General features: G+C 42.7%; 1 protein-coding gene across 3 annotated transcripts; it reads right to left on the bottom strand.

Annotated features, from left to right (window-relative positions):
* Positions 1-27,669: 27,669 nt before the first annotated feature.
* CMKLR1 (chemerin chemokine-like receptor 1) lies at positions 27,670-89,311 on the bottom strand. 3 transcript variants are annotated; one of them, XM_074295943.1, is made up of 3 exons: positions 89,201-89,311; positions 88,305-88,545; positions 27,670-32,538 (listed from the first exon to the last, which is right to left on the bottom strand). In XM_074295943.1, the coding sequence occupies exon 3, from the start codon at positions 32,533-32,535 to the stop codon at positions 31,423-31,425; it is 1,113 nt and encodes a 370-aa protein (XP_074152044.1). In that variant the 5' UTR covers positions 32,536-32,538; positions 88,305-88,545; positions 89,201-89,311; the 3' UTR covers positions 27,670-31,422. The 3 variants fall into 3 exon arrangements, with proteins under 3 accessions (XP_074152044.1, XP_074152035.1, XP_074152051.1); XM_074295934.1 differs by having other exon boundaries at positions 89,086-89,220; XM_074295950.1 differs by lacking the exons at positions 88,305-88,545; positions 89,201-89,311 and adding an exon at positions 68,918-69,285.
* Positions 89,312-144,179: the final 54,868 nt, after the last annotated feature.

The following is a 144,179-nucleotide window of genomic DNA, read 5'->3' as shown; positions in this document are numbered from 1 at the left end:
TCTGAGACAAAGTCACCAGGTAATTCTCAGTTACAACTGGATGGGCCTGAAGAGCTTAGCATAGTCGATGAGAGGAGTAGGAGGGATCTTAGAACAGGGGATGTCAGAACTGGGGGGAACTTTAGAACAGGGGATGTCAGAGCTGGGAGGAACCTTAGACAGGGGATGTCAGAGCTGGGAGGAACCTGAGAACAGGGAATGTCAGAGCTGGGAGGAACCTGAGAACAGGGAATGTCAGAGCTGGGGGGAACCTTAAAACAGGGGATGTCAGAGCTGGGAGGAACCTTAGAATAGCTGATATCAGAGCTGGGAGGAGCTTTAGGATAGGGAATGTCAGAGCTGCGAAAGGTCTTAGAACATGGAATGTCAGGACAGACAGAGCCCTTAGAACATGGAACATCAGTTGGAAGAGAACTCAGGAATCATCTATTATAAATATCTATTACATATTCTTCTTTCACATGAGGAAACAGATCCAAAGAGGCAAAGTATCTGCCTCTAAATCACTTAGTAATCCAGCTGCCATATATGGACAGAATTCCTAAATATTAACTGAATACTAACTTGTCCACTTCTTTCTTCCTAAGCTTCAAAGTTGATGACGCCAACAGCATCCACAACCATCACTGCCAGTAATTAGCCACTTAATCCTGCTTCCTTCTGTGACAGTAATGAGATAAGTGGGCAAGAAGGGGGCTCCTCAATGTCAAAATTTTCTGTCAGGAAGATGCCCATTGACAGACCCTCCACAGTGGTCCTCTGCCTTTTGTTGGAGCTTGGAACACCCAGCGTGGCCCTCCTAGCTTTGGACTCCACCTCGGGGTTTGGCATCTGGGGGACTGGCACACAGATGACCAGGACACCGTCCTACCCTCACAGCATTTACTCTCTAAGATAGCTTAGGACAAAGACAAGAGTGAAAAAACCAGTTCATTGGGATATCCTACTATAATTAATGCAAAGTACCCAGAAATACCAACCAGAAGTCAATCAATCAATGAGCATTTATTAAGGGCTAGTACTGGTCTGGAGATAAAAAAGCAAAAAAAATCCCCCCAAAACCAACTCACTTTCTGTCCTCACTTACCTAAGATCCATACAAGCAATATAAGTAACTTCAGAAAGAAAAGCTCTATCAGGGAAGTGGATATCTTCAACATAAAGAAGATCCAACTCACTTCCAGTTGATCAATGATGGACAGAAACAACTACACCCAGAAAAGGAACACTGGGAAGTGAATGTAAATCGTTAGCACTACTGTCTATCTACCCAGGTTACTTATACCTTCGGAATCCAATACTTAACGTGCAACAAGAAAATTGGATTTATACACATATATTGTATCTAGGTTATATTGTAACACATGTAAAATGTATGGGATTGCCTGTCATCAAGGGAAGGGAGTAGAGGGAGGGAGGGAATAATTTGGAAAAATGAATACAAGGGATAATATTATAAAAAAATTACTCATGCATATATACTGTCAAAAATTATAAATAAAATGAAAAAAGCAGGGATTATCCAAAAAAAGAAAGAAAGAAAGAAAGAAAGAAAGAAAGAAAGAAAGAAAGAAAGAAAGAAAGAAAGAAAGAAAGAAAGAAAGAAAGAAAGAAAGAAAGAAAGAAAGAAAGAAAGAAAGAAAGAAAGAAAGAAAGAAAGAAAGAAAGAAAGAAAGAAAGAAAGAAAGAAAGAAAGAAAGAAAGAAAGAAAGAAAGAAAGAAAAGCTCTATCAGCTGGGTAACCCAATGGATAGACCTAATTTCAAATCCAGTTTAAGACTTAGGCTACCTATGTGATATTGAGCAAGTCTTTTCACATCTTCATCAGAAGAAAAGGAGCAGGGAGAGAAAAAATAAGCATTTATTAAGCTACACCAGGCACTGTGCTCACTGCTTACAAATATTATCTCAAATGTTACTAGGCTGGAAAATGGGCAAAGTCGAATTACTCAGCTTTTGGAATTTCAAGAAGATTCAAGAAACCTGGAGGTTTTTCAAACAAAACAAAACAAAACAAAACAAACAAAAAAAGTGACACACCCATGTGTGTCTTTGGGTCACAAGGTCACTTTGGGTCACTTTGGGTCACAAGGCAAATATGAGCTCTTTTTTTATTTCGACACTGGCACTCTTGCTAAGCTACCTCTAAAACAGGTCTTTTTTTCTACCCCATGGACAGAAAATTCAAGCTAAAAAATATCCCTTAACCAAGAGACCAGGGGGAGTAGCTGTGACCCCAGCTGTGCCAGAGCAATCGGTAGCCTTTCTCTCATCTCACGGAGCCATGATCAGCCTTGAGCCTAATGAAATAAAGTGCTGAGGTCCTCACAGAGGCTCGGACAAAATTTTATTGGGTCTAGACATGCATTTGCTGCACTGTGATTCCGAACAATGAGTGACTCACCACCAGCACCCTCTTCTCTTTTAACATTAAGAGAACTTGTGTTGCAGCACTTGGCGTATTTGACCACCTGGCCTTGGCTGGGGGACATAGTAACTAATTAAGTGATGAAAGGGACAGGCCTGGAATCCTATTAGCTTAACACGACTGGAGGTCACAGTGACACTCTCTGCCGCACTAGAGAATGGAATGGCTTGTAGAAATTAACTGCATGCAGCCATCAGAGGAAATGCCAAGTTGCCTTGTATCCAAAGGGCTGGTGAGGTAGAAACGTAGGGGATGGATGGCAGGGCCTTCCTGGGGCACTGAAGGAAAGGAATATACCCAGCTCCTCATTATAAATACACAGAACAGTTTCAAGGATGAGACTAAGGACGCATTTAGAGCAATTAACACCTTTGCGATACCAGTCGTAACATGGTGTTTTGAAACTGTAAAATGGATGACAATGGAATTAAATAGAATCCAAATAAAAATCCACACAATATTAATGGAACAAAGGGTCCGCCATCCCCAAGCTAGTCATAGAATGATCAATATTTCCTTATCAAGAAAGAATAGGAGGAAGATTTATGGATGCTTCCAGATCTCATGATAAATAGCTGAGACACATGCTTTCACAATGTCCCTGGACTTCTGGAATACAATCAATATTGGTTCGCTTATATATGGAGCCCATGAAATAGATAAGATCCAACAGTGAAATCAGAAAAATCCTCCTTGGGTTAACATCCAAGTCAACTCACCTAACAATGTGTTGACAAAGTTGTTGTGTCTGGTTGTGTTTGTTATTCAGTCATGTCTGATTCTTCATGACCCCATTTGGGTTTTTGTTGGCCAAGATCCTTGAGTGGTTTGCCATTTCCTTCTCCAGTTCAATTTACAGATGAGGAAACTGAGGCAAACAAGGTTAGTTAAGTGACTTGCTGAGAGTCACACAGCTAGAATTTGAAGACAGATTTGAACCCACAAAATGTCTGACACCAGGCTCAGCACTCTGTCCACTGAGCCACCTAGCTGCCCATAGAATCAAACAAATGGCTGGGTCATTGCTTCTAAAAACAGATGGCTTTGGGATAGTACTTCAGGAATAAACCAGTGATGCTAGAACTCAATGAAGAGTTGCCTTTCTTTAAGGATTCTGGAGTTAGTCATTCATTCAGATTGCTAACTAGGAAAAGCTAACACATATCACAGCTAAAATTTAGCATTTTCTGAATACCCAACAGGAGCAGCTATTGGTTGTACTCATTAGAGTGTTGGTCCTGGTAGATAAGTTCAGAGCCATGATCTAAACCCAGGGTCCTGACTCCAGATCCTGGATGTTCCTTCTCAAAGACTCATCAACAGAGAGCTTGGATGATAGTCCACAAAAGACAGATGTTAACTTCATATTGTTCCCAGATTGATTGATTGATTTTTGACTAAGTGAAAGAAGCCATTTTGTGCCTTAGTCTTACCTAACCTTAAGCACTCAATGGGTGTTGCCTCAGTCAAACTGAAACTTGTTAAAAACAATTAAAAAAAAAACTTAAAAAGACCGAAGTCTCCCTCTGCATCCAGGGCCAATTCCAGTGGTTACTGGACCCAGATGGCTCTGGAGGTACCATGAGGCACATGAGGCAGGTGACTTTGCATAGCCCTCCCTCACTAAATTCCAATTCACTGGCCTATCATAGCATCACCTCCCTAATGTCACGGTCCTCTTCCAGAATGAAGGACAAACAACAACAAAAGAGATCATAAAAATATATTGAACACAATCCAGGCACAGCTAAAAGGGAACATAGAATGTCAGAGTTTATGAGGGTCTTGGAACACAGAGCACAGAATGTCAGAGCCAGAAAGAACTTTTAACACATCATTTCAAATCTTGGATGGGGTACAGCTTAGAACACAGAACATCAGAGACTGGAGCACAGGATCCCCCAGTCCAACCCCCTCCAGAGATTACCTACTATCCAACCTTTTCATTTCACAAGCCCAGGGAACAGTACTTGAAATTCTTTGGGTCTTGAAGATTTTCCTTTTGCTAGGAGTTCTATATAAATGCAAGTTCCCTGGGAAAGATAATATTTCACTAATCATGATAATATTTAGTAATGCTTTTATTATTCCTAAACAAGAGCTGTCAAAGCAATCCCCTATCTTTATCTCATCCAACACAAGAATGGAGTCCCCTCCAGTAGAGTTGACTTAAAGAGAAGGGTTGAATTCAGAGACAAAACAGAGAAAGCTGGAAAGGGTTTAAGGAAGACCTAATGGACTTGTGCATTTTACCCCAAGGCCTACTGGGCTGCACTTATGGATACTTCTCAACCTCTCCTCAATTGATTAAAACGAGAATCCAAAGCTGGCTGTGCTCTCATCCCTCATCCCTAACAACCATTTTGAAAATCCTTCCTTGGCCCATTAGTGCAGGTACATTTTCTGGCAGGCTCTGGAAACCCACATATAATGCGATCTGGAAAATCATTTTTCCCTGTAATTTAAAGGTTCCTTCGACAGAAAAATCATGGTCTTGAAAGCTTAGGGAAAGGCCAGAGAAGTTGTCTGCTCTAAGATCCTTTCTCAATATTTCTCATCAATCATAGTATGGCATATATAGACTGTGTCATCTCCCCTCAAGATTCTGGGGTGTCGTCAATGGGCTGTGGGGTTCTTCAGATATCATTGCTCTAGGCCCTTCTAGTGGTTTGTTATATCCACATCCATCACCAACACCAGATAGAGTCAATTTGGCCACTTGCTTTTACCTCCATATCAATTGACCGATTAATATAAATTAGCATTAACAAAAAGATACTTACTGAAAAGATATAGGAAGACCCAAAGTACGTAAATGACTCCCCAAATGGAGGCAATGTCTCCATATACACCTCAGTCCCTGCAGAAGAATGGGCTCACATTTAAAGTGGCCTGTACATAATATTTGCATAAGTAAGCATTTATTGAGCACCTACTAAGGCAGCTAGGTGTTGCAGTGCTGGGCCTGGAGTTGGGAAGACATCTTTCTAAATTCAAATCTGACCTCAGACACTACCTGCATGATACCAGGCAAGTCACTTCACCCTGTCTGCCTCAGTTTCCTCATCTGTAAAATGAGCTGGAGAAGGAAATGGCCAACTATTCCATTCTCTCTGCCACGAAAACCCCAAATGGGGTCATGAGGAATCGGATATGACTGAAGTGACTGAAAAATAGCCATAAAACACCTATTAAGGGCCCTTAGTCTGAGAGTGCTGAGATCAGATTTTTCGAAGGGAGGGATAGTTGCCCACTTGTGACCTGGAGTCTACATTGGAGGCCTGGCTCCAGTCTCCTCAGCCATAAAATGAGGGAAATGGATGAGAGGCTTTTTCAAATCCTTTCTAGCTCAAAATCTATGACCTTATGAAAAGACAGCTTGGGGAGGCAGTTTCTTGAATACTTATCAGCATTTTATGCTATTTTTTTCCTTGGGTTACATGGCCCCTGACTCATTAATATAAGAGGAAGGGGGAGACAGAGGGACTTGCCATGTTTGGGTTTTTTCCTCCCATCATCATTTAAGCAGAATGCAAATGTTCCTCATCAGAGGATTATCTTCTAAGGAAATCAAGTTGATGGGATGACCCTGACCCTGAGCTCTCCCATGGACTGGGAGTTTATGGAACATCAGCCCATCTGCAGCAGCAACAGCAGTCATTTTGACCCCCTCTCCACCAACAGAGCCAGAAACATCGACCCCCCAGGTCCCTGGATGCCGGCGAGGCACATCAGAATGGAGTTTGAGCTTGGTCTGGGCCCAGCTTGTGTCTATCTGCTCAGGACCCAACAGTCCCTACCCCTAGGCCAGCCCCAATCAGGTGACTCTACTCTTCACTTTGACAGATCCTTTCCCACAATGGATCCCCAGCATTCCTGTAGCCCTGGGGCCCAGTGGTCCAGGGCTAAGTGGCCACCCCAAAGTGTTTCTCTAGGCGGGAGAAAGCAGGCATTTTCCCAGGACCTCCCTGGACCAGGAAGTCATTGAACAGAAGCCAGAGCCTTAGGCTGGAAGTTACCCTATGTCATCCCCCAAATCTGTCACTAATTTTCTCTGTGGTTCTGGGGTTTACCTCTCTTAGTCTCAGTTTTCTCAGGGAATGGAATAAAACAGAAAACCTTTTATTAAGGGCTGACTATGTTCCAAACCCTGGAGCAGCAACAGATAACTAAAGCTATCAAGAAAAAAACCTCGAGAAACTATATATATTTATATATAATGAATAATAAAAAGCCAAAAATGGTCTATATTCCTTATGATGCATTAGGAAGATGGATGCCAAAATCCAGGAATGGCCACATTTATTTAAAAGAAGGAAAGGAAAGAAGAGGAGAGGAAAAAAAAGAAGGAGGTGAGGAAGGAAAAAGAAAGGAGTGGAAAGGGGAGAAGGAAAGGAAGGGAAAGGAAAAATGGAAAGAGAGAGGAAGGAGGGAAGGAAAGAAGTGAAAGAGAAAGGAAAGAAGGGAAGAAGAGATGAAAGGGGAGGGGAGAAGAAAAGGAACAGAGAAGGGGAGATCAGGGGAGGGAATTGGCTTTACTGTGACCAGCCCTAGCTCTAGGATCCAAGGGAGGATCCTCACCCCAGCATCTCTGCTATAAGGGATCCTCCTGGCAGTGCCAGCTTTGGGCAGATGGGGCTTGGCAGCAACAGGACACCATCGTTGTGAGGCCTCATGATTTGCTGGGCCTCCAATGAGGAGCCCCTCCCATGAGCACAGAGTGCAGGAAGGAGACAGGGGGCTTTCTCTCTAGCTGCAGCTTGCTCCTTTAGGATAACTCTCTCCCATGGTCCCACTCAGGATCTCAGGGGCTTGATACAGATTGCCATGCTTACTCCTATTTTTCTCCTCCCCTCTCCTGCCCCTAGGAAGCCTGGGTCCCTTTATCGGTCCCACTGGTACATTTACAGGGTCTCTATCCACCTCTCCCCAAAATTGTTCTCAGCTGCTTTTTTCTGTACCGAGGTCTCACTCTGTGGACACCCCTTGTTCCCTCTCTTCACAGATGTCAGTGCTTACCAGAGTGCCTAGAACATAGTAGGCAATTAATAAATGCTTACTGATTGATTGACCGATTGCCCTGAAACACACAGGATTTGAATACAAGTCTTTGAACTGCAGATTCCGTATCCTGGTAACTCTCTGAGAGCCTTCTTAGTACCTCTCAAAGGTACTCTCAAAGTTCCTCCTCCTCTGTCTCATGTCTGGTCCTGGTCCAGATATGAAGTCATTGCTCCTGGCCAAGCCCTAAGGTTACAAAGAGGGAAAGAAGAACATCCCAGCCCTCAAAGAGCTCAGGGACTATCAGTGGAGACAGTAAATACATTTGTCAAGCAAACAGTCAGTCCCCAAGCATTTATTGATTGACAGGTCATTTGTATGTCAAAGTGAGATAGTCCCTGCTTCCAAGGACTTTCTGTCCTATAGGAAAAGATAATGTTTATAGACCATCAATCAATAAGCATTTTTTTAGTTACCATGGGAAACTATGGGATGGAGATGGGGAGCAGAAGCCTGACCTATGAGCTCCTTGGGAGCAGGGGCTGACTTTTGCCTCTCTAACCCCAGCATTTAGCACAATGCCTGGCACACAGCAGGTACTTAATAAATGCTTGTCAACTGACTGATTTCAAGTCTAAGCTGACTCTTTCCAACTCTTGATCTATAATCTTATAATACTAAAATATCTCCCCTATTTATATTTCATATTTTTGACTGATGTAGCCTAAGGTTCTAAGGTTTTCTCCCATCTCCAACTGTTCAAGGGTCTTGTCTAGCTCTGACATTCCCTGTTCTAAGACTCTTCCCATTCTGACATCCTCTGTTCTAAAGCCCCTCCTAGCTCTGACATCTCCTGTTCTAAAGACACTTCCAATCCTGGGATTCCATGTTCTAATACTCCTTCCCAACTCTGACCTTATTGAAGGATTTTGTGTGTGTGACAACTTGACTTTTTAATATTTTGGCAACTGTCAATCCAAGTCCACAAGTATTTGTTAAGTTCCTGTGATATATGAGGAACTGTGCTAAACACTGGGGATATGAAGAAAAGCAAATACATTGTGTTTTACCCTCAAGGAGCTTATGTTCTAGGTGTCTGAGTGAATTGAGTGCTGAAACTGGAGTCAGAAAAACCTGACTTCAAATCTGGTCTCAAGACATTCTTTTTCCACAGCTTGCCCTCTTAGAACTGACCCCATTGTGACCATGCTTCTAGGAAAGCTCATCATCAGAAAATTCAGCATCCTTCAAGAAGGGGCCATCTTTGCTACTCACTCTTTATCAATACTTTCAGTTTCCTCTGTTTGGAGGGCTGTACTAGTGCTAGTGATGGCGGTAATAGTAGGAGGAGGAGGAAGAAGAGGAGTAGGAGTAGGAGTAAAAGTAGGAGTAGGAGTAAGAATAGTAGGAGGAGGAAGAGGAGGAAGAGTAGGAGTAGGAGTAGGAGTAGTAGTAGTAGTAGTAGGAGGAGGAGGAGGAGGAGGAGGAGGAGGAGGAGGAGTAGGAGGAGGAGGAGGAGGAGGAGGAGGAGGAGTAATAGTAGTAGTATGGTAGTAATAGTAGTAGAAGTGGTGGTGTTGGTGGTGGTAGTAGTAGTAGTAGGAGAAGTAGGAGTAAGAGTAGTGGGAGTAGTTGTAGTACTATGGTAGTAATAGTAGTAGTAGTAATAATAGTAGTAGTAGTAGTAGTAGCAATAGTAAGTAGTAGTAGTAGTGGTGGTGGTGGTGATGGTAGGGCAATTCTCTCAAAGCCTCTCTCTAAAGGGGGCTTCCAGACTCACCATCTCTTCATTTTCCACTGTCTTGTATTCCTTAGACTAAACTCCATCATGCCCTGAAGCTGGGTATCTCCCCCCTCCACTCCATCTTTTCAGGTTCTTTTTGTGTTCTTTCTTCCTAAATTAGATTATAAAGTCCTTGAGGACAGGGATGCTTTCTTTTTCATATTTGTATACCCAGCATTCAACCCAATTTCTGGCACAGAGTAAGCAGCTAATAAGTGTCTGTTAAATGATTGATTGACATTTCCTGCCTGTAAAACCCTAGCCAAATCATTTTATCTCTGTCTGCCTCAGTTTACTCATCTGCAAAATGGGGACTTTGTGAGGATAAAATGAGATAATGTATAGAATAATTTGTAATAATTAGTGAATCATAAAGTGCTACCCTTTGCATATTTTTTCTCATTGAGGGTTTCAATATATCATAGGTTGACATAAAAAATTAAATGAGAATTTGGGGAGTTTTGCAGATGGTGCTATGACTGGCAGATAAGGCCAGCAGATGACACAGAAAAAGTTTGAAAACTCAGAAATGCATAAAATGTGTATGTTATTGTATAATATTAACATATTTTTCCTTTTAATACCATAATAATTCAGACTTCTCTGGTATGAGGGGAGGACCAAGAAATTTTATGTGAATTTTCCCTATCATGAAGGCACTACACCTCTGTTAGTACCATGGAAAAGGGATAACGGTATAAATGTTGGTACTACTGCCACTATCACTGTTACAATTACTACCACTATTACCACTACTATTACTGTTACTATTACTACTAGTATTACTACTACTATTGTTATTATCACCACTACTACTATCTACTGCAATTACTGTCTCTACCACTATTACCAGCACTACTAGTATTACCACCACCACTATCTCTAATACTACTACCTATTACTAATACTACTGCCACCACCACGACTATTATTACTAGTATTACTATTACTAGCACCATCACTACAACTACTATTACTATTGTTACTAGTATTATTAGTAATGCTATTAGTACTGCAACTAGTACCTACTACTACAATTACTACTACTAGCATTACTAGTACTATTACTACTACTTCCACCACTCCCACCCCCACCACCACTACTACTACCTACTATTGACTAACACACTATTAGTGCTACTACTATTATTATTATTACTTCTACTATTACCACCTCCATCAGCACCATCATTATAACTATTACTACTAGAAAACTAACATATTAACAATCATTTACAAGCAAGATATATATAGGATTAATTAGAGATGGTTTACAAAGGTCCTAATTGATTTCCATTTCAATCCTGTATATTTTATTTCTTGCACTTAAAAACCTTCTTTTGAAAACGGGCTTATAGATTCCAGCAAATGGTCAGAGAATTCCGCAAACAATAAGAGTCTGAGGGCCACTGCCTTTTATGTTCAGGAACAGATTCATGCTTCTTGAGGGCAAGGGAGTATTTCATTTTTAGCCCTTTTATCCCACTTAGTACCTATCCCAGTAGCTGATATATAATAGGTACTTCATAAATGCGTATTGATTGACTGATTGATTGACTGACTGGTACTGCCTCAATTTGAGCCTGGGAGTGAGTAGTGTACTGGAAGATGCCAGAACCATAAAACCTTGGCTTTAGAAGCTACTTTCTTCTGCTCTGTGCTTGTGTTCCATCCCTACCCCCTCCCTGCCCTTTCATTTGGAGACTAAGAAGCAAAGATTTTTCTTAATTGGATTCAAACAAGTGTGTTTACACTTATCACTTATTTATTTTGTTTGTTAAAAATGTGCAAATTACCCAGCGGCCTTTGGGTCCACAGCACCGAGAAACATCAATAAAACTATTAAGTTAAATTCAATTACGCACAGCTTCTGAGAGTTAAGTGTCATAGGGCAACACATGAACAAGGAAGCCCAGAGACTTATGGGAATGGAGTAATCCAGCTGGAAGGGGAGGTCTCTCTGCCAGCCTCCTCCAAACAGTCTTGAGATCCATAGAATGTTGGTGCTGGAGCTGTTCTTAGATGTCATGCAATCGCACCAGACACGTGAAGACACTCGTTCAAAGTCACACAGCAAATAGAGCTGGGAACCTAAATCTCCTGGACCTCACCCAGGGCTCTTTTGACTGAAACACGAAGGCTTGTCAATTTAATCCGAGTCACTCAGGGATGAATGCGGCAAAAACTGAGCTAAAAGCTGTGGTCTGGATGACTGGCTAGGTCTGGAAAATACAAGGATGCTTAGACTACAGAAGGTCAAAGGTAGGAGGACTTCATGGCTTAGAATGCTGTTGGTGAAGAGGTTCTGGAAACAGAGAATGTCAGAGCTAGAAAGGACCTTAGAACATGGAATGTCAGAAGTGAGAGGAGTCTTAGAACAGGGAATGCCAGGGCTGGGAGGGACATTAGAATCATTAACATTCTATGTGTCCTCTTTCTAACATCTCCCCCAAAGTAAGCAGTATCTCCAGGGATACTATGATAAAGCTGGCTCTCTCCCAGTTCTAAGCATCAATTCTATGAGGTTCCCTGAGGAACACAGGTTAGAGTGGGAGGAATAAAAGTTCTAGCCTATCACAAGTTATGTAATGAGTGTCAGGGCTCTGGATTCCAGTCCTAGCTTCCTCCCAACTAACTTCCTGTCTCTCATCCTCAGTTTCCCTCCTTGAAAAATGAGGGATTGGGCAGGGAACTCTCCAAGACCCTTTCCAATTATAAAAATATTATCCCACTGCTTGACACATTCCCCAGATGGGTCAAATTATCCAAATACACAATGCAGCCCATTTGTGACAAAACAGATAAAATAACTTATTCATTGTTGTTCATCCTTCATTTTTAAAAAGGACCAAAAAAAATCAGGAGACAATGTCTTGACTTGTACATGAATTAGATTTAAGTGAAGCTGATCTGTGCAAAGTCATCCATCTCACCCTCTCTTCCAGAGTCATTGCCCAGTGGCGGGACAAAAATCAGAAGCATTAGCAATGGCCCAGGATTCAACAGGTGACTTTGGAGTCTTGAATGTCTGGCCAAGCTCTAAGTGCTCCATGGTGCTTGCTTCAGCTGCATCTTATTTATTTATGAAGACAGCTCACTGGCACAGTGGATGGAGAACCAGGCCTAAAGTCTAGAAGACTTTAATTCAAATCTAGCCTCAGATAGTTACTACATGGGTATGTCACTTATTTCTGCTTGCATCAGTCTTCTCATCGGCAAAAAGGAGATGTTAATAACACAGGATTATGATGAGAATCAAATGAAATAATATTTATAAAGAGCTTAGGCTGTACTTGGTCCATATAAATGTTAGCTATGGTAGCTCCTATTATAAGAACTAGCAGTGTGCCTAAAGTCAACCAATTGTTTTTGTTTTTTTTTCTTTAAATGCTTTTCACCCATTACATGGCTTTCTTCATTCTTAATCATTCTTCAAATGATTAAGTTAGTCTGCAGAGGGAGAGAGGAAGGAAGGGAAGGAGGGAATAAGGAAGGAAGAGAAAGAGGGAGGGAAGGAGGACAAAATAAGGAAAGGGGGACAGAGGCAGGAAGGAAGGGAGGAAGAAAGAGATGGAGGGAATGAGAGGCAGAGAGGAAGGATGGGAGGTAGGGAGAAAGGAAGAGAGGGAAAGAGGAGGAGGGAGAGGGAAGGAAGGAGGAAGGAAGGGAGAGAGGAAGGAAGGAAAAAGAGAAGAAAGGAAGGAAGGGAGGGAGGGAGGGAAGAAGGAAGGAAGGAAGGAAGAAATGAAGGAAGGAAGGAAGGAAGGAAGGAAGGAAGGAAGGAAGGAAGGAAGGAAGGAAGGAAGGAAGGAAGGAAGGAAGGAAGGAAGGAAGGAAGGAAGGAAGGAAGGAAGGAAAGGAGGGAGGAAGGAAGGAAGGAAGGAAGGGAGGAAGGAAGGAAGGAAGGAAGGAAGGAAGGAAGGAAGGAAGGAAGGAAGGAAGGAAGGAAGGAAGGAAGGAAGGAAGGAAGGAAGGAAGGGAAGAAGGAAGATGGAAGGATGGAAAGTAGGGAGGGAGGAAAAGAGGGAGGAAGGCAGGGAGGGAGGTGGGGGGGGGAAAGGAGGAAGGAACAAATACACAAATCCTGCCCTCAAAAAGCTAGCATTTATCAGTCATCTGTAAAATAGGGATTACATGATTTGCACTCATTCTCTCATGGAGTTATTGTGAAGATGGTACTTTGCAAACACCAAAACCCCATAAGAATTTGAATTATTGACTATAATTCTTAAAATTTTTCCAACACTGGCTCCAGCCCAAGGACATTGGAACCTACTTCTAGCCAGTCATTTTGACTTTAGAGGAAAAAACACCCAAACTATGAGACAAGTCCCCTCCCAACCACCTTCCTGGCCCTACCCACTTTCATGCTTGCATTACCACATATCTGTAAGGAAATTGGAAAAGGGGGGAGGAGCCAGGCACCCAGATGTTTTGGCCAACAGAATGCCAAACATCTGGATGGAACATGAGGAGAGGGCAAATCTCAGGAAGGGGAAGTTCTCAAACATCCAAATCCCTCAGCTCCACGGTGCCAGACAGCTGGATGCTTGGCGTCCACCACCTGGTGGATGGACTTCATCCTACCGAGACATCACCTCGGTCTTTGGCCAAGGCCACACCCTAGGTATGATCTGTTCAAAAAAATATCTCAAATGATAGGCGCTCAAATATATGGGGACACATCTGGATCCTTTTCTCCTAGAATGGGTGGAAGGAGATGGATGAGGGTCATGAAAAGGTCCATCCTCTCTGATTTGGAAGAGTTCATTCAGCCATGGGACTGGGGGTTGGATCTGATTTTATCCACCATGGCTGGGTGGAATGAACTGGAACCTGGGGCTGGAAAGGAGTCTGGGAGGATTTCTGGTTTCTGTTTAGCTTTCATTTATTCAGGGCTGTCAAGATTTGGCAGTCTCTAGCCCAGGAGATAAATAGCCCAGAGGCCAGTCATTCTCCAGCCCCTGTCCCAGAGAGAAACTGCTTCCAGGAATTTCTGCTAAAAATAGCCATTATCTGATCAGTTCATTGTGTATGAACTTGAAACAAGAAAGGGAAATCTCTCCCCCCCCTTTCCTGGGGTTTATGGTTGGGCCATAGGAATGGGGATACAGGGGGAGGTAACCTGTTCGGGATACAGGGAAGGAGAAGGGCAGGAGGACCATCGTGCTCTTCTGTTGCCGTGGGGCCGTGACCTAAGTCACCACCACACTTGGATACGGTGGAAAGGAATTTTCCTATTGAGACATCATGGTCCTTGGTCAAGACCACACCCTAAGTATGACCCTTTTCACAAAAAATACCCCAGATATTGGAGAGAGAGAGATGTGTGGGGACCCATCTGGTTCCTTTCTTCTGAGAATGGGTGGAGGGAGACCAATGAGGGTCATGAAAAAGGGCCTTCCTTTTGGGTTTGGAAGAACCCACTCCGCCATTGGGTTGGAGCTCAGATCTGTTCTTATTCACCAAGAAGGGTTGGAACAAATTTGAACCTGGTGGAAGGTGATCTGGGAGGATGAGATGGAAACAAAGGCCTTGACTTTGAACCCTATCTTGGATACTTGCTGTCTGGGGGACAAGCCATGGAAGCTCCTGAGCCTCAGTTTCTATCAAATGAGGAAGTTAGACTATTGGGCTTTTGAGGTCCCTTCCAGCTAGGGCTGCAATCCTGTGACCTCCACCCCCTCCACCTCCCAGCCAAAGCGGATCACCGTCTCCCTGCCCCATATGTCCACCTACCCACACTCTTTTCCTGCCTCCCTGATGCCAGGGAAGGCCACAGTGCCAAGAGAGAAAGCACAGCCATCTGGTAGAGTCCTATCTTAACTAATTATTTCAGCTAACTAGGTGTTAGGCTCGATTGTTTCTGCCTGCTGGGCAAAACAATCACAACTTTCCAAACCCAAGAGGACTTGGAGGGGGCAGGAAAAGTGGGAGGGAGGATGGTAGAGGATGTGGGGGGGAGGGAAGGGAAGGAGGGAAGATCAGCATTCTGCTCTCAGATCTGGGGGACCTAGGGTGGGAGTCTGAGCAGACCTGGGAGGGGGAGAAGGGCCAGGATTGAAGCAGTGTCGTTCCTTGAGAGTAGAGATCATGAAATTCGCCGCTATCTATATCCCCAGGGCCCAGCACAGGGCTTGGCAGATGGTAGGCATTTAATAAACTGATTGATTGTCTGTGATGGAAAACTCTTCTCTCCTGGCTGCCCTCCTCCATAACTGACTCCTTCTCAATCTCCTTTACTGATCCTTCATCTAGGTCTTGTCCACTAACTGTGGGTCTCCCACAGGACTCTGCCCTCACCCTTCTCCTTCATCCAGGCCACGTCCACTAACTGTGGGTCTCCCACAGGGCTCTGCCCTCTCCCTTCTCCTTCATCCAGTCCACGTCCACTAACTGTGGGTCTTCCACGGGACTCTGCCCTCACCCTTCTCCTTCATCCAGGCCACGTCCACTAACTGTGGGTCTTCCACAGGACTCTGCCCTCACCCTTCTCCTTCATCCAGTCCACATCCACTAACTGTGGGCCTCCCACAGGGCTCTGCCCTTCACCCTTCTCCTTCATCCAGGCCACATCCACTAACTGTGGGTCTCCCACAGGACTCTGCCCTCTCCCTTCTCCTTCATCCAGTCCACGTCCACTAACTGTGGGTCTCCCACAGGGCTCTGCCCTCTCCCTTCTCCTTCATCCAGGCCACGTCCACTAACTGTGGGCCTCCCACAGGGCTCTGTCCCTCACCCTTCTCCTTCATCCAGGCCACATCCACTAACTGTGGGTCTCCCACAGGGCTCTGCCCTCTCCCTTCTCCTTCATCCAGGCCACGTCCACTAACTGTGGGCCTCCCACAGGGTTCTGTCCCTCACCCTTCTCCTTCTCCTTCTCTTTTCCTTCCATACTATCTCTCTTAAGAGATCTCCCCAGCTGCTATGGATTCAATTATCTTCTCTGTGCAGAGAATTCCCCAAGCCCTACCCTGTCTCCCCCAACAATAAGAGCTCTGGGACATCCCAAACTGGCTATATCCTATGGGCACCTCAACCTGCCCTCAGCTTAAATCTGGGACTGTGAAATGGAGATGAAAATTCAGTGTAATTCAGTAGGCACTTCTTAAGCACCTACTATGTGCCAGGCTCTTGTGAGACAGGGGGAAATTCAAAGATTAAAAACAGGACATTCCTGGCTTTCATGAAGTTTACTCTCTACTGAGAGGAGCCTTAGAATGGGGAATGTCAGAGTCAGGAGGAGTCTTAGAACAGGGAATGTCAGAGCTGGAAGGGGAAGGGGAGGGAAGAGACAGAGAGAGGGAGGGAGGGAGAAGAGAGAGAAAAAGAAGGGAAGGAGGGAGGAAGAGAAAAGATGGAGGGAGAGAAAAAAGGGAAGGAGAGAAGAAGGGAGACATTTATTATGTACTTATGAAGTTCCAGGCATGGTGCTAAACTCTAGGAATACAAATACATAAAGTGAATCAGAGAGTGTCTTCAAGGAACATACATTCCCATAGAGACAGCAAATACACACAAAGGAGCTATGGCCAAAAAGGGTACTTCAGTCTGGAATTTTATGGGTTGGGAGGAAAAGCAGTGACTTATGGGGAGTGACTTTGGGGAGAAGCTCATGGACAATCAGCATTCATCACAAGGGCCACAAGGAGGCAAGGCTTCCTCCATCGTCTCACCGGCTCAGCTCTGGTCTTCAAGCCAAAGCTCGGTGGCCACCTTGGGGGAAGAGTGTAGAAGGGAATCCTTTTACAGGTCTGTGTTAGGACCCTTTGTGTTCTAGAACTTGGTGATTCTGTGAGTCGAGGTCCTGCCTTAGGCCTCCATATGTCACGACCACAGGGTGTTTAGTCGGGCAGCGAGGGAGACACGGCTCCCATTCCTATGCCATGTAATGCTTTACAAAGCAAACTCTCCAGGAAAACCCTGTGATTCACGGAGTACCAGTCCTCCTCCCTGTTTTATAGATTAGGAAAACAAGGCTCAGAAAGATAAAGTGACTTACACCAAGTAGTTCACTGTGCTAATAAAGGGAGGTAGGACCCCCGATGAGCATTGGGCACCATTGTGCCCTTCTCCAGCTGTCCTGAGGCCTCCAAAGCCTTTTTCTGACTGTCAGAGTCCTCCCCCAACCTTCAAGGACCAGTTGTGGGGCCTCCTCCTTCTGGAGGCCTTCTCTGATTCCTACAGCCAGGTGGGATCTTGTGAGGAAACTGAGGCACCTGTAAAATGAGGGTCCCAGATTCAGCCGGAATCACCACTTCCCTGGGCTTTGGTTCCTTCATCTGTGAAATGAGGGGGCTGATCTCTGAAGTCCCGTTTCCCTTCAGCTCTAAGCCTCCGCTCTCCGTGCCTGTGGGGAAGACAATGACCTCCCCCCCAGCCCCTATCATTCAGCCCTGGCCCCCTCTCCTCCAGCTCCTGGAAACCCTGCCATTCCTCCTCCCTGGGTGGTGGCAAGAGATTAGTCCACGCTTTCTCTGCTTCTCATTTTGTATTTGGGATAATGACTAGCCAGCATCAAGATTGACAGTTCCCGCCGGGCCCCCTTCACCTGCTGGGAGATTATCCCTCAGTAGCTCAGCAAACCCTCTGTGACAGGCAGAGCCCAGAACGGATGGGGAGAAGGCTGTGGATGTCCTCAGCTCACCCCCTGGGCCCTGTTCTCAGCCCCACTCCCAGCCTGTGCTTAGTATTCTCCTCCCGGCCTTGCATTTGCTTGAGTTCACATCATAAAGTGCCCAGGAACCAAACCATTTACTTGCTCTTCACCTCACTGCCCAGGCAGCCCTGGAAGATTTCTGCAATGGACCACAGACTCTTGGAGAAATGTCTGCTACAAGATTTTTCTCAGAATCTCCATGTCCTGTGCAAAGACACAAGGCTGGTACCAGCTGTCTTCTTTATCTATTCCACTATTTCCCATTATCCCAGATTGCGAGCACTTAACCTATTGGGAAACCAGAATCAAAAACTGAGGGGCTTTGACATTTACAGATGAGGAAACCGAGTCCTCAAAGCTCTTCAACATCTCCCTTCTTATCTGTTCCCCCTCACACCACTAGTGCCTTGCCCTTTGAGCCTCCCCCTGGACATTGAGCTACGCCCTGGGACTACAATGCCAACAAAAAGACCAGTGATCTGGCCCTCAATGACTTCCGTCTCAGTGGGAGATGACAGAACATGAAAGGGGTCCCCTCAGAGGAGACATGGAGCTTAAGTCTGGAAAATGAAGGATGGCTACTCAAGAATCCTTCCTCCAAATAGAGGTCCAGGAAAGAACTTAACAGAAAGGACTCCCAGGAGGCAGCTCTGGACAGTTGTCTTTCTCCATTAAAAGCCAAGTTGTTGGAGGTCAGAAACTCTTTCTGGTAGGACTCGGCCCCTCGGTTCTTAGCCACTGGGCTTAGCACAAACAAGAAAGATGCTCCCTGACCTCAAAGTAGTCCTTCTGCCATTGGTGAGTTCCACTTGGAAGAGTCCTGGTTTCAAAGCCCACCTATGACATCTATTGGGATCATGGGAAATGAAGTCCATCGTTGAAAAGTGACCAAGTATTTAAGGGCATGTTAGGAAAGCTCAGGACTTCCTCACTCCCAGGGCCCCATGCAGTGGGCCACTTGGGATAAGGAGCCTGGGATGGATGTGGGCAATTCCCAGGGAGAAAATGTAATCTACCAACACAGATAACCAAGTTGTTTTTAGCTTCCGGTCTGAGAAAGTTTCCTGGGACCCTAAAAAGTGCACTGACTGGCAATGATGGGGACACAAAGCCAATGTATGTCAGAGGCTGGAATTTCTGGCCTGAAATCCAAAAAACCTGCATTCACAGCCAGCCTTGGACACCTAATGGCTGTGTGAGTCTGGGCAAATCACTTAAACTCTATCTGCTTCAGTTTCCTCATCTGAAAAATGGAAATAATAATAATAACACCTCACTCCCAATTGTTTGTGGCTAACAATTGAGATAGTTTTAAAGCAGTTAGCACAGTGTGTGACATAAGTAGGTACTTAATAGTTTCCTCTCTCCCTTTTTTCCTTCTTTCCTTTCTCCTTCCTTATCTTCTTCCCTTCCTTCTTTCCTTTCATCTTTTTTCCTTTCTGCCATTTTTATTCCTTTCTCCCTCCTTTTTTCTTTCCTTCCTTCCTCCCTTTCTTTCTTCCATCCTTTTTTCTCCCTTCCTCCCTTCATTCCTCTTTTCCTTCTGTCCTTTCTTTCCTACTTCCTCCTTCCCTCCCTTTTTTCCTCCTTACTTTCTTCCCTTTCTTTCTTCCTTTCATCTGTTTTCCTTTTTTGTTCCTTCTTTCTTTCCTTCCTTCCATTTTTCTTCCTTTCTCCCTCTCTCTTTTCTTCCATCCTTTTTTCCTTCTTTTTTTCTTTCTCCCTCCCCTCTTCCTTTTGTTCTTCCTTTCTTACTTCATCCTTCCCTCCTTTTTCCTTCCTTCCCTCTTTTCTTCCTTTTCTTATTTCTCCCTTTCCTCCCTCTCTTCCTTCTGTCCTTCCTTTCTCCCTCCTTTTCTTCCTTCCTTCTTTCCCTCATTCCTTCCTTCCTTTCTCCCTCCCTCCCTTTTTTCCTTTCTTCCTTATTTCCTTCTTTCCTTCCTTCCTTCCCCACTTCCCAAGACTTCTATTCACGCTACTTTTCAGCTCAGAGCATAGACTGTTTAAAATAACCAGAAATTCTTTCCAGCAACTCTTAATTGCTGATTTCAATATTCTCCCATTCCTCTTATATTATTAACATATGCATTCTGGATAGGATTTTATTGTGTGTACCAAAGTCTCCCCTGAGGAATATAATTGTGCATCAGAGGGAGGTCTGAATAATATTTACAATGAATATGTATCAATTGAACAATACATCCAGGTCTCAGGCACACAAGCATTTATTCACTCCATGAGCATTTATTAAGTGCCTACTTTAACACCAAACAAAGGGCAAAAATGAAAAGATCCCTTCCCTTCAAAGAACTTACATCCTACAGGGGAAGAACAGAAAGAATCAATCAATCCAAGAGCATTTATTAAGCACCTGCCTACTATGTTCCAGGCACCCATGTTAAGTGCTGGGTATAGAAAAATGAAAATTAAATAGGGCCTTTCCATAAGGAATTTCCACCCTAAAATAAGAATAATGGCAATTATAATGATTTATTCTTAGCAATATAATAATTCACAGCCAATCAAGAAGTGTCTTTCTTAAGTGTCTGCTCTGTGTCAGTCACCATCAGTACTGAGATGAAAATGAAACAGTACCTGCCTTCAGGGGGGTTCCATTCTTCAGAAAGAGACTACATAAACATAGACATAGACATAGAAACAAAATGCAACATACAAAATGGGGAGAGAAACATTAGCAACTATGGAGAATACAAAATGCAAAAATTGCTTTTAAAAAATCAAATTAATTAGAGGGAACAATAACAATTAGGGAAATTAGCAAAGAACCTCACCAATATATGGCATTTGGCTGATCGTTGAAGGAAACAAGGGATTGTAAGGGAGTATAAACATTGTCCCTGCCTCAGCTCCCAGCACCAATAGGCATATAATGAATCTTTGTCGAGTGTTGATGGATCATGGTCTTTCTAGGCAAGGAACTGTGTCCCTTGAGCTCTGGAGAGAGCCGGAGCCCCACCTAATTATTGGGACTAGGTAAAAGATGGGGTTGACAGAAGCCCAGAACCCCTGGCCAATCCAGTCCCAAAGGCCATTCTACTTCTCACCCCGATGGATGATCAGACTTCTATCAAGGAGAAGAGTGATAAGGAGTCTAGATCATGCCAGCTGAGTCAGTGCATTTATTCCGAAGCCACTTCCTTATCCAAAACAACAGCATTCCCATGCATTATTTAATGGGATAAGTCCATTTATCAACACCCCCTCATTTCTCTGCATTATTAAAGACCAGGGCAGTGAACTTCACGCTTCCTCCTGTCCTGTCCATCTCCCATCTGAAATTACCCACTAGACCCACAGTCTAGGACGTTGTCCAGCAGCCATGGCTCCTGACAGTCACAAGTGCGTCAGGGGAAGTGGAGAAAAGGGGAAAAAGAGTCGGGGACTGGTTTTGCTGAAGTCCCTTCTTCCTTGTAGGGTCCAGGAATGGAAGACTGAACAAGATAATCTGCAAAATCCCTTCTTCCAGGCTGGCATCTGTGTTCAGATAATTGTCTGTAGAGAGCTTTAGTGACCATTGAGAAGAATCCCTTCATCTTGTAGACATGGAAACAAAGGCTAAATAAAGTACACCCAGGTTGCAAGTGACAGAAGGGAGACTTGAATCCAGGACCTCCAGCTTCAAAGATACTGCCTCTTTCTGTGGCTCTCTAGGTTAAGGTCCCTCTATGAATCTATGTTCACACATCCACATATTGCTGGATCTGGAGCTGGCTACAAATCACCTGTTAATGCCCATGTGATCATGAGCTGTGGACCTGCCCCCTCAACTGCCTCATCTATCAAATGAGGGACTGCACTAGATGGACCCCGAGCTTCCTCTGCCACTGATAGCCCCGTCCTAATGCTGGCAGGTCTGCTCCTGGCTCCTGAGCCCCCTAGTGTCCAAAGTTAATGATGGTGAGCCAGCATCCTTCCCATCCTCCCCTGCCATTCCCAGCTCCCATCTCTCTCTCTATCTCTCTCTCTCTCTCTCTCTCTCTCTCTCTCTCTCTCTCTCTCTCTCTCTCTCTCTCTCTCTCTCTCTCTCTCTCTCTCTCTCTCTCTCTTTCTCTTTCTCTCTCTCTCTCTCTCTCTCTCTCTCTCTCTCTCACACACACACACACACACACACACACACATTCACACACACACACAGTCATGCACACAAACATAATTGCATACATTCATGCACACAAACACAAACATATGCACATGTACATGCTCATGCACACAAACACACATTCATACACACAAGCACCCACTTGTGGTGGTGCTCACAGCCACACCCACTAAGCTGTGAAAGGACCTCAAGGATCCCAAGGACCCGACTGACTACAGATCTTTATCATATCCTTTCCCTGGGTACTTGTCCTTCTCTCCCTTACCTCTTTTGAGCTTCCTTTAAAAAAAAAGGTTTTATTTTCAAAACTCATGCATAAACAGTTTTCCACATGCACCCTTGTAAAAATCTTGTGTTCCAAATTTTTTCTCCTTCCTTTCCCCCTCACCCTCTCTCCTAGACGGTAAATAATCCAACATATGATAAACATATGCAATTCTTCTGTACATATTTCCCCAATTATCATTAAGCTTCCTTTTTTTATAGGTTATTTCTCCCATTAGCTCAGGTACTCCAAGAGGGCAGGGACTGTCTTTACCTTCCATTGTATCCCCAGCCCTAACACAGTGCTTTTGGGCATACAGTAGGTGCTTAATAAATGTTTATTGACTGATTAACTGTATAATCCAAAGCTCATATTTTAAAAACAAAAAAATGAGGCTAAGAAAGAGATTGTAAAACTGTAAACCTAGAACTAGAAGGAACTTCAGGGATCATGTAGCTCATCCCTCTTCTTTCCTCAATGAGAAAATAGGTCCAAGTAAAGTGATTTATCCAAGGTTACACAGCTAATAAGAATAATGTCTCTAGCTCCAGACCCAGGCACTATATCTGACTGATTTCTCATTGCCTAACAAATTGATTCCACTTTGCTAAAGCAGAGTCTTCAAAAAGATGCCTATTGATTTAATTGAAAAGAGACACTGGCAGGAAATCCCAGGAGGCAAAGCTTAAACGGGCTCAGGCTCCAGCCAACCACAGGCTTGTTTTGTGGAAGGGGCAGCAGATATAGACAAACTCCACTCAGAGGAATTCTATGTGGCGATAGAAAAATAGACAAATGAGCATCTGAGCCTTAGAAAGAAGAATAACAAAGTCGAATGGGACTGTGGGAGCCGGGGAGATCCTCACAATGTCCACAGGTGGGGAAGACCTTAGAACACAGAATGACAGAGCTGGGAGGGACCTAGAACACAGAAGGGTATTTCTGTGGGAAGGTACTTAAAACTCAGAATATTGATGCTGGGAGACCCCTCAGAGAACACATTAATTACTCCTTTTGTTATTCTCCTATTTGTTGCTAGTCCTGTTTCTTATTGTTCGGTCATTTCAATTGTGTCCAGCTCTTTGAGAAAACTCATTTGTGAGTTTTCTTGTCAGAGATACTGAAGCGATTTGCCATTTCCTTCTCCATTTCATTTTACAGATGAGGAAACTGAGGCAAACAAGGTTAAATGACTTGCCTGGCATCACATGGCTACTTAAGTGTCTGAGGTCAGATTTGAACACAGGAAGTCGAATCTTCCTGACTTCAGACACCTCAGCTGTGCCATCTAGCAGCCCAATATTAGTCCTAATCCATCACCTTCAAGAGAATCAGCATTACTCAACAGTTCTTCCAAGATCCCACAGACAATTACCATCAGGTAAAGGGATTTCCGAGGTATATGGCCCCGTAAGTCAGTTCCCAGGTTCAGTTCTCCCCTAGGAGTCTGGGAGGAGCTTGCTTCTTTTGACAAACTGCCATCCCCTCACCTGCTCTTTGAGCCCTTTGTCCAAAGGTTCCCCTGTTACTGGTGGGAACCCCAACTGAACCCTGCCCCCACTTCCATTCTTTGCCCCTGAGCTGTGCACCTCTCCTCCTTCAAGCAAAAGGATCCCTCCGAAGTCCCAAAGCACTCAAAAGCAATCTTGCAGGAGACAGTGCCAGGCTGGAGCTCCATGGAAGGATGCAGGCAAGGCAAGTCTCGTGGAGCTCTACATTGCAATGGAGGGTGAAATATAAATCCTCTTACAGCTCTCAAATCGATTCATTTTTTTCCCTGACAGTGACTCTTCCAGACCTTTTCATCCTTCCTCAGACCTCATGATTCCCCATTCCCATCCACATCCTCTTAGGCAACAGCCTGATATTTTGCAGAGAAAAATTTGAGGCCATTGGCCATGAGCTACCCTTTCTCCCCTTTTTCCCTCTCAAATTACTCAGATAACAAATTTATTCATTCCTCCCTTCCTCCTTTTTTCCCTTCCTTCCTCCTTCTCTCCCCCTTTCCTTCTTCCTTTCCTCTCTTTCTTTCTTTGTTCCTTCCTTCCTTTCTCTTTTTCTTTCTTTCCTTCCTTCCTTTCTCTTTTTTTCTTGCTTTCTTCTTTCTTTCTTTCCTACTTTTCTTTTTTCTTTCCTCCTCCCTCCCTTCCTTCCTTCCTTCCTCCCTCTTTCTTTTTCTTTGTTCCTTCCTTCCTTTCTCTTTTTCTTTCTTTCCTTCCTTCCTTTCTCTTTTTTTCTTGCTTTCTTCTCTTTCTTTCCTACTTTTCTTTTTTCTTTCCTCCTCCCTTCCTTCCTTCCTTCCTTTCTCTTTCTTTTTCTTTCCTTCCTTCCTTCCTTTCTCTTTCTTTTTCTTTCCTTTCTTCCTTCCTTTCTCTTTTTTCTTGCTTTCTTCTTTCTTTCTTTCCTACTTTTCTTTTTTCTTTCCTCCTCCCTTCCTTCCTTCCTTCCTTCCTTTCTCTTTCTTTTTCTTTCCTTCCTTCCTTTCTCTTTCTTTTTCTTTCTTTCCTTCCTTCCTTTCTCTTTTTTCTTGCTTTCTTCTTTCTTTCTTTCCTACTTTTCTTTTTTCTTTCCTCCTCCCTTCCTTCCTTCCTTCCTTCCTCCCTTCCTCCTTCCCTCTTTCTCATTCTTTCTTCCTTATCTTTGTATCTCCAGGGCTTAATTCAGTCTTGGCATATAGTAAACACTTAATAAATATTGATTAACTGAATGATTGATCTTATGATGACTCTTACACAGTGGTAAGCCTGTTGAGCCAGCTGTGGCCAGTGAGTTCAGTGGGTTGGCCAGAGTCCTGAATAAGATCAAAGCTGTCAATTCAATTAGTCCAAGGGTTTGCTTCAGATGCGGGCAGCACCTCCTTACAGCCATTAATCCATTTCCCACCTATGTCCTATCAGTCTTAGATTCAGAACATCTGGATTTACATTTGGCCTCTGCTCCTTACTAGCTGTGTGATCCTGGGCAAATCACTTAAACTCTCTTGGCTTAAATTTCTTCTCCAAAATGAGTGGGTTGGAATAAATGGGCTCAAAGGTCATTAATTGTTCTAGATCTAGTCTGATTCAGTGATCATAGAGACAGTTCAATGGCTCAGGATAGTGTATTAGACTAAGAGTCAGGAAAATGAGTTCAGACACTTGCTAGCTGTATGATCCTGAACAAGTCACTTCACTTATATCTGTCTCAGTTTACTCATTTGTAAAGCAAGAATAATCATAGCTCCCTCCTCCTAGAGTTGTTGTAAAGATCAAATAAGATATTTGTAAAGTAAACTGTGAAGCTTTGTAAACATTAAGTGATATATAAATGCTAGCTTTTATTATTTTTGCTTCAAGAGTCCACTGAACGGGGCAGGGAGGAAGGACAGTAGCAAAAGCAGCAGAGCCACTATTAGGCTGCCAAGCTTATAGAAGTATCAGAGAAAGTCTGGGAAAAGCTGGAAGTTGATGACTGAGATAAAGGTTATTATAGATAGGTGAGAGCTAAATAGGGATACTGAAATTGCAGCAGAAAAATACTTAAGATAAAAATGAAGGAAGACTTCTTTGGGCACTCAGTGACACTGGAATTAATTGTGATAGATCTTCATAGCTCTTTTCCCCCACAAAGATCTAAAAGGCAGGACTTGACGTAATTCTTTTGGCGCTAGACTGCTTAGAGGCAGGAGAATGGACTAAATGACCTCTGAGTCTTATAGTTCTAAACAAAATTAGTTTTACAAATCCAAAGCTTACATCCTTACCCACAGTACTGGGAACCTGCCAAGCTTCCTATCCTGTATATTGGTTTTACTGGATAAAGTTGAAAGACCTCCATGTACCTTGATAACAAGATTCTCAGGAGAAAGGAGCTTGGAAATAACTGTGGATTGGGGCCATCATGAGAACTGGGTTCCAACCCCACATCTTGCTCTTTACTATTTGTGTGATCTTAAGCAAGTCATTTTATTTCTTCATGCTTCGGTTTCTTGTTAGGCACCCTCCAATTCGAAATCCCATGGTCCCATGATGGTCCCCAGATGTTCTCAACACCCAACACAACTGAGGTGAAGCAAAATGTCTCCTTCCTAAGTGGAAGAGGGCAAGGGAGAGAGATGAAGAAGGGAATGAGAATCACGTGACCTATTCACTTCTTTCTAGGCCTCCAATGAGAAGGTGGAGAGAGTTCTGACATTGCCCTTACAGCCCATGACTTGAGTTATTCAAGACACCAGCAACTGGGAACATGAGTCACCTCTGGAGGACTCAGATTCTCACACGAGAAGCATCTGGAACCAATCCAGATTTTCATTTTCAAGTAACTGCTGACAAGATACTAAACTGTGAGTGACAGAGTGGCTGGATTACTGACCCCGGTGACTCTGGGAAGCACATTTTATGAAGGGAACATTGATATCCTCAGAGACACTTAGGAAAAAAAACAGACCCTTAGCTGTGATGGATGGAACGAATAGACTCAAGAGTGGGTCATTTTTTCCCTTTTTTGCACAGCTCTCTGGCTCTTCTTAAAGCATCCCCCAGTTTGCCAACCTCTCAGGCAACCACCCTGGAGAGAATGATGAGACCTCCATATATTAATGGAATCATTAATTGAATGGCCCCACCCCTGCAAGCAGGCAGAAGGTATGGCTTTTCGCAAACATTTATCCACATGAAAACCATGTTTTTTTAAGAGGAAGGGAAAAAGCTCTTCTCCAAATGAGGTATGAGTCACCAATGTCCATAGAACATCAAGAACATTTAATGCCTCGGTGGAAACATTTCCATACTGGTCACTGAGTCCTTGTCCATAAAACACCATTTGTGATCCAATGGTTAGGAAAATGAAAACTCTGTCCAGGGGGCCGCGTTCTAAAATAAACAAGGCTGGGGCCTAGGGAAGGCAGAGAGAGAGCCAGGAATGGTCTCAGATTAGCCTTTCCATCAGCTAGGGAATTCTGCATTTGGGGAGATCTCCGAGGCCCTTGGCCACAGGGCCACAAACCCCCTGAAAGTTTCAATCTGAAATCTAAGATCAGATTCAGTCCTGGGTTCTAATTGTAACTTTATCATTTACCAACTAAATCTCCTTAGACAAAGTATTTCAAGGTACTTAGGAAAAGTACAACAGTCCTATTTGTAAATTAAGAGAGTTGGACTAATAGCCTCCAGATCTTCCTTCTAGTTCTAGACTTTAAACTCTCTGACCTCCTGTGCCTCGGTTTCCCCAATTTTAAATTGGACTAGATGGCCAATGAGCACCCTTTCAAGCTATGATTTCATAACCTTAGGATCTAGCCCCAAACCATCATCATACAGAAAGGGAAACTGAAGGCCATCGAGGTAAAGTAACTTTGATCATAAGCTCCTTGAGGAAAAGGACTGTCTTTGACCTCATTTTTATATCCCCAACCCTTACAGAGCCTGACATATAGTAAGAGTTTAATAAATGTTTATTGAATTATTTATTTATTATTGCTTATTGAAATTATTTATAAATTTATTGAAGTTACTTATAAACGGTTATTAAATTATTAAATGGCCCAAGATCACACGATGTTGATAGCAGAGTTCATGATTAGAGTTCAGAGTTCCTGTCGCCCAGGTCAGAGCCCCTTTTTTCCAAAGGTGTTGAGTTCTCTTCAGGGAATGAAATGGGGAGAATATTTTTCCAGCATTTTTGTAAGTTTATAACGCCTCCCTCAGGCTTCTCTCTCCCTACATCTTCCCAAGGTCACTATGCCCCTCCTGTCATTATCATTTGACCAAGAAGGAAGCGGAGATCCCCAGAGAATTGGCAATTTCCTTGGGTCTCATAACGAATCAGTCGCCCGAGAAGGGATTAGTCTCTCCAGAGCCCTGGTCCGGGATATTTTTCCACACTATCCTGCTGACTTTAAGTAAAAGGAATAGCAATACACAGGAGTGTGGGCTTTGGTTTCCCACAAGCCTAGAGAAAGGAAACTATCATTTAAATGGATTTTCTTCATTGGCTCTAATGGTTTTTGAAACTAATTGTAAAGTCAATACAAAATTAATTTGGAGTTGATGAATAATCATGATTTATTATTAAAAAGTAGACAATTTTCTTGTTCTCCCTGGTAATAATGTGGTCTTGATGATCCCTGGGGTGGGGGGTGGGGGAGTTTCCAGTTCCGACCTTCTATGATTGTCATTAGCAGTCAGAGCATCTTGGTTGGATTCCCAGCTCAACTAACTAATCATGTAACCTTGAATAGGTCAGTTCTTTCCAGGCTTCCATTTTCTTATTCATAAAATGAAGGAAATTGGATTAGAGAATTTCTATATTTTCAGTCATTTCTGAGTCTTTCAAACAATGGCCATTCCAAAACTCAGTAATATACGTAATCCCTTCCATTATGAAGCTACTGACCCACCTACAGCTGCCCATTCTATGAGACTCTTGTCCATGTCCTCTTGTTAAATGGAAACAAGAGGCGCTCCCAAAGTGATGGAAAGGCTTCCTTTTGTTCTCTTGATTCTGTACACAAAATATGGAAATATTGGGGTAAATTGGTGATAGCCAATTTTTGAGCCCAGGGAAAGAGTAAAGAAGCAATATGTCACTGATTCCTCTTGAGAAAGATACTTCCTGTGTGACCTTAGGAAAGTCACTTCCATAGATTTCAGTTTCCTCATCTGTAAAATGAGGGATTGGGCTAAACAGCTTCTGAAGTTCCTTTCCATTATGAATATATAATCCCCTTTCCTGGAGCAACCACCACTTCTTGGTGGATTATTCTTAATAGTATTTTTATTCCTGCTTGTCAAAACATTTCAGTTTTTTCTCTTTCTCTGACCAGACTGAGTCCCAAGTTGGAATTTTGAAGAAACCAAAAGAGGAAAAAAAGGGAACCAGGGTTATTTTAAGAACATGTCAGGCAGGGAGTAAGTCACTGAGTCAGCAGGGGTGTGAGCAATGGTTATTTGAGGCAACGTGGGAGCTGGGTACTAGCTGTTTCACTCAGGCTCCTCAGGTAAATGGTTAATCTGTTCTGGGCAGGGGGGGAGGTTCCCGGAGAACTGGGCATCTGGTTTTAAGAAACACAGATAAGCTAGAAGGCATCCAGAGGAAGGCAATGAAGGAAAAAGAAGATAAACCGGAAAGTGGAGGTGGGAGGAAGGGAAAAAGAGGCCCAGAGAGTTGAGTCAATGAGTCAAGGAAAGGGCGACCTCAGGAGCTGGGGGACACCCCATCCCCACAGCTCCTCCAGCAATGGCCACTTGGCAATTTGTCCTTAATAATACAGTGGTGATTCTCAATGAGGCAGAGGTTGGGCAAGATGGCATCTCAGTGGTTCTGTGACCTCCTCATCCTGGGAAAAGACATGGCTGGGCCAGATTGCTGGGCTCTGGATCAGAGGAAGCAGAGTCAGCTAAGTTGGGGAGTTGGCAAAGATGCTGTGTATGCTCTCTCACAATACCTGCAGCACTCTCAACCCCCCTCCTGAGGACCACAAAACTCTCACATATAGATCCCTGATATAGTGGGCCCAGGTACCCCCTCCTATGTGAGCCTCCACCCTGACTCTGTGGGGTTAGGTCCTAAGGGTCTCCTCTCTTTCCCCTCTTCCTCCTCTCCCCACACCAGTGTGTGTGTCCCCATCACCACCATCCCAGAACCTGTCACTCTGAGCTGCGTTCTCTACTTTTCAAACCAGTCTAAGAAATCAGTGTGTGTGGGGGGGGGGCAGCTAGACTACTCAGTGAATAAAGCACAAGTCCTGAAGTCCAGGAGGACCTGAGTTCAAATCCGACTTCAGACACTTAGCACTCACTAGCTGTGTGACTCTGAGTAAGTCACTTAATCCCAATTGCCTCTCAAAAAAAACCCAGAAATCAAAACCAAACAACAACAAAAAAGGGGAGAAAAATCAGTCTGTGCTGCCAATGGATACCTCTGCATTATTGTGTTGCCCTAACCAGGAAACATATCCATGATTCAACAGGAGTTTTATTCATTATAAGACTGCTTATGCATTAAGAATGGATTGGATGGAGCAGCTAGGTGGTGCAGTGGATAGAGAAAATCTTCAAATCTTCCTGGCTGTGTGATCCTGGGCAAGTCACTTAACCCCAATTGCCAAAAAAAAAAAAAATGGATTGGATTAAGGCAATCTATAGTATAGTGGGGAAAGTCTTGGATTTGGAGTCAAAAGACGTTGCTCTGCAATTTACTACCAGTAAGTTGGGGCAAGTCGATGGACTTCAGTTTCTTTATCTGTAAAAAAAAGGCAGTTGGGCTTGATGGACTTGTTGAATGAAAAATAGATGGATAAATGGTGGTACCTATCTGCTTTAAAATCCTGTGTGCCTAAATATTTTTCTCAGCCATTGAGATTGTATGGTTTTTGATGGAATAATTCAATTCAATATATATTTCTTAAACACTGAAAATGTGCTGGGCGCTGTGCCCAGCAAACAGAAATGAAACAAGTCTTGCCCTCGGGGAGCTTCCATTCTGCTTTGTAAATGTCTGGCAGTGCATAAGGAGGGGGGGGGAGAAGGAGGGAGCATAGTGCCTTTAACATAGGTTAAGCTGCCTATACATGGGTCAGTGCTGGGGATAAAATCACTGCGTCACTCCTCAGGAGGGAAGAGTCCACAATATGCTTGTCATCATCGTCCTGAAGAAGCTCCCTTTCCTGGAAGTATTTAAAGCACCCAGTCAAATCCCACGATAGTTTGGTGGAGCCTTTTCTCGGGAATTGCTTCATTCTTTCTTTGACCCTTCCTCATTTAAGACTTGAAGAAAACTCATGATTCCCCCAAAGGGGGCTGTATTCATGGGTAGGCAATGTCTGGGACTTAGACAGATCTGAATTCTAGTCCTGGTTTTGCCGTCATGTTCCCCATCTTGTAAAGATGATTTCCACATCATTTTTATCTTGACATTTTAAGATCATCACCAGCTCATATTCAGCTTGACAAATTTCTTTATTCCACTATATTAGCCACAGAGAGGAGAGACAAAGTAGCAAGCCAGCCAGCCAAGGCTCTGGATTCAGGGAGCTTAAGTCCATCCCCTTGGGACCAAAGGTTCAGATCTGATGAGCTGCCAGCTAACAGGGATTCACCAACCTTGCCGGCAATGGGGTAGCCAGATATGTTCTTCCCTGGCTTGAACCAAAGGGAGGTGCCCATCTCTGGGGACACTAGGAGGATACTCAAAGCATACCCGTTTCCCTTTCGTTCACCGAGGACCTCTCATTCACCGAGGACATCTTAGTGATGCTCCTGTGGCTCATGAAGGAAGAGTGAGCCGTCGTATCCTCGCTCAAGGCGTTGACCAGCCTGGAGAAGATGGTCACCTTGAACTTCTTGAAGTCCTGGCCCATGAAGACGTACAGAATGGGATTCATGCAGCTGTTGGAGATGGCAAGGGCTGTGGCCAATGGCAGCCCCAGACTGAAAACCGAGGCTGGCACAGAGATGTGGTGGAGCTCCAGCAGGTACAGGGTATGGTAAGGGCACCAGCAGAGGAAGAAGGTGATGATGATGGTCACAATGATTTTAAAGGGCTTCTTGGATTTAGCCAGCCTGTTACGCTTCAACTTGCAGACAATGATGAGGTAGCACACTGTGATGATGAACACGGGGAGGATGAATCCGCACAGGAACCGGGTGACAGTCACCATCACGTGCCTTGTATATGCTTCCGAGTCGTGGACCAAATGGGGGTGGTGGGGGTGGGTGACGTTGGCCGACAGGCTGAAGTTGTTGAAGCAGACGACTTTGCCCTGATGCACAGTCGTGTCTCGGAAGACCAAGAATGGGGAACCCAAGAAGAAGGCCAAGGCCCAGATGGCCGTGCAGGCGATGGAGGCTAACCGGATGCTCCGGTGGTTCTGGGACCACACCGGGAAGATGACCGAGACGCAACGGTCAAAGCTGATGGTGGTGAGAAGGAAGACGCTGGTGTACATGTTATAGATCACCACAAAGTGGCTGATCTTGCACATGACCTTCCCAAAAATCCAATGGTAGTCCATGGCAGCATTGACGATGTGAATCGGGAGGAAGACATTGAACAAAAAGTCTGCCACGGCTAGGTTGAGAAACCAGACCGTGTTTACAGTTTTTTTCATCTTGAAGGTGGTGATCACAATGACCAGGCCATTCCCCAAGAGTCCCAGGATGCAGACTAAGCTGTAGACCACCACCAGGAAGATCCTGGCCACCCCATCATCATTGGGGGTCGACTCTTCGGGAGCGATCACAAACCCGTCACCCTCATAGTCATAGTAGCCATCGGTGAAGTTGTAGTCATCGGTGGCCATTCTCTGCAAATAAAGGACATGATTCCATCATTCATCCATTCATTCAGAAAACACTCCATAAACACTCCATGCTCCCTTGCCCACTCTAATATGCACACTGCCTGAATTCCACCTGGGTTCCAGCAGCCTGTGTGTGCCTTTCCCTCTAACCTTCTTAATGATTCTCCCTTTTCTCGACCTGGCAAGTATTTGTAAATATGGAAAAATGTTAATTATCAGGAATGAGGCACTGGGGAAAGCATTCAAAAAGAATAATGCAGAATCTCACTGGAGAATCATTCGAGATCGGGACTTTGCCAAACAAGCCCTGTCCGCTTTCTTTCACTGGTGGTTTCTTCTGGTACCTCCATCTTGTGGAATGGACAGGGCTAGCCCACTTTCATTCTCCTCTGGACTTTCAAGAGAATAAAAAAACATGCCTTTGGAATAAATACATTCCCCTATCCCCCTTGCTTTTCAGCTGCTTTTTATTATATTTTCTTACCCTATTAGAATGTAAACTCATTGAAGGAAGAAGCTGCTTGCATTTTTGCTTTTATTTGCTTAGCAAGGGTATCTCCTTACAAACATATTCCAGTAAACTGAGAGGAAAGGGAGCATAGTGTGGAGATCACTTGAGTCGATCATCCAATTACCTCATTCTACTTAAAGTACATAACTAGATGCTGTGCTTTAATACCTTCTTTGGAGAGAAATGATAAATCAGTCAAAAGTGTGATCAAGGCCTATACATCCCTGTTTGATCAATCAAGCAAACATAGGCTTTAGACTAAGTTTTAAAAAAAAAATCCTTGATCAATTTGGAAGTTTTTCAACAACAGGGGCTAAAAGGGAACATTGCTATTTGGGAACTGTACCGTATTAGCTGAGGAAACTTGGTCATGTTCTTTGGATCTACTATAATAAAAGAAACAAGTTCAGAATCTGGGATTTGGTGTTTCTGGAAGCCCTTCAGCCAAACCCCCCAGAAGGAATAGATTGAGTTGGGGAGGAGAAGAGCCTCCCCATCAATTTCAGTATCCTTCTCCCTTCCATGGCCAAGAGAGGAAAATATAACTCCAAAGGGTTTGCAGCACTTTGGGCTTCCCAAAACATGTTAGCACTATCCCTGGAATATCTGGGGCCATTGTCTTCATTGAGAGTCCAAGAACAAATTAAGGATCCTAAAAAAAGGAACTCTATCATGATGTCAACAGAAAATCTATTGCATGCTAAAGTGGAAATTTAGTATCCTACAAGAGAGAGAGAGAGAGAGAGAGAGAGAGAGAGAGAGAGAGAGAGAGAGAGAGAAGAAATGTACTTTCAGGAATCAGACATTGTGAATATATGCTTTCTTAATTTGAGTCCACTTCTTTCTGGATTCTATGCATTTGTCACAAACTTTGGGAGTAGGGAGCTATTTTGTTCCAGCTATTCTTATATCAGCTTAATAAATACCCCTGTTTAACAGATATTTAATTCTGATTGACAAATTGATTTAGATTGATAATCATAAAGGGGAGCACACTGGTGGGGGCTTATGAGCTATAACACTAGATAAGACATTACTCTAACTTCTCAGGGCTACCCTTAGACAGCTGAGGAGAGATATAGCAACAATGCTCTGAGGACTAATCTGCTTCTGAGAAGGGAAGTTACAATGGCAGCTCCAGGGCAGAGGACCATTAAACCATATAAAAGAAACCAGCAGGCTGCATGTTGACTTAGAAAACCACATGTCAACATTAACTATACTCTGTTGTATTTTTACTTACTTAGTTAAATATTTCCCAACTACATTTTATTCTGGTTTTGTCAAAACGGCCATGCTCTAGACGCAGTGGTCCTCAAACTTTTTTTTTAAATAGGGGGCCAGTTCACTGTCCCTCAGACTGTGGGGGGCCCGGACTATAGTAAAAACAAAAGCTCACACTCTGTCTCCGCCCATCAGCCCATTTGCCATAACCCGGCGGGCCGCATAAATGTCCTCAGCGGCCGCATCTGGCCTGCCGAGCTGTAGTTTGAGAACCCCTGCTCTAGAGCATATGCTACGTGTCTATTGATGAAGATCTTGTCTCCTCCATCAAAATCTGAACTCAGCTCTTCCTGACTCCAGAGTCAGCACTCTACTGCAGCACTACTACTTAGCTATCCCAATTAGAGATGAAAATATCTTAGTATCATAATAAAAATTGTTTTGACTTGCAGAGCCTCTGAAAGGGTCTCAGGGACCTCTGAGGATCTGGAGATGATACTTTGAGAATAATCCAACCCTTCATTTTACAAATTGCCCTCTCTGGACATTAGATTCCTACTTTATAAAATGGGGAAAGTAATGTGTATGATACCCTATCCTGCCAACAGATCTCCTGAAATGTGTTGGGCAAAGTCCATAATCTCAAATCTTAGATGTTCTGGTAGTGGAGGGATCAAATGAGCTAATATATGGGATCATTTTGTAAACTTTAAGTTTTGTACATCAACTATTATATTGTTGAGTTGAGTGGGATTGATGGATGATCTTTGAGGTCTCTTCCAATCTAAATCTTAGAGCAATGATGGGAGATTGGGTCCTTTATTGGCAAGCGACAAGTGAAGGATAAGAGATCAAGGAGTCTCATTATTTTCATTAATCACCAATTATGTCATTGTATTATTTTTGAATTCAAAGGAGCCTGGATAAGTCTCAATATGGAACCTGGAACAAAGGAAGGCTAAAGTTTGAGACTCAGAAATAGCTCTCACTACCTCATCCCAAGGTCATCCCCATCTCCGAGTTCTGTCAGGCAGGGCAATTATTTTGCAGAATCAAATTTGGAATTTTTTTAAACTCAGAAGATAGCGGCTTTTTTCAACATAAGAGAAAGACTCCAAATGACACATTAAAAAGGGTTTTCAATGGATACATAATTATAAACAACTTGAGATTCAGCCATCATCTGTGTTCTGGAGTCAGTTCTAACCAGCTCCTGAAAGCCGGTTGTTAAATGTTCAGGGTCAGCATTTACACCTCAGAAATTGGCAAATGCTAAAAAAATCAGGGCTTGACTTAGTGTTTTGTTGGTTGGCTTAACTTAAGAAAGGGATAGAGAAAATGCTAATAATTAAACTTAAAAGTGTGTCCTATGTATATTTTTCTTTTTTCCAGAGAGTCAGTTGTTAAACATCTACCAGCATACCTCTACCTAAAACTGCCTAAGCTATTCTTTCATAATCATTAGATCATCTTACCTGCCAAATTTTTGCTACTGAAGCAGAAAGACTGGGTCCAAACCCTACCTCAGATACATACTGACTATGTGTCACTGGGCAAGTCATTTAACCTGTTAGTGCCTCAGGCAACTCTCAGAGAATCTAGTTTGTAAATAGTTCATTGATCTGTATCAGGGAAAGGAATCGCCACACCAGAATTCCAGGATTCCTTCCTACTGATGAAATTACAAACCTAGTTTTAAAAAAATGAAAATCTTATGTTTGAAGGAACCATTATCTCTCTTTGAGAATACATATAAATGGAAACAAATAGACCAGAATGACTAAGATTCAACAGAGTAAGAAGACCTGGGTTCAAATCTTATTTCTTACTATTATTACCATTACATGAGTTATATTTATCAATGTTTACTATGTTAGTAATTAAAACATCTTAACAGGGGCAGAGCCAAGATGGCAGAGAAGGTGCACGTGAATTTCTAAGCTCCTTTCTTCCCTCAATACCAACTAGTCAAATCAGCCTCAAAAATAATGCTGGATTGATAAAAACCACAAGGATTAGAAGCACAACTTACCAGCCAAAGAGATTCTGGAATTTTGACAAAAAAAAGGTTGGTTCCAAGGGGAGAAAAAAAAGATCAGCACAGTGTTGGATTGGGGCTAGCACACTGTGCCAAACAGGCTGGGGAGAACTCTGGGATCAGAGAAGCCACAGAGATAGAAGAATCTAACATAGGCTGATAGCTCTACTCTGCTTATAAATAGCAGATTAGAAGAGAAATCAAAACCATGTTAAAGCAATAGCCAGAAAATATAATCACCCCAAACTGGAAGGAACCTAACAGATCTCGGCATGGCTGTGCAGCTGCCTGCTGCTGTCTGGGGCTCTTCCTTGGGGCAGTTAAGAACCTGAACAGCGGGGGACACAGCTTGAGGCAGCCTCTAATCCACATAGTGTGGGACTCAGCCTGAGGCAGTGGAATTCTCTCTGTAGCGAAACTCCAGCAGTAGCAGAACTCCCATAACAGCAGAACCTTTGCAACAGGGACTGTGCTTTCCGGGCAGACACTTCCAGTTTGAGTGCAGGGGCTTTTTGTGTCAGCTTCTAATATCCACAGTCCCACAGAAAGCTTTGGCTGGGGTTTGTGATGCTTTTACTGTTCAGCCTCTAGTTTCAGGGCAGTCACTAAGCCACATAGCGAGGGTCCTTCTGGGCACTCCCCTCAATGCAGCCATGCTAACCATCTCTAAGTCACTTCCAAGGGGGGAGGGGAACTCTCTCCCATAGCTCTTTCTTAGTCCAGACACAGGATAGGAGCAACCTATCCCCATCTGGCAGGAAGCTGATAAATTTCCTACCCAAAGGGCAGGCCCCACACAGAGTGTTAACAATGAGTAAGAAACTGAAGAGAATGATTGACACCTTCTATTCAGAGAAAGAACGGGTATCCAACCCCAAGGAGGCTAACAGCAGACAGTCTCCAGATAACACCCTAAAGGGGAATGATACCTGCCCCCCATCACATAACTCTCTCCTAGAAGAGACTATTAAAAAGTTAAGAGAGTTTGAAGAAAAATGGGGAAAGGAAAGAGAAGCTATGATAGAGAATAACAACATCCTGAAATTTGATTTAGAAAAAATAAAGAATTCACAGGAGGTGCAGGGAAACAAAATTTGTGAATTAGAAAAGGTTAAAAAAAATCACAGGAAAGTAAGATTTCTGAATTGGAAAAGATAAAAAATTCCCAAGAAAGTAGGATTTATGATTTGGAAAAAGAAAATAAATCACTAAGAAAAAAAATTAGTGAAATGGAAAAAAATTCAACAGAGCAAAATAATTCATTTAAAAACTCAATTGGACATATACAAAAAGAACTAAAAAATGTGAATGAAGAAAATAACTCATTAAAAATCAGGACTGAACAAATAGAAATGAATGATTCAATTAGAAACCAAGAATCAGTCAAACAAAACAAAAAATATGAAAAGCTGGAGAATAATGTCAAATACTTACTGGGGAAAATCTATAGATCTGGAAAATAGATCTAGGAGAGATAATCTGAGGATCATTGGACTTCCTGAAAATTATGATGAAAAAAAGAACCTAGATTCCATTTTACAGGAAATCATCAAAGAGAACTGTCCAGAGATAATAGAAACAGAAGGGAAAATAGGTATTGAAAGAATTCATCGAACACCTTCTGAAAAAGACCCTAAAAAAAGAACTCCATGGAACATTGTGGCTAAGCTGCAGAACTATCAAACAAAGGAAAAAATATTGCAAGCAGCTAGGAAAAAAACAATTCAAATATCAATGTGTCACAATAAGGATCACTCAAGATCTGGCTGCCTCCACATTAAAGGATTGAAGGGCCTGGAACCTGATATTCCAAAAGGCAAAAGAACTAGGACTGCAACCAAGAATAAACTACCCAGCCAAGTTTAGCATTTTCTTCCATGGAAGAAGATGGACATTTAATGAAACAGAGGAATTCCATTTGTTTTTAAGGAAAAAAACAGACTTAAACAAAATATTTGATCTACATCCACAAGGCACAAGAGAAGCAAAAAAAGGTAAAAAGAACTCTTGAGAACTGTATCTCTGTTGTGGATATATAGAAAGTCCATGTGGATAATTTGATTTTACTGACATAATTTTTTTTTAAAAGGGGGAAGTAGTAAAGGGAAGGGGATAGTATCAGGAAAAGGGAAAGGAGAGATAAAAAGAAGGAAACTACATCCTAGGAAGAGGCATAGAAAATTTACCACATTGGAGGGAATTTAGAGAGGGGGAGAAAGATTGTGTGAATCTTACTCTCATCAGAGTAGGCTCAAAGAGGAAATAATTGACATTTTTGTTTTTCAGAGAATTCTCTCTCACCTCATTATAAGGGGGGAGAGGAAAAAAGAAAAGGAAAAGAGGAATAAGGGAAGAGTACAAGAAAGGGGACAGGACTTATAAGGAGGGGGAAGGGATACTAAAAAGGGAGGGCTGCACATCACAAGTGGGGTCCATAAATTCAATACTGGGGAAGGGGTTCAGGGGGGACAAGGGAAAAATATCATCAGGGGATAATATGATGGCAGGAAATACAGAATTAGTAATTTTAATTGTAAATGTGAATGGGATGAATTCTCCCATTAAATGGAGGCGGATAGCAGACTGGATCAAAAGTCAGAACTCTACAATATGTTGTTTACAGGAAACACATTTAAAGCAGGGAGATACATACAGAGTAAAGGTAAAAGGTTGGAGCAGAATCTACTGTGCTTCAGGTGAAGCCAAAAAAGCCATCCTTATCTCAGATCAAGCAAAAACAGAAATTGATCTAATTAAAAGAGATAAGGAAGGAGACTATATCCTGCTAAAAGGTAGCATAGACAATGAAGCCATATCAACACTAAATATATATGCACCAAGTGGTATAGCATCTAACTTCCTAAAGGAGAAGTTAAGAGAGTTGCAAGAAGAAATAGACAGCAAAACTATAGTAGTGGGAGATCTCAACCTTGCACTCTCAGAATTAGATAAATCAAACCACAAAACAAATAAGAAAGAAATTAAAGAGGTAAATAGATCATTAGAAAAACTAAGTATGATAGATCTTTGGAGAAAACTGAATGGTGATAGAAAGGAGTATACTTTTTTCTCAGCAGTCCATGGAACCTATACAAAAATTGATCATATATTGGGACATAAAGATCTCAAAATTAAATGCAGGAAGGCAGAAATGCCTTCTTCTCAGATCACAATGCAATAAAAACTACATTCAACAAGACGTTATGGATAAATAGACCAAAAAGTAATTGGAAACTAAATAATGTCATCTTAAAGAATTATTAGGTGAAACAGCAAATTATAGAAACAATTAATAATTTCACTCAAGATAATGACAATGATGAAACATCATACCACAATTTGTGGGATGCAGCTAAAGCAGTAATTAGGGGAAATTTTATATCTTTAAAGGCTTACTTGAATAAAATAGAGAAAGAAAAGATCAATGAATTTGGCCTGCAACTTAAAAAGCTAGAAAAAGACCAAATTAAAACCCCCCAACCAAAAACTAAACTTAAAATTCTAAAATTAAAAGGAGAAATCAATAATATTGAAAGTAAAAAAATACTGAATTAATAAATAAAACTAAGAGTTGGTTTTATGAAAAAGCCAATAAAATAGATAAACCTTTGGTAAATCTGATCAGAAAAAGGAAAGAGGAAAATCAAATTGTTAGTCTTAAAAATGAAAAGGGAGATCTTTCCACCAATGAAAAGGAAATTAGAGAAATAATGAGTTACTTTGCCCAACTTTATGCCAATAAATTTGATAACTTAAGTGAAATGGATGACTACCTCCAAAAATATAGACTTCCTAGATTAACAGGGGAGGAGGTAAACTGCTTAAATAGTCCCATTTCAGAAAAAGAAATAGAACAAGCTATTAATCAACTCCCCAGGAAAAAAATCCCCAGGATCAGATGGATTTACATGTGAATTCTACCAAACACTTAAAGAACAATGTTATATAAACTATTTGAAAAAATGGGGGATGAAGGAGACCTACCAAACTCCTTTTATGACATAGACATGGTACTGACACCTAAACCAGGTAGGTTGAAAACTGAGAAAGAAAACTATAGACCAATCTCCTTAATGAATATTGATGCTAAAATCTTAAATAAGATATTAGCAAAAAGACTTCAGAAAATCATCCCCAGGATAATACACTATCATCAAGTAGGATTTATACCAGGAATGCAGGGCTGGTTTAATATTAGTAAAACTATTAGTATAATTGACCATATTAATAATCAAATTTTAAAAAAACCATATGATCATCTCAATAGATGCAGAAAAAGCATTTGATAAAATACAACATCCATTCCTACTAAAAACACTCGCGAGTATAGGATATAAATGGACTATTCCTTAAAATAGTTAGGAGCATATATTTAAGACCATCAGTAAGTATAATATGTAATGGAGATAAACTGGAACCTTTCTCAGTAAAATCAGGAGTGAAACAAGTTGCTCACTATCACCATTACTATTCAATATTGTATTAGAAATGCTAGACTCAGCAATAAGAGTCGAGAAAGAGATTAAAGGAATAAGAGTAGGTAATGAGGAAATCAAACTATCACTCTTTGCAGATGATATGATGGTATACTTAGAGAACCCCAGAGATTCTAATAAAAAGTTATTAGAAATAATTCACAACTTTACCAAAGTTGCTGGATACAAAATAAACCCACATAAATCCTCAGCATTTTTATACATCACCAACAAAATACAACAGCAAGAGATACAAAGAGAAATCTCGTTCAAAACAAATGTCAAGAGTATAAAATATTTGGGAATCCATCTACCAAAGAAAAGTCAAGAATTATATGAGAAAAATTACAAAACACTTGCTACAAAAATAAAGTCAGATCTAAATAATTGGAAAGACATTAATTGCTCTTGGATAGGCCGAGCAAATATAATAAAGATGACAATAATCCCCAAACTAATCTATTTATTTAGTGCTATACCAATCAGACTCCCAAGAAACTATTTTAACGACCTAGAAAAAATAACAACAAAATTCATATGGAAGAATAAGAGGTCGAGAATTTCAAGGGAATTAATGAAAAAAAGTCAGATGAAGGTGGTCTATCTGTACCTGATCTAAAGCTATATTATAAAGCAGCAGTCACTAAAACCATTTGGTATTGGCTAAGAAATAGACCAGTCGATCAGTGGAACAGATTAGGTACACAGGACAAAATAGGGTACAATTATACAATCTAGTGTTTGACAAACCCAAAGATACCAACATTTGGGATAAGAATTCATTATTTGAAAAAAACTGTTGGGAAAACTGGAAATTAGTATGGCAGAAATTAGCTATGGACCCACACTTAACACCATATACCAAGATCAGATCAAAATGGGTCCACGATTTAGGCATAAAGAATGAGATCATAAATAGACTAGAGGAACAGAGGATAGTCTACCTCTCAGACCTATGGAGGAGGAAGGAATTTATGACCAAAGGAGAACTAGAGATCATTATTGATCACAAAATAGAAGATGTTGATTACATCAAATTAAAAATCTTTTGTACAAACAAAACTAATACAAACAAGACTAGAAGGGAAGTAACAAATTGGGAAAAATTTTTTTACAATTAAAGGTTCTGATAAAGGCCTTATTTCCAAAATATATAGAGAACTGACTCTAATTAGAAGAAATCAAACCATTCTCCAAATGATAAATGGTCAAAGGATATGAACAGACAATTTTCAGATGATGAAATTGAAACTATTTCCACTCATAAGAGTGTTCCAAATCACTACTGATCAGAGAAATGCAAATTAAGACAACTCTGAGATACTACTATACACCTGTCATATTGGCTAAGATGACAGGAAAAAATAATGATGAATGTTGGAGGGGATGTGGGAAAACTGGGACACTGATGGAGTTGGTGTTGGTGGAGTTGCAAAAGAATCAAGCCATTCTGGATAGCAATTTGGAATCATGCCCAAAAAGTTATCAAACTGTGCATACCCTTTGATCCAGCAGTGCTACTACTGGGCCTATATCCCAAAGAAATACTAAAGAAGGGAAAGGGACCTGTATGTGCCAAAGTGTTTGTGGCAGCTCTTTTTGTAATGGCTAGAAACTGGAAAATGAGTAGATGTCCATCAATTGGAGAATGGTTGGATAAATTATGGTATATGAACGTTATAGAATATATTGCTCTATAAGAAATGAACAGCAGGATGAATACAGAGGGGTGTGGAGAGACTTGCATGAACTGGTTGAGTGAAATGAGCAGAACCAGGAGATCACTATACACTTCAAAACAGTACTGTATGAAGACATAGTCTGAGTGAAGTGGATATCTTCAACATAAAGAAGATCCAATTCACTTCCAATTGATCAATGATGGACAGAAACAACTACACCCAGAGAAGGAACACTGGGAAGTGAATGTAAATTGTTAGCACTACTGTCTATCTACCCAGGTTACTTATACCTTCAGAATCCAATTCTTACTGTGCCACAAGAAAATTGGATTTACACACATATGTTGTATCTAGGTTATACTGTAACACATTTAATATGTATGGGATTGTCTGTCATCTAGGGGAGGGAGTAGAAGAAGGAAGGGGAAAATTTGGAAAAATGAATACAAGGGATAATGTAAAAAATATTACTCATGCATATGCACTGTCAAAAAATTATAATTATAAAATTAATTTTAAAAAAATCTTTCCATTATTAGGATAATAGTTTGACCAGAGAGGGAAGATGATTTTCCTGTGGACACAGAGCAGAACTGGGACTGGAAATCAGAAAGCCTGGTTCTGTGGCCATTATCTTTTCCTGGCACCAGGACCAGCTTGCCTTCCTCTCCAGGCTTCTAGGAAAAGGTGTGAATCACCCAAATGTAAACTCTGCCACCAAAGCTGAATGTCCTGTCAAATCTGGGTTGCCAGAACAACACATTAACCCAACACAGCACCTTTATTCCTGTTCACCAGGCAGAGAAGAGGGAACTGCCAAATGAGAACCAATCCTTTTGTTCCCTGGAGGAGAGGGAAGAGCCTTGTCTGTTTGAGAAACCCAAAGGGGGATTTTAAAGAAGAGGCACTCACTGGGAGGTGTCCATTCTTCCCTGTTCCCCCACTTTCTATGGACTGTCTTAGCTGTGCTTTGAGGTTGGCACTGAGGTTCTGATCAGAACTGTGCTCACACCTGGAGGCAGCATCCCCGAGTGGAGAAAAAGAACCTGAATGCTTTTCTTGGCTCTATACTGGCTTACTGAGTCTCCTTGGATAAATCATTTCCTTTCCCTATGCTTGATTACATATGCTCATCAAAAAACCTTCCAAGATCATAGATTTGAAATTTCAAAGGACTTTAGATGTCAGTAAGTCTGACTTCATTTGACAGGTGGGAAACTGAGGCTCAGAGACAGAAAGAGAGTTGAGATCATAGGATCATGGGCATAATCTGATTTTAAGAAGACTGAGGAAGAAGAAGAAAGAAAGAAAATGAAAGAAATGAAAGAAAGAAAAGAAAGAAAGAAAGGAAAGAAAGAAAGAGAAAGAAAGAAAAGAAAGAAAGAAAAGAAAAGAAAGAGAAGAAAGAAAAGAAAGAAAGAAAGAAAGGAAAGAAAGAAGAAAGAAAGAAAGAAAGAAAGAAAGAAAGAGAAAGAAAGAAAGAAAGAAAGAAGGAAGGAAGGAAGGAAGGAAGAAGAAGGAAGGAAGGAAGGAAGGAAGGAAGGAAGGAAGGAAGGAAGGAAGAAGGAAAGAAAGAAAGAAAAGAAAGAAGAAAGAAAGAAAGAAAGAAAGAAAGAAAGAAAGAAAGAAGAAGATAAGAGAAAGAAAGAAAGAACAGAAAGAAAGAGAAAGAAAGAAAGAAAGAAGAAAGAAAGAAAGGAAAGAAAGAAAGAAAGAAAGAAGAAAGAAAAGAAAGGAAGAAAGGAAGAAAGGAAGGAAGGAAGGAAGGAAGGAAGGAAGGAAGGAAGGAAGGGAAGGAAGGAAGGAAGGAAGGAAGAAGGAAGGAAGAAGGAAGGAAGGAAGGAAGGAAGGAAGGAAGGAAGGAAGGGAGGGAGGGAGGAAGGAAGGAAAGAAGGAAGGAAGAAAGAAAGAAAGAAAGAAGAAAGAAAGAAAGAAAGAAAGAAGAAAGAAAGAAAGAAAGAAAGAAAGAAAGAAAGAAAGAAGAGAAAGAAAGAAAGAAAGAAAGAAAGAAAGAAAGAAAGAAAGAAAAGAAAGGAAAGAAAGAAAGAAAGAAAGAAGAAAGAAAGAAAGAAAGATGATTGATAGGTAGGTAGATAGAGAGGATAGATAGAGAGAAAATAGAGAGATGGATAGATAGATAGATGACAGATAAAAAATAGAATATCTTATCTCTATATATTTATACACACATATATATATATATATATAGAGAGAGGAGAGAGATGTAGATAGATGGATGGATAGAAAGATATGTGATAGATAAAATATATATCATACACACATATATTGTATACATTATATCTTTATTTCTAGCTATGGATATACACACACATATACAGAGAGACAGAGACAGAAACAGAGAAAGAGACAGATACAGAGAGAGAGAGTCAGAGAGAGAAACAGAGACAGAGAGAGACACAGAGGGAGACAGAGAGACAGAGAGGCAGATGGGAGAAAGAAAGGGAGAGATGAGTAAGGTGTTATGCCTAAGATTATAATAAAGCCTCCCCAGAGCACAAGCCCATTCACCGCTTTCAGAGGAATACCCCTATGGCAGGTTCTCACTACTCCATCAAAAATGAGGCAGGACCCACGATGAGGCAGCTCTGCATCTGGTCGCAGGACTAGGCTAGAATAGGAGAAGATCCAAGCTGCCCTTGGGTCCTTGCTGAAGAATCCTGCGCTGCGTTTTTAAGCCCCTCTCAGTTCCTCAGGCAAGCTAGCATCCCATTATGTTAGCTAGTGTGGAGTGGGTGCAGTTTGCCCTAGGGTGCCCACCATCTGCAAAAGGGGACACCCTTCTTCCTTGGGAAGGCATCTCTCCTCTCTGAAATGACTTTTAGCCTAACACTGGTCATCCAGGAACACAAGGGGAAATCATTCCAAACCTCACAGGAACATCTGTCTATATCTGAAAGGTAACTCAGAAGCCTTCTAGTAGGAAGGAAGGAAATGAGCATTTATGAAGCACCTACTATGTGCCAGGCACTGTGCTAGGTGCTTTAATAAATAGTATCTCATTGGATCTTCACGGCATCCAAGGGAATGGACTGGATGAGATATTACAATTATCCTCATTTTACAGATGAGGAAGACAGAGGTGAAGTGACTTGTCCAGGATAACACAGCTACCAAGTGTCTGAGGCTGGACTTGAACTCAGGTCTTCCTGACTTCAGGCCAAGTGTTCCGTGCATCATGGTGCCCCCTATCTGTCATAGGATTGTAAGCATCAGAAGTAGGATTTGTACCAAGACTCCCTGATCTCCATTATACCATATTGCCTTCATACTCGGACTCTCTCTGCCCTGATAACCTTTCCTCTCCCTTCAGCCTCTAAAAGGATGAAGACCAGACTCCATGAAGATAAGCCATCCACTTCTCTGGGATGACTCATAGTGACTTGTCTTCCACCCTCACCCCCAAATGAATTTTCATCAAGCATAATTGCAGCTAATTATAGCTTTGAGTCCACCACATCAAAGTTGGGAAAATCAGAAACAAAGGTCAAAAAAGAAGTCAGAGGACCAGGGTTCAAATCTGGCCCCTGACACTCATACCAGTGTGACTTTGGGCAAATGACTTGAGTCTCAATTTCTCCATCTGTAAAATGGGAGAGTTAGACTCTGATCTAAAACCCTGCCCCTGGGATCTCACCGTCACCCTCCATGCCCTTCTTCAGGCCCCATCCTTATGGAAAAGAAGGTCTAACAAAGCCTGCCCTTATTGTTTAGCTAAGCAGAGGAAACCAGCAGATGAAGCCCGGGCTGAGCACAGGAAGAACGGCTCAAAAAAGCTGCTGAAAGGAAAGAATTGAGGAATTTTTCCTCAACCGCTGCTCCCCCACCCTCGGTGGATGAGCTGGAAGGGGCTCAGAGGCATCTGGGGTTATTCTGGGTCACATTTATTTTTGGTGGAACATGTGGTGCTACCCTAGGCTACTAAGCCCAGACGTACATGCCTTTCCTAGGGAATCCAAAATCAGTCCTGCTCTGTGGAAATTCAATTCCACCTGTAACCTCCACGTCCCGGAGATTATCAAGATAAAAAAAAAGTCATCCTTCCTCAACTAGCTTACTGGGTCTTGCAGGGCCTAGAATACAGATCGCACATAGATAAATACGACTTGACTGTGACGGGGAAAAGGAGAACGTCCATCTCGGTAAACACCGAGCTTGCATTACCCCAGTAGGATCATAGATCTATAGCTGGAAAAGACCTCAAAGGCTCCCCAGTCCAAAATTTTCATTTTACAAAGAAGGAAACTGAGGTCCAGAAAGAGGAAGAGTTTCACAGATAAGTATTAGAGGTTGAATTTGGACTAAGTTCTCTGACTCCAGAGCCAGTATATTCTGTGCACATGGTCTCCCTCTATCGAATACAAACTACTTGAGGGCAGGGACTGTTTCATTATTGTCTATTTGTCCCCAGCACCTAGCACAGGTCTGGTATTTGGTGTTTTATATTCAGTCCTCCAGTCGCGTTCAACTCTCCATGGCCCCATGGTGCCTTCTTGGCAAAGATAATGGAGTGGTTTGCTATATTCTTCTCCAGTGAATTCCCATTTTACAGATGAGGAACTGAGGCAATTAGGGGATAAATGACTTGCCCAGTGTCACAAAGCTAGTGTCTCAGGTTGGATTTGAACTCTGATCTTCCCGATCCCAGATGCCACATTTTGTGCCAGTGTCCTTTCCCCCATTTTTCCACCATCCCAGAGGGGATAGTTTCACCCCAAGCAAAATCTAGCTGGAATCCAGTGTTTGTTTCTGGGCCCCACTCTTTAGGAAAGCTATTAAGCAGGTAGAAAGCATTCCTACGAGAGGACTAAGGATCACAGAATCACAGAATCTGAGCGTGGGACTTCAGTAACCATCTAATCCAACCCGTATATGAAAGGGGTTCCTCTATAACATACCTGGATCACTTAATCTCTGCCCGAAGTCTCCAAGGAAGGAGAAGCCACTGCTTTCCACAGCAGCCCATTCCTCTTTGGGACAGTTCAAAGCATTAGGAAGTGCTTCCTGACATCCAGCCTCAAGTTGTCTCCCTGCAACTTCCCCCCATTGTTCCTGTTTCTGCCTCCCTGGGGCCTAGCAGAAAAGGATATATTTCCTCCACACATCTTAAAGACAGCTATTGTGTCCCTCCCATACACTTTCTTTTTCAGCCACACCTGGATGTTTAGTGAACCTCAGGGTCATGGCAAATAAAAGTGGGTTGAAGAAACTGGGAATGTTTCATTTAGAGAAGAATGGGGGAGGAGAGGAGCATGGCACTGGGAGCCATTTCAATTATGACCCTCTGTGACTTGGTTTGGGGTTTTCTTGGCAGAGCTATTGGAGTGGTTTGCCATTATCTTTTCCAGTTTATTTTACAGATGAGGTAACTGAGGCAAACTGGGTTAAGAGACTTGTCCAGAGTCACTCGGCTAGTAAGTGTCTGAGGCTGGATTTGAACTCGGGAAGATAATCTTGTTGACTCCATGCAACATGGCACCCCTGCCCAGCTGCCCATAAAGCATGAGAGTTGACTTCATGTATAAAGTGTCCCACAGAAGAGGGATTTGACTTTTTATGACTGACCTTTAGAAAGATTTGGGTGGGATGTAAGACACAAACTTTTCAGCTATTAAATTTATCCAAATCTGGAGTGGGATGCCCCTGGAGAATGTCCACTTGCCTTCCCTAGAGGTCTGGGAAAGGCTGGGCATTTGTAGAGAGGATTCCTAATGAAGAACAAAAATGTGACAGTGTCTGGGCCTCTCCCTCAGCTCCTGTCCCTCAGCCATCCCACTCAGCAGCAGTGACACTAATAATAAAAGGAAGGAAGCTGAGGGTTACTCAAGGAACTTTGCACTCCAGAAGCTGTGATGGGTCCATAAAGTCAACAAGAAGCCCATCCCCTCTTTTTTCCCATTAATGTTATTGGTTGATTTAATAGTCACTTAATACTAAGCCTGGATGTGAGAATTCAGATTGTTCCTTATGCCATCCCTGGTTGGCAAGCCATAATGACCCCCAATGACAGGGGATCCAAGAAGGCCGAAGGACTCTTGGACTCTCCCCCTCCTCCTTAGCCCCTTCCTTGATTCTATACAAGAAGGTAGTTCCAGGCAGAAGGCTTCTGGGAAGAAAGTCTGAGCCCCAGCTCTGGACCCAGGAGAACAGCAGCCAACATTCCCCAATTCTCTAAAAGTTCCTTTCCTGACTTAAATAAGTGAATGAGGGAATTCGAGGACTTCCAAGTGGGAGGAGTGGGAGACAATGTCCTGAGGGGGCCGTGGTCCCAATTAACCCACTTCCAAACCCAAACTGCCAGAAATGATCTTGCCATGAAAGAGAAGCCTGTGAGATGCGTCACATCAAAGCCCCACGACCGGCAGCTGTTTTCACTAATGTGTACCGGCCACTGGCAGCCAGATAGGTTTAGCTCGACCATCCGGGAGAATGTTTTCTCTCTGCTCCCACACCCACTCTCATGGAAACTTACCCGGGACTGTTGGACAAGGAGCCAAATAAGTGCTGGCTGCTTTGGAAAGTCAGCACCTCCGCTACCACTCCAGCTTCTACCCCCAACTCTGCCTGGGTTTGCAAAGGGCCAAGGCCTTCCCTAAAGAAAGCTTTTAATAAGAACTCTGCACTGCTGAGAAGTTGTATTGATTATTGGAAATCCCAGGGGTCTAGGGTGGTCACTAATTAAGCAAGGGTGGTGGCGCATACATGGGGTCCAATCCCATAGTCCCATCACCTCCCATTCCACCCCCTCTTAATTCTGCAGGTCTTCTTTTGTCCATTTTAGATGACCTTGGGAGAGATCATTTCATTACAGCCAACCACCACAGTTATGACTGTTACTAGGAGGGAGCATGTGAGCATTGTAGTATTGTGGATGGAAAACTGGCCTTGGACGGGTTCAAATCCCAGCCCGACACATACTGATCAGCAAGAACTGAGCATTCATTATCAACCAATCCCAAGTATTGTTGTTGCTCAGTCATTTTCAGTCATGTCAAACTCTTTGTGATCCCATTTGGGGTTTTCTTGGCAAAGATGCTGGAGGATTTGCCATTTCCTTCTCCTGCTCGTTTTATAGATGAGGAAACTGAGGCAAATAGAATAAAATTACTTGTCTAGAGTCACAGATTTGAATTCAGATCTTTACGTCTCTAGGTCTGGTACTCTATCCAAACAGCACTTCACTACTTCTATTACTAAGGATTAGTTGGGAGCTAACCTGTAATCTGACATCAATGGATCCCCAACCCTAAATTCAGACTGAGACATAATTTTAATTATAGACCTAAACCAGTCAGAATCTTAGTCCTAATACTAAATTCAAGTCTTAATCCCGGCTACAGGCGGAGCCCTACGACCTAAATTCAAATTCTGATTCTGAGAGGCGTGACTCTAGACAGGTCACTTACCCCCTCAACCAGGCAACTTTCTAAAACTGTAACTGGCCAAGAAGGTACCAATCTGCAGTAAGGGAGGAAGTTTCCTAACAACAACAATAATGATTGCATTTATAAAGCACCTACTATGTTCCAAGTGCATTATAAATATATTATCGTCACATCAACTCTGGTTAAGTAGGTGCTATTATTATCCCCATTTAACAATTGAGGAAACTGAGGCAAGATCACAAGCTAGTCTATTTCTGAAGCTGGATTTGAATTCAGGACTTCTACAGGTTCACCAATTTGCATCTCATGAGAAGTCCTTTCCATAACTAAAATCAAGGCCCAAAGACCGATTCCTAGTCACAGGTTACACTCTGACCTTGGTCACAAGCTACCCCCCTAATCCTTGCCAGAAGTTGACCCCTAATTAATCTAGTCACAAACTGAGGTCTGATCCCAAACATAGACTAATCCTCCAACCCCAATCTACCCCTCACAAACATAGGCTGCTAGTCATAAGAAGTTTTACTTAATCCCCAAGAGAATTTACATCAACACAAATAACTCCCCATTCTGGGAGAAATAACTTAAAGCGTTTTGTCCAGGGGTCACTCACATTCTCCTTAACTTGTCTAAACATACGGCTCATAAATTGAGTTTATAAATGAAGAAGATGGTGTGCATTCAATGATACACACCCCACACAGATACACAAATACTCCCCCGGAGTGGACGATGATTTCGAATCCATTCGGTGAGTCTCCTCCGACTACCTCCACACATTTACATTACTTGGGGTTTTAAAGCAACAGAAATCTCCTTAATTAAGCTTTCAGCCTGCTAGTAATAATAATAATAATAAAATCTATGGAGACTCCATGAATTCGAGTGTTTACACACTCCTTGGGATAGTTTACTGAGAGCTAGAATATGGCCACAAGTATAGGGCCTGGCACAAAGAATCCCAGGGACTTCTCAGCCATCTGGCTCGCAGTGGAACAGAGCGGGAATTCTTCCTACAATATTCCTGAGCAGTGGTTATCCAGCCTCCAGAAAACAGAAGTCCGCTCCTTCTCACGCCATCCCATGCCACATAGAACGACTCTCACTGTTGAGAAATTTGGATTTGGGTCTTTTCCCCCCCTGATATCGAACATAAATCTGCATCTTTGCCATTAAATCTGACCTTTCTGTTATCGATCCCAGATCTGCCCTTTAAGCCCAAGCTAAACAAATCAGGCTCTCTAGTCTAATTTAGGCCCAAAGGCATCCCTGCCATAGAATGTCAACCAAATGTCTTTGCTTGAAGCCTTCCAGGCCTGGGGAGGCTACTCCCTCCTAAGAAGCACACAGCCCGTGCAAAGGTCTGGAGGTGGGAAATGGGAATGTCATAGTTCAGGAACAGCAAAAAGGCCAGGTTGGCTTAAAAGTGGAGTGTGTGAAGACAGTATGGCTAGAAGGGAAAACTGGAACCAAATGGTGAATGGTTTTAGAGATCAAACAGAAGAGTCTGAATAATTTTGTTTTTATTTTTGTATCTCTGCCCTGTGCCTTCACGCTTCCTGGCACAAAATAAACACTGAATGAATGCTTATTGATTACTTTTACAGAGAGCAAAAACTGAAACTTAGAGAGATAAAGTGATTTGCTCACAGTGCAGAGTTAAGAAGTGTCAGAGATAGATTCGAACTCGGGTCCTCTGACCTGCTCCATGGCTTATTCCATTGTTCCAAGACATCTGAGTAAAATCATTTTGAAGTTGGAAAAAACCTCAAGAAATCACCTGACTGAGATCTCGGCCTCCGGAAGGTAAAGCATCATTGACTCCATGGAGAACTGGATGCTACACAGGACAGGATAGAATAACAGAAAGAATACAGCGACTTTGATGGCAGAATCCCATTTCTGACATTGACTTAGGTGCCCTTTGACTATTGCCAGAGATCGGATTTGAACCCAGTCATTTAACATCCTGTGAAATGAAAGGGCTAGGCTGAATGGCCTCTCAGGTCCCTTCCAGCTCTAATATTAGTAAAATTATATTATATATTATAACAATAGCTATACTAGCACTTATTATCCCATTGAATCCTTCTCATTTGAGCCTGGGAGAGAGGTACCCATTTTAAAGAAAAGAAAACTGAGGCAGACAAGTTGGTTGACTTACTCAAGGTCAAATAGATCATAAAACTCTAAGGCTGGGTTCGAACTCAGGTCTTTGGCGTTTTCTCTACTAGCCTATTTCGCTACCTCTAGATCCCTAACCCTCTGAAATAGCTAGTAAGTAGTAGAAATTGGGAAGCTTCTGGCTTTCTGGGACTCCTTGGGGCTGTCTCTTAATCCACCCAACAGAGAGTGTGAATTAACACGTATCCTTCCTCTCTTGGGAGGAACACCAGAAAGCCCCTCCTTCAGCCAAGGGTCACTCCTACGCCCCTCATGCTGGCTAACCTAACGTATTACTGACTCGGGTTAAGAGCTGAGCTGGGCTCGGCTTGGTTGGCTCTTCCACTAGATGGGAGGATTGCTCGTGTTTCTGGAAATCAGCTTGATTCATTAAGGCAAATCTTAATTGAACTGAGGAAACCCACAGAGAAATTCTGCATAGGCAAAGTTCCCACCTCTGGGCAAATCATCAGTCTCTGCCTCTTTTTTTCAAGTCCAGTGCTTTCTTTCTGTTAATTATCTCTTTTTTTTTCCTGTATAGGACTTTTTGTTGTTGTTCAATTTTGCCTGGCTCTTAGTGTCCCTTCAGATTTTCTTGGCAAAGGTACCTGAAAGGCTGGTCATTTCCTTCACCAGCTCATTTTACAGACAAGGAAACTGAGGCAAACAAGACTAAGTGACTTGTCCAGGGACACACAGATAGGAGGGATCTGAGGCTACATTTGAAGTCAGATCTTTCTAACGTCAGACTTGATGCTCAGCCTTTTAAATGACCAGCTCTGTATATATTTGTTGAATGTGTTTTGCCTCTTTTTATTATCCCCAGCATATAGTACAGTGTCTGGCATACAGTAGGCACTTAATAAATGTTTACTGATTAGTTGATTGCAGGATGCAATCTTCTAAAAGGTCAGCTGGAGAAGTAGAAGTGTAGCTTCTTCCCACTCTGTTAAATCCCCACTCTCGACCTCCATTACTTTCCACTCTGGCAAAGTGCTCCCCAAAAGCTGGATCAAACTCTGCTGAAACATATCTTTATAATTAATTGTGCCTGGCATACAGTAGGTACTTAATAAATGTTTACTGATGGGTTGATTGCAGGATGCAGTCTTCTAGAATGTCAACTGGAGAAGTAAAAGTGTGGCTTCTTCTCACTCTGTTGAATCCCCACTCCAGACCTCCATTACTGCCTCACCCTCACAAAATGCTCCCCAAAAGCTGTCTCAAACTCTCTACTAAAGCATTTCATTATAATTAATTGTGCCCGGCATATAGTAGGCACTTAATAAATGTTTACTGATGCATTGATTGCAAGATGCAGTCTTCTAGAATGTCAACTGGAGAAGTAAAAGTGTGGCTTATTCTCACTTTGCTGAATCCCTACTCCAGACCTCCATTACTTCCCACCCTCACAAAGTGCTCCCCCAAAGCTGGATCAAACTCTGCTGAAGCATTTCTTTAAAACTAACTAGTTCTCTCCAGAGGAATCTGGGATCAGAATATGATGAAAGACTTTCTAGACTTGATTGCCTCATCTAGAAAATGAAGGAATTTGATTAAAAGATCTCTAGTCAAACCCCCAGAATCCCTTTCCAAATCAAAATGTAATTCTCTATGACTGATCTCTTACACTTCTAACATCTGGATCACTAGGTGGCACAATAGTGCATGGAGTAGAGTCAAGAAAACTCATCTTCATGAGTTCAAATCTGGCCTCAGACACATAACTAGTTATATGATCCTGGGCAAGTCACTTAACCCTGCTTACCTTAGTATCATCATCTGTCAGTTGAGTTGGAGAAGAAAATGGCAAACCACACCAGTATTTTTGCCCAGAAAACAGCAAATTGGGTCATGAAGAGTCAGACGTGACTGGAACAATTGAACAACAACCAAAAACATCTGGGCTAATTGGGGACACAGGAAGGGAAGGGAGGAAAAAGCAGGCTAGTTTTCAGTGGCATGAGGTAAGGTAGTATAATGGAAAATGGCCCTGGGTTCAAATCCCAGCTCTGGCAATATTATCTATGTGACTTTGGAAAGATCAAATGACCTCCTTAGACCTCCGTTTCCTCATTTGAAAAATAAGGGACTTAAATTAGATGACTTCTGAAGTCCCTTCTGCTCAAAAAATAAATATGATCTTTAACTAATTTCCTCATCTTACAGAGGAGACTCTTTCAGAGAATGGAAGTGATTTACCCAAGATCACACTTAGATTTAGAATGAGAGGACCTCTGTTTAAATATCAACTTTGCCATTTATTAGTGGGAAAATCACATAGAATGCACTGGGAAAATCATCTAATCTTGCTCGACCTCAATTTTCCCATCTGTATAATGAGAGTGGTGGACTAGATTGTCTTTTAGTTCTAGAAGTTAGATCCTAGCAAGTTTTCTAAGTCTCAGTTTCCCCTTTCAGCAAAATAACAGATTGAACTTAATGATCTCGCCAGACCTTTCTAACTTCAGAATAGTCCAGGTCTTAGGAAGTTTTCTAAGTCTCAGTTTCCCCTTTTAGCAAAATAACAGATTGGAATTAATGACTTCTTCAGCCCTTTCTAGCTTCCAGATCTTAAGAAGTTTTCTATATCTTGGTTTCCCTTTTCTATAAAATAACAGGTTGGATTTGATGTTCTCTCCAGTCCCTTCCAGCTCTAGATCTCTGTTCTTAACCTTTGAGAATCAGCTCTTCCCTTCAATGAAAACCAGGAAGGGGTGTGAAATTTGGAGAATTTGCCCACATACACCACTCCTGTCAGTGCTGGACTTAACACATATTGGAGACACAAATCAGCCGACCGGATCTCAGCACTGGATAATGCAGCTCTGGAACTCATCGGAAACACGGACAGATGTCTTGGAACACTCGGTCAGTTAGAGGAGGCCATTTCAGCCCCTGCCCATCCCACTCCTGGCCATTTTCCTCCCTTTTAGAAAATTCATAAAAGCCCATTGAGATTCTATGATCTCTCTTCCCCTCAAAGATATCCAGAGCCTTAAAGATAGCTCTGGCCACATGACAGAATCCACTCTCCCCAGGACCATCTTGATTCTGGAGACTTCCTGCCAAGGAGTCCTGGATGATCTCGTTAATGTAATTAAGAATGAAGAACAGAGTGGAAACTTGCTCAACATTTGGCTGAAAGGAATCTGGTTTGGCGGCGCCCCTTCCAAAGGATTAGGAAAAGCAAAGCGTTGGAGGGAGAGGCAGGGCTGGGTCAAGCCTTTCTTCCACAGTGGATGACTCAAGCATTGAGAAAGCCGGAGGTGATATCCTTTCAGGGTGGACATAATCCTGATGTTGAAGTAACGGGCGGTCTCTAGAACCCCCAAGAAGCCATTAAATCCCCAAGAACCCCCAGACCATTAGCTAGGGCTGCTCACTTCCAATTGTCTGAGCCTTTAAGATCATTGTCGCATCCCAGAATTCCATCAGTTCTCCTGCCTTCCTGATGGCAGGAGAGGATCTCGGCTCAGAAATGGGACAGCAGCAATGCCAGCAAGGAGTCTCTTCGGGGACGTTCAGACTTTGAGATTCTGAATGAGTCTCTCGGTCTTTGTACCTTGACCCACATTTGCAGTTTTCTTTTAAAAAGAAAATCATGGTTTTCCATGGCAACCAGAGACTCTTTAAGGAAAATCATGGAGGTTGGGGATGCTTGGGAGGGATCCCAGATGATCTTCTCCCCAGTCTCACAGGAAGGAAAATGGCTTATCTCTCAAGGATGCCCTGAACAGTTCTAGGGGTCTCAGTTCTCAGAAGGCACCGGACACCTGGGGCTCAAACCTCTTGTCAGAGTTGGGGCAGCCCAGCCAATCAATACAGTGATGACTTTCACTCCTGAGCTGGGAGGCAGTCCCCATGGCAACCACCTTCAGACTAGGCAGAAGAAGCGGGAAGTATTGTGGTACATGCATTGGGAAGGCAAAGTTCATCAAAGGATGGAGACTCTATTCCTCAAGACTCTTGAGTTCACAGATTTCAAGCTGAAAAAAACTTCAGGGGTCATCTAGGACATCCCCTTCATTTTACAGATGAGGAGACTGGAGCCCACAGAGATTGTTAGGTAAAGATGAACCCGAATTCGGCAAAGACCTGGGTGCCAGTCTAATGGAAAACACTTAACTGGCTGTACGACCCTGGGCAAGCATTTAACTGCTTTCTACCTCAGTTTCCTCACATGTAAAGTAGAGATGACCATAGCTACCTCCCAGGATTGTTGTAAAGATAAAGTGAGAAGATATTATTAAAATACTTTCAAAATGTTAAAAAAAAAAAAAAAAACCTTATTATTATTTTGTGACTTGCCCAATGGCATGCATGCAGTACATGAGATTTTACCCTAGATCAGGGGTTCTCAAACTACGGCCTGCGGGCCAGATGTGGCCCACTGAGGACATTTATGCGGCTGGCCAGGTTATGGCAAATGGGCTGAGGGGCGGAGACAGAGTGTGAGCTTTTGTTTTTACTATAGTCCGGCCCTCCAACAGTCTGAGGGACAGTGAACTGGCCCCCTATTTAAAAAGTGTGAGGACCACTGCTCTGAATGGTCATCATCCAACTTCCCTACTAGGACAGTGGGCAGAATGCCAGGTTTGGAATGAGGAAGACTTATCTTGATCAGTTCAAATCCAGCCTCAGACCTTACTAGCTGTGTGACCTTGGACTAGTTATTTAACCTTGTCTGTCTCAGTCTCCTCATCTAGAAAACAGGGATTATAATCTCAACTACCTGTCACAGGATTGTTGTATCAGATAAAGTCTTGTTTATTGACTGATTGAATTTTTTTTTAATTTTTATTTTTTTTCCTGAGGCTGGGGTTAAGTGACTTGCCCAGGGTCACACAGCTAGGAAGTGTTAAGTGTCTGAGGACTGATTGAAATTTTAGTTTGTTACCCAATATCTGGAGACTTGGGGCAATGCTCTCTGATTTCTTCATGACTATGTTCTTGGCAAAAATATTCTGTTTTGTCTGATTTTTCATGACCCCATTTGGAATTTTCTTGGCAAAGATATCGGAGTGCTTTGCTATTTCCTTCTCTAGCTCTTTTACAGATGAGGAAACTGAGGCAACACAGCTAGTAAGGTCTAAGGCCAGATTTGAACTCAAGAAGATGAGCCTTCCTGATTCCAAGTCCAGTATTCTAACCACTGCACATGTAGCTGTCCATCTGATACAACGGTTCTGTGAGAAGTAGTTCCTATTATAATCCTTGTTTTCTAACACAGTTAGTAAGGTCTAAGGTCACATTTGAACTCAAGAAGATGAGTCTTCCTCATTCCCAACCCAGGTATATAAAATAAGGATGCACATCAAACATTTTACAGTGGTCCTCACACTTTTTAAATAGGGGGCCAGTTCACTGTCCCTCAGACTGTTGGAGGCCAGATTATAGTAAAATCAAAAGCTCACGCTCTGTCTCCGGCCCTCAGCCCATTTGCCATAACCCGGCGGGCCGCATAAACGTCCTCAGCAGGCTGCATCTGGCCCATGGGCCGTAGTATGAGAACCCCTGATTTATGATAATAAATCATAATTTCATGACCCCCCCACCGTCACGGAACCCTATATGGGGTTGTGATCCATAGTTTAAAAAGCTAGCTCTACAGAACATTTCTTTACATGAAGAAAATGATCTCATCTGCCTGAGCTTTTCCAAGATGAAGCTCCCCAGTCCCTTGATTCCATCCTCACAGAACATGCTGCAAGCCCTCTCCCCATTAGCTTGTGCTTCCCATCAGGCCCTCTGTTTGTCTCTGGGGCTCAGAGCTGAACACACATCTCAGATGTGATCTGACCAAATCAGAGGAGACACGTCATATCTGTACATCCCCCCCATTCAAACACACACACACACACACACACACACACACACACACACACACACACACACACACAATTTCCCCTTCCTCTGATGCGTATCTGCAAATCAGCACTTCTCCCTAACCGACAATCTTTGCTCTTGACAACTGACAGGCGAAGTAGGTTGCTTAAGGTCGCTGCCTCCAATAGGTACGAAAGCCAGGACTTAATCCCAGGTTTAAACTGGTCTGCTTTTCACTACACGCAGATGGAATATTGCAGACACTTAATAATTATTATTTAAAGCTTTTTATTTTCAAAACATATGCATGGAGATAATGTTTCCACATTCACCCTTGCAAAACCTTGTGTTCCAATTCTCCCCTTTCCTCCTCCCCCTCCCCTAAATGGCAAGTATTGATAATTATTTTTAATTGAATTAAAATAAATTGGCCATGAAGTCGGTTGATTGACAAACATCAAAAGGCTTACTATGTGTGTGTTATTATGCTGAGAACTGAAGATACAAAGAAAGGCAAAAGAAAGTCTTTGTTTTCAAAAAGGGGAAGAGAAGAAGCATTTTTAAAGTGCTTACTCTGTGCCAGGTTTATGCTAAAGGCTTGATAAATATGACACGTCAATCACTATTTATTAGGTACCTACTGTGTGCCAGGCCCTGTTCTAAGGACTGGGAGTTCCAATAAAAAGCAAAACACAGATTCTGCTTCCAAAAAAGTCAGTTGGCTGGTGTGGTCAAGAAGACTCATCTTTCCAAGTTCAAATCTAAGCTCAGACACTTACTAGCTGTGTGACCCTGGTCAAGTCACTTCACTCTATCTGCCTCAGTTTACTCATCCATAAAATGAGCTGGAGAAGGAAATGGCACATCACTCTAGTATCTCTGCCAAGAGATATCCAGATGGAAGTCATGAAGAGTTGGACATGATTGAACTAGTACTTTCAAAGACGGGAAGGAAATAAGCATTTACTAAGTGCCTACTATGTACCAAACATTAGGTTAAATACTTTTGTCACATTGTAATGGATAGGACAAGTCAAGTCAACAAGTATTTATTAAGCACCTACTATGTTCCAGGCCCTGTTCTAAGGACTGGGGATTCAAATAAAAGCAAGACAGATTCTACTTCCAAAAAAGGCAGTTGGCTGGTGCGATCAAGAAGACTCGTCTTTCCAAGTTCAAACATTTACTAGATGTGTGACTCTGGACAAGTCACTTCACTCTGTTTGCCTCAGTTTTCTCATCCATAAAATGACCTGGAGAAGGAAGTGGCAATGCCCTCTAGTATCTCTGCCAAAAGATACCCAGATGAAAATTTGATTATATCAAATTGAAAAGTTTTTGTACAAACAAAACTAATGCAGACAAGATTAGAAGGGAAGCAATAAACTGGGAAAATATTTTTATAGTCAAAGGTTCTGATAAAGGCCTCATTTCTAAAATATATAGAGTATTGACTCCAAAAGATACCCAGATGGAAGTCATGGAAAACAAGATTGATTGAACAAGAACTTTCAAAGGGAACAAGATTTACTAAGTGCCTACTATATATCAAGCATTAGGCTAAATACTTTTGTCACATTGTAATGGATAGGAAGAGTCAAGTCAACAAGTCTTTATTAAGCACCTCCTAAGTGCCAAGCCCTGTTGTAAAGGATAAAAATTCCAAAAATAGGGAAAAACACAGTCTTTGATTTTAAGAAGTCCGTCCTTCGATAGGAGAGACAACAAGTAAACAATTAGGTAGCGACAAGCCAGAGGAAGAACAAATTGGAGAAAATCAGCAGAGGGCAGGCATTAGCTTATAAATTCTATAGTTAGTGCTGAGAGGATAATGTTGTCTGCTTTAAGACCCAAAAGGCTAGGTGACTTGCCCGTATTCTCACGGATAATAAGCAGCGGAATTGAGATTTTTCCTGCTCTCAGGCTCCAGGAATCCTGGAAGGGCTGAGACAAAACCTCCAGCAGAAAGCCAGCTTTCCCCCAGGGCCAAAGCTGTCAGAAGAGACATCCTAGCTTTCCGATCCAGCCCTGACCTTGCCTGCTCTCACCATTAATAGGGCTGTGCTATCTCCCCTATGGGTTGTCTGCTTCTCTGGTGAGGGTCGTCCCCTCCTCCCCCCCCCCCTCAAGTGTTCTTTCGGATGCTGGCCACATGTCTGGCAGAAGGCCTGACGGCACGGGGACAGGGTGCACTCACCCTCCCACCCAATCACCCCCGGAAATATCAAGGCCATCCCATCTGGAAACAGATGGATGTTCTGGAACAGCTCTGCTCCAGAAAGGGGCTGGAAGCCAGGGTCTGATTGTCCCAAGAGCAGCCCCAGGGCTGTACCCCAGCTGTCCTGGAGGGAGAGGAAGCCCAATACAGAGCTGAGGCTTCCTCCCAATGGATTGGAAAAGACTCTTGTGACCCTAAAAGAAAAACATTGCAAAGGTCTGTTGGATTCTTAAGCCTGGGGAGGGGGGAGGCTCCCCAACCTCCAAAAATAATCTAGGACTTGGCCATTCAAGAAATCAGCAAGAATGTATGAAATAGCTAAGGGGCACCATGAATAGAGCACTGGGTCTGGAGTCAGGAAGACAGAGATCCCACAGTTAAACACTTCACAAGTATCTGTGGTGGGATTTGAACTCAGCATCATCAGAGCCCTCTCCCCTATAAGATTCTACCTCTCATTGAGGCAGTGAAGACAACTGAGATGCCTTAACAAGTCTTGGTCAGAGAGATAAGGGTCCAAGGGAGGTGTCTAAGGTATAGAGAGTTAAGGTGACTTGCCCAGGATGACACAGGTAAATAAATCAAGACTGGAATCCAGAGCAAGTCTAGGATAACTATGCCATGTTGTTTTCTTCCTTATCACTGGAGATAAGGCACCAGCCTCCCTTAAACCCAATTCATGTACAAATCTAAGACATCTCCATGTCATTGTTCCTCTTGGAGAACAAAGGATGAACAACAGATCACTATATAGTACAGTTAACACCAAATAGGATCCCGGATTTAGAGCCCAACTCTTTCATTTTATATTTCAGGAAACTGAGATTGAGAGATTTCAGGGTCTTGCAATTAATGAGTCAGAGGGTAAGACGATGGGGATAAATTAAATAGAAAAATAAATAATATTTAGCATAATAACTATATTATTATGCCTCATGTTAACACTGTAACATCTCATGTTAATATTGTAACATCTCGTGTTACAAAGCATTTCATAGACAGTATTTCATTTTATCATCACAGAGAACCCCAGGAAACATAGGCTATCATTATCCCCATTTTCCAAAAGAGAAAACCGAGGTGAAATTATCATTATTATTGTGATATGTTGTCATTGCCTATCCTTCATTCTCAAAAAGGATCATGATCTAGTCTAGTATGATTTAGTCTAGCACTTTAATTTACATACTCAGCATAGCCTTTAACCAAGGCAGAAATTATTATTCCCATTTTCTAGAGGTTAACTGTCTCACCCAAGGTCACACAACCAGTAAGAACTACAATAAAAAAATCCAGGTCAAGTTGACGCCTTTTCCCATTCTGCCATCTTGGTGGCCCCATTGCCTTCCCTGGAATTATGGGACTGAGAGAACCTTCCTATCCATCCTTCTTCCCCTCCCAGGCAGGGCTGTGCCCATACGTTCCCGAGAAGTAGCTTCCTGGCTCTTTTGGAAGAGACCCAAGGAAAATAATCCCCCAGCCTCTCTAGGCAATCCACACAGTAATTTGATGGCCCTTAGTTTCCTAAGGGACAGGTACTCACAAGTTGGAAACTTCTGTGTTTCCAAAAGGTTCTTGTCCTTAGTCTGAAAGGGATTTAGGAAGATAAATCTTCTTTCTGCCTTAGGCCAAAGAGGAAATGATGCTGATTTACAGAGGTAGCCTTTCCTTTCAAATCTCCAGGAAGGGAGACTCCAAAGCCTTCCTGAGTCCTGTCCAAATTTACTATCAACTCTCACTGGGACTCTTTTCTTGAATTTCTCCTTTCTTGACCTTTTTTTCCTTGCTTATGGAAAGAATTGGATTCCACTACAAATTTATAATAATATTCCTCATAGCATTGGGTTTTTTTTGTTTTGTTTTGTTTTTCTTCCCAGATTATTTTTACCTTCCGAATACAATCCTTCTTTTGCAACAACAACAATTCAGTTCTGCACATATATATTGTACCTAGGATATTCAATAAGATATTTAATATGTATGGGAATGCCTGCTATCTAGGGGAGGGGGTGGAGGAAAGGAGGGGAAAAACTCAGAACAGAAGGGAGTACAAGGGATAATGTTGTTAAAAAAAAAATTTACCTATGCATATGTACTGTCAAAGAAAATGTTATCAGTATAAAAATTAAGAAAAAAAAACTTAAGAAAAAAAATAATATTCCTCATAAAATATAATTTAATGTGATTATATTAAATATGAAAAAATATCATAATAAATTTATAGATAAATCAATCAATAAGCTTTCCTATAATAATAGTCATAAAATATAAATATGTTATAATATAATTTAATATGATAATATTAAATATGTAATAATATCTATAATAAAATTTTGGTTAAATCAATCAATAAGCTTTCCTATAATAAGTCATAAAATATAAATATGTTATAATATAATTTAATGTGATTATATTAAATATGAAAAAATATCCATAATAAATTTATAGCTAAATCCATCAATAAGCTTTTTTTTTTTTTTAGGCATATGAAGACATAAGTGAAATATCCTCCACCCTCAAAGAATTAACATTAAATCAGGGAAAACAACACGCACATATATGTATTATTTGTAAAGCACTTAGCTCACTGCCTGATATATATGATATCATTATTATAATTTTATATAATAATATGTTATAATAAGCCATAATAATAACTATCCTTTACATATCAGGTTAATAGCTAACCTCTATATATCACATGTGTCATTTATTTATAGCTATAATAACAATCTTTATAACTCAAATCTCATCTCAGATACTTACTAATTGTTTAACTGTGGGGGGTCTCTGTGCCTCAGTTTCCTTATCTTACAAATGAGGAAGTTGGATTCGATGGCCTCGAAGATCTAAACTTAAAAGATCTCTCTCTAATAGCACTTTACAAATATGATCTCATTTTATCATCACAACAATCCCAAAAGGTAAGTGCAAACATTATCTTCATTTTTCAGATAAGGAAACTGAGGCAAACTGGGATGAAATGGTTTACTGACTATTAAATAGAACTACTAAATATCTGAGGCCGGACTTGAACTCAAGGTTTCCTGGCTCCAGGGCCAGCGCTCTATCTGCTGGGTGACCTAGGATGGCTTTAAGAGTGTGAACCTCGGGTGACTGGTTGGATAATTGAAATAGGGAAGCTGAGAAGAGGTTGGGTTTGGAGGGAAAGACAGGGAGTTTTCTTTTGGACATGGGAGTTGCCAGCATCCATTGTAGACACCCACTGGACAGTTGCTGATGGGGGACAGGAGCTCTGGAGAAAGGCCAGAACTCTGTCAATAGATCTGGGAGGCTTCTGCAGAGAGATGGTGATTGGAGCCATGAGCCCTGATATGATCACTAAGTCAAAGAAGGACCCAGAGAACAAGATGGCGCTCCAAGGTCCCCTCCTGCTCCATGTCATGGGATCCCGCAATCTTGGCAGGAACTTGGCCGAGGGCAGCTCTTGGCCCTGGTCAGAGGTGCCCGGATGGAGATTAAAGGCGGGGAGAGGGAGAGAGATGGCTGAGGAGCCCCCAGCCTCCTTCTGCAGGAGTCTTGCTTTGGGGCTGGGGCCAGCCTCTGCCCCGTACCAGCCTCTCAAAGCCTCTCGCTCTTTTGGTGTCATCAGCCAGCCAGCAGCGGAAGTGGTCGCTTCCTCCTCAGTAAATACCAGAGGAGCCTCTCATTAGCTAATTAAACCACTACCGCCCTTAGTGCACGGACCCAGCCTGGCCCTGGCTCCCAGAGGCTCTGCCTCTGTGGGCGTGTGAGATGAATGCCAAGGAGGTGGAGGGGAAGGCCGGAGCTCAGACAGCTCAGCCTCGGGAAGAGAGGGAAAGGCTGGGCAGGAGGGGACAAAAATGGGAGCAGGGATGACATCAGAGAAGGGTGTTGACTTTGGATCAGCCTCATACCCTGTGGGTACCTGAGCATTGGGGCCACATCAGAAAGGCCTGATGGCTCTGGTGACTGGATCCTGGCAAAGACAGCCAGCTGTCTGTCCTCTGCCTCCCGCCACTTTCAACAGCCCACATGTCTAGAGACAGCTCGGCTGAGTTCTGGGAACCCTGGCCATGACAAGTAAAGTTCAAATCAGCTTGGGGGAAGAGGAGGTGGGACGGACAAAAGTCTGAACTTTCCAGGCACCAGGCGGTGCCAAGTGTGCAATTTTAGAGGGGCCTGTGAGCCCCCAGATGGGCTGATCGGGGCCTAGAGAAAAGAAAGGGAGGGGGGGCAAAGAGAGACATGAAAGACAGATGAAGGGGCAAAAGTGAGAGCTGGGAGAGGGGAAAGATAAGGAAAAAGAGAGAGAAGGAGGGAGGCAGGAGAAAGGGAGAGACAAAGATAGAGACATAAAGAGATACAGAGACAGGCAGAGAAAAAGAAAAAACAGAGAGGAGGAGCAGAAGAAGGAGAGACAAATGGAGATGGAGACAGAAAGGGACAGAGATAGAGAAAGAAGAGAGACAGACACAGGGAGACATACAGAAAAAAAACAGAGGAAGAAAGAGAAGAAAGGAGAGAAACAGGCAGAGACAGAAAGAGAGAGAGACAGAAACAGACAGAGATAGACAAAGAGATTCAGGCAGAAAGAGACAAAAAAAAACAGAAAGGAGAGAAACTGAGACAGAGACAGAGAAAAAAGAGACAGAGACACACAGGGAGACACAAAAAACAGAGAGAGAGAGAAAGAGAGAGGAGAAAGGAGACAGAAACAGAGACATGAGAAAGACAGAGAGACACAGAGAAACAGAAATAGACAGACAAGAGACAGAGAGGAATTTAAGCAGGGCTGGCTGAGCCCCGCTGCTCAATGTCTGCCCCCCCCCCAGCCATCTCCTTGGCCAACCTGGATGAAATGGTCCTTGCCCGTCCCCTGTAGACGCATGAGTTAAATCTCCTACCTTAAGGAAATTAGGGGCAATGTCCCCATAACCTGGGCAGGGGTCACACCCAGCCAGGAAGCTGAGAGCAGGGAGGGGCAGCCTCCCCAGGCCAAGAGAGACCTGAAGTTAAGACTGACCCAAGCACCCCATCAGCCAACACAAACACAGCAGTCCTTCTCTATTTTTCTCGGATCCGAGCCACAAAATGTCCCAGTGAGAAGGGCCTTTAAGAGAAATTCTGCTTCAATCTCCTCACTTCTGAGACAAGAAAACAAAGGGGCAAGGAGGAAATCACTTACCCAAGGTCACCTTGACAATTAGTAAAGCCAGGACAGCACCCCAGATTGCCAGGCCCCGAAGTGGCTGATCTGGCCGCTGACTCTCCCAATGGGAGAGCACCAGTCCCGGGTCCTCAGCCAGCCACAGAAATCTTTGTTCCATCCTCTCCTTTTCCCTCCCGTTACCCACAGGTCTCCCCACCTTAGACTTTGGGGCCCCTTGAAAAACCACTACAAAAGGAAGAAATTCAAATCTGGCTCCTTTTATCTCTCCCCCAGGGGCCCAGCCTCCTTTCCCCTGCCTCATCTTCCCTCCTCATCCTCCCTAGCCACACCCTAACTCACACCACTTGATCTCAGCCCTTCTAGACCAATAGTTATGTAGATCCTACAATACTGGGCTTGGATTCAGGCAGATCTGAGTTCAAGTCCTTCCTCCACTACCCACTAGCTGTGTGACCCTGGATAAGTCATTTAATCTCAATTTTCTCACCTGGGAAAGGAGGGTTACCAGATGATTCTTTGAGTCTGTTTGGCCTCCTGGCTCTGGGACAGCCAGGCACCCCTCCCCAGTTGTATCTTTCACTGGCAGCAGCCCTTCATTTCCTCTCCTTACCTCATGACTTAACCACTTTTCAAAATGATCACTAATCCCTCATGTACTGACTCTAGAAGCAAAAAGTGAAATATCACCATGCAGCTGGGAGGGATTAAACATGTATTTTTCAAATCGACAAATACGATCCGAAGAGCTTAAGGCCAGATCTGGTTTCTGTGGGAGTGATAATAGTTGGCACTTAATGGAAGCTCTAAGGTTTTGCTACTGCTTTGCTGACAACGGCTCTGTGAGGTTAGTACCGTGTGCTTTGTTATACCCATTTTATAGATGAGAAAATTGAGACTCAGAGAATGTGAGTAACTTGGCGGTGGTCTGCTCACCCTCCTCTACACGCCACCCAGCTGTTGCAGAAGTTAGGGGGTTCCCCTGAGTTCATTATCAGAAGCACATCTAGAACTAGAATCTAAATATCATTCCTGTTACTACCCAATGAGCATCAGTTGGTGCTTATGGAAGTAACGAGATAGCACCATCGTGCCCAGCGCATTGGGATCGGAGTCATGAAGATTTATCTTCATGAGTTCAAATCTAGCTTCAGACACTTACTGACTGGGTGATCTTGGACAAGTCATTTCCCCCTTTGCCTCAGTTTCCTCATCTGTCAAATGAGCTGGAAAAGGAAATGGTGAACCTCGCCAGTACCTTTGTCAAGAAAACCCTAAATGGGGTCACGAAGAGTCAGACGAAACCCAACATCAGCAGCGACGTGGTACTTAAATCCTCCCTCTATCATTCTCCTGTTTCAAATCAAGTCCTTCAAGTCCACCATCATACCTTTCTTCTCAATATATCTTTGTATAAACAGACCTAGGACCTTGTCCATTGACTTACTGGCTGGGTGATCTTGGTCAAGTCATTTCTCCCTGTTTGCCTCAGTTTCCTCATCTGTCAAATGAGCTAGAAAGGGAAATGGTGAACCCCGCCAGTATCTTTGTCACGAAGAGTCAGACGAAACCCAACATCAGCAGCAATGTGGTACTTAAATCCTCCCTCTATCATTCTCCTGTTTCAAATCAAGTCCTTCAAGTCCACCATCATACCTTTCTTCTCAATAGACCTTTGTATAAACAGACCTGGGACCTTGTCCATCGAACAGATGTGGAAACTGAGACCCAGAGAGAATCTTGGCATTAGAGGGACAGACAAGTAAGTCAGGTAGTCCAACATTCTAGCAATGGTAGACTCCTCTAGTACATCATCCCTGGCAAGGAACTATCTGGATGCCGCCCGAACCCTTCTAGTGACAGGAAGATCACTCCCTTGTGAGATCATCAATTCCCAAAATCACAGATTCCCCCTAACAAGTCCTTCCCTCATACTGAGGTTGTTCGGCCTCTCTCTGAATGCTTCCAATGACCGTGTTCCCATGAGTTAGTCTATTCTATACGGCTCTGATTATTTTTTAATTAAAGCTTTTTATTTTCAAAATAATTCCATTCATATTCAACATCCACCCTTACAAAATCTTGCATTCTAAATTTTTCCCTCCCTTCCCCGAGACAGCAAGTTATATGTTAAATATATCTTAAACATGTGCAATTCTTCTATACATATTTCCCCAAATCTCATGTAGAGCTCTGATATTAAGATGGTTTTTTTTCCTATTGAAAGATCTGCCTCCCTGAAATTTTCCCCCACACTGTTCCTCTGGAACCAAATAGACCAAGTCTAATCCCTCCTCCATGTGGCAGCTGTTCAGGTAATAATAATCTCCGTAATTCTAATACCTCCCATTTATACAGAGCTCTCAGCACTTCAAAAGTCAGGTAGCTTGACCAACAGAATGAGACATATGTTTTTTGGATGTGGTTAATGCAGGAATTTATTGTTATTGTTGAGACTATTCCTATTTATTACAAAGGTTTTATTTTTCCCTTTTTTTCCAGTGGTGAGGGGGAGAGGAAGTGGGAGAGCCAGAGAAAAGCTATTTTTGTTCGCTTAAAAATTAAATTAAAAATGTGAACACACTTAAAAGTAGGTAGCTTTAATATTATTTGACAGATGAAGAAAAGAGGCAGTTTTGGAGATTATTATTTACTCCCATTTAACAGATAAAGAAATGAGGCAGTTTTGTATTATTATTTACCCCCATTTGACAGATAAAGAAATGAGGCAGTTTTTAATTATTTACCCCCATTTGACAGATAAAGAAATGAGGCAGTTTTGTATTATTATTTACCCCCATTTGACAGATAAAGAAATGAGGCAGTTTTTATTATTTACCCCCATTTGACAGATAAAGAAATGAGGCAGTTTTTATTATTTACCCCCATTTGACAGATAAAGAAATGAGGCAGTTTTGTATTATTATTTACCCCCATTTGACAGATAAAGAAATGAGGCAATTTTTGTGTTATTATTTACCCCCATTTGACAGATAAAGAAATGAGGCAGTTTTGTATTATTATTTACCCCCATTTGACAGATAAAGAAATGAGGCAGTTTTTATTATTTACCCCCATTTGACAGATAAAGAAATGAGGCAGTTTTTGTATTGTTATTTACCCCCATTTGACAGATAAAGAAATGAGGCAGTTTTGTGTTATTCTTTATCCCCATTTAACAGATGAAGAAATGAGGCTCTGGGAGGCTAAGAGCCGCGCTTTACAGCTACTGAGCATCAGAGCAGGGAGTCCAATGTAAGCTTTCTAACTGTAAGAGAAATGCTTGTTCTACACACACACACACACACACACACACACACACACACACACACACACACACACACACCCATAACCCCTCCAGGAAGACAGTAATCATCCCTACCTCTTTCAACCAGAAGTGTGTTCACAGAACTTTATAAAACATAGCTTTCCCTCCATCATCCTGGTCATTCACTACAGAGTTTCACTGTCCATGCCATATTTACAGCTGGAACCCAGGTACCATTCCTACCATTTCTGATTAGCATAAAACTGGGTTCTTAACATCCTCCAAGTCTCCCTACCCCCCACCCCAGTCTTCATAGAATCAACAGGTGACCGGCTCACATCTGCAACATCTGTCCCCGGGCTAAAACAGCCTGGATCCAAGCACCTCCCATGCTCACACCACAAGACGGACTCACTCACCTCCAGTTCCAGTCAGAACAAAACTTCCCCGGAAAGGCTCTGGTCTAGATCTCCACCTCTGGGGGAGGAGGGCTGAGAGAAGAGAGCAGCAAGCTTACGGGCTATTGAGTCTTGGGAGAGAACGGAGCCCTGGCTGGCTCCAGCTGCTAGCCGGAGAGATGGAGGATTGTGCATCAGCCCCATTGGTTCCCTCGCCTCTGGAATTCCCTGGCCAAGAACCAGGCAGCTGATGCACAGGGGCTGACCTGCTGCCAGCTCCCCAGACAGAGGGAAAAATCCCACCCTGTTCTCAAATGGGAGTCTGGGAGGAAAAACCCCAACTGTCCTTCCCACCACATCAGCATCCCCAGGTTACACAGTGAGTGCTGTTACCAATTCCTTCACCTGGGACAGTCTCTCCCCCCCTCCCCCGCCTCCCATTACCACTTTATTGCTACCAGTCTGAACTAGGTCACTCTAGGAGCTATGAAAGAGAATCCTATGCAGAGGGACTGCGAGAGGGGAACACACTGAGCCTAGAGTCTTAGAAAAAAAGGCATTAATGCACTATTGGCGGAACTGTGAACTGAACCAGTTATTCTGGAAAGTAATTTGGAACTCTGCCCACAAAACAATTAAACCAGGAATACTTTAGAACCTCCATAGCAATAAATACCTCTCCTATTCCACAAAGAAAGAAGAAAAGGATTGTAGGAAATTAGTGGGGGTTAGCTCTTTTTGGTGGGAACAACAAAATAGAAACCGAGGGAGGACTCATCGATCGAGAAACAGCCAAAGATATATACAGATGTAATAAAATACTGCAAGAAATGAAGAGACAGCTTTGGAGAAGTCGAAGAAGATTTGTATGAACTGATTCAGATGAAGTGAGCGGAATGAGAACAATTTCCACAATAACAACAGTGTTGTGAAGACAATCGACTTTGAAAGAATTCCAGTCGATTTTACAATCACCCATGTCCACCATGAAGCATGCTGGTCTATCTCTGACAAAGAGGAGAGGGACTCAGGACAAATTGAAACTTTAAAAAAAAAATTTCACCAATGTGTGGATTCTTTTTGCTTATCTATATACATTTATTATAAAAATCTATATACATTTATTATAAAAATCTATATATATTTATTATAAAAATCTATATACATTTATTATAAAAATCTATATACATTTATTATAAAAATCTATATACATTTATTATAAAGATCTTAGGGTTTTTCTTTTCCCTAAATTAGGCAGCGGTGAGAAGATAAAATAGATTTCTGTTCATTGAAAAAAATTAAATTAAAAATTTAAGAGAGAAGAATATGAACCCATAGAATATTGAACATTGGAAGGACCTTAGATTTATAGGATGTCACAGATCATGCTCACTTAGATACAATAAGGGACAACATGTATAGTTTGGGGATTTTTTTTTTGCTGAGGCAATTGGGGTTAAGTGACTTGCCCAGGGTCATCCACCAACATGATATAGTTTTAAAAGATGAGGGCCATATAGAGAGTCAAAGGATCTGGTTTCAAATCCAGGATTTGCCTCGAGCATGAACTTTGGCAGCAAGGATCAGGAGGACCTGAGTATGAATCTGACCTCAGAGATCTGCTTAGCTGTATGACCCTTTCCCCTAGCAAGTCAGCTGACTGCTTCATGCCTCAGTGTCCTTATCTGTAAAATGGGGGTGATAACAATAGCGCCTACCTCCCAAGTTTGTTGTCAGGATCAAATGAGATCATGTTTGAAAAGCTCTTTACAAAGTTTAAAGTTCTTTCTGGGTCTCAGTTTCCTCCTCTGGAAAATTAGGGATTTAGATTAAATTACTTCTCAGGTCTCTTCCAGTTTAGAGTCTTATGAGTTTCAAAATGTCAGAGCTGAGAAGGTCTTAGAACATGGGATATATCAGGGGATGTCAGCACTGGGACCTCTAGCACAAGGAATATCTGGGTTAGGAGAGGCTTTAGAATAGGGAATGGCAGAGCTGGGAGAGGTCTTAAAACAGTGAATGTCCGGGCTGGGGAGAGCCTAAGAATAGGGTACATCAGAGTCAGGAGGAGGCTGTACAACAAGGGATGTCAAGCCTAGGAAGGGTCTTGGAACAGGGGCCTGAGAAATCCAGGACTCACAGGGAGGGACCTCGGAGGCACTCAGTCTAACTCCGTCATTTATAGAGCAGGAAGAGGCTCTGGGACAGGAGCTGACTTCGCTCACACAGGTTTCTTTCATGTCGGAGACGAGTTTTGAGCCCAAGTTCCTCTGACTGGAAAACTCCTGCCCTTTCCACCGAATTTCCTCTGAACATTGGAGAGACATGAAAGTTTTTTCTGGGTCATCGCCCTTCTCCCCTTCCCACCTTCCATTCTTCCATTTAGAGGCTGTCAAACTGAAGTCCAGAGAGGTAAACAGGAGTAACCAATAGCCACCACTCCCATCTGCTACTTCCTGCCTCTTCCCAGAGAGGGGTCCCCAGAACACGAAGGGGGTGGGGATTGGGAGGAAGCCACCTTTGCTTCCTGTTTGGGGCACTTGTCTGTTTTATGGCATTTCCAGGAAGCAGAGTCACAATGAGTGGGCCGGGCCAGTGATGAACTGGGCGGTCCGTTGGTTCCAGGGCGGTGGGTCACCAACATCTGTCTACAGATATCCCCCCCAACACAGAGAGAGAGAGAGAGAGAGAGACAGAAAGAGACAGAGAGAGAGAGAGAGAGAGAGAGAGAGAGAGAGAGAGAGAGAGAGAGAGAGAGACAGAGAGAGATAAAGACACACACACACACAGCCTTCTGACCTCCAGGATTTGGGGGGCAGGGCAGGGCCAGTGGCCACTGAGGTTTCACACTTTGCTGATAGAAAGGATAACCACCCTTCCTAACCCCTTTCTGGGTGACACTCAAGGCCCCTACGTCAGGTTTCCTTACATGGTTAATTTTTCTCATTGCTGAGCCTCAAAGAGCATTTAAAGATCAAGAGACGTCAGCAGCTCCCAGACATCAAGTAGATGCTGAGAAGACTGATGGACAATGGGAGGAATGCTCTGGGAGAGGTAGGAGGCGTTTCTCCAGTTCCTGCTGGACTTCCTTGATCCATCTTTCAGCCCTCCCCACTTGGGAGCATGGTGGCAGCTTGAAAGTTATGGAGGGGTAGAGGCAATCATTCAATCGATGAGCATTTATTAAACACTTACTGTATATCAGGCACTGTATTAAATGCTGGAGGCACAAAAGGGACACAGTTCTGCCTTCCAAAGGCTTATCTTTTGTCGGAAGTCAGGGCTAGAGACAGCCTTGAAATAGATGAAAGTGGACTGGCAGACAGACACGTGTATGCATACAATACACGGACACAGACACAGATATAGACATAGAGATGGAGATGATAATATAAATATAGGTATGAGTTAGATTAAGTATGAATATCAGTCAGCTAGGTAGCTGAGTGCTGAACTTGGAAGGAAGTCTTGGGTTCAAATCTCATTTCAGGCACTTAATAGATATTTGTCTCTAAGCAAGTCCCTTTACTGATCTCTGTGCCTCAGTTTCCACATCTGTAAAATGGGAATATTAATAGTAATAGCAGTAACACCTGTCTCCTCAGTTTGCTGTGAGGATCAGATGAGAGAGTGTGTGTAAAGCACCCGACAAACTGAAAAGCCCCACGTAACTGTATTAAGTTCAAAGATACAATATAAGTAGAAGTAGAATAGAGGCAAAGATCAGGATTTTTTAGCTTGGGATCCATCAAAAACCAAAAGGGCCCTCTCTCCAAGGACCTTTTACTGATCTCTGTGCCTCAGTTTCCACATTTGTAAAATGGGAATATTAATAGTAATAGCAGTAACACCTGTCTCCTCAGTTTGCTGTGAGGATCAGATGAGAGAGTGTGTGTAAAACACCCGACAAATTGGAAAGCCCCACGGAACTGTATTAAGTTCAAAGATACAATATAAGTAGAAGCATGAGAATAGAGGCAGAGATCAGTATTTTTTAGCCTGGGATCCATAAAAATCCAAAAAGGGCCCTCTCTCCAAGGGCCTTTTACTGATCTCTGTGCCTCAGTTTTCACATCTGTAAAATGGGAATATTAATAGTAATAGCAATAGTACCTGTTTCCTCAGGTTGCTGTGAGGCTCAGATGAGAGAGTGTGTGTAAAGCACCCGACTAACTGGAAAGTCCCATGTAACTGTATTAAGTTCAAAGATACAATATAAGTAGAAGTATAATAGAGGCAAAGATCAGGATTTTTTAGCCTGGGATCCATAAAATGCAAAAGGGGCCCTTGGAGAGAGTTTGGGGATTGTGTGAATTTATAAAAAATTACATCCTTACTTTTATTCACCTCAAAGTGAAATTTAGCGTCTCCTGTAATTAAATAAATTTTATCCTGAGAAGAGGTGCCTGAGGCTCCTCAGGCCCCCACTGAGTCTGTGTACAAAAAACCGAGGCCCCCAATATTATTATATAGAGAATATTTTCTATGTAGATAATGTAATTTGTATATCAACCCATATTACATTTATTTTACACACCCTTACCAAAGGAGATCTGAATATGAATATTAAAAACAAGTACAAGGGAATTTGGGGAGAGGAGGTGAGATCTCCTCACGCTCGGAAAATCGTGCATATGGGCGTTGGGTTCATTGAAACAGAGCATGAATGCAAAGGAGGGAAAAGTGGATTGGTTTGTGCCAGAGTCAAGCCCAGACACAGCCTCTTTGAACCACAGTTCAAATCCTGCTTCTGACCGTTATTGAATATACAATCCTATTTTTATTACCCCCACTCCCCGGTGGATAGAGTATCGAGCTTGGAATCAGGAAGATTCATCTTCATGAATCCAAATCATTTAACTTGTTTCCTCAGTTTCCTCATCTGTAAAAATGGACTGAAGAAGGAAATGGCAAACCACGCCAATATCTTTGCCACAAAAACCCCAAATGGGGTCACAAAGAATAGGTCATGACTAAAAACAACTGATAACAAGGATGACACTCCCTTATAGGGTTGCAACCATTGTAAACATTAAAGCATTATAAAAATTATAAAAATGTTTCCCACAGAAACACGGGCCATTGTTTTGTTTTGTTTTGTTTTGTTTTACTACATCAATCTCAGTAGGTGACCCTGAATTAAGGGAGAGAGATTATTGGGGAGGGGAACTCTTTTAAAGGAAAGGTCAACAGAAGATTTCTTCAGGAACCTTGGCCTCCAGAGCTAGGAGGGACAGACTGGGGTTGGAATTTTCCCATCCCTGGGCTAGTAGCCTTCAGTTTAAACACACACCTAATAGCTGAACTTCTGCCAGTTCACCCAAGGGCTGAGGTCATTGTTTTCTGTTGCTAACCAAGGCAAACAGGCTCCCCAAAGCCCTTTCTCCTGCCCTTCCCAAAGCAAGCTAGACAGCCTGCTCCAGAGTGGAGGAGTTCTTAACCTTTGTTGTATAAGGGGGCCCTCTGGCATTTTTTAAAAATAATTGAAGGAAATGCTCTACTTCAGATGGAGATTGCTAAAAACAAAGAGGTCATTTTGTTGCCCAAAATGTTTACGGACCCTTGGTGGAGCTCAGGTTGGAGATAGCAGAGTAACTAGAGCGGGGCAACTTGGGCTTTGTCCAGAGGACCAGAATTTTGGAAGGAGAGTAGTTTGGAAGAAAAGTACTTTGTAAACTTTGCTTCTCTATGAGCTGTCAAGATCATAGAGTTCAGAACTGGAAGTTATCTTGCAACAGGGGATGACAGAGCTGGGAGGGGGCTTAGAACAGGGGATGTCAGAACTAGGAGGGGGCTTACAACAGGGGATGTCAGAGCTGGGAGGGGCCTTAGAACAGGGGATGTCAGAGCTGGGAGGGGGCTTAGAACAGGGGATGTCAGAACTAGGAGGGGGCTTACAACAGAGGATTTAGAGCTGGGAGGGGCCTTAGAACAGGGGATGTCAGGGCTGGGAAGGTCTTAGAACAGGGGATGTCAGAGCTGGGAGGGGCCTTAGAACAGGGGATGTCAGGGCTGGGAAGGTCTTAGAACAGGGGATGTCAGAGTTGGGAAGGTCTTAGAACAGGGGATGTCAGAGTTGGGAAGGTCTTAGAACAGGGGATGTCAGAGTTGGGAAGGTCTTAGAACAGGGGATGTCAGAGTTGGGAAAATCTTAGAATAGAGGATGTTGGGGCTGGGAGGGGCCTGAGAACAGGGAATGTCAGATCTTTGAGACTCAATTACTCAATATTTATTACAGACCAATAAGTGGCATAGTGAAGAACAGATACAAAATTCATATGAATTTTAACTTCCCCACAAGGCAATTTGTAAAAAGAAGAGCAAGACAGAAGAGGGATACTCATGAGTGATAAAGCTGACATGGAAGCAGTGGGCTGGTACAGTGCTTAAAATGCCAGATGTGAAGTTAAGAATAACTGAGTTCAAATCCAGTCTCAGACACTTTTTGTGTAGCCCTGGATAAGTCACTTACCCACTGTCTGCCTCAGTTTCTCTATATGTTAAATGGGGATAACAACAACACTTACCCACCAGGTTGTTATGAGATCATATTTGTAAAGCTCTTTGCAAACCTTTAAAGCACTAGAAGAATGTTAGCTATTATTAAGATGATTTTAAAAACCACCTCCCCCATTCTTCCCTACTTAATTATAGACCTAGAATAGAACTTGGTGGTTATTTAATTTGTCTCTAGTGGACAGAGAAGGAAACAGAGGCCCAGAGAAGTTAAATAGTTTGCCGCAGGTCTCTCCGCTAAGAAGAAGCTGTATCTTATGATAGTCAGTGCCAGAGAAAAAAGGGGCACCTAGAATTCTAGAGCTAGAGTTGCAGGAACAGATTTTGGAGACCATCTTGTCCAATCACCTTATTTTATAGGAAGGGACTGGGGGAGAGAAGGGAGTCCCCCTGCTAGTAAGGGAGAGAGGAAGGATTCTAATCCCTACCTTCTCTACATCAAGTTCTGCATTCCCTTCCCTACAGAACACAGTCCAGGGGAAATCCCCGGCTCTCTCCATGCGCCCTCCTGAAAAGCAACCATTGGAGAATTCCTCTAGAACCGTTCTCCCCTGGAGCCTGTCAGGCTGAGAACAGAAGCTATTCAGAGAAAGAAGGGGTTCTTCCCCCAGGAAAGGAAACTCAGTTTTAGTCATACACCCAATCAAAAACTCAGCCACAAACAAGCGGGCAGCTTCCAGCCCCAGCCAGGAACAGAGTGCCCATTCTCAGGAATCCCAGACTTCCCATGGGTTCAGCTGCAGTGAGTTGGCCCCATCTCCCCATCCTCTACCTGTGGTTGGATCAGAGTGTTCCAGTTAATTTTCCTCTTGCTAGGCAAGTCTACAGTTTCCTGCACACCCTGGGCATGGACCCTGAAGTCTGCCAAGAAGGGATGAAAAGCCATCACAAATAAGATGGTACAGACAGAACCCATGCGTCCGTGCACCTAGGTGCTATCCAAGCTTCTGCAAATTCTCTCAGCTTTCTTGGGGAAATAGGCTGGGAACAAGCAAGAATCCTAGATGGCGATTCACAGAACAAAAAAATCAGGAGAGAACTAAGGTATAGAATGTCCCTGAGAGACTTAGAATATGGAATGTCAGAGGTGGGAGGAACCTTAACAAAGAGAATGTCAGAGATTGAGAATCCTTAAGGATGGAGAATATCAGAGATGGGAGAGCCTGGAACATAAAAGATCAGAGGTTAGGAGAATGTCAGAGATTTAGAACCCTTAAGGATGGAGAATATCAGAGGTGGGGGAGCCTAGTACATAAAGAGAATGTCAGAGATTGAGAACCCTTAAGGATGAAGAATATCAGAGATGGGAGAGCCTGGAACATAAAAGATCAGAGGTTAGAAGAATGTCAGAGATTTAGAACCCTTAAGGATGGAGAATATCAGAGGTGTGGGACTCTAGAACATAGAGAGAATGTCAGAGATTGAAAACCCTTAAGGATGGAGAATATCAGAGGTGGGGGACCCTAGAACATAGAGAGAATGTCAAAGATTGAGAACCCTTAAGAATGTAGAATATCAGAGGTGGGGGAGCTTAGTACATAGAGAGAATGTCAGAGATTGAGAACCCTTAAGGATGGAGAATATCAGAGATGGGAGAGCATGGAACATAAAAGAGCAGAGATTAGGAGAATGTCAGAGCCTGAGAATCCCTAAAGACAAAGGATGTCAGGAGTAGGGGATCATAAAACACAGAGATTGATAATCCTTAAGGAAGGAGAATATCAGAGGTGGGGGAGCCTGGAACATAGAGAGAATGTTAGAGATTGAGAATCCCTAAGGATAGGATGTCAGGAATAGGGGGCCTTAGAATATAGAATATTATAGCTCAAGGGCCTTTGAAAGGAGAATGTCAACAGTGGAAGAGAGAATATAGAAAAGTGTCAACCTGAGAAAATAGAATGTCCCAGTTGAAAGGAACCTAAGAACATGGAATTTCTGATCTGGGGGGACCTAGAACATCCAATGTCAAAAGTAAAAGGAACCTGACAACAATGTCAGAAGCATAAGGGATCTTGGAATAGAAATTTCAGAGTTGGAAAAAAATTTAGAATAGAGAATGTCAACACTAGGCAAGACTTTATAAAAAAATGTTAAAGTTATTTTTCAGATGGGTAAACTGAGACTCAGGAGAACTGTCTTATCTAGTGAATCTGTGGCAGAGCCAGAACTAGAACTCTTCAGAAGTAGAGTTTTCAGGCTTGGAGCCCAAGGTTCCTTCTGCTGCCCCGGGGATGACCCAACTACAAAAATCCCAGGAACGATGGGGTTGGTGAGTATGAGCCTCTTTGTGAGCCCCTTGCACTGTTGAGAAATCTCAAAGCACAGCTTGTCCCCATCCCAGCCACCTTCTCACATGGCTTTCCACCGCCGAGCAGCCCAGATCAATCAGGTCATCTCCTCAGAACAGTCCTCAACAGCTGAAAAAGGTCACTAACACCGACCAGCTGGAGACTTGGTTTCCTTCACCCGATCCCAGCATGCTTGGGAGCCCTGCCGTGGCCATCTCCTGCTCCTCAGCCGCAGGATGCAGCTGCTCTGGTCCTGACTCGCTCCAGTCAAAAATGACAGGGTTTCACGATTGCCACATACACGTACTCAAGAGACCCATTACTTCCTCCCATTCCTGAGGCTCGTGGGAGTAAGCCACAGTGCCCTGCACGTGGCAAGAGTTTGTTGACTGAGAGGCCACTGTCAGCTTTTTACAGAGAAGGAAATTGAGTCCTGGAACAGTGAAGTGAAAGGTCACTGACCTTCCTCTGAATGCAATGGTTACCTTTGTATATTAAAGATTTTTTTTTAAATTGTGGGGAGTGACTGAGATAAGTGGAGCACAGAATCTGGGACAAAAAAGCAAGTAATGGGGATGAATGAAGAAATAAATGAACAAAACTTTTATTAAGCACTTACTGTGGGCAAAATACTGTATTAATCACTAGAGCTACAAAAAGAAAAGTCATTGTTCTCAAAGACTGCACATCTTAGTGGGGGAGACCACATACATGAACGATTTCAACCACTAATCAGATGGGAAAGTCCCATGATCCTTAGGGTATATCAGGAAGGGAACAAACATTTATTAAGGACCTACTATGTGCTGAGTTTTACGACGATGGTCTCATTTGATCCTCACAACAACCCAAGATGTAGGTACCCTTATCCCCATTTTACAGTTGAAGGAACTGAGGCAGACCGGTTAAAGGATTTGCCAGAGTTACACAGCTGGAAAGTATCCGAGGCTGGGTTTGAATTTGAGTCTCTCTGACTCTCGGTCCAGTACTTTATCCACTGAACCGTCACCTGCCAAGCACATGGTAAAGCCTTTTCTAGAAATATGATCATAGTGAGAAATCGGCCTAAAATCTGTCACTTTTTTATAAGAAGGGAAGTGATTTTCCCCAGTGGGAACTCTTAGTATGGAAATTCAATCCACTAATATAGAATAGCGCTCCACAATAACTGGGTCTTAGATGGGGAAACACACAGTTAATGCTGTTTACTGGTGCTGTCCACAAACTCTCCATGGGGATGAAAGACTGATGAAGGAGGAAATGGATTCCCTGGGTCTTTCAGGGATAATGTTCCTGGCTATGTTGAGCTCACCGAAGCCTTTGGGGGATTAGACAAGACCATGGCAGTGAGAGCAGGACTTTGTAACCTCCTAAGGGCCAGACAGATGTGAGCTCAGCCATTACTCACTGAGAAGTTTGAGAGCATTTGGGATGGAAGCCGGGAGTGGGCTCCAGGCCCAGCTGGGCCGCAGTTTGGAGGCTGTTGCGAAACCTACCTGTCCCTCAGGGGGAGAGGAAGAAAGGGGGAGGCTCCGCGGCCCGGCTCCCCAGCTCCTTCCAAAATATGAAACAGCCGGGCTGGAGACAGCCAGAGATGCAGAGGCCCAAGGCTGGAGCGCTGAGCTCAGTGTGTTCTTCCTGAGGGGCCTTGGGGAGGAAGGGGATCCAGGAAGGGGCTGAGCTGTCTAGAGGTTGCTCTGACTTCTGGTCTCCCCCACCCCCCATCCTCACTTTCTCACTGCTTATAACGTTGGATGTGTGGTGGTCTTATTTTGGGTCCACAATGCTCATTCTCCTGAGGTCGGGTGAGTTGGAGACTTTATCCAGGCTTCTTTAGATGTAAAATTAAATATGAACTTCTTCCCAGCTCTGACACCCCCTGCTCTTAGCCCCTCCTAGCTCTGACATTCTCTGTTTTAAGGCTCCTTTCAGCCCTGACATCCCCTGTTCTAAGACCTCTCCCAGCTCTGACATCCTCTGTTCTAAGGTTCTCTTCCAGCCCTGACATTCCCTGTTCTAAGGCCCCTCCCAGTCCTGACATCCCTTGTTCTAAGGTCCCTCTAAGCTTTGACACCCCCTGTTCTAAGGTCCTTCCCAGTCCTGACATCCCCTGTTTCAAGTTCTTTCCCAGTGTTGGCACACTCTGCTTTTGTTCCAAACAAAAGGACCAAGAAGGATCAAGGTCCTCGCTGTATAACTCTGTGCCTTCTTCATATCACACGGCGTTTTAGCAGGGAATAACCTGCTGTCCTAACCATTTTGCAGCCAGGGAAACTGAGAGCAGACGGGGACAAGCCTGGGCGGACACGCTCAGAGCAGATGCTCCAAACACCCTCTGTGCATCTTGTTTTCCCCCCTCCTCCACTCTCCTCTCCCCGTCTCCAGCTCCTCTAATTACTCCTTTCCTAATTCAGTTGAAGCTTTTGCCTGATTGACCCAGTTCCTGGGCCAATGAGGAGGCCCCTTGCTACAATAAGACACAAAAACACATTTCCATAAAGCAATCTGACAATTACCCAGACTCCCCAAAGACCCCTTCTTGACGTCAGTAAGCTGCTGGATGGGCACAAAGAAAAACAATGACTGCTGGTCTCCTGGACCTCTCACCACATACTGATGACTAGGACTTAGCTGGGGGACACTGAAGCACGTGACTTGGGTAGGAGGAGGTACTGGGGGTCCCTACCTCAGAAAGACCATGACCTTGAAGTAGTCCCAGCAGCCAAAGCAACCTGGGCAGCAGGCGGGATGCTAGGTTTCACACTGAGAAAGTATAAGGAGGAACACAGAGTCTATAGGCTCCCAGGCTTTACCCTTCCAGCTGCCAGAAAGGTAACTAAGAACAGGAATCAGGAGAGCTGAGTTCAAGTACTGCCAAATTTGGGGCCTTTGGCAAGTAATTAATCTCTGGGAACCTCTGTTTGTTGATCTGTAAAATGGGCATTCATCCTTCACAGGGTTACCTTGAGGCTCAAATGGATCAGGATAACATGGGGTTAAAATGTGGTTAAGTGTCAGGACTTAATGATGGCTCACAGGTCAACTCTGGAAGGCTTGAAATAGGCAGGGGAGGCCGGGCATACGGCCCATCTGCCAAAAGATGCAGGAGGGCCAGCCCGGGGCTCATTTCCGTGTCTCATCAGGGGTTTCCTGAAATATCCTGAAATATCACTGGGATGTTCCATCCTGACCAGACGGAAGCTGGCGCTGGACTGAAGCCCGGGGAAATGTGTGACAGGTAGAGTTTGGCTCCGAGCTGGGAGTCCTTGGGCCAGATTGCCAGGGGCGGTGGGGTGGGCAGATGGGTAGGTCCCTGGAACTGGGGGAAGGAGGGGACCTGCAGTGTGGAGACTTGTTCAGCAAGAACGCCGAGACCTCCGACGTTCTCCCTTCTTGTTAGTTATTTCTTCACTAGTATCTAACTCTTCACAACCCCATTTGGGGTTCTCTCGGAAAAAATACTGGGATGGTTTGTCATTTCCTTCTCCTGCCCATTTTGAGGAAACTGGGGCAAACAGGGCTAAGTGATTTCCCCAGAATTACACAGCTGGCGTCTGTGGCTGGATTTGAATTCAAGGTTTCCTAACTCCAGGTCCTATCCAGGCACTCTAACCATTATACTATCCAGATGTTTTCCCTAGAGGCCAGAAATTCTTGGTCTGTGCCAGCTTTGCCTTGACTGACCTGCTTTAAGCAAACTGCTGGGATCAAGAGACTGGCCTCAGGACAGCCAGGTGGCGCAGTGGATAGAGCACAAGTCCTAAAGTCAGGAGGATCTGAGTTCAAATCTGGTCTCAGACACTTAACACTTCCTGGCTGTGTGACCCTGGGCAAGTCACTTAACCCCAATTGCCTCAGAAAAGAAAAAGAAAAGAAACCAGCCTCAATCACACAATGATGTGATTTTGTGAGTGAATACTTTCTCCATTATTAACTCATTCCCCTCATATCCAAATTGAGGGAGTAGAATATATATTCCCTAAGCCCTCTCCTAGCTCTGACCTTCTCGGTCTAAAAGCTGGCTCTTGGCACCCTAACCTAGCTATTTATTTGTGGGTCTCCCACACTAAAGTGAGCCTTCGAAAGGCACGTGTGGTCTTTTGCTTCTTTTGTAACCCCAATACTTAGCACAGTGCCTGGAAATAATAGGTGCTTAAATGCTTCTCAACTGACTGACGCTGATCTGAAAGCTGATCCTCTGCTCCCTCCATCGTTCTGTCCTCTGGGGCCAAGCAGAACCAAGCTAAGTTCTTGTCCACATGCTAACCCTTCAGATATCAGAATATAACTCTCAAGTGTTCCCCTCCCCAGTCTTCCCTTCTCCTCCTAAAACATTTAGTCAGTCAATAAACAGACTTCAACAGACCCTTACACGGGATGATGTCTCCGTCTCCGACCTCTGAATATCCTCAATATTGTCACTAAAATTTAGAAGCAAGATGGGGTCTGAGCAGAGGGAAGAACAACAGCTGGGTTCTACCTTGTTCTAGATGTTCAACCCAATCACTCTGTAATTTCTGACCCATTAAAATATATTTTCTGATTTTTAATATATTCTCCAAATGTACATGAATTGGAGAACTCGTTAATTATCTATTCTCTAAGTAAAATAGTTGAAAAATTAAAATTATATATGTGTGTATATTATAATATATAAATAGAAAATCACATTCTAAAAATAAAGCCTATTATCTTTGAGTATGATCATCCATTAAATCCTTTCCAACGCTAACTTGCCATTCTTATTGGGCTAAAATTTAGGGTTTCTAATTATATAGAAAAATAGAAAGAGTTAAGCCCCAGGAAGAGAGTATCCTCAGAGGCCAGTTGGCCAACAGAAACCTGGACAACAATCCTCCTTCCAATGTTCCCAACAAGGGTCATCCGGCCTCTCCTTGAAGACTTCCAACAAGGAGTTCTACTTTTGGAAAACTCCATTTGTTAGAAAGTCTCTTTCAACATGGAGGCGAAATCTCCCTCTCTACAATGTCCCCACTTTGTTCTTGGTCCCGCCCTCCAGAGGCCAACAAAATCAAATCTAATTTTTCTTCCAAGTGAAACCCTTTCAAATCCTAAAAGCCAGAAACCTCACACCCACTAAGTCTGGTTTTCCTTTTCTCCAAGATAAATGTCCCCATTTTTTTAACCACTTCTTATCTGGCATTCCTCTCAGCAATCTGGTTATCTTCCCATATAATCAATCAATCATCTTCCCATATAATCAATCAATCAACAAATAAATAAATGTTTATTAAGCACCCATTATGAGCCTGGTACTATGCTAAACAGCAGGGACGCAAAAATTAAAAATTTACCAATTTCCATAGTCACTCAAGCTGTCAGTTTCTTCATCTACAAAATGGATAGAAAAGCAGAGCTTTTCAGCAGGATAGCACATTAGGGGTTATCCACTCTCATTGTTGAACAAATCAGGAAACTGAGGGTTAGACAGGTCGAATGATTTGCCTAGGAGTCATTCAATGAGGAAATGTCTGAGTTGGATTCTGAATCCAGATGTCCAATAAGATAGTGCTCTAGCCACCATATTATGCTGACTAATAATAATGACAAGAATAAAAACAGGAAAAATGGAGGCAAGTTGCAGAAAGGCAGGTATGGACTTGAAAATATGACATAGCAAAAAGAGCTTCCTCCAAATGGAATGAGCTGTCTCGAAAGGAACTGAACTGTCTTCATTAGATGTTCACTGGTGATGCTGGAGGCCCATGTGCAAGGAATTGTGTACAGAGGGATGAGTAGGATTGGTTGGCCACTGAGCATCCTTCCAGCTCTGAGATTTTGTGCTCCTGTAATGAAAATTCCCCATAGGAACACAATAATGGCTATTTTATATCTTTGAGGGGAAGCAAAGCCCTTGATGTACATTATCTTCAATCAAGTCAGTATTAGAGAAGGAATTGGGGCCCAAGTCTTCCTTATTCCAAGAGCTATCCATCATGCCATGGAACAGCAGAAAGAGCTCACTGTGTAGCAGAAGCCTGAGGTTCAAATCCCTTACAAACTGGAAATCATGGGCCATCTTTACCACTCAAGGCCTCAGTTTTCTGATATGAAAAATGGAGTACAGGGCTGCTAAGGTCCCCTTCAGCTCTACAGCGATGGTTTTGCAATCTGATGAAAGCATGGTTCCTTACACTTCACTTGAGGGTAAATGTGCAGTAGGAGCTAGACCATCTGGCCTGGAGTCAGGAATTCAAATCCCTGAGGTCAGATTTCACTTTACAGTGCCCCGGGGAAGCACACAGCAAGTGCTTAATAAATCTTTATTGACAAACGGATAGAGTTCTAGACTTGTTTTCAAATCTTGCCTTAGATGCTTACAAGCTGAGTGATCTTGAAATTTGGGTTCATTAGATGTGAAAGTTTCTTAACCATCATGCCCCAAAATGGCGGCAATAATAACATTCTACGTCCCAGGGTTATTATGAGGAGAAAACAATGGAACATTGATAAAAGGCTATGCAAACATTAAAACAATATCTAAATGTTATTTATTACTGACTGCCTGAATGACAACTTATTGGTTGTGCCATTTAAACTAGCTGGACCAGCGTTTCCATATTGAAAGCTCACTGTCCTCTTATACTTAATCCAATGATCCTCACTCCATCTCTTTCTGACTCAAAGGGGTAAGTGAGCCACACAAATACAGCCATTTGATAGAGGAAGAAACTGAAGTTCAGAGTGACCTGCCTATAGCCACAATCGATGTCAGAGTCAGAGCTAGAACCCAAGGCTCTTGGCTCCTATAAACACAACCTAACTAAAATCACCTTAATAGAGTTTGATTTGCAAAATAATGTTACATAACTCCCTGTGGAGTCTGGTCATTTTGTAAGTTAGGATTTGCCCCCTAATGTTGCAGCCTTCCTCAAAGCCAAGGGATCCTTGGACCCCTGGGTGTGAGTCCTGAAGCCCAGAAGCAAGAATTGAGGAAGTTCCTTTCACCAGCTTGGTTACACAACAGACCCTGTGGGTGGCCCATAAAGGCTCCTGGGAAGGGCAGGCACTTGTCAGGACATCAGTGTCCATCAACCCAGGGAAAAGGGTAGTGGGGTGGGAAGAAGAACTGAATCTACCCTTCAGAAACCCCAAAGAGCTGCTGACTCCACACTGCTGACTCAGCTTGTGGTATTTCCAATTCCTGACGTGCCAGAGGAGGGAGAGGAAGAAGAGAAAGGGCAAAATGCTTACGGCCCATAGGGAAGTGGCAACACGATCCATCGATCCCCATCTCACTCAAGGGTCTAGAGCAGGGGATCTCAAACTACGGCCCACGGGCCAGATGTGGCCCGCTGAGGACATTTATGCGGCCCACCGGGTTATGGCAAATGGGCTGAGGGGCGGAGACAAAGTGTGAGTTTTTGTTTTTACTATAGTCCGGCCCTCCAATAGTCTGAGGGACAGGGAACTGGTCCCTATTTAAAAAGTTGGAGGACCACTGGTCTAGAGCTTCATGGTTGTAATGTGTTTTTCTTCCAAAAGACTAGAGGGAAGGAATACAAGGATGACTTCCTCGTTTCACAATTGAAACAACAGAGCCATGAATAGGGCATGTGGCTTGCCTCAGGTCACTCAACAGTCACAATCGTCTCCACCTGTCCACGGACATATGGAACCGGATGTCCTGTAAACATCTTAAGCTCAATCTGTCCAAAAAAGAACCAAAAATCTTCCCTCTTCCTGACTTCCCTATTACTGTCAAAGGTACCACCATCCTTCCATCCAGGCTTGCAACTTGGGGATCATCCTCAGCTCCTCACTTCCTTTCAACCCCCATATCCAATGAGTGTCAAGTTTGGTCATTTCTTCCTTCTGTAGAATATGGCCTCTTCTGTTCTCTGACACACCTTGGTACAGGCTCACATCACTTCATGCTTGGACTACAGCAATAGCTGTTGGGTGGTCTGTCTGCTCCCCACTTCCAGTCAATTGTCAAACTGGTCTTTCTAAAGCACAGGTCTGAGCGTGTCCTCCACTTCCCTTTCCTATTCCATAACCTCCACTGGCTCCCTATCACCTTCAGATCAAATCCAGGTTTGGTGCTAAAACACCACAATAAAACAAATAGCGCAATAAAGTGTGTCACATTCATTTTTTTTGTTTTCCAGTACATATAAAAATTATATTTATACTATACTGTAGTCTTTTAAGTGTGCAATAAATAGTTGTTTGTCTAAAAGAACAATGTACATACCTTAATTTTAAAACTACTTTATTGCTTAAAAAATGCTAATTCTTATCTGAACCTTCAGCAAGTTGTAATCCTTTTTGCTGGTGGAGGGAAACACACACACACACACATACACACACATACACACACACACACACACACACACACACACACACACACGGTAGAGGTGAAGTTGGGCAATAGCAGTAAGTCCTGCCAAGTGACAGCAATTCCTGGGCCGTTTCCCTGACCTCTTGGGGATCAGGAGAAGAAGGTCATCCAGGAGATTTTTAGGGTATATTTGCATTGAAAGCCAGAATTTTTCAGATAAAATTCACATTAGAATAGTCACCTTGAGTTTGGACCCCAAAATCATAGAACATAGTCTATAAAGGACCAAAGAATGTACAATGCCCAATGACCTTGGAGAATGTCAAGACCCATGGTACCATTTTCCATGGAGGGTTAGTCAGTCATCCAGGAAAGGACGTGTCTTATCCAAAGTCACAGAAGTAGCAAGTAAGAGAGCCAAGGTTCCTGACTCCCATCAGAGGACACTTTCCCTTCTGTCACTATGAATGCATCTCTGCATCTAAGAAAATCGCTCCCAGCAGCCCCCAGTCCAACTCATCTAGGCCGCCATAACTGAGGGATCCCAGACCATGATTCACATGTCTGTCAATTACCCATCAGGACAAGGGTAGTGTGTACCACTTTCTGAAGGGTAAATAATCACACATTAACAATGAACTCTCTTGAGCCATAGAGTTGACCCTACAACATCTCCACACCAGATTACGGTTCATATCCCATCCCACCATGGCAGGACACCTGAATTTGATATGGTATTGGAACATCCAAACCCAACCTTCCACTTTCTACTTCTTGTTCTTGAGCAGGGAATAATAATCAGATCAATCCTACCTTTGGTACCAAAAATACTGGGCAATGACCTACCCTATGACTCCACTCACCAATTCTGGGATAACTAAAATTCTCCCTACCCTACTTGTACCAAACACATGTTGTCTCCCCCATTAGGAAGTGGAAACTCCTTGAGGGTAAGAACTGACTTCAAGATGCTTTTTCTCTTTCTCAGTGCCTGGCTCATACTAGGCACTGAATCATTCGTTTCTACATTCAAAGCCCCTCTTCCCCAAAGGTTAAAACTTTGTGGATATCCCCGAGAAAGAATCTTTCCTGGAAATAAGTTTCACTTCTCCCTGTACCTTGTCATATAGAACTGCTGACAAAGCCTGGGGACTGAAGAAGCACATTTGCTTAGAGAGGCAAAACCCAGAAAGCCTCAGTCCACATACAAGCCACAGATGGAGGGACAAAAGGTCGCTCACCATAACTGCTGCAGGCCCTACATCCATAGGCCAAGGGCCAAAAAAGAGTCAAGTTCTTCAAAAGGATCATGGGGAAAGGATTCAGCCAGGACTCAACTCCAGTCTCAGGTATGTATCAATGCTCATTTTCTCCAGGACTCTGTCCTCAGCTACAAAATGAAAACCTTGGAGCAGGTACTCTCTTTGTTTTTTCCTAATCTGACATTTTGTGCACATTGTTCCAAAGCTCTGACATCCCCTGTTCAAAGGCCCCTCCCAGCTTTGGCATTCTATGTTCTGAGAACTCTTCTAGTTCTGACACTCAGTGTTCTGGTCTCTCTCATTTCTGACATTTTCTGTTCCAAAGTCCCTCCCTGCTCTGACATTCCCTGTTCTAAGCCCCATCCACCTCTGATATTCTATGTCCTAAGTCCCTTTATCATTCCAGCATTCATTACTGTAAGAATCCAAAATATAAACCCATAGAAATCATTAGCATTTCAATGTATCACCAACAAACCCCCTCAAGAAGAGATAATTCATTTAAAATAACTATTTTCATTTTAAAAATACCTGGGAACATGCCCGCTGAGACAAACTCAGGAATTATATCAACATAATTATAAAACACTTTTACACAAATAAAGCCAGATTTAAATAATTGGAAAAATAGTAATTGTCCATGGGTAGGTGGAGCCAAAAATGACAATTGCACCTAAGTTAATATGCTTATTAAGTGCCATTCCAATTAAATTATCACATAATTATTTTATTTAGCTAGAGAAAAAAAAGTAACAGAATCCAAAATTCAATGGAATCGGCTTCTGGATACCATTACTTTGAGTTAATTAATCTAAAACAATATATCCTCTCTCCCACTTTCCCCCAATTTCTACTTGATTCAAGAACTCCGCAAGACTTATTCCGAGCAACAACCTTGGGTTCTCTAAGCCTATGACCAAAAGAATACAAACTCTATCAGATCCCCCTAAGCTGAATAGATTCTGAGTAAAGCCTGGCAACATACCGTGCGCCTTTGCTCCCTCCAAAATATTCTAATCAAAAGCAAATCTACATACCACTAGAGATCTGGCTCCCAAAGTAGGATTTGTTGGCCACAGCCACTCAGGCAGTTCTTAAGAGGCAGAGGGAAGCTGTAGTCAGCACTCAGGTGGGGAAGGTCCCATGCATTGAGTTCCTTGAAACATGAGAAATGAAAAGAGTCTTGGATCCGGAGGCCAAAGTCATGGATTCAAGTCCTGTCTGGGCTACCTTGCTGCCCTTGAACAACTCACTTTTTTATTCCTCAGTTTTCTCCATCTATAAAAGGAAGATACAGAATTAAATGATTTCCAATTCTCCTTCTGTCACTAAATTCTACAATGCTTAATAATTTAATTATTGTATCATTCATATTATTATGTTTATATATTCAGGTTTAGGATAGATGGACATGTTTATTTGCCATATATTTACATTTATGATTCAAGCAAATGAAAAGATATCTTTGTTTTCTGGTAATCAGTTGACCTTAGGGAAATTGGTTCATAGGCTCTTAGACTTTCAGCAGGAGGAAGCCTCAGAAATCTAAATTCTAAGCTTCATTTTCCTTCTCTTGAGAGTAACTGGGTTGGCTTCCCATAGTCCTTCTAGGTTGAGTTCTAAGTTTCCATTGCCTTCATTTTACAGATGAAACAGTTAAGAACTACAGAAGTTGTGAGCCTTACTATTAGTAAGCAACGGACGGAGAACAGCTGATTCCAAATTCTTCCCTCTGCCATTTCCCACTGTACCACATTGCTCAGTTGGGCCTCATTTTCTCTCCCCACTTCCCAGAAAATTAATAGGAAAAGTCAGTACCTTGCATACTGTGTTCTGTTCAACAGCTGTCCTTGAAGCCCAGCACCTGCCCCTCCCCCCCAGCAGAAGGGGGGTGCCGTCAGTCCCGGGGTTTGGTACTGTGCTCCCACTATACCTTTTCCATCCGGCTCTCCATCCCCCTGTGGCCATTCATCCAGATCTACTCCCATCCATCCATCCAGGAGCAGGACTGGCTCGGGCTAAGACAAAAGCAAGATAAGTAAGTCTGATCCCCTCATTTCTTCCCCCAGAGCTGGCTCTGCCTGCCCACAATCCCAGACCCACTGAATGCCTGCTGCTTTTTTTTTAAGACAGCAGAGTTCCCAGGGTGGGATTTGGGCGGGCCGTCCTTCTGCAGGAAAAACATCTGGAAAGGGGTGAGCCCGGAAACTTGGCTGGCTTCCCCCCTCCTGACCCAACGCCGGAGCCGGCCCAGCCGGGTGGGCTGCGGGTTGGGGGTGGTGAGAGGCGGGGGGCAGCCCCTGTTTGCCAGGTGGCTGGGCAGAACCCCGCACGCGTGGGGCTGTGGGGGGAAGGATGAGGCTGGAGTTTGTTGCCATATGGCTGGGAGCTGTTCCCACAGCAGGCTAGAGACCCCCTCAGTGGGGGAAGGGGAGCTGATTGGATGACAGAAAACTTGACTTGTGGGCTCTGAGGAGTGGGGGAGGAATCTGCAGCTCTTACAAGGAACTCAGTCACTTCCTCCTCCATAGGGGGGCCTCCCATTCCTGCAGGTGGGCCTCAGTGTAAGCACATCCCATCCAGCCAAAGGAATGAAGTCAGCAAAAACTACACCCTTCACTGCCATTGTTCTCCTGTTCTCCCCTGTCCCAGCAAAATTGGTTCTCAACTAGGAGAGGGAAAAGAGCTGAAGGCTTTTAACTCGGAAGGGACAGACCTTCAAGGCCATCAAGACCAACCTCCTCATTTTACAGAAAAGCAAACTGAGGCCCAGAGAGACATGGAATTGCCCGGAGAAGGGCAGCCAGAAAGCATCAGAAGCTAGACTCGAACCTATATTGTCCCAAATGCCAAAGCATCTCTGTCCCCTCCACCTCGTTATCTCAGGCAATCGATCATCCAAAGTCCTCTCCTGCCCTTTGCTCTTATTGAATGACCTGATTTTTTTTCCCATCAGCATTTTGACTACAAGGCTTGTCATCTCTAGCAGGAGAATCCATCCCAGACACCAAACTCTTCACAACAAAGGTCAGAGACATACTGCTGGCTAAGCAGCTGCTGCCAACCGCCGGAGTCCGGCTTCTCTGGGATATTTTAATCTAACTTATGATGAGATTTCTCTGTCCACAGAGAGGCAGTGCTGGATTTGGTCTCTACAAGACCTGAGTTCACTGTCTCCTTCAGAAATATGCTAGCTGTGTGACCTTGGGCAAGTCGCTCAGTGCCTCAGTTTCCTCAACTATAAAATGGGAATAATATCAGCACCAATCTCCTAGGGTTGCTGGGAGGAAGAAATGAGATCATATATGCAAAGCCCTTAGTCTAGAGTCTGGCATTTAGTAGTCATTTACAAAACTTATTCCTTCTTTATTTGGGCCTCCTGATCTTAGTCTCTAAAGGTTATACTGTAATAATAATAGCTAACAATTAGATAGCACTTACTATCTGCCGGGCACTGTGCTAAAGACTTTCCAACTGAAAAATAAGAACTTTACAATTATTATCTCTTTGGATCTTCACAATAACCCTGGAAGGCAAGTGCTATTATTATCCCCATTTTACAGATGAGGAAACTGAGGCAAACTGAGTCAAAAAGCTAGTAAGTGTCTGAAGCTGGATTTGAACTCATCTTCCTGATTCTAATTCCAGCACTTTATTGACTGAACCAGTAAGGATCTATATAAGCGCCATTTTCTCGATAATTAGTTTAAATATTTGCAGAACTGTCATTTGAAAAGAGAGATTGTCCTCCTGATCCTCGGAGGAAAGAGCTAGAACCGAAAAGTGAGAATTACAAAGAAGCCGATTTCTCCTTTCTATCAATTGGATCTGTCCAATGGGCTGCCTGTGAGGTGGTGAGCTGCCCATTCCCAGAACAGTTATCAAAAATATTTTGGGGGGATGTCTACAGTGAGTGGACGATTAGACTAGATGAGCTCCGGGTCCCATGCACCTCGAAGTTGGGATTCTAAGAGTCTTCCTTTCTATGATTCTAAAATTCTCTTGGAGAAAGTCACTTCTCTTAAGATCGCACCTTCAATTCTAAAATGGGGGGCCTGGCTGAGAGGTCCTTTCAGCTCCCTTCTTCCGTTAAATCTCATCTGTCTCATCCCCAGAATCAAATTCACTACTAATTCTTCTTATCCTAAGTCTCCCTATACTGAAATACACTCCCTCATCACCTCTTGAAATCCTGAAGTTCTTGCAAAGCCCAGCTTAGGTTCTACGCCCTACATGAAGCCTTTCCTGTGACTCCTCCTGACTGTTTACCCTCCCTACCACTGGAGCTGACTGTGTTATTTTGGGTACACGTCTGTATTTATTTATTTATCTGTACACATTGTATCCACAGTAGGACACAGACTCCTTGTAGCAAACACCATTTCCTTTTTCCCCATCTGTATCCCTATTTGATATATTGTTTTAAAAGGAACCTCTGACCACATGGGTGGAGGGAACATTTGATGAGGAAACACCTTCCACCATTGCAAGTAGATCAGCATCTACTCTACAATTTGCCGTCTTAGTTACAGCAACTGAGAATATGTAGTTGACTTATCCAAGACCACACAGTCAGGATGGACACAGGTTTGGGGTTTGTTTTATTCTAAATATGGCTCTTTATCCACTGGTCTCCACTGTCTCTCCCTGGCACATAATTGGTACTAAGTAGTTGCATAAAATGACCTCAATATGCTTACATAATAATTCTCCAGGCAGGACTGAGAAGGTGCTGAGTCCCATTCTGTTCAGGCAGCCAGGGATCCTCAAACACTGTGTGTTTGGCTATAAGCCCGGAACAGGAATTCTTGGAAACATGGTGTTAAAACTAGGTTTATATTGAAGTATTCAGGGCATGGGAGGGGAGGAGTAGAGGAGGTGGAGGAATGTTCCCAGATGATTCCACCCACAAGGAGTTTGTCTTGGGAGACAGCAGGAGCTCACAATTTTCTACTGCAGAGAATTAGAGAAAGGCCTTCCAGTATGTGAAAGTCTACCCAATTCTCTGGAGGCCTTCCTCTCCTAACCCAGCTTCCTGCTCGCCAAACCTGCACAATTCCAAAATTCCAGGGAGGTGATGTTACTGCCTAGTAATTACTTCCAAGCTGGAAAAGAAGAGGAAGTCCAAGGTCAAAGGACACAGAATGAAAGTGTTTCTAGGCTAGGAAGGAAAGAAATGGAAATTTTATCTTCTTTTTAAAAAAAATTAATTTGTACCAATGAAATGAATATGTACCAATCCCCTTTGTATTGATTAATGCCATTTTTCACCACCTGCATTTCTCTCCCAACTCTTATAACAAAGTCTAAAAAAAGATCAAGGAGAAAACAGATCAACAAAACTAATCAACTTATCAAAAAAGGTTGGCATTGTATACAGTGTTCCTCACCCATAATTCCCCACCTTGGCAAAGAAGTAGAGGCAGTCTTATATCTGTTCTTTGGGGCCAATATTCATCATTATAATTTTATAGCATTCATTTCCTGACATTTTATTGTTCTTTCCATGTTATTGTAGTAATCATTGTATGTTTTTTTCCTTGGCTTTGCTTAATAATAATAATAATGTTTATAAAGTACCTGCTATATATTAGGTGCTTTACAATTATTATCTCTTTTGATCCCACAACTACCCAGGGAGGTGGGTGCTATTATTATTTCCATTTTACAGATGAGGAAACTGAGGCAAAAAATTAAGTAACTTGCCCAGGGTCACATAATGAGTAAATGTCTAAGGTTAAATTCAGGATTTCCTGACTCTAAGTCAGCTTTCCCATCAGTCCCTATAAGTCTTCCTATGCTTCTCTGAATTCATTATATCATTATTTCTGACTCTGTTGCATTCACATAACATAATTTGTTTAGCCATTTCCCAGCTGATGACATCAGCTTTGCACAGTACCTGGCACACAGTAGGTGTTTAATAAATGATCATAGACTTGATTTGACCGTGAATATTCTGATATATATGGAACCTCTCTTGGCATTATTGACTTCTTTGGGGGGTATACAGCCAGCAGTGAGATCTAAAAGGACAAAAAGTGAAGACACTCTAGTTGATTTCTTCACATGACTCCAAAAGGTTTTCCTGAATAGTTGGACCAGTTCACGGCCCTACCAACTATAAGCGTGTCTCTCCCCCTACAAGCCTGACAGTAGCGATTAACCAGTTTCTCCTTATATATGATTATTTGTATATGCAACTGCAATCGAGATGAGATCTATAATCTCATCAGCTTGGATGTTCCATCATGGGATCTCTCTCAATCCAACCCTGACTACCCAACCTGGGCAACTCTCTTCCATGTCCTCATAAAATCTCCCCCAAAGAAGTCCAGAAATAGTATTGCCATGTGATTGTTGCTAATTGATAAGCATTTAGCAAGTCGAGTCAGCTCACTTGAAGTGTTTCCTAAATGCCAAATACTTGCTGAATATTGAGGATGCAAAAAAAAAAAAAAAAAAAAAAAAAAAAGGCAATGGGATGGCCCATCTGGTCCATGTGGTTCCTTCTTCTCTAGCTTTAGGGACCTTATTTTGGTTATGACATAAGTCACAATTGCTCCGAGCCCCCACTTAGAAGATTTATGAAAAATACCTGCAAGTATTACTGAAAATGATCAGCCATGGATACTCTGGGGTTGAACCTTTCCACACTTCGTGGCCTACATAGCCCAGCTCTAACACAAGGCAGTACTTCCCATCACCACAGAACTCTCAAAAGCTTTTTCATCCTGGCTGGGATGGGATATTCCATGGCAGGATCCCCATCCCTTGGAGTAGCTAAGGTCTCGTCCAGTCTGTGCCATCAAGGCCCTGTGTGGCCTTAAATATCACTAGAAATCTCCAAGACTTGGTTTTCTCTTCTGGAAATTAATATAATAATCCCACTCTTCTACCCACCCTGATTCCACTTTGTCAAATGAGGATCAAATGAGATCACAGATGGGGAAGTCAGATCCTGAGATCCTCTACTTAGAACTTAGAAGTTATACAGATCATCCTTTTCTTTTCACAGGAGAGGACAATGAAACCCAAAATAGTTGTGGCTTGTGTAAGATCATACAGATAGTGGGAGGCAGAGCCAAGATAGGAAGCCAGGTGCTCTGACTCTGTGGTCAGTGGAAAACCTGAGATCACTTTGAGTGGATAGAATTTATAAGGCCGTGGCTGGGCTGAGGGAGAGGATGGTAAGCTGTGTGTCCATATCCAATGCAGATGTGAGATTCAGGACCCTGGTGGAAAAAAGCCACACCATAGGCCCGAGACAAGAGTGAGATGAATGGGAGGCTGTTTCAGGAAAGTCTTAGGGGACTTTTCAAATGTTGTCTCACTCCATCCCAGCTAATAAGTAACACAAGGAGCCCACCTCTATTATCTGCTTCCTGGAGGACCTTGAGACCATCTGGCTCTGAGGACCAGCTCTGGTCTTAGGATCCTGTGACTTCATTACAGTATGGCTTTGGGCAGGTCCCGACTCTGGGGCTCAGTTTCCCCATCACTGAAATGAGAGCAGAGGCTTCTGCTGTTATTCCCAGCTCTAGGCCCATGATCCAGTCATCCGACATTTCCTTCCCAGTCACAGGGACCGCGGGAGGCCCTTGCTGATCACCCAGTCATCAGCACTCGCTCTCTCTCAGCACTGTCTGGTATCACCATAGCTGCACTTGGTACTTATGTCGTCCCAGTGCCAAAGCCCACTGGAATGTTGGGAGAGGTGCACAGAGCGGGCACAGAGCAGAGCTTTGGGCTGTTTGGACTTCCAGCTTTGAGAAGGAAGTGGATAAGTCAGCTGCCAAAAGGAAGGATTCTGGGAAGACAAGAGGCACTGGCCATCTCCATCCTGTGCCTGTCCCCAGCTTGCTGCAGTTACTTGTGTGGCTGTTGTACGTCACACAACACATACACAGAGACACAAATACATATACACACAAACTTACCCTCACTCACATAGAGACACGTGCAAACATATATGTGTGCACACATACATACACACAAATTCACCCTTGCTCACACACAGAAACATGCAAACAATATACATGCATATGTAAGCACACCACACATATACACACAGAGACACATACTCACCTGTGTGCACACACCACACATATATACATGCAAACTCACTCTCCCAGAGACACGTGCAAACACACACATGCACTCATGTATACATATAAATTCACCCTCACTCACACACAGAAACATACAAATACACAAATACACCCTGATATAGTCACACAACACAATATATACACAGAAACTCAACCCCATGCAAACATACATATACACACATATGTGTACACACCACATATATACATATATAAACTCACCCTTTCCCATCCACATATATACATGCACACACAAATACACACTTAAACACATTGTATGCAAACACAATGTAGATATATATACATACAATATCCACACCTATATCTGCACATATACACACACCCACATATACCTTCAAATGCAGAGAGAAAGATATACATATATATATATATATATATATATATATATATATATATATATATATATATATATATATATATATGTATATGTATATATAGTATACACACACACACACACACACACCAGAATATAAACCCACTGAAGGCATGGGGTAGTTCAGTGTGCTAAAAATCATGCTGGTTTTGGAGTCAGGAAACGAAGTGTAAATTCTCCTTTTCCCTTTTCTACCTTTCGCCACTGGGGACTTCCTGATTTCCTCTTTGTACAATGGTGGGGGAAGGGCTGGCGGATCTGTGGGATCTTTTCTGGCTTCTCCCCCATGATCCTGGGATCTGTCCCGTATCCTCAGAGCCTCTCACATAGCGTATGCCTTATACATACATACATACATATATATATATATATATATATACACTTATATATATATATATAATATGCAAATTTTGCCTCAGACATTTACCTGCTGTTTGATCCTGAGCAAGTCATTCAATTTCTGTTTCCCCCAGTTTCCTCCTCTGCAAACTGGTACCTGCAGCCCAGGATTGTTGTGAAGATCAAATGAGATAATTAAAGTATTTGCAAACCTTCAAGTGTAACATAAATACTGGCTGTTATTATTGCTGCTATTGTTGCTTTCTCTATTTGCCATCCTTCCCCATTAAAATATAAGCACTTTATACATAGGAATTGTTTCAGCCTTTATCCTTGACTCTCCGAGGCCTACTAGAATGTCTGCCATATCTTAGGTAATTAATAAATGTTTGACTGATAAGTTCTGATTGGATTGATAGTCCCATTTTGCAGATAATAAAACTGAGGTCCAGTGAAATAAAATATTACCCAAAGTTCCATGGCCAGGCAAAAGGACAGTCAAGACCAGAATCCAGTTCTCCTGATGCCCAGTCCCAGGCTCCATTCACACAGCCCTCGAGATCCCCCTGCTCCCACCCTATCTCAAGTGGACAAAGCCAGATGCACACTTCCCTGGCTCCAGGAAAGGATATTGTAATCATTCTGCTCTCCCTGTCCTCCCCCATGGACCACTCATTTCTTCCTCTCAGTATTCCACACCCCTCTCTAGGTCAAAAGCATAACTTCTCTGTCTCTTTGGGCCAGGATCTCATCAATTAACCGCCCACTTCCCCAAGGCTGGGGGGTGGGAGAGTGGTTGGGTCACCAGAGGCTGATGGGAGAATTCTCATTGATAGAGTCCTGCTAGCTACTGCCAAAGGCCCTCCCAGCCTTAGAAGGAACACTCTTTGAGCTCTAAGGCAGATAAAGCTGCCTCGAGGAATCTTGGATGGGATACAGAAAGGGAAACAAATCTCAGGAAGGATTTATATAAATCATCTCTTCCTCCCCGTCCTTCGAGGCAGGATGGGTTACTGCCGGCTCCCTTCGAATCACACTATCCTCTAGAGTCAAATCAGCTCCATTAAATGAGGCTCTGGTTTTATCAGATGGAAACTGCATCTGGCAGGGAAGATGAAGCTGGGCTCCAAGCCAGCCTAAGCCTCCATACATACACCCAATGTCAAGATCAGAACCCAGGGAGGCAGTTCTAGCTCATGGGGCCCGATGTGGAGCTCTAGTGGATTCCCCGCGGCCAGGCTGAACAGCCTGAAAAAGAACAAAGAAATGAGGAAAGGGCAGAAGGGAGCGTGAGTCAGGGCAGGAACAGTTAGGTAGCCTTTCCATCCAGTTATTCTACCTAATAATTAGAACCCATCTGGAAATACTGCTGTCTTAGAATTAGTAAGTCTCCGGTCACTGAAGCTATTCCAGCAGAGGCTACTCTACTTGATAAAGATGGTACAGAAGTTATTAAGAATCCTATTATTAATACAGGGTTAGTGAAAGTGTTGGGCAGCTAGATGACAGAGTGGACAGATCACTGGACCTGCGAAGAAGGCTCATCTTCACAAGTTCAAATTCAGCCTCAGACATTATATAATGCTGGGCAAGTCACTTCCCCTTGTTTACCTCAATTTCCTATCTGTTAAATGAGCTGGAGAAGGAATGAAAAAATATCCCAGCATCTTTGCCAAGAAAACCCCAAACGGGGTCACAAAGAATCAGATTGAGATGACTGAACAACACAGCAGCAATGTCGCACAATAAACAGAGCCAGCTTCAAAGTCAGGAAGCCCTGGGTTCAAATTCTGAGTCTGACACATATTGGTGGTGTGATTTGGGGCAGATTAAATCACATGTCAGACTTGTAGAAAAAGCACTGGTCGAAGGAGCTCCCTAAGTCACTGAGGTCGCAGGTTCGATCCCAAAATAATAATAAATCCCAATATAAATCACAAAATAAAAATAAATAATTCAAGGCTATTTATGTGAGGCAGAGTGATCTATTAATAGAGAGTTTGATTTGGAGTTAAGAAAACCTGAATTTCACCTCAGTTACACAATTCTCTGTGACCCTTCTCCATTCTCTGGCTCTCAGTTACAAAGAACTTGTCGATCTGAATAGATGGAGGGAGTTTCTACATAGGGAGTTACCTCGTAGTGATGAAATCACAAGTCTAGAGAAAAAGATGGAAAAAATGGGGGAGAAGTAAGAAGAAGAAAAGGATGAAGAGGGAAAAAGAAGAAAGAGGAAGAGAAAAGAGGAGGAGGAAGAAGAAATGGAGGAGGAAGAAAATACGTTTAGATTTTTTGGTTGTTGTTCAGTCATTTTTCAATCCTATCTGATTTTCTGTGATCTTGTTTGGGGTTTTCTTGGCAAATACACTGCAGTGGGTTGCCATTTCCTTCTCTGGCTTATTTTACATAGAAGGAAATTGAGGTAAACAGGGCGATGTGATTTAGCTAGTAAGTATCTGAAGCTAGATTTGAACTCAGGACAGTGTGTTCTTGATTCTAAGCCCAATGCTCTATCCACTGTGCCACCTAGCCGGCCCTGAGGTTAGATCAGATGCCCTCTAAGGACGCCTCCAATTTAACAGTTCTGTGATTCAATATTCTCCCAACTTCATCCACACCCTTGAAAAGCACACTATGGCCAAGGAATCCAGAAGAGTCTCAGAGAGGGAAATTGACTCGCTTGTAGTCCCACAACTCAACCCAGGTCTCCCGACTCAGTCTGAGAAGAGGAGATGACAGAAATTAAAAGTAAAACAATTGAATGAGATTGGGACCAGAAGGAGGAAGTAGTGTGGTGAGGAAACAGCTTTTCCTGTCTGGTCCATGATGAATCAGAGCCCAAAACTCCCTGATTTCTGCATGAGAAAATAATTATTAAAATTTCTGTTTCTATATCATTTGCTGCTCCCCATCCTCGAGGTGCCATCTCCCACCTCCATGCCTTTGAACAGGTTGTATCTTGTGCTTGCAAAGCATTTCTTGCTCATGTTCTTTCAGAAAGCTTTGGTTTCCAGGAGGAACATTGTCCACAGTAACTGATCCACTTTGACAGACTAAGCTCTTCTCAGCAATGCAGTGATCCAAGACAGCTCCAATAGACCTGGGGTGGAAAACGCCATCTGCATCCAAAAGAGGAACTATGGAGGCTGAATGCAGATAGACACAGATGATTTTCACTTTTTTGTTTGTTTGTTTCTTTCTTTCTCATGGGTTTCCCTTTCTTTCACAACATGATCGATGTGGAAATCAAATAAAAAAGAAAGCTTTGGTTTCCCTTTAAGGTTTAGCCCATCCTGCCTCTCAAAAGAAGCATTTCCTCATCCCCTTATTTATTATTGCTCTCTCCTCTAATTTTCCTGCATTGGCTAATTGGTATACTTTGATTATGTCTCCCACAGAATATTAGCTTCTTGAGGGCAAGAACTAGTTGATTTGGGGCTTAGTTCCCATCAATTGCTGCAACGTACTTCTCAATAAATGCTTCTTGCATTGACTTGAATAAATTTCCTCAGAACCAGGAGTCCCTGTGGTGGAGAGGAATATGGAGGGGTAAAATTCAAATAGAAATCGGGGCACTCGTCCATACATAAGATCCCCGGGGGCCACATATTGTTCTAGTTTGCAATGTTATCTATGTTTTATGTATATGTTTTGTTGAACATTTCCCAGTTATTTTAATCTGATTTGGAGAATTCTGGGAAATATGTGTATTTGGCAATTCTGGAGAAGTGGACATAGATCTGGCCTCCGAGTCAGGAAAACCCAAGTTCGAATCCCTCTGTTACCCTAGGCAGGTCATTTAACTTCTCAGTAATGTAGGCAACTCTGTGACTTCAAGCCAGAAAAGGCGTCAGCTTGCATTGGTAAAGAGGATGTGCTCACCTGGGAGTACCTTATACAAATGAAAACCAGGTCCTGTCTTTTTCCTATTGCTTCCTCCCAATAACCTTGTGAGGCAAGCAGCACCGCTATTATCACCCCCATTCAACTCATTAAACATTTATTAAACTCCACACTAATCACTGAGCCAGGGTGCTGAGGAAAATATAAGGTATGGGTAAGACAGATGAGGAAAGAATCAAATTCAAGTGATTTGCTCAGGATTCATTCAGGTTCGGGATCTTTCTACTAGGATACTCAGTGGGAGATCAGGGGCCAATTACTTCACCTTTCTCAGTCTCACTTTCCTCATCTATAAAATGGGCATAGTAATTAACCTGCACTTATATCCCTCACAAAATGAGTGTAAACTGTTTGCATTTTTGTTTTTCTTCCCAGATTGTTTTTACTTTCTGAACCCAATTCTTCCTGTGCAACAAGAAATTCGGTTCTGCATACATATATTGTATCTAGGATATGCTATAACATATTTAACCTGTATGGGACTGCCTGCCATCTAGGGGAGGGGGTGGAGGAAAGGAGGGGAAAATTTGGAACAGAAGGGAGTACAAGGGATAATGTAAAAAATTACCCATGCATATGTACTGTCAAAAAAATTATAATTATAAAATTAATTTTAAAATTAAATTTAAAAAAAGAAAAAAACAAATATTTCTAATGTAATTAAAACTAGTAGGGAAATAAATAACGAGGGGAAAAATAAAATAACTTCCCCCATAGATGGTTAGGAGGGTCAAATGAGATCATGTGGATAAAGTGCCAGATAGTCAGTCCTTGTTGTTATTTTGGTATAATATGACAAATTAGGTGTTGAGAAGGCCTGAGTTCAAATCTTCCCTCAGACACTTCCTGACTGGATGATCAAGGGCAACTGGTTTCACCTCTCTGTGTCTCAGTTTCATCATCTGCAAAATGGATATAACAGCCCCTACTTCACAATAACATTGGGAGATTCGTCAACAAGCATTTAATTAGCACTAATGAGGTGCCCAGGACTGTCAGGTGCAAAGGATACAAAGACAGTGAAATAATGTGTGCTCTCAAGAGAATGACTTTCTCATGGTGGCAATGATTACAAGTATACAAATAGATAAAATAAGATAGTTTGGGAGTAAATCGTTAGCAGGGATGGAGGGAGGGAATCAGGAAAGGCCTGGTAAGACACCTAAGCTGACAGAAATGAGGGCTTCCTAGAGGCAAATGAGAAGGAAAGAGATTTTAAGTATAAGTGCAAAAGTGGAAAAGATGGAGAGTTGATGGGGAAAAACAGAGAGAAGACCAGTTTGGACATAGGCCGGAATGTGGAAGGAAGAATAATGTATGATAAGTCTGTAATGATAAGCTGTGGCTCTGTTGTAAAAGGCTTTAAAGGCCTTGTTATATTTTCTCCTAAGGATACTAGGGAACCATTGAAGTTTATTGAATAGGGGAGTGACCTAGTCAGATTTGCCTTTAAGGAAAATCACTTTGGAAGCTAGGGGAAAGATAAAGACAAATTAGGGAGACTAATAATTAATATAATTATGGGAGAAGAGATATGGGGAGAAAGACAAGAAATGTTGGGAGTAGAGATTGGAGAGATAGCATGAAAGGGAAGGCAGGAGGGGAAGGAATGCTGAACCTTAGATCCTGGATGGTACGTGGTCCCTTTGATGGAAGTAAGGCAACTGACTAGAGCCCGAGTTTCTTGGAAAGATAATGAGACTCTAGGCGGTCTGGTATAAGATAGTCAGTGAGCTGTTGGGGATTGTGGGACTGGAGGTCTGGGGAGAGCTAGGGTTAGAACTAGGAGTTATCTGCAGAGTGATGATGAAACCCGAGGGAAATGACGAGGAGAGAAACAAAAAAGAGAGAAGAGGAAGGGGGAAGAAAAAAAAAGAAGACAGAGGGAGGACAGGAGGGAGCAGGAAAGGAAAGAAAGAAAAGACAAAGAGAGCAGAGTGAGAGACAGGCAGAAACAGAGACAGGTAAAGAAAAAGAGAGACAGAGAGAGACAGACAGAGACAGAGAATAGAGAGACAGAGACAAAGATAGAGAGAAATATATATATATTTATAAAGAGAGACAGAGAAAGATATATATATATATATATATATATATATATATATATATATATATATATATATATACAGAGAGAGAGAAAGAGAGAAACAGAGAGACACAGAGAGAGAAAGAGAGAGATAGAGACAGAGAGAGAGAGAGAGAGAGAGAGAGAGAGACAGAGAGAGAGAGATCATTCAAAATAAAGTTTTGGGAAAGACTCACAATCAGGTATATATGGATGATAAAACAACAAAGGAGACTAAGAACAAGCCAGAATGGAGGCACCAGAACCCAGAAAACCCAGAAAAAGAGAATCTCCAAGAAGAGAGGAGGACATCACTTTTCGTGTTACTTTGAGCAAGTCCCTTCTCCCAGCCTTGGCTTTCTCATCTGTAAAATAGGATGATAATTCAGGGTAGAATGAGCATCCAAAGCCACCCAGCCCATCTGTGCCCTCCTTTGATTTTACAGGAAACTGAAACCCAGAAAAGTGAAGTGACTTCCCCAGAGTCCCACGGGTAGTGACGGGGCTGGCTTTGGCCCCACAGTATCACTAGTCCAACTCATTTTTACACTAGCATCTCCCATACCAGATCCCAAACTAGGAGCAGTCCGGCCTCCTCCTGGAGCCTGAATAGTTTGTTGGGAAAAAATACTCTGCAAACCTTATATCTCCATAGAAACAAGAGCTATTATTATCATCCCAATTGCCTGAGCAACACCCAGCAGGACTTGGCCTCCATCCCCAAGAAATGAAGTGGAAACTCAGTCTGGCTCTCCCGGAGCTTTGGGGGGAAACGCCACTCGGGGGACCGGGAAGGGGCTCATCTCATGCTCTGTGAGTTTCTGGGCCCGCCTCCCTTCCTCCATCCCAGGAGACATTATCCCACTTGCCCCTTCCTCGGAGAACATCAGCTTTCCTGTGGAGCAGGCGGAGACCACCAGGAGAGCCTGGCTGGGGGGGAGGGGAGGAGAGGCGATGTCTGTGGTTATGGAGGGTGGGAAAGGCCCAGAGCCGTCATGGAAGCACGAACTGCTGTGGTTGCCAGGTGAAGTCTGCACGTAGTTTGGCGCCCGAAGCTGCTCTCTGGAAAGGCTGTGCTCTCCCTGGGCAGACTAGGGAGGGGGAGAGTCATTGTAGCTTCGCTCCCTGACTAGATAAGTTCCTCCAGGTGAGCAAACTGAGTCATAGAGAGCACAAATGAGACATAAGCACAAATTTGACACACACACAATAAACTGATACAAACAATTATAATTACAATAGTAGCAGCATAAGAAATTTGTGCCAAGTCATTTCTATCTGGATCTTAGCAAGAAGAAACTTGATCTCCTGGAAAGTGGGCTGGATTTGCTTTCAGGCAAGGAACCTGGGTTCAAATCCCAGCTTTGCTATTTGTCATGTGGACTTGGATAAAACACACACCTCCCTCAGACATGGTTCATCTATAAAAAGGGGGGGAGGGGTTGGACTGATGGCTGCTGGGATCCTGCAGCTATGATCCCATATGTCTACAAAAAAAGAGGATGAGCTTAAATACTGATCACAGCTCCACATTTGCCTTGTGGTGCAGGGAGAGGGTGTCCTGGGTTTGGATTCAAGAGATAGAGATTCAAATCCCAGCTCTGCCAAAGACTCATAGCCATGTGAACTTAAGAAAGCATTTAATTTCTTGTGTGTGTGTGTGTGTGTGTGTGTGTGTGAGAGAGAGAGAGAGAGAGAGAGAGAGAGAGAGAGAGAGAGAGAGAGAGAGAGAGAAGAGAAGAGAAGAGAAGAGAAGAGAAGAGAAGAGAAGAGAAGAGAAGAGAAGAGAAGAGAAGAGAAGAGAAGGAGAAAAGAAGAGAAGAGAAGAGAAGAGAAGAGAAGAGAAGAGAAGAGAAGAGAAGAGAAGAGAAGGGAAGGGAAGAAAAGGGAATGGAAAAAAGAGAAGAGAGAGGAAGAGAAAGAAAGAGGGAGGGAGAAAGAGAGGGATGGAGAGACAGACAGATAGAGACAAAGAGAGATAGAGACACAGACAGAGAGAGACAGAAAGAAGAAGAAGAAGCAGAAAAAGAAGAAGAAAGAAGAAGAAGAAGAAGAAGAAGAAGAAGAAGAAGAAGAAGAAGAAGAAGAAGAAGAAGAAGAAGAAGAAGAAGAAGAAGAAGAAAGAAGGAGGAGGAGGAGGAGGAAAAAAGAGAGAAGAGAGGAAGAGAGAGATAGAGAGAGATAAGAAAGGGACAGACAGAAAGAGACAGCAAGAGAAGTGGGGTGAGCAGGGAAGCAGGCTGAAGACTAGAGCAAGCGAACATTCTGGAGAAAGGTGCAGGCAGCAGATGGATACAGCTGATGGAAGGATGCTCCTGAGGGAAAGAGGGCTAGAAGCCTGAGGAGAGAGCTTGAGGAAGTCATCTTAGAGACAGAAATAGTTGCCCCTCCACCCTGGTCCTTGGCCATGGGCTCCTGCGTGCTCCCAGGGCACAGTCACATTCCTGGCTGTTTCAGGAATAGTCACCACCAACATGCCTGGGGCAAAACTGGCCCAAGATCAGGACCTCAGGAAGCAGGAGCTGTACTTGGTCATTCATCCTAAGTTATATAACATCAGACCCCCAGATGACTTCTGCCCCTCACTGCTCCTCCTAACTCTGTGTCATGAGGTCAAAGGGGCACAGATATGGGCCTAGAAGGAATCTTAGGAGCATCTAGTCCTCACTTTACAAAAGCAAAGGTGAAGTAATTTGTCCAAAGACCCATAGGGCTCATAGGGCTCAATGACAGAGCCAGAATCTGAAGCCACAACTTTGGGTTCCAAATAAAACAGTCCTTCTATCATACTATACATAGAGATCTTAAGCTGAGAGAGCCCTTGGGGATCATCATTTTATGATAAAAAAAAAAAAAAAAAACAAACAAACAAACAGAAGGCTGGAGAAGTTGCCTGAGCTCTCAGAAGTGGGAATTACAGAACTGGTTCCAGATTGTTTCTACCAGCACATTGTCCATTGTTCTGGCTCCTGGGATGGACTGGACTTCAAGGGTAAATAAGTGTAGGATCCACCTCTTCCCTTAATTAACATCAGCACCTTGGGGGTGCCAGGGTACACAGAGTGCCAGCCCTGGAGTTAAGAAGATTCATCTTCTTTCAGAAAGGCCTGGAAGGACTTCTATGAACCGATGCTCAGTGAAGTGAGCAGAACCAAGAGAACACTGTACACAGCAACAAGCTTATGTGATGATCAACTGTGATGGACGCGGCTCTTCTCAACAATGAGGTGATCAGGTTAATTCCAATAGACTTGGATGGAAAGAGTCAATTGAATCCAAAGAGAGAACTGTGGAGACTGTGGATCAAAGCATAATATTTTCACTTTGGTGTTGTTGTTTGCTTGCTTGGGAGTTTTTTTTTCATGTTTTTTTTTTCACCTTTTGAGCTGATTTGCAGCATGACAAGTATGGAAAAAGGGGAAAAAAATAAGACATCTTCATGAATTCAAATTCAGCCTCAGATACGTACAAACAGTGTGATCCTGGAAAAGTCACTTAACCTTATTTGCCTCAGTTTGCTCATCTGTAAAATGGGCTGTAGAATTAAATGGCAAGCTAGTATCTTTGCCCAAAAACAAAAACACACAAAAAAAAAAAAAAAAAAAAAAAAAAGGAAGAGTCAGACATAACTAAAAACAACAAAACAACAACATGTCTTTTTCCCTTATAAATACATAGCAGGAACCTTGCTGCAGGAGCTTCAGCCATAGGTTTGACTAGAGCTGTTCTCATTGTTTCTTAAAGGACACAATCACATGTAGAATCAGGCGGGACTCGATGGTGGTGTCCAAAGGCTGATAAACCTCATGTCAGCATGGAGGATTCTGCTCCTAGACACTTATTTGAAGCAAAGGGATCTGAAACCTCCTCTGTCCTCAAGGCTAAACAGAGATAGAGAGCAGAGAGGAAGCCAGCCCATAGGAACAGCCTATTTTGGTCTGGTTTGAGGTCTGAGCACTGACTCATGGCTCTCCCCTAGCCCGCCATGTCAATTCCTCCGTCCTCCGTATGGATTAGAGATTGCAGAATATTAAAGTCCGACTGACTTAAAGGACATTGTCAGAGCCAGCAAGGTCCTCGGGACATAAAAAATTCGAGCTCGGAAGGCCCTTAGACCACAACTTGCCAAGCTCAGAACAGTGGATCCAACCCCCCCAATCTTATCGTAGTAATAATAATGGCAGGCTATTGAGCCTATCCAGGCCAAGCTTTCTCATTTTCTAAATAAGGATATGTTGCCTGCGGTCACACAGGTAATAAGCAGAAAAGCAAAAACTTGATCCTAAGGTCTCTGACTCTATAGAACTATCTTGTCTCTCTAAAAAATTTAAAAAAAAAAACTCAAAACTGAGGGGAGGGGAAGCAAAGCCATCCAAGAAAGAGGAGGTTTTCTCTAGGCACAAAAATATTTAGATCAGCGCTCTCCATGGTAGCCCCAAAAGTGGAAACCAAAGAGTCGGTCCCCTATGGGGAAATAGCTAAACAAAGAGCGGCACATCAACATAATGGAGCATGACCCTGACACTAGAAATGGAGAAATGGGCAATTTCAGAGGAAACGGGGCTTATAGTTATGAACTGATGCTGAGCGGAATGACCAGAACTAGGGGAACAATTTCTACAGCAACGGCGCCATTCTAGAGAGAGAACTTTGAAAGACCTTAGGATGCTGATCAACACAATGGTGAACCCCAAGACTAAAAGAATAAAGATAATGCCTGCCATTCACCTCCTGGCAGAGAAACGATGAGCTTAAAATAGAGACACATGCATTGTCAGATAAGGTAAAGTAGAATTTGTTTAGCTGGGCCGTGTGGCTATGCGTTAAGGGGTTGGGGTTTTGTGGGGTTTTAAAATTTTGTTTAATAAGAAAGGATAACAGGAGGGATACAGTAATCTTCCAAAATGATACATGGAAAACAAATGAATATATCTATATTTGTGTGTGTCCATGTATATGTACACACACACATATATATATATGTATATATATGTGTGTGTGTGTGTGTGTGTGTGTGTGTACATATATATTGTTTATTTGGAGGAAGACACAGAGATTAAGATGAAGAAAAAGAGACAGAAAAACAGAGAGACAGAGATAAAGACAGAGAAAGAAAGAGACAGAGAAAGAAAGAGACAGAGACCGAGAGAGAAAGAAACAGAGAGACATAAATAGAGACAGAGAAAGAAAGAGAGGGACACCGAGACAGAGAGAGAAAGAGACAGAGAGAGAAAGAAACAGAGAGACAGAGAAAGAAAGAGACAGAGACAGAGAGAGAAACAGAGAGACAGAGAGAGAAACAGAGAGACAGAGATAGAGACAGAGAAAGAAAGAGAGGGGCACCAAGACAGAGAGAGAAAGAAACAGAGAGACAGAGAAAGAAAGAGACAGAGACAGAGAGAGAAACAGAGAGACAGAGATAGAGACAGAGAAAGAAAAGAGAGAGAAAGAGACAGAGAGAGAGAGAAACAGAGAGAGACAGAGAGAGACAGAGAGAGAAATAGAGAGACAGAGATAGAGACAGAGAAAGAAAGAGACAGAGACCGAGAGAGAAAGAAACAGAGAGACAGAAATAGAGACAGAGAAAGAAAGAGAGGGACACCAAGACAGAGAGAGAGAAACAGAGAGACAGAGATAGAGAGAGAGAAAGAGACAGAGAGAGAGAGAGAAACAGAGAGACAGAGAGAAGAGAAGAGAAAAAGAGAAGAGAGGAGAGGAGAGGAAAGGAAAGAGAGGAGAGGAGAAAGACAGACAAACAGACAGACAAAGCCTGAAAATACAAAATATAGAATATCAGAATTAGGAGGGTATCAAGAATGGAGGGTGGTAAAACTGTAAGGGACCTCAAAGTGCATCTTGTCTAGCATCCTCTCCCCATTTTAAAGAGCAATAAACTGAGACCCAGAGAGAAGGATCCCAGCTAGCTGAATAGCCAAGACTAGAATCCAAGTCTCCTGCTTCCCAGGCTGATGCTCTTTCAAGCCACTCCCTGTTGCCAACCTACCCCCCTCTTCCTGTGGGCTCCTCCTTCCTCATCCAGCCCTCTCCCTTCCTGAACCTCAGCTTTCAAAGCTAGCTTGATATGAGACATGGGGACCTTTCCATGTGCTTTTATAAAACACCTCTCTGTGTCGTGTCTCGGCCATGTTTTAGGGTTTTTTTTTTTCCTTTTTTTTAATGGAGCAACACAAGAAATCAGCCATGGCAACGGTTGTCCTTTCAATTCCAAAAAGCAAGCTCTCCTCTCTACCCTGCAAGAAAAACTTGATTTTCCTGGCCAGGCCTTCGGCTCAGCAACAACAAAGAACCACCTGCTGCCCCTGCAGAGGACCATGGGAAAGGGGGGATAAAGTAAAGCCTGGGAGGGGTGGCTCTCTGTACCAAGATCTGGCTGTGGAGGGGGCGTCCAAATCCCAGCGAAGTCTCTCTTGCCATTCCTCGCCTGGTGTCTGCTCAGCCCCTGCACCTCCCATTAAGCTCCGGCTCCCCTCTGCTGTTCCGAGTGCAACAGCCCTGTGGGATACCTTCCATGCTGTCTCAAGACTGTCTTTGTGCAGTCACACCTTTCCTCTGCACATCCAGTTACCTCCTATTGTGTCCTAGAATTTCTATAGCGGTTTAAATTTTACAAAGCCCTTTGTTCGGCCGCATCCAACTCTTCAGGACCCCCTTTGGGGTTTTCTTGGCTGAAGGGATTTACCATTTTCTTCTCCAGTTCATTTTGCAAATGAGGCAAATAGAGTGACGTCACATGCCTAGAGTCACATGGCTAACAAGTATCTGAGGCCATATTTGTAATGTTCTTCTCTAAATTATAGTGTTCTCTGGGAGCAGGTTTCTTGGGGAGCTTCTGGAGGCAGCCATGGATTCAGCTGAGTGTAATAATTACCTCAAAAGGCAGCCAGGAATTAAAGTCCAAATCCTTTATTGTTTCCTTTTAAGTCTTGTCTCCTTCCTGGGGCCCTGTTAGCTTTCTTAGAGGCCTGTCTCTCTCCTCGGTTCCCAAGAGCTCCTGCTGCTAGTCCTTTGTCCCTTCCAGCTTCAGCCTCTTGTCCTCCCAATCTCTCCAGCCAGCACAAAGGGGGAAGTTGAAATGAATCTGACTCCGCCTCCAAGAGAGTGGGCTTGTGGGCTTCTCCTTATATGTGCTCTCTTAAAGATGTGAACTCTAATAAGTACTAGGTACATAATCATTGTCTCTATCAATTCCAGGGACTTAGCACCTTGTTTCACGTTCTGGCCCATGACAATATTTGAATTCATGAAGGTGGGTCTTCCTGATTCCCAGCCCAGGGCTCCATCCACTGCCTTTTACATAGGCTCTTATTTCGTTCCTTCTTTACAGCTCTCTATGGAGGCTGCTCCTTATCCTCCTGATTTCAGGAGAAGCTAAAGCTGAGAGGAGTTAAAAGATCTGCCCAGGGTTAAACAACTGGTAATTGTCTGAAGTGAAATTTGAATTCAGAGGGGCAGCTAGATAGTGCTGAAGTCAGGAGGACCCAAGTTCAAATCTGGTCTCAGACAATTAACACTTCCTAGCTGTGTGACCCTGGGCAAGTCACTTAACCCTAATTTCCTCAGCCAAAAAAAAATAGTTCAGGTCTCCTCCTGACTCCATCCTTGACATTTTGTTGTCCAAGCCAGAGATTCTCTATCCTTTAGGTCTCCTTTGTAATTTGTAAAGATTATTGAAGATTCTCCAAAGAGCTTTGGTATAAATGGGTTATATCTATTAATATTTAATGTATTTGAGATTAAAACATCTTATACTTATTAGGCAAATAGTTTCACTTCCCATCCCCAAAGGGCCTCAGGGACCCACCAGGAGTCCTCACATCCTCTGAGGTTTGCAGCCCTAAGCTGCCGTCCCTCTTCTCCCACCTCCAAGATGGCATCCATGATACACAGACTATGAGAAATGAGTCATATGTGGAATTCAGATAGCTCCAGAAGGACTTATATGAACCTATGAGGAGTAAAGCAAAATGAGAAATGGGGCTACTCACTGGGAGTCCATGCCACTGAGGGCCTTCCCCTCCACCACCCATTTTGAATATCCCCTTTCTGTTGGCCAAAAGAACTCTTTCCATCAGCCGCAAAGCTGGGACTCATTCTTCAGGGCCGATACCTGCTCCTTAGGTTCTCTCTTAATTGCCCACCTGGATGACTGCACTCCTGAAGGTCAGTATAGCAAGGGTATTCCCCTCCTCACCTGGCATTGGACCTCAAGAGATGGCTGAGATGGCTCCACTTTCCGGCGGACCTTGTAAGACCTGGAAAAGCATCTAGCTAACATCTTCCCCATCCCAGTGGACCCTCAAGTATCAGGTTATCATAGTGCTTAGTAGCCATTTCACAGAGTAAGGAATATCTGAGAACTGGTGATTTCAAGGATTCACCACTTAAAAACTTGGCTCCTTGAGTTAATGTAGCAAATTCTGGGTTGTCCCTTTATTCCCTAATCTTACATCTCTCCTCCTCCCATGATATTTGGGCACGGATACAGCAAAGCTGCTTCAGAGAGTTTTAGCCACTAAACAGAAGGTTCAGCTGCTCAGTAGACTATAAAGGAGTAATTCCACCCTCTGATTCTCTCTTCCCCAGAATGAATTCCATGTGGCCTGCCATGTTCTTTCTCTCTCTCTCTCTCTCTGTATCTATCTTTGTTTTATCTTCACGAGAAGAGTTCTATCCTTCCCATTCCCCTCAGCTCCAACAGTTATGTCAACCTCAGACATGTATTCTACCTAAGCAAGCTGGAGTCTGGAGCTTGGGCTGTTTCCCCTGTTTAGCATGTATTTCCTTGACCTTAGGAACCAAACAGCAATCCTGAGAGCTGGACATTTGGAAAGAAGTTACCTTGGGTATCTTGGAGTTCCTGTGCCCTTCAGTTCGTGTTGCCACACTATGGGAGACGGCCCCCACTTATGATTCTTAGAGAAGAAAATTGTCAAAAATATAGGAGTCCAGGGGCAGCTAGGTGGCACAGTGGATAGAGCACCAACCCTGAAGTCTGCCCTAAGACACTTAACACTTCCTAGATGTGTGACCCTGGACAAGTTACTTAACCCTAATTGCAAAAAGGAAGGAAGGAAGGAAGGAAGGAAGGAAGGAAGGAAGGAAGGAAGGAAGGAAGGAAGGAAGGAAGGAAGGAAGGAAGGAAGGAAGGAAGGAAGGAAGGAAGGAAGGAAGGAAGAGAGAGATAAAGAAAGGAAGAAAGAGAGAGAGAAAGAGAAAGATAGAGAGAAAGATGAAAAAGAGAAAGAGAGAAAGAAAGGAGAGAGAAAGAAAGAAGTAGAGAAAAAGAGAGAAAGAAAGAAGGAGAAAGGGAAAGAGAGAAAGAAAGGAGAGAGAAGGAAAGGAGAGAAAAAGAAAGAGAGAGAAAGAGAGAAAGATAAAGAGAGAGAAAGATGAAAGAGAGAAAGAGAGAAAGAAAGAAGGAGAGAAAAAGAGAGAAAGAAAGAAAGAGAGAAAGAAAAAAAGAGAGAAAAAGAAAGAAAAAGAAAGAGAAAGAAAGAAAAGTAGATAGATAGATAGATAGATAGATAGATAGATAGATAGATAGATAGATAGAGTAGATAGATAGATAGATAGATAGATAGATAGATAGATAGATAGATAGATAGATAGATAGATAGATAAATAGGAGTCCAAGTCTTGGCCTGACATATCAGAAGGTGTTGGGGTAGGATCAAGCAGAGTTAAGTCCAAGGCATAAAGCTAATTCATCCATCATACAAAATGCCTTATGTTTTAAGGTTTTTAAGTATCAAATGCCCAGGAAGATATAATAGTAAAGCAATTTGAAAACCTTAAGATACTATAGAAATGCTAGCTATTATTATCTTAAGTCACTGTTTCATTTTATCTTTGTTATTGTTTGCTTGAATCATTTGTGTGCAAAAAATAAATAGCTGTCCTATACCTGATCTACATTATGCATTAGGAACCTTTTTATTTGGCATTTGGAGTTAAACAAACTTTAAGTGCTTTTCCCCAAGGTACAGGTCATGAAAGAGACGGACAATGAAATAGAGCCTGATCCCTCTCTTTCCCAAACTAGTCTTTCTGCTCCCCTAATCCCCAATTATAAGTTCAGACTTGGGGGTTGGGAGTGAAGAGCACCCCAGTCTCTTGAGTCCACCAGCAGTTCTGTGTTTTTATAATAGAAGTGTAAGCACATAGTAGGTACTTAATAAATCCTTATTGATTTATTGATTCCTGACCACAGATTGGCAAATCCCTTTAAAAAACAAGAATCACAGAATGCCAGAATTGAAAATGATTTTTTTCAGTTGCATGAAAGAAGGAAAGAAAAGCAAAAAAGAAATAAAGAAAAAAATGAGCCTGGAGAAGATAATGAAATATATTCCCCTCCTTACAGCAGAGAGGTGGGGGGCTAGGAGGGCAGAATGCTATATACATTGCCAAAATTGGTTCCTGTGTCTTTGTATAATCATTTATATTTACTATTGGGCAGAGTTCAACTTAAGGGAGGTGGATATCCACCCACAAGTGTTTGTGATATAAAAATAAAAAGGGGCTTGATTAAGTCACTTAAACTCTCTGGATCTCATCTTCCTCATCTGTAAAACATAAGAATTGTTCTACATGCCCTCCGAGGAGCTTTCTAGAGGCAGGTAGGGGTTAGTATAGAAGACTTGAATTCAAATCATACCAACTAGCTGAGTAATATGGGTAAATCACTTACTCCCTTTCAACTTTACCTGTGAAATGAGAGGCCTCTAAAAATCCTTCCCACTTTAAATCTACGATTCTGCGATCTTTAAGAAAACCATTTCAATAAAGTACATTTATAAACAATTTCATAGGCATTAATAAACTTTTTAAAAAGACATTAAGTGGCTGTATTTCTTGGACCTGGACTTTGCTGATCTCACCATCTCTCCCCTAGTGCTTCCTGCTTAAAGACTTTTCCATATTGCCTTTTGTATTTTGAGAGGACCAGCCAGTCAGGAAGAAAGGGGGAGAAGATTGGAGGGGGGGAATGGCGCTGTCCAGGAGAGACAAATGCTAATGAGGGATTCAGTGAGGGGATCCAAACTGTCATTCAAGCCAGCAGGTCCCTTCCTATCTCACGCCCCACTAGCCGGTCAGGAAGGCCAGGGGGCAATTCTTTGGCCTCCTTGTTTGGTTTAATAAGATTTTGATGGTGCTTCAGAGAAGGCCCAAGGAGAAACAATGAAGCCTTTCCCCTGCTTTTCCGGTGCCTTTCAGAAAAGCTGCCTGGCTTTGTTTCCACAAATACAAAGGCCCAAATGGGTGTAGAGTATTTTTAGTGGATTCTTTCCCTGTTGTACTAAACAGCTCCCAGTGGTAGGATCCTGGAAACGTGATTGCTTTGAGTCTCGTTGATCTTTATGAGGTAAGTGGGGGGAGCTCATAGATAGAAAGATCCCTTTCAGAATCAAAGATAAGATCTGAACTGGAATAAACCCTGAAGACCATGTAGATGTTTCCCCAAATATGATTCCCTTCTACAGCATGAGTGGATGGGTGAATGAATAAATGGATGGATGGATGGATGAATAAATGAAAAAAACATTACTAAATTCAATAGCATAACCCTAAAAAACTGCTTGTTTTGGGGGTAGGGATGTTCACAAACTGACAAATCCTTTTCAGAACCAAGATTTGAATTAAGGAGACTTCAGAGGCTGTCTAGTATAATCCACACCCAAATATGGATTCTTCCTACAGTAGCAATGAATGGAAAGACAGGTACTAAGCACTTATTGCGTGAAGATAAAAGGCAAAAAGAGACAATCTCTGCCCTTATCTTGGTGGCCATCCACACTTTTTCACTCTGCTTGAAGACTTCTGGTGAGCAGGAGCCTCCTCCTTCCTATGGCACCTTGACCCTAATTGTTAGACTTTGTTTTCTTAGGTCAAGACTAAATGTTTCCTTTCACAATTCCCATTGGCCATTCTTTGTTCTGTCCTCTTGGGCCAAGCAGGAAAAAAAAGGAACTTTTTCTTCCACAGGACAGCCCCTTAAATACTTTTATAGACTCTTGTATTCCCTCCTGCCTCCCCCAAACCCAAGTTTGGGTGAGTTGCTTTTTTGTGATTGATGTTTCCTCTTCTAACTATCCCTTAATAAAATATTTTAGAATTTGATAAGAATCAATTACAAACTTGCTGACATATAGTTTGTTCTGGTTTTGACTTTGTCCTCATTCTCTAACTGACTTCTCATCCTGGAATATCCCTTCATCCCTTGGGCCTTCTCACTCTAGAACATCCCTCCACACTGAGGTCTTCTCACCTTGAACATCCTTTGAGGCCTTCTCACGCTAGAACATCCCTCCACCCCTAAGGTCTCCTCATTTTTCAATATTCTTTGAGGCCTTCTTACGCTAATACATCCCTCCACGCTGAGGTCTTCTCACCTTGAACATCCTTTGAAGCCTTCTCACTCTACAACATCCCTCCATCCTTGAAGCCTCCTCATTCTTGAACATCCCTCTTTTCCTACAGTTCTCCTCTCCCATTAAGGAATTCCTCTCAGAATTTCCATTTTGAAGCAAAACCCTTCGTTCCTCACCTAGAACGTCCTTGGAAAGATTTTGTCTGTTGGGCCTTCCACTGAGTCTTTCATTTAATTTTAGCTTTCCTGCTTCTCTATGCTTTAAGTTGACCCAATGGGACTGGGCTCCCAGCTACTTCTCGAACACTGCCCTCCATCTCTCTAATGCGGGCATTTTCTCTGGTCCCCCAGACTTAAAATCCCCTCCTTCCTCATCTCCTGCTCCAGACCTCATGGCTTCCTTCAAATCCTGGCTAAAATTTCACCTTTCCCTCTGCCTCTAAAGGTCTGCACCTTCACTGTGTTGATTATTTGTCAGCCTTAGGAGGAATGGACTCAACAGCTTTCCCTCACAGAAATTAAATGCATTTGCACCTCACCTTCCTGATATCAGGGTCCACTTCAAGACAGAAGGACAAACACTGACCAACGATGGCCTACTATGCCTTGTCCAGATTGGTTTGTATGTCGTCTCTTATCAGGCTAGGGTCTCCAGAGGGCAGCTACCATTTGGGGCCTCTGTTTGCCCCGTAGCACATTTTACTGAATATTTATTGCATGACTGGTTGACAGGCCAATGGGGGTTCCTTTTCAGGTATAGCTGGATTGGTTGACTACTAAAATCCCTTCCAACTTTCCTTCTATTCAACATGCACTTCTTATGTGAAGAAACAACATGTGAGTAGAACCCCAAATTCAAAATAAATACAGTCATTCCCAAGGAATTACTTCTCCTAGCAATCCAGGAGGAGACTGATCTGAGCTTTGAAGGAAATCCACTATCTGAGGAGGAGATAGTGAGTGTCTCTGGGCACCTTGGCCAACACTACAATTATGACTTTTCCCTATGTTTGGCCCAGGTCCTCAACTCTTGAAGTATTGGGCAAGTAGTCTCTCTCCCCTTGGATGTCGGTGCTTGTCTCACAGCCAGCCTTCTTTCCAAACTACCCAGGTCCCCCCACAAAGTCACATTTCACAAACAATATTTGTGGTCCAGGCTAGAGAGGGAAGTCATCCATTCCTCCTGGGACCCAATCCTCCATTTGTTGTACAAACATCACTCCACACCTCAGGCAGGACAGCTTAAGGTTATGCGTGGGAAGCCTGTGTATATATCCAAGCTCCCAGAATCCTTTGCTTTCTGCAGGTACTGACAATAAACTCTGGTTATTTGCCATCTTAAGGTGGGAGAGAGAAAGGGGAGAGATGGCCAACGAAGCAAAAAAAAAATTGCAAAACTCATAAAACAATATAATACCAGAGAAGCTGAGGCAGAGATTGGTTTTTAATCTTTAATGTAGAGTTTAAACTAGCTGGCCACAGGGGACTCTTGTCCAAAGCATTCAGTGCACATAAACTGAGGCTGGGAACTTATATAGGGTTTTAGCTGACTAGGGTTTGCAAACAGAGCACATAACCTGAATAGACAATCTTATAGGGGAAACAAAGGTAGATAAGGGGCTGGCTAGGACACTGGGAGGATGGACAAGGAAAGGATCATAACTTAATCTTGACAGGGTAGGGTCAAGATAAGAAGGTCAGGGGCAGGAGACAGCCAGGCGAGGGGCAATATTCAAACAGAGGGGGAATTATCCTAGCAAGGATCTGGGGAATGCACCTGGAAATTATGAAACAAAAGTGGTCAGAGCTTCAAGGCTTTTCCTGGGCTCTTTTTTAAAAACTCAATTTCCAGTCCTAATGACAAGGAAGAGGTGGTTGTCTCAACAACAAAAATTCATTTTAGTCAGCATTTTATAAGTATCTACAACATGTCTGAAGAGAAAATACTAAAATACTATCACCTATCTTTGGTTTTTGTTAGGGATTATTTTTCTTGCAGTTTATCCCATCCCCTGGCCCGTTTTTGTTGCTCAGTCATGTCCATCTCTTCAAGACCCCGTTTGAGATTTTCTTAGCAAAGATACTGGAATGATTTACCATTTCCTTCTCCAGCTCATTTTACATATAAAGCAAACAGGGTTAAGTGACTTATCCAGGGTCTCATGGCTAATAAAGATCTGAAGCCATATTTGAATTCTCATTTTCCTGACTCCTGCCTCGGCATTCAATGCACTATGGTGTCTCTTCTCTGCCCCAAGCAACTGTAAGAGTCTCCTAATAGGAGACTCTGGGTAGTATAATAGAGGTACAGTGTTTAGAATCATTTCATCCATACTGGGTATTTAACTCTGGACAAGTCACTGCATCCCAGGAAGTTCTCCAAATTGGTAAGTTACAAAGGAGCTAATCTGCATTGATAGAGGGAGTTTCCTCATATGGGAGTTCCCTATAATAACAAAGTCACAAGGAGAGTCCTAGCTAGCCCTCTCTGGGGTACTGGGGATTCAAAGCCAAAAAATGAGACATCCTCTACCTCCAGGAGTTTCTACTTCTTTATTAGAGGAAACAACATACACATCTAAACCCGGGACGTCAGCTCCTTCCGGCTCAGAAGAGCCGATTGTTAAATTTTCAGTGGGATCTTTTATACCTCAGAAATCAACAAGCATTGCAAATCAGGACTTAATTTACTATTTTGTTGATTTTCTAGACTTAAGAAAGTGATAGGGAAAAATGTTAATGAAACAAATTAGACTTTTAAGTATATTGAGCAATTTTTCGGCATACAGCTGCGGAAATATATACAAAGTATATATACTTTATATATATATATATATACATTGTGTGTGTGTGTGTGTGTGTGTATATATATATATATATATATATATACACACACACACACACACACACATATACAAATCATCATATACAAATCATGTATATACAAAATCAAAGCCCACTTATTTTCATGAAGTGTACTAACAGTTGGGGGAGTAAGTAGAGCCCTTCTGTAAGAATCCAGTTTGAGCTGAGCCGGGAAACTAGGAAGGGTGTGACTACATCTCAGACATGAGGGTCAAGGGCCAGGGCTGGCGGAACCCTAATCCTGAGGCTTTGTGTGGGAATCCGGGATCTCGTCCCAGCTTTTTCGACCTCGATTTCCTCATCTTCAAAATGAACATAATGATCCTTAGAACAGAAAGCTGGTTTTTTTTTTCTGTCTGACTATGAAATTCTCTTTCTGTATTATTTTTCTGCCCACTCCTTCTGATTCAGAACCACCTGGCTTCTACACTGCAGGGAAAGCTGGGATTTCTTGATTCAGGATTAGAGTGTAATCTGAATTTCCATTTAAGGGAAGAAATGCAGAGAGAGAACAATTGTTTAGTCTCAGATCTGGACACCAATCCAGCTCCTGGGTTATATCAGGAGGAGAACCAAGTCAAGTGAGAACTGGAGCTGAACATCGTCCAGCTGAAGAACTGAGCAAGTCTCTTCACCAAGGCAAGTCTCAATTTTCTCATGTGAAAAATGGGAATGTAGAATTATCCACCAGACCTCCTTAATTTCCTGACCCTGCCTTTGCTGATCACGGGCTTTCCCTGTCCTGCCTAGTAGACCCTGGCCCTGTGGCCAACAACTCTCTACCTATGGTAGCAAGAAGTGCTGGTTCCCCAAACATCCTCAGTGTCTTTGGCCTGTGGTTTCTCACCTACTCCTACAAGGCTATAGCCACAGAATTATACTAGCTTTTTCTTTTCAAATTATGAAATTTGGAATATAAAATGACAGCTATAGGAGGAAAAAACCCTTAGAAGTACCAATAGAATAACTAGGATGGGGCCATCAGGGTCTTGTCCCAGTGTAACGATCTTGAAGGAAGCATTATTTTCTCAGAGGGACATGCTGTCCCATGAGTACCTTGCATTCCTCTGTGGGTTTGGATTTTAGGCAGCACAGGCCGCCCTCATCCATGTCCTATTTCCTATCCTTCCTCCCTAATGCTGAGGGTTTATGAGGGATTCTGATGGCCAGGTCACCTCAGCTCCTAGACAGACCAAACTCACTCAAACTATCCTCCCTGTTCCCGCCTCTCTCCCAACTGGCAGCCAAGTGGTTCAGTAGATAGAATATTGGGCCAGGAAGTCAGTTCAAATTCTGTCTATGTGAGCTTGAATAAATCCATTTAATCTTTATTTGCCTCAATTTCCTCATCTATAAAATAGGGATAATAAAAGCACCTACCTCCCATGGTGGGCTGTGAGGATCAACTGAGATATTAATTTGTAAAGCACTTTGCAAATCTTAAAGTGCTACTTATACTCTATTATAAACTTTATTGTTATTAATAATTGAATTTGTTCTCAGGTACAAAACTTCCTAGTTACAGCTCTGCTTAGAATGAAGACTATCAGAGCTGGATGAGACCTTAGAACCTAGTACAGTGGTCCCTCAAACTTTGTAATAGGGGGCCAGATCACTGTCCCTCAGACTGTGGAGGGCCAGACTATAGTAAAACAAAAGCTCACACTCTTGTCTCCGCCCCTCAGCCCATTTGCCATGACCTGGTGGGCCGCATAAACGTCCTCAGTGGGCCGCATCTGGCCCGAGGGCTGTAGTTTGAGAACCCCTGACCTAGTATGTTAGAACTTGGAAGGTCTTAGAACATAGAACACAAACATCAGAAGGTACCCTAAAACATGGAATATTAAAGATAAGGAGGATCTCAGGACTTTGAAAGTAAGAGTATAGAAGGTCTCAGTACATAAAATGTCAAAGCTGGGAAGGACCTGAGAGACCAAGTCATCCTACTTCCTAATTTGACAAAATTAAGAAACTGAGGCTAAGCAAAGAGACTATTACTTCTCCAAATTCACACGATAAGTAGGCAGAAAAGCTCAGAGTAAAATCCAACCCTCCCGACTCTTTCCTGACTTTCAGACCTGAGTGAAAGGAGCTGGTAAATAAATATTCAACAACCAGCTCTCTTGTTTGGAAAATGTTTAACTTGTATCATTAACATTTTCTTCATCACTTTTTTACATCCAGATAATTAATGAAACAATGAATCAAAGCCTGATTTGTAGTATTTTCTGAAGTGTCAATGCAGTGAAATTTTAACAATCAGAGCCAGCACAAGCTGGCTGCTGAGCATCCCTAGCATCAAAAATGGCCCTTGATTAAAATCTGGCTGAGGATTTTAGTTCAAATTAATCAGTGGCTCTTTGGCAATCCACTGTGTTCCCGAACCGCACCCCAGAGAACATCATCTCCCCCGAATCCCAAGAGGATTACTCTGGAAGGTGATGAGTCTGACCTTTCACTGGCCCACTCACTACAGGGACCATCAAAAGGCGAGCCCATTTGGCAGCCAGACAGGGGCATTTGGACAGGGGCAGGACGGGGATGAATGAGTCTACACAGCCACTGTGGGAGGGGAGGAGGGGGAGGAAACTTCAGTAATTATCTGGAGAAGCTGAAGATGGGAGAGAAAGCCAATCCCAATCCCCAGATCCCAGACCTGCTCTATTCTCCAAGTTGTTCAACTTCTGATAATTAGCTGCAGAGGTTTTATCCTTGCCAATTGAAGGATTTAGAGATTTTATGCAATTAACCAGATAATTCAGGTCTTTGTAATAACATTTATGCTTCTTGTATTTACAGAGAACTTCTTTCCTGTTTTCAAAATCATTTCCATTTCATCCAGTCAGCTTTCATCCTCCTCTCCAAATTCTATCCACTTCCAAGGTTTTGTTCGTGTCTTACCTTTCTCCGGGAAGCCTTTCCTGGCTGGACCAACTTTCATCGATTTCACGCCTTTCGATGGCAACACATGTACCCAATTAATAAACTCATTGGATCATTAATTTTTTCACATAATGAGCTCCTTGGGATCGGGAACTACATTTTTCCTCTTTTTTGTATACCCAGTGCTTAGCATAGTGCCTGGCAAACAGTGGGTGTTTAATAAATGTTTATTTGATAACTGACTGACTCATAGACTTAGAATGGGAAAGAATCTTAGAAATTATCAAAGATACAAACCTGTCATTTGACCAATAAGGAAACCCAAACTGAGGGCAGTTACAATGACTTGCTCAGTATCAGATAGACAAGCAGTACCTAAACCAGAATTCAAATCTCAGTGTCTCGACCTGTATTTTCAACCAGTTGAGCAATTAACATTTATTAAACACTGACTGTATGCCATGCACCATACTAAATATTGGGGATACAAAAAGAGGCAAGACATAGTCTCTGCCCTCAAGGAGCTTACGTTCTAATAACAATTTTCATAGAACTAGAGGAGGAAGGAGAGGGAAATGAGTGTCATCAGTATGACATGGAACTTAAAATTAAAAAAAAAACAACTAATGATATTTAGTTTTCATGTATTTTCACTGATAGTCTTCATATCTAGAATGAGCTCCTTCCTCATCTCCATCTCTGGCTTCCCTGGTTTCCTTCCATTCAGTCTCAGCTAAAATCCTGTCTTCTTCAGGAAGCTGATCTCAGCCCCTCTTAATCAATGCTTCCTTCTTCAATCACCTTCCATATGTTCTGCATATCTTGAGCACACCTAATTGTTTACTCTCGTCTCCCTATTAGAATTGTGAGCTCACTTTGTGGGCCTTTGTTTATCTTCAGCACTTAGCCTTGCTTGGGGGATACAGTAGATGCTAAATAAATGCTTGTTGACCAACTGACTTCGGCTGAATTAAGAAAGGTAGAGTGTCAGGGCAGCTAGGGGGCGCAGTGGATAGAGCACCAGCTTTGAATTCAGGAGAACCGGAGTTCAAATGTGGTCTCAGACACTTAACACTTCCTGGCTGTGTGACCCTGGGCAAGTCACTTAACCCCAGCCTCAGGGGGAAAAAAAAAAAAAAAGAAGAAGGGTAGAGTGTCAAGAACCAAAGAAGAGATGTTTTCAGTGTGTCCACATCTGTCCACATCTGTAGCCCAGTATTCAGGCCTGGCCAGCAGAGTTTAGAAAAGACACTGGAGCATCCAAATGGCCTATGCCTGGACTCAGGCTGTGCCCAGAGCATGTCGCCTGGAGAAACTGTGGGCGCATATTTGAGGGCCTGCCTCGTAGGAAAAAGAGTGGCCCCCTTCTGCTTGATCCCAGAGGGCGGCTCTAAGAGCAGGCAATGGAAGAAAGTTCCTACATCTGGGCTCCATGGAAGGACAAGCTCCATGACAGTTACTGGACCTTCCTGCCTTGGAGGAACTGAGATTCGAATTCAGCTCTTCTGAATCCAAGTTTGACCTGCTTCCTATATGCCTAGCTAATTGCCCCTCAAAGTGGGAATGAATACATGGTTTTTAAGAAATATTTAATTTTCACTTTTTTTATATGTTTATGATATATATACATTCTATTTTATTTTCACTTTTTTTAAACATGTTTTTAGTACTTACTATATGCCAGGTACTGTGCTAAGCAATTTACCATTATTATCTCATTTGATTCTCCCAACAACCAATGGAGGTAAGTGCTATTATTATCCCCATTTTATAGATGAGGAAATTAAGGCGGACAGAATGACATGTCCAGAGTCACACAGCTAGTAATTTTTGAGGTCAGAGCTGAAGTCAGGTACTCCTGAGTCCAAGCCAAGCATTCTATCTACTCTCTACTATCTTAGTGTCCCCCTTTTCTTTCTAAAAATAAACTTCTCCCCTCCTTTATTCCAGTAGACCCTCTCTTGTAACAAAGAATAAAAGAGAATAAGTGGGAGAAACTGACTAATATAATAATGCTAACATATTATTATTATATATTTATATTAATATATCTAGTATATAATATATATACTATATATGTTATATATTATATTTAATATATTTATATTAGTATATTATATAGTGTATAATATTTATATATATACTATGTATGTTATATATAGTATTTAATATATTTATATTCATATAATATAAATTATATCTATAAATATAATAAATAAATATACATAATATGTATTTAATAGATTTATATTAGTATATTACATAGAGTGTACAATATATTTATATAAACTATATATTTATATATAGTATTTAATATGCATGTATTAGTATATTATATATAGTGTATATTTATATATACTATATGTTATATATAGTATTTAATATATTTATATTCATATAATATAAAGTATATGTATAAATATAATAAATAAATATACATATGTATTTAATAGATTTATATTAGTATATTACATATAGTGTACAACATATTTATATATACTATACTATATATATATAGCATTTAATATGCATATATTAGTATATTATATATAGTGTATATTTATATATACTACATGTTATATATAGTATTTAATATATTTATATTCATATAATATAAAGTATATGTATAAATATAATAAATAAATATACATAATATGTATTTAATAGATTTATATTAGTATATTACATAGAGTGTACAACATATTTATATATACTATATATTATATATAGTATTTAATATGCATATATTAATATATTATATATAGTGTATATTTATATATACTATATGTTATATATAGTATTTAATATATTTATATTCATATAATATAAATTATATTTATAAATATAATAAATTAAATATACATATGTATTTAATAGATTTATGTTAGTATATTACATATAGTATATATTTACATATACTATATATTATATATAGTATTTAATATATTTGTATTACATATAGTGTATAATATATTTTATATATTATAAATAGTATTTAATATATTATTTATATTAGCACAAATATATTATAATTATATATTAGCATTAATAGTCACTTTTCCCCTCTTATTCTCTTTTATTCTTTATCAATACTAATGATAATATTGATATTATCAATATCTATATGTTATTATAATACATTGATAAATTATGAGAATTTATTCATACTAATTGATAGTAATAGTTTGTCAATACCAATATATTATTATAATAGTGTTAATATATTATGATAATAATATTAGCTCTATAACATATTATTATAGATTTTAATATACTATATCAAACAGTGTCAATAAACTGGCAATACATGCAATGATCAACACCCAGAGTCCCCCACCTCTGTGAAGACTGGAGTCTTCAGTAGTCATCCCACTTCACAGACGGCCCCAAGTTCAATGGAAAAGGGCTTTTGTGGAAAGTAAATAAATTGTTCTGCTTTGAAGGCCGAGCTGCTTGCTGACAAGCACATATGGGGCCCGGGGACAAAGCGAACTGGCAAACACTTGGCCCGTACCCCCAACCTGGAGACTTGAAAGTGCCCACACCAGGCTGTGCAGGCCTGGAAGAGCTCTGATAGCAGATAACAACTAATTTCATTTTACAAATGAGGGAACCGAGGCTACTCTCATCCAGACGTTCCACGCCCTGGGCACTCTTCCTTCTCTAATACTTTATTATGTGGGTGCTCCCCATCTGCCCCTCCCAGCTCTGACAATGTACAATCTAAGCTCCCCAACAACTCCAATGTTCTGCGTTCTAGGTAAGGCAGGAAAGTGCCATTGTGAATGGAGTGTTAGACATGGATCTGAGTTCAAATTCCACCTTTTCTAGATGTGGGACCCTGACAAAGGATCTCTCAATCTCAGTTTTCTCCCTTGGGAAATTAAGGAGTTGGACAAAATAGCTTTTAAGGTCCCCACCAGCTTTAAGTCTATGCTCCTATGCCTCTTCCCAACTTCCAAATGCTGGAAGACACCCCTTGTTCTAAGCCCCTCCCAGCCTTGACATCCCCTGTTCTAAGGCCCCTCCCAGCTCTGACATCCCCTGTTCTAATCCCCGTCCCAGTTCTGACATCCCCTGTTCTAAGCCCCCTCCCAGCTCTGACATCCCCTGTTCTAAGCCCCCTCCCAGCTCTGACATCCCCTGTTCTAAGCTCCCTCCCAGCTCTGACATCCCCTGTTCTAAGCTCCCTCCCTGCTCTGACATCCCCTGTTCTAAGCTCCCTCCCAGCTCTGACATCCCCTGTTCTAAGCCCCCTCCCAGCTCTGACATCCCCTGTTCTAAACTCCCTCCCAGCTCTGATATCCCCTGCTCCAAGCTCTCTCCCAGCCCTGACATTTCTTTTTTAAAATTCCTTCTGGGTTTGACATTTGATGTTCTTTGGTCCTTTCTCTGATGAGGTCTGGACTGAGCTATGGCCGACCTCTCTCATTCCCATCACTGAAACTTTCCAGTTCCTAGAGCGCTCCTTCCTCATACTCTCTCTCCGTCCAGGAATGGCTCCCAGCTCTCTCACCAGCCACCAGATTGATTAAAAACCTGCAATCGCACATCCATCTATCCATTGACCGGAAATGCCCAGTGTCCTGCCCAGTAGGAGCTGGCTGCCGGCCACTTTGTGCACTTCCTCCTCTGCTTCTCACCCAGACCCTCCATCCCTGAGTTGTTCTTCGCTCTCCTGTCCTAGAAATCCTCATTCTTCCCCCAGACAAGAGAGGATGGGCCTGGCAGCTCTGGCCTTAAGAGGACAGCTGCCCACTAGTGAATGACCCTCTAAGCCCTCCCTGACGGTCTCCCCCTGGACGTGGCAAATAAACCTGGGCCAGAACCATCATTACTTTCTGCTCTCCACTGAGTAGCCCAACTTCCCAAGTGCAGGATATGGTGGGGGGAGGGGGAGAGGGTGACAGCCATTGTTGCCAGTGATGGGCCTGATGACAAGATGGGGCACTTCATCCTTCTAAAAACCCAGTGTGCTTATGTCTGGTTAAGGCAGCAGTGGTGGTGGTGCTGATGGTAGTAGTAGTAGTAGTACTGGTAGTGGCGGTGGTGGTAGTAGTAGTAGTAGTAGTAATAGTAGTACTGGTAGCAGTAGTAGTACTAGTAGTAGTAGTAGTATAGTTATAGTAGTATTAGCAGTAATAGTAGTACTAGTAGTAGTAGTAGTAGTAGTAGTAGTAGTAATAGTAGTAGTAATAGTAGTAGTAATGATAATATACTACTAATAGTACTGGTAGTAGTAGTACTACTACTAGTAGTAGTATAGTAATAGTAGTATTAGCAGTAATAGTAGTACTAGTAGTAGTAGTAGTAGTGTGGGAGTAATAGTAGTAGTAATAGTAATAGTAGTAATAATAATAGGGTGGTAGTGGTGGTGGTAGTGGGAGGAGGAGGAGGGAGAAGGTACTAATTTTACATTGTGCTTACTATGTTCCAGACACTGTGCTAAATGCTTTCAATTATTACCCTGGGAGGTTGGTGCTGTTATCTTGTCCCAATCTTACAGTTTGGGAAACTGAGGCAGACGGAGGAGTAGTGATTTTCCCAGGGTCATGCAACTAGCACATGGCTGAGGCTGGACTTCCATTTTGTGCTATTTGGCCTGGCAATCCTATGTATCATGGCCTCTGATCGGCCAAGGGTCACGGGATTTAAGTCTCTAAGAAGCCATAAAGATCGCCTGGGTCAGTGACCTCATTATGCATCTGAGGATTTTTCCCAAGTCACCCAAAGGCAGGATTTGAACCCATGTCCTCTGGTTCTCTTTTCCCTCAGATCAGCAGGGACTGCTTCCCATCCTCTGCTCCTCCCCTCCAGATTCTTCCCTCTCCATCCTCCATCCTCCCTGCCAGGCATCCCCTGTCTAAAAGGGCCCACCTTCCTGCTTCCTCTCCAGATCTTGACCCAGCTTAGAGAGAGTCACTATGGACACACGTTATGAAGAACCTTGCTTAAACTGAATGTTATTCTTTCCCCTTGTTTGGAAAAGATCTGGGTTCAAATCTCAACAGGGCTACTTTCTTGCTGAGTCACTGTCCCTGGCGGGAGTCCTATGACTCCCTCGGCCTCAGTTTCCTCATCTGTACAATTGGAGAGGGTTGACTATATGGCCTCAGAGTCTCCTTCCTGCTGTAGATCCATAATCACATGGTCTCTGGGTCTCTGTGGGTCGAGTTCCTTTCATATTATCATCTCCGTCCCACAGTGTAAATAAAGAGGACTGGCTCTGGGAGGAGAGCATTTTACGGCCTCAGCTTCCTCACCTCCGAGACATCCTGCTCAGCGTTTCAGGACCCCCGGCTTTTCTGAATGACCTTGGGGGACACCGTGTCTCCCCAGTCAGGAGCAGCCTGGCCCTGCCTCAGACAAGGAGCTCCTGCCCTGCTGCAGTCAGCAATAATCCCTTCTTCATGCCCAGCCTTCCAGTAATGAGCTTCTCCACCTAGAGCCAGGCTATTGCTCAACCAGCAGACACGGCGTCCATCATGGAGCCAGGCCTGCCCTGACGTCCTGTGATCTATGAGCTCTCTTCCCGTTTAGCACCTCTTAAGTTACTCCCAAGCCCTTGAGAGGGAAGAGGCTTCAGACACTGCGTCCGCTAATAGCTTCCTGGCTTTCTTTACATTCAGATCAGAAAAGACTCAGTCCATGGTCTTCCTTCTCCTGCCACACTAAGCTGCTCTCTGACCAGCTCCCTTTGCAGCTGGGGATCCTGGGGCACCTCCCCACTAATGGAGCTGTCCAAGGTTAAGAGAGACAGACAGACAGACAGACAGACAAAGATAAAGAGAGAGAGAGACAGAGACAGACAGAGACAGGGACAAAGAGAGACAGAATTAGGAAGCTATGCTTCCAGGTCTACTCTACTGTACCATCCAGATGCCTTACCTTATAGTCCTACAGGGTAAATACTCCAGTTATTACTTTGTTATTACTTTGTCCATTTGATAGATGACAAAATAAATTGGGAAAGGTGAACCATTTTGCCCAGGATCCCCCAACTATATCATAGGCATCCAGATTTGAATTATTTCACAAGTGAGTAAACTGAAGACCGTGAAAGTTAAATGTTTTGTCCCCAAATACTCTGGAATTAAATAGTGAAACAGAGGCTTGAACCCACATCACCTAATTTCATGTCCCTTCTGTCTCCTCCAATGTATCTGTTAATGGCAGAGCCAGCCAGCACTCAAGTTGAACTTCCATTAGGATTATCTGATCTTTTTCTTTCCATCCCAACTATGAGTAGGAAAGCCATGGAAAGAGATTCTTTGTGTGTGTGTGTGTGTATGTGTGTGTGTGTGTGTGTGTGTGTGTTTCTCTGTCCCTCTTTCTCTGTTTCTCTCTCCCCATGCCCCCATCCCTCTTTCTCTCCTGGAATCAAGAAGATCTGAGTTCAAATCCAGCCTCAGATAATTGTCAGCAGTATGACTTTGGGCAAGCCACTTAAATTCTATTTACCTCATTTTCCTTAACTATACATTAGGGATAATAATAACCCCTCCCTGATCTGTTGTAAAGATCAAATGAGATGACTTTCATAAAGCTCTTAGCACAATACCTGACACACACAGTAGGTCTTAAATAAATGTTTGTACACTTTTCCTATTATGAATGAATGCAACTCTCTGCCAGTCATTATCATTCATGCGATTATGAGTTAGAAGAATTCTTCGAGATTTTCCATTTCAATTTCCTGATTTCCTAGATAAACTAAGGCCCGGAAAATCTGAGTGCTTTCCTAAGGTCACACAGCTTAGGTCTGAACACCACTCCTCTCATTTCAAAGTCAATTGTCTTCCCACTGAGCTGTCCAGGCGCTACTTTGCTGTGTGTTTAAGGGGAGAAGTGTTAGTTGTGGACTCAGAAACCACATTTCTTCAGCTAACATTTCCTTAACAATGCTTTAAAGTCTGTGAAGCACTTTACAAACATCATCTTATTTGATCCTCACAGCAATCCTAGGAGGTAACTGCTAGTATGTTCCCATTTTACAAACTGAGGCAGACAAAAGTTCAATGACTTACTCAGGGTCCCACAGCTATTAGGGAAGAATTTAAACTCATATCTTCCTAACTGTAACCCTTAGGTGCCTCACTTCTACTTCTGTCATTCTCTGGTCCCAAGGCCCCTTATCAACAAAATGAGGACCCAGATACGTTTAGAACTCCCCTGAACTATAAAGTAGGGGTGGAAGAAATAGTAGATATAATTAGGGAATTTATGGAACTAAATTCTAATGTGATTCTGCCTTCTTCACTTAAAACTCTTTCTGGGTCTCAGTTTCCTCTTCTGCCAAAAGGGGCAGGTGAGTAAATTATTACTAAAGCTTCTTTGAACTCTAAAATTCAATAATTTTATTAAATGCAAGGATTTCAGAGGAAAGCTATTATCTCCCATACCTGGGGAAGAGGGTTTTGTGTGTGTGTGTGTGTGTGTGTGTGTGTGTGTGTGTGTGTGTGTGGCCCCCCTGGGGAGCCATTCTCTGCCGTGGCTAGCCTTCTGGTGAAATTGATATTCCCCATCATGTTTTTAATCTCTGGAAATTTAGCAGCACAGCCATAAGCTGTATTAAGAACACAGCCAATCCATCACCGCAGCTCCCAGAGACACTCCCGAATAAATGATGGCCTTTCAGAGGAGAAGATGTTCTGGCCTGTAATTTTTAATGTACTTTGCTACAGTGATCTCCAGAAATGCCTGCTGTGGGGAAGGTAGAAGCACACGGCGAGTCGAGCCTTAAAACCTGGGGAAATAGGAGTCATAAATGCAAAGGATCTTAGGAGATCAGAAGAAGCTATTTCATTCTTTCAATTAACAAGCATTTATTCAGCATTTATTTGTCTCAGGTAATACAGATACAGAAAGGAAATGGTCCCTCACCTCAAGGAGCTTATATTCTAACGGAGGGATGCAAAAAAGTAAAAATTTGGGGTGGACATGCTAATTACGGAAGGTGGATTCAAAGAGGGGAGTGTGCTCCAGGCATAAGGCTCAGCCTGTGCAAAGACATGGAAGCAAGAAATAGCATGTAATGTATTGGACTACCTGCCATCTAAGGGAGGGGTTGGGGGAAGGAGGGGAAAAGTTGGAACAGAAAGTTTTGCTGAATTTTTGCTGAAAATTTACCCAAATCTTGTAAATAAAAAGCTATAACAAAAAAATGTTTTTTAAATTAGCATGTAAAATTCAGGAATCACATAGTAAGCTAATTTGATTGGAACAGGAAGTATGTGAAAGTCTGGAAAGATGGATAGTAGTCTAATGATGTAGAGCTTTCAATGCCATGCTAAGTTTTTGAGGAGGGACGGAACATGGTCAGACCTCTGCCTCACAAAGATTATTCTAGTATCTATGGAGAAAATGATTTTCCTCAATAGAAAGTAATCTCCTAATCCAATTCCAATTGATCAATGATGGACAGAATCAGCTACATCCAGAAAAGAAACTCTGGGAAATGAATGTAAACTGTGAGCATTGTTTTTTTTTTGGTTTTTGGTTTTTTTTGTTTTGTTTTGTTTTGTTTGTTTGTTTTTTTGTTTTGTTTTGTTTTGTTTGTTTCTCTTCCCAGATTATTTTTACCTTCCGAATACAATCCTTCCTTTGCAACAACAACAACAACAACAACAAAATTCGGTTCTGCACATATATGTTGTACCTAGGATATACTATAAGATATTTAATATGTATGGGAATGCCTGACATCTAGGGGAGGGGGTGGAGGGAAGGAGGGGAAAAATTTGGAACAGAAGGGAGTACAAGGGATAATGTTGTAAAAAAATTATCTATGTATATGTACTGTCAAAGAAAATGTTATAATTATAAAAATTAATAAAAAAAAAAAAAGAAAAAGAAAAAAGAAAGTAAGCTCCTTGAGGGCAGGGACTATTTTAATTTAATATCTAAACATCACACCCAGTATTTAGAATGTAGCCATCATTATTAGAGCTGCTAATTGTCACACTGAATAAAGCATTGAACCCATAGTGAGGAAGACCTGAGTTTGAATCATTCCCAGCTATGTGATTCTGGGAAAGTCACTTCTCTGGGGCTTCAGTTTCCTTATCTATAAAGTGGGAATCCGATAGCACCTACTTCCTAGGATTGTTGTGAGGATAAAATGAGATAAATTTTAAGTGTTTTGCCTTATATTTAATATGTATGGGAATGTCTGCCATCTAGGGGAGGGGGTGGAGGGAAGCAGGGGAAAAATTCGGTACAGAAGGAGTACAAGGGATAATGTTGTAAAAAATTACCGATGCATATGTACTGTCAAAAATGATATAATTATAAAATTAATTTTTAAAAAAGTATTTTGCCTTAAATATTCTCTAAGTGGTAGCTATTATTATTGTGTGTTTATTAAATGCTCGTTAAATGGATGGATAAATAAATGGCTTTAAGAGCAGAGATCTGGGAATAGGGAGATCAATTAGAAATCTGCCGGACACTGAGTTCAAACAAGAAAGAATAAAGATCTGAAGATATCTGTGGATCAGGGGAAGATAACTAGCCCCAAATCCCATACTAGCAAGCTAGCGGCTAAGCCAGAGTCCATTATTATTCATGATAACTCTCTGGATGTGGTAGCAAGGAAGTCCATTGAGAGGCAGAAGCTGCACAAGACAGACCATTTCTATTGGTTTCTACAAGGTCCAGATTCACTCCCTGACCTCCCTTTCTTCCATCTTGACCATCATCTTCCCCACTCCCACCCAGACTGCTTAGAATAAGGACAAGGGTGACCTTTATCTCTGAGAGCCAATAGTGTCTCCCTTTGTTCCAGGGGCCAGAGTCTTTTGTGTGGCTGTAGTATGGAAGCCCATGGGATCAAAGTAGACTTCTCAAAGATCTTCCATAATCATCTCTTCTCTCGCACACTGAAAGGCATTTTTAGTTGGAGTTTCTATCATGCTTTGCAGGTTCTTCCACTATGAAGCAAATTACCTTCCCTACCTTTTCCTCCTTCCATTACTTGTTCTCGCTCTCCTTCCTCTCCCTGCCCTTTCTCATGTTCTCTCTCTCTTTTGCTTCCATCTCCCTCATTTCTCTCTTCTCTCTCTCTCTCTCTCTCTCTCTCTCTCTCTGTTCTCTCTCTCTCTCTCTCTCTCTCTCTCTCTCTCTCTCTCTCTCTCTCTCTCTCTCTCTCTCTCTCTCTCTCTCCCTCCCTCCTTCTCTCTTTTCTCTCTTTCTCTGTTCTCTCTCTTTCTTTTCTTTCTCTGAATCTCTCTTTCTGTCTCTCTCTCTGTCTCCTCCCTTTGTGTCTCAGTTTCTTTATCTTTCCCCCTCTCTTTCTCCTTTTCTCTCTCCCTCCCTTTATCTCTTATTCTCTGTCTCTGTCTTTTTATCTTTCTATAATCTCTCTGTCTCCTCTCTATATATCTCCCTATTTTTATCATTCTGCTGTTTCTCTCTGCCTTTGTGTCTTTCCATCTCTCTCTATATCTCCATCTCTCTGTCTCTGTATTCTCTCTCTCTCTCTCTCTCTCTCTCTCTCTCTCTCTCTCTCTCTCTCTCTCTCTCTCTCTCTCTCCCTCTCTCTCTTTCTCATGAATGGCCAGATGGCCAACTCTGGCCTGACTGTGGCCACTAGCTCCCCATGGACTCAAATCCAGGAACTCTCTGAATCCAAGGACATCCTGTCCTCCACCCATAGTTAGTCTTTTGCAGAAACTCCACTGTAAAGCCAACCCATCCCCTACAGAAAGCAGAATTTCTGAGCTATTTTTAGTCTCCCAACCTGGCAGAGCAAGCCTCTGAGAGAGCTCCTCCTGAGGCACTCACTCAGGTATCCTGCACTTACTCATCCTTAAGGCACCAAATGTTCCCTGATCTCACATCACAATCCAGCTCTTTCTCTGAATTTGAACTTTGTTTCCCATACCTGAAAATTCAGAGAATCTCCAAATGGGAAAATACCTCGGAGTACATCTAGTTCCTCGCACCCCTGAATAGAAATCCCTTTCACAACATCCTCAACATCTTGTCTCAGGCAAACGTCCCTTGAGCGAGAACATCTCATTCTCTCTCCCCACCTCCACTGAGGCAGGCAGCCCAGTCTGCTCCTGGACAGCTCTCACCGTGACAGAGTCTTTCCTGATAGCCAGCCGAACTCTGACTCACTCTGATTTCCACACATGGCCCCTAATTCTCAGAGAATCACGGAATTTCTGAATCAGAAAAGACTTCAAAGGTCCAACACACAGCTGAAAAAATCTATGTGTATTTGCTTTCTGTATCTCTATATACAAACATATACACATATATACATATGCATGAGTGTGTGTGCATGTGTGTGTATCCTCACTATCCCAAATAATAACCATCCAAACTTTAGGAAGGGGGAACCCACCATTAATCCATTCAGCTTTTGGACAGCTCTGTTAGGAAGGAAGGAGATAAGTATTTGCTAAGCGCTTACTGTACTAAGTTATTTATAAATATTATCTCATTTGATCCCCTCAACAACCCTGCAAGGAAAGTGCTGTTGTTATCCCCATTTAACAGTTGGGAAAGTGAAATAAACAGAGATTAAGTGACTTGCCCATAGTCTCACAACTAGTAAGTGTTTTAGGCTGAATTTGAGCTCAAGTTTTCTGTGCACCATAACTCACCCTAACTGCCAAAAGCTGAACTTTCTTAACAACCTGCCTGAATGTGCCTTTCTACAAGTCTTTACCCCTTTTCTTCTGGAAGCTGCTGCAGCTCCCATAGTTGCCTTTTCAGCTCCCTTTTTTTATAGCTTTTTATTTACAAGATATATATGCATGGGTAATTTTTCAGCATTGACAATTGCAAAATCTTCTGTTCCAACTTTTCCCCTCCTTCTCCCCATCCCTTCCCCTAGATGGCAGATAAACCAATACATGTTAAATATGTTAAAGTATATGTTAAATACTATATATATATATATATATATATATATATATATATATATATATATATATATTTATACAATTATCTTGCCGCACAAGAAAAATCAGACTTAGAAATAAGGTAAAAATAACCTGAGAAGGAAATCAAAAATGCAGGCGGACAAAAACAGAGGGATTGGAAATGCTGTGTAGTGGTTCACACTCATTTCCCAGAGTTCTTTCGCTGGGGGTAGCCGGTTCTCTTTATTATTAAACAAATGGGACTGATTTGTTTCATCTCATTGTTAAAGAGGGCCACGTCCATCAGAATTGATCATCCTATAGTATTATTGTTGAAGTGTATAATGATCTTCTGCTCATTTCACTCAGCATCAGTTCATCCAAGTGTCTACAGTGCTCTCAGTATTCATCCTGCTGGCTATTTCTTACAGAACAATAATATTCCACAACCTTCATATACCACAATTTATTCAGCCAATCTCCACCTGAGGGGCATCCACTCAGTTTCCAGTTTCTGGCCACTACAAAGAGGGCTGCCACAAACATTCTTGCACATACAGGTCCCCTTCCCTTCTTTAAGATCTCTTTGGGATATAAGGCCAGTAGCAACACCGTTTAGCTCCTTTTTAAATGATGTCTTCTTCTATTAGAATACAAGCTTCTTGAGGATGGGAACTATCCTCTTTCTGTCTACTTGCATTTATATTCCCCACATGTAGCACTGTCTAGACACATAGCATGAATTGACTCCTTTCCAATTGCTAGATCTCCCTCCTAGAGTCTCAGAATGAAATTACTTTTATTTCTATTTATTCTTTCCATGTTTATCTAGATACTTCTCTCTGCTATTAGCTGGACAGGTAGGCCCCTCCCTGGGCAATCTGTTCCAGAGTCTTTGGCTGCAAGGTCAACAAGAAACAGAGCCTTGAAAGCAAAGAATTATAGCCAAAGGGTTTGGAAAAAGGTCCTGTGAGATGGGATGATGATGATGATGCCATAATAGCTAAAAATTATATGTTGCTTTGCTTTCCCATCATTTTAGATTCTTCAAAGATACTGGCGTGGTTCGCCATTTTCTTCTCCAGCTCATTTTACAGATGAGGAACTGAGGGCAACTGCTTTAAGTGACTTGCCTAGGGTCACACGGCTATTAAGTATCTGAGATTGGACTTGAACTTATGAAGAGGAGTCTGCCGCTTGGGAATAGATATTGTTTCACTCTTGGTACTTGGAGCCTTAGTGCTTGACCGTGATCAGAATGTAGTGGATCTTTCACAAATGCTTGTTGGTTCATCACATATCCATCAACACAACAGACTGAGGGGCTGTGTAGAATGATTGGGGATGCTGTGAATATAGTCCAATGGGGACCCCAAACCATTAAGTCTGAATCCCTCACATTCTACCCAGCAACATAAATCATGCATGAGGACATCTAGTGGTCGGTAGGTTTCAAGACTAGTATTAGTCTAGATGCCGATAACAAGTTTAAAAAGGAAATTGAAATTTGTAAAGTGCTTTAATAATGCAATATTATTAAAGGCAAATTTTGTTGCTTTTGTTATTATTGTTGTTTTGATGTGGTATGTCCAGAATTATTAAAGGCAGGAAGACTTCTAGCCTCAGGTACTACTTTACTTAAGCAAGTTGTCCCTAATTGTAACGAGCTGTTGTCTCCATAAGCTGCCGATCGCTCTCTGGGAGGAGATCTGCTGTGTCAACTCAAATCTCTCGGACAGATTCTTCTTCCTGTAGAGAACCGTTGTCTCCAGACAGTTGCCGTTAACTGTCGTCCAGAGAGGTGACTTCCCTTCCTGCAGAGAGCCGCCTCAAGCCTGGTCTAAAGCAGAGACTGACTTTTTTCCTCCCGAGCTGCCCTCTTTATCCTCCCATAAAATGGGCGTGAGATAATGCAAGGGCTTCTGGGAAGAACCACTTCAACCAATGAGCTTGCTCCTCCCAAGCACACAAGCTCTTCCCCAGGAATTCACAAGTCAAACTCCCAGGAAAGGCCGGAACTAGAAAATTGTCAAGTACCGACTTAGCACTTAGTAAAAACCCAATATCTCATTATCTCATTAGCATTTAGTAAGAACCTAACACCTAATTTTTCTGTGCCTTAGTTTCTTCATCTGTAAAGTAAGACAAACAATTGTACCTTCCTCCTAAGGATATTTCAAGGATCAAGTGAGATAACAAAAGTAAATCTCTTTGCAAACCATAAAATGTTATGCAAATGCTAACTAGTATGATAATCAAATGTAATAATTGAAATATCCATCAATCAAATGAGCTACATTTAAGTATTTGGCAAATCTTAAAACATCTGGGCAGCAAGGTGATGGAGTGGACAGAGCAGACTCCTCTTCATAAGTTCAAATCCAATCCCAGATACTTAATAGCTGTGTGTCCCTAGGCAAGTCACTTAAACCAGTTGCCCTCAGTTCCTCATCTGTAAAATGAGCTGGAGAAGGAAATGGTGAACCACGCCAGTATCTTTGCCAGGAAAACCCCAAATAGAGTCATGAAGAATATAAAATGATGGGAAAGCAAAGCAACATATAATTTTTAGCTATTATGGCATCATCATCATCATCATCATCATCATCCCATCTCACAGGACCTTTTTCCAAACCCTTTGGCTATAACTCTTTGCTTTCAAGGCTCTGTTTCTTGTTGACCTTGCAGCCAAGGACTCCGGATCAGATTGCCCAGGGAGGGGCCTACCTGTCCAGCTCAAGTGGCTGCAACCATAGCATTGAACCACTCGATATTACAGCTCCCAGCTCCATCCTAAGGCACTGATGCAGCAATCAATTAATCCAAGAACTCCCATTGGGGGTCTCTGTTGTGCAAGGCTGATGATGAATACCAAATGGCTTTTTCACCTTGGGACAGCAATAGAAATCCAAGAGTCCCCCATAAATATTCCTTGGTTCCCTGCCCAGCATTATCAGGATGTCTGATAAAGGAGCAGTTTCTTTTTTGTTTGCTTTTTTCCTTCCATAAATGCTTTCTTTGCAAATCTGAAAGGGACACTGTGGATAGATGACCCAATGAGATGAAGCCGCTGGGCTCATCAGGAGAGAAAGAAATGTGATCCAAACCTTCATTCTACATTCTTTCTACCAAGCTGGGCCAGCAAAGGATGCTGGGAGACCCGAGACCAAATCGCACCTCGGGCATTTACTAACCAGATGACAGGTTACTTAACCTCCTCTTCTCTTGGTTTGATATTGTTCAGTCCTTTTCAGTCCTATGTGAAACTCCTTTGGAGGTTTCTTGGCAGAGATGCTGGAGTGCTTTGTCATTTCCTTCTCCGGCTCATTTTACAAATGAGGAAACTGAGGCAAACAGAGCTAAATAATTTGCCTGGAGTCACATAGTTAAGAAGTGTCTGAAGGGGGGCAGCTAGGTGGCGCAGTGGATAGAGCACCAGCCTTGAATTCAGGAGGACTGGAGTTCAAATCTGGTCTCAGACACTTAACACTTCCTAGCTGTGTGACCCTGGGCCAGTCACTTAACCCCAGCCTCAAAAAAAAAAAAAAAAAGAAGTGTCTGAAGTCGGATTTGAACTCACCTGCAAAATGAAGGGGTTGAACTCAGTGGCCTCTGAGGGTCTCTTCTAGCCCTAATCCCTAATTCTATGGCTCTACAGCACATTATCCCATTTGTTCAGCCATCATTTCTTACTATGAGGCGCGTGACAGCAGCTTGGCTTCAAGCCTCCCTCCTTGTGACTGCCTATTTCAGGTTCAGGGGAGAGATCACCCCTAACTAGAGGAATCGGGGCCGGCTTCATTTATTCTTTACCGAGCTCTGTACATTCATGATCTAACCGGATGAGCTACCAGGGTATGAAACACTGTATTGGCTGCTTTTACTAAACTGCTGGGTTTTTCTTTTCTTTTTTATGATTTTCTACAAGGGATGACTCTCAAGTGAGATGTGGAAAAGAGATTTATTGGGAAATTAAGGTGATTTTTAAAAGAAGAGATGAGTGAAACATTTTAAAATATGCCTCCAGAATGACAGCCTGGATTATCATCGGAGCTTTGCCGAGTCCATCGGTGACCCCGAATGACTTCCCTTCTCTGGGCCCTGAGTACCCCAGCTGCCACAGTCTCTGTCTGCCCACCAGGCTGCCTTCCCCTGGGTCTGCACAGGCCATCTGCTTAGCTGGCACCTGCCCGGCAGGGGAGGCACCCGAGCGCAGGTCACTGGCTCCATGTCTCCAGGGGCCAGAGAAGGCATTTTTCCACTTGCCCCTGCACCTGGTGTCTCACACTCAGGTGATTTTTAACTTGAAGATAACAGGCTCATAAATGCTCCAGCACCTGGTCAGGGAGAGCTCCTGCCATTCCTGTTACTCAAAGAGTCAGCTAAGACTCAAGCTTCCCGGGCACAAAGGCCGGCGAGAATCTGCCCGTAAGCTGTGGGGTGCTCGGGGGTGCTCGGGGCTGCCGGGGAGCTGAGGCTTGCTCTGCCCTGTTCCTCCTGCCCCCTTCAAAGTCATAGTACCCGCCACCATTCCCTCGCTGTCTGAAACCCCACGGGAACTTCTGCCTTTCTCAGACTAAGCAGCTTCAGCTTACTCCCCTGTTACAGAAGTAGAAATTAAGACCCAAACTGCTTAAAGAGATTAGTCGTATTCCTCCTAGGGTGCAGTAACCAGATCTTTTTTCCAGAAATCTCCTAAATTGTCTGAGCTGGGAGGGGCCTTAGAACAGGGAGTATCAAGGCTAAAAAGCCTCTTAGAACAGGGGATGTCAGGGGTGGGAGGGGCCTTAGAACAGGGGATATCAGAGTGGGAAAGGCCTTAGAACAGGGGATGTCAGAGCTGGGAGGGCCTTAGAACAGGGGATGTCAGAAGTGGGAGGGGCCTTAGAACAGGGGGTATCGAGGCTAAAAAGCCTCTTAGAACAGAAAATGTCAGAACTGGGGGGGGGGGCTTAGAACAGGGGATGTCAGGGCTGAGAGGGCCTTAGAACAGGGGGTATTGAGGCTAAAAAGCCTCTTAGAACAGGGGATGTCAGAGTGGGAAAGGCCTTAGAACAGGGGATGTCAGGGCTGGAAGGGCCTTAGAACAGGGGATGTCAGGGCTGGGAGGGCCTTAGAACAGGGGGTATTGAGGCTAAAAAGCCTCTTAGAACAGGGGATGTCAGAGTGGGAAAGGCCTTAGAACAGGGGATGTCAGGGCTGGAAGGGCCTTAGAACAGGGGATGTCAGGGCTGGGAGGAGGCTTAGAACATCATCTGTTCTTTTCCCTTTTTAATTGAGCTCTACTCTATCAGAAGTTCCAGGATAAGGGGCCTTGATGACCAAGAGAATCAGGTTGAGCATTTCATTAGCTTCTGCCTTCCCAGCAAGCTTATTCTCTTCTCCCACTGTTTTCCTGTCGGTCTCCCATACCTGACCACCAAGCCCAACTACATTTCCATAGGGGAATAAGCTAATTCAAGTCTCTGCCTCCGAGTCTGCTCCTAGAAAAATGTCCTCTTTTACTGGCAAGTATGACAAGAGTGAATCAGTCCCTCTCAGGTCACCTTCCTCTCCCCAGGCTGGAGGAACTCCTGTGGCAACCACAGCTGTATTCCCTTTCTGAGGATCCCTCATTGGGAAGGAGTTGTGTCCAAGTCAGAGCCGTACCTAGGACAAGATGGCTGGGGTATTGCCCCAGGCATCCAAGGGGACAGGGGTATACTGCTTTCTTGAGGCAGTGTTCAGGCTTGCCAGCCTCACTCCACTGTCCCAGCTTCTCCCATGGCCCACTTTTCCCCATTTCATGCCTCCATATCAGCCCCTCCCCACTAGGTTTGGGGAGAAGGCAAGAATTAGTTATACTCTAGAGACGGAAAAGGATCGGCTGCCCCCGCTTCCTTCTGCTCTCAGCCTAGATGAACAGTCCCTTGCAGTCTCCAACTGAATGGGCTTCAGGCTCCAGAACCCCCAGTCCAGAAACCACCCTGCTGCTAGGAAGTGGCCTAGAACTCTGGGCTTGGAGATCAGTAAGACTCATCTTCATTAATTTAAATCTGGCATCGGAGGCTACTAGTGTGATCCTGAGCAAGTCACTTCACCCTGTCTGCCTCAGTTACCTTATCTGTAAAATGAGTTGGAGGAGGAAATAACAAACCATTCCAAAAAAAACCCAAAGAGTGCCATAAAGAGTCAGAAATGACTGGAACTGAGTAACACCCTGGTACACCTGGTGCTCCAGCTCTTTCCCTACTAATTCTTACACTGATAGGGGGCATAGAGAGAGCTCTAGAGGGAGTCAGGAAGCCTGGGTTCAAATGAGACTCTTAACCCCAAGTCCCTTTTCCCTAAAAAAAAGGGAGATTTGGACATAGTCACTTCTAAGGTCCCTCCCAGTGCAACCATTCCATATTCTAGTATCTAAGGACTTTCCCAACTCAAATATTCCATGTTCTAGACCTAAAGGTCCCTCCCAACTCTGCCATTCCATGTTCTAGTCTCTAAGTTCCCCCCAATTCTGACCTTCTAGCCTCTAAGGTCCCTTCCAGCTCTGAAATTCTACATTATACCTGTGACCTCCTAGGTTCTGCATCCCAGTCCTAACATTACCAAATGTTCCATATTCCAAGGTCCCTTTCTGCTGGGGTTTTGGAGAACTCCATGCTTGGTTGGGTTCCCAGGGTCCCCAGCACTCTGGCTTGTGGAAATCTTTGGGCTTTCGGGACCCAAAGGCATTACTGGCTGGCTCCCCCGAAGCCCTCCTCAGATCTGGGCGAGGTTCAGGCCCCTCTGGCTTTCTCTCCGAGACAAGGCTCCCCGGCAGAATGCCGCCATCACTGCCCAGCTGAGCCGCGGCCTCCTCCCAGCCAGGGGAGCTCGGGGCGGGCTGGGTTCCAGCCGCCGTGCCAAGAAACATTCCCTGGAGACGGTGAGCAATGATTAAGAATTTTCTTTCCAGTCTCCAAGTTGTTTTACTGGCTTCATCTATCAATCTCCCCCAGCAGCCATCAAGGCGAGGGAAACGGAGAACTAACAACCCAGCCCCAAAGAGCCTGAATAATTCAAGGTCCACGCAGCCTCCAGGACTGGCCAAGGGAAGTTCTGGGGAATTTATGGACGGAGTTTGGGCCGCTGCTCTTCAGGGATATGTAGGGCCTTGGAGAGCCATAGTGGGAGGGGCAGGTGGCAAGATTGCCCTTCAGCCATTATCATTGCCACCTCCATACCCTCAGTGGGTCCCACCTTACATCCATATAGAACAGGAGGGCTCAAGAGCTGAGTTCAAATCCAGCCTTACTGGCAGTGTGACACTGAGCTGTGCCTCAGTTTCCTTATCTGTAAAATGAGCTAGAAAAGGAAATGGCAATGGGGTCACAAAGAATCAACAACTGAGCAAAAAATACTCCTCCACCCTAAAGGACTATAAAAATGGGAGCCATCCTTCCGGAGTCACTTACCCTGCTTACACATGAATCAGTCACCAAGCTTTTATGTCGGTTCTTAACCTTTTTGGGTTATGACTCCCTCGGGCAATCTGGTGGAGCCCCTTCTCAGAATTATGTTTTGAAATGCACAAAAATGAAATATGTTCCAAAGGGAACCGACTGCGTTAGAAAACAATTACTGAAAGATTTTTAAATGCTCATAGCCCCAGGTTAATAAACTAAGGGCTATGCCTCAAGGAGCATCTTCCATAGGCCAGAACCTGTGCTAAGCACATTTGGTCCTCCCCACAGCCCTGTAAGGTCAGACCCATCCTTATTCCCATTTTACAGTTGAGGAAACTGAGGCAGAAGTGAAGTGATTTGCCGAAGCTCAGCCAGTACCAGAGGGTCCATTGGAATTCAGAGCTTACTGACTTCATGTGCTCCATTCCCTGAGACAGCTCCCTGACTCACGGACCCTCAATTTAGAAACTTACATTCTGTCAAAGGAAATAACGTGGACACATCTAAGTACTTACAAACTGAGCCTGGACCTGCGATTTTGTCGGTCGAGGAAACTCCCAGTATGGAAATTCCTTCTACCAATACACTGTGCTTTTCAAATGAAACTCAGAGATCCCTCAGTGCATTAAATACCTTGGCCAGAGTCGCATAGAAAGTGTGGATCAGAGATGATTCTGAATTTGTAAAAACTGCATCCAACATAAATGCAAGGTAATCTGGGGAGAAGTATTAGAAACTCTTGGGAATCTTGCCTAAACATGGAAAGAACATCCAGGCATTCACACCAGTAACATTTCCTTCAAGGTTCCTGAATGATCCTTTTTTTTTTTTTTTTTTTTTTTTTTTTTTTTTTTTTGAGGCTGGGGTTAAGTGACTTGGCCAGGGTCACACAGCTAGGAAGTGTTAAGTGTCTGAGACCAGATTTGAACTCGGGTCCTCCTGAATTCAGAGCTGGTGCTCTACCCACTGCCACCTAGCAGAATAATCATCTTTTAAAATAGATATGGCAGTGGTGTAGTGAATAGAGCACCAGCCCTGAAGTCAGGAGGACCTGAGTTCAAATGTGGCTTCATTCACTTAACACTTGTTGGCTGTGTGACCCTGGACAAGTCACTTAACCCCATTTGCCTCAGGGGAAAAAATATATATATATGTGTGTGTGTATGTGTGTGTGTGTGTGCACAGTTAATTTTTGAACATTGACCCTGGCATAGCCTTGTTTCAGATTTTCCCCCTCTTCTCCCCACCCCCTCCCCTAGATGGCAAGCAATCTAATATATGTTATACATGTTAAAATATATACTAAAGTCAATATTTATACATATTTATACAATTCTCTTGCTGCACAAGAAAAATCAGATCAAAAAGGAAAGAAAATATGAAAGAAAATAAAATGCAAGTGAACAACAACAAAAAGAGTGAAAATAATATGTTGTGGCCCACACTCAGATCCCACAGTCCTCTCTCTGGGTGCAGATGGCTCTCTTCATCACAAGAGCATTGGAAATGGTCTGAATAATCTCATTGTTGGAAAGAGCCACGTCCATTAGAATTGATCATCGTATAGTCTTGTTATCATGTACAGTGATCTCCTGGTCCTGCTCATTTCACTCAGCATCAGTTGATGTAAGTCTCTCCAAGCCTCTCTGTATTCATCCTGCTGGTCATTTCTTACAGAGCAATAATATTCCATAACCTTCATATACCACAATTTATTCAGCTATTCTCTAATTGATGGACATCCACTCAGATACCACTAAACAGTTTCTGGCCATTAAAAAAGGGTTGCTACAAACATTTTTGCACATACAGGTCCCTTTCCCTCCTTTAAGATTTCTTTGGGATATAAATCCAGTAGTAGCACTGCTAGATCAAAGGGTATGCACAGTTTGATGATTTTCTGAGCATAATTCCAGATTTCTCTCCAGAATGGCTGGATCCATTCACAACTCCACCAACAATGCATCAGTGTCCCAGTTTCCCCACCCACATCTCCTCTAACATTCATCATCTTTTTCTGTCATCTCATCCAATCTGAGAGGCATGAAATGATACCTCAGAGTTGTCTTAATTTGCATTTCTCTGATCAATAGAGATTTAGAGCACCTTTTCATATGATTAGAGATGGTTTTGATTTCTTGACCTAAAAATTGTCTGGTCATATTCTTTGATTTGGTCAATTCTTAATAATTAGCAAGCATTTACTAGTGTCTACTGCATACCAGGCACTCTGCTAATCTCCAGGAGCACAAAATACAAACAAGCCATTCAGTTCCTGCTTAGCGAGCTTTCCTTCTAATAGGATGAGGCAACTTGCATAGGGGAATGGAAGCAAAGGAATCAAGTTTGGGTTAGTCCCTAAGCAGGCTTAGGAATTTTCCAAAAGCTGATCATTGAGACCCATTTTAGTGAATCTCTGCAATCAGCCTCACTTCCTCACCATAGTCCTTCACCTCTTAATCTGAGCCCAGCTCCAATCAACTTAACCATCTGATTAACATAATCTGAGTCTCAGTTTACTGATCTCTAAAATGGGAATATCTGACCTTGCCAAGTCATGTCTGCTTTAATTGCTCTCTCACACTAGAGAGATATTTTGTCTTGTTTTTGTCGGCTACCCATCATGATTTGTTCATCCCAAGACTCAAGTCAAAGCCTGAGAAACTGCTTTGTTCCTCAACTGTGCCAGGAGGGCATATGATCATAATAAAAATAACCAACACTTCTTTTTTTATTAAAGCTTTTTACTTTCAAAACATATACATGGTGCAAGGGATAATGTTGTAAGTGCAAAAGATAATGTCGTAAAAATTACCCATGCATATGTACTGTCAAAAAAAAGTTATAATTATAAAAATTTTTAAAATTAAATAAAAATTTAAAAAGAAAGGAAAAAAACATGCATGGGTAATTTTTCAACATTGACCTTTGCAAGACCTTACATTCCAAATTTTCCCCTTCTTCTCCCCACCCCTTCCTCTAGATAGCAGGCAGTTCAATACATGTTAAATATGTTGAAAATATACAACATTTCTTTTTTTTACGTTAAACATGTACTTTTTTTCACATATTTCCGTATGAGTCAGGTAGGGAGAGAAAAATCAGAACTTGAGAAAGAAAAAAATGGTGAAATAACATGCATTGATCTACATTCAGTCTCCATAGTTCTTTCTCTGGGTGCGGGTGGCATTTTCCATCCAAAGTTTATTGGGATTGCTTTGGATCACTGAATCCCTGAGAAGAACCTGTCCTATCATAGTTGGTCATCACAAACCTTGTTGTTGCCGTGTACAATGCTTTCCTGGTTCTGCGTGCTTCACTCAGCATCAGTTCATATAAATCTTTTCAGGCTTTTCTAAAATCAAAGGGAGAACATTTCTAAAGCCAGGAGCTGTGCTAAGCGCTTTACAGTTTTATCTCATGTTATCCTCCCATCAACCCTGCATGGTAGGGACTATTAATATCTTCACTTAACAAATGAGGAAACCGAGGTAAATAAAGGTAAATATTTCGTAGCACCCAGCTACCTTAGACACAGGACTGGCTAAGAGCCTGGCTATGGTGTTGTCAAGGACTGGGTGATTTATACAAAAACAATCCCCTCTCTACAGTGCTTAGGGAGCTTCAAAGATTAGGCAGTTTCAAAAATTTTCACAAAACTT

This window comes from Sminthopsis crassicaudata, chromosome 1, assembly GCF_048593235.1.
Source record: "Sminthopsis crassicaudata isolate SCR6 chromosome 1, ASM4859323v1, whole genome shotgun sequence".
NCBI classification, from domain to species: Eukaryota; Metazoa; Chordata; class Mammalia; order Dasyuromorphia; family Dasyuridae; genus Sminthopsis; species Sminthopsis crassicaudata.
This window is presented reverse-complemented; position numbering and strand designations above follow the sequence as displayed.

Coding starts and splice junctions, on each gene's coding strand:
- CMKLR1 (XM_074295943.1), bottom strand. CDS start 32,535: ATGGCCACCGATGACTACAACTTCACCGATGGCTACTATGACTATGAG.